Below are 144,179 nucleotides of genomic sequence, written 5' to 3'. Positions count from 1 at the left end.
TATATGGAGCACTTTCTCCTGCTGAGCTAGCTGTATTGTGTGAGAAAAAAAAAAAAAAAAGAAGAAGGTTGGAATTAGCCACTGATTTTTTTTTCAGCATAAATTAGATTATTGTGATTGATATATGTGACTGGGCTTACCTTGATATGAAGATCAAACAAGGGTACTATGGAGAACAAAAACAACAAACAAACAATACCAATTACAGGCCAGAGGAGAAAAATCTCTAAATAAAGTATTATCAAATTAGGTATAGCAATGTTAAAAAGTAAATCTTGACCAGTTATTGTTTTCTAATGATCCAAAGGTAAATTAAAATTATAAAATTTATTAATATAATTCACTTCATTAGCATATCCAATTATATAAAATATAACAGATGCAAAAAGCTTTGATAAATTTAAAAGGAAACTAAATACTCTCAGTATAAAATGAAATGTATCAGTGTTCAGGGTAAAAATGGTGTTCAACTGTATACAGAGTTTATGGCATTTATTTATCAGAAAAAGGTAAACATTAGCTTGGAACTGTACATTTTAATAGAAAATGTGGAACACTCAGAAAACTGTTTCTCTGTCAGAAAAATCTATAAGTGGTATAGTTACTTCCTTAGTGAGCCTTTTTTAATTCCATTCTTTCCCTAAGAAAAACTATTCCCTACTGCAAGTCTTATATTTAGATAATAACAATCAAGGTCATTTACTAAATCAAAAAAATCACATGGATTTTATTTTACAGCAAAACTGTTGCTGAGACAATTATTAAGAATGTTGACATTTAAAATCATATTCAAATGTTGACAGTGAGTATTTATGTAAGCTCACTCTCTTCCAATATAGGAAACCTATTCTTTATACATATGGAAGGTTTTAGGTAAGTGAAAAGCCATGGATACAGTAAAGATGAGTAAATCATGAAAAAAAGTAGTGGAAGCAGGGATATTTAACTCCTTTTTCATCATATATCAATAGAAAATAAGCTATTCTTTGTTATAGTTTATGTTCCTATATATTTTCTTTCTTTGTGTTTCAAGTGTGTAAATGTGTATACAGGGGAATAAAGACAAAACACAATGTTTGAGAAATATTTGTGAACAAATATTTAAAGAATTGATATAAACAAATGAGATATTGGTTAAGTTTAAAAAATAAAACTCAAGTTTATAAACTGCTTCGTTAGATGGAGACCACTACTCTGATTTTATTTCAAGAACATGAAATTTTCAATCAGAAAGTTTATATTACACAGTAGTCATACATACAAGGGATTTTTAAATATTATTATTATGTTTTTAACATCTTTATTGGAGTATAATTGCTTTACAGTGTTGTGTTAGTTTCTGCTGTATAACAAAATGAATCAGCTATACGTATACATATATCACTATATCCCTATATCCCCTCCCTCTTGCGTCTCCCTCCCACCCTCCCTATTCCACCCCTCTAGGTGGTCACAAAGCACCAAGCTGATCTCCCCGTGCTACATGGCTGCTTCCCACAAGGTATCTGTTTTAGATTTGGTAATGTATATATGTCAACACTTGCAAGGTAATGAGGAAGACTATATTATCAGATTCCTCTGAGTTACTTAAGAAGCTGAAACAAAGTGATTCTCAAGAGTTTGTGCTGATTAGTAGGAATATTCAGTTAGAAGTTTTCTGTATCTAAACATATCTTACTTATAATAAATTTATGAAACTAGTACCTGGAAAAGTATTTACTGCAGTCAAATACTTCCAAAGGTCCCATGTAAAATTACCGAGAATTTTCATAGAACAAAAACTGGCTTTATTTTTAACGCCCACTTGTTACATAGAATTGCCAATGAAAGTTTGAATGTCATCACATTAGCTTTCTTTATATAGTGTGATAATTGAAGGTAGAATGGTCAATATAGTGCAAATGAGTACTAAGGTTTGTGTGTGCATGTGCTTTCTTATGTCAGTGATGATTTTGATAAATCTCTACTTACAGGCAGAAAGATAAACTAAATAACTATTGGACAATTATCTATGACATATTCATGTATTCTTGTGTTTCTAAATTAAATGAGATTATATATAAGAACAGCCTCTATAAAACACAAAACGTTATACGTGTAAGGTATAATGTTATTACTGTTGACTCAATAATTTAACCATATAAATTATTTTAGTGAGTTCTGGTTATGTGCCAGGCCTATGATAAGACTCTATTCTAGAAATGTATCTTACCTATGTATTCCCATGCACCTCCATATACATCATTTTTTAAGGGACATATCTGGTATTATTTCTGACATTTTTTTGGCGTAGAGATTTTTGTCTTAGAACACAAATCTTTTTACATAGGTACAAGGGCTCTTTAACCTTTATCATTTTAGTCCACACCCTCTTCTTTAACAGCTAGCACCTATATCAGTTTCCCTAAACTTCCTCTGCCTAAAGGATTCTGCTCTGCCTGAGGGCATAGAATAGAAGCACCTGGGAATTAATGCCCTACTCTCCACCCCAATAAGAATTCTCTATCACCCACTGATAGAGTTGGTGGGATAACTCTAAGGCACATTTTGATACACTGTATCCCAGAGAGACCAGTAAGGTTAAGTTTTAGCTGACCACTTTGGTAACTTGCCTGATAATGCACTTTTTAAATTTATTTTATTTATTTGGATTGCTGTTCTACTTATGTCTGTATATTAGTTTTAATTATTAGTGTTTGATTGTGTTTATTCATATGTGTGTACATATTCAATTAAATCCATTACTTTATATATATAATAAATTAATATAATATATCCAATATATTGATGAGAATTGAATCCCTTAAGCCTTACCACATTGTCCTAAAAGCGTACTTGCCCCTCTCTTGGAGTTGCATAGCTATACTAATTTTGAGATATTCTGCCTTATCTAGTGCATTTGACCCTAAATCTAAAATAAATGTAAAAAGGACTTTCATTAAGAAAGCAAAAATCTATTACTAAAATTGCTGAAAATGGATGATCATAAAACAAAATAAACATACAAGAGTTTTTTTTAAATTTTTATCTATGATAAAATTAAATCAGATTTATTAAGTCCTGATACCAATATAACCTGAGTTAGTTTGGCTTAATCTCTAAGACATTACCAAAATTGTCATTTTGCTTTGTGCTGAGTGGAACTGTGATTAACAGTAAAATGGTGTCTTTTGTTATTTCTTTATTATTATTGACTATTTAAAAAATTACTCTGAGGACAGGTGAATACAGATCAAATGTGACTTCCATATTCTGATGCAACCAGGCAGATAACAGATAACATTCTAATTTCCAACAGTTTTTTTCTTGACTTTAATAAGGGGTAAAGAATAAAGCTACAAACAACCCCATTAAACGGGTCAATTGATCTTGTATTTTGTTTGCAGAATTCAATTTCAATAAATTTGAATCTTTTTTTTTTTTAAGGAAGGACTTTCCAGACTTTGATGTAATGTGCTTACAGTAAATCTCCAAAATTTCAATTATTGAGAAGGTAAGGGGACAGGCATCTCTAAATTTTAATAATCTAAGCTATCAGCAAACACCAAATTGGGTAGATAGGAAGAGAAAATATATCTGAGGAGTTTGTTACTCTTTAAAAAAGTCATCCAAAATGATAATTTTGCACTTAAGATACTGAAACAAGACTACTTTCCTTGGTAGCCTTTATATGAAAGTTTTGAGGTCAATTGAAAAGCCTCAAATCACTGTTTAGCATTCATACACAGTTCTTTTCTATATACATTGAAGACATTTCTCATAATGTTGATTTATAGATGCACTTAAAAACAGCAATTGAAAAGAGTGCTCTTTGAGGTGAATATCTGCTGTGGGAGGAACAAAGACAGAGGCTTCAACTAAACTTCCTAGTGTCAGAAAATGCAATTATATCAATTTGAGTATTTTGATACATAGATTTCAATCTAAGAACTGCTGTGTTTAATGCTTTTTTTCCCTCCCAGTTCTATTCCTTTCATATTTTAAACAGTGTTTCTGAGATGAATAGCTTTTAATACATAACCATTTTAGTGTAAGTAGTGAATAGAACAATGAAAATAACTTGGAGTTGTTCTTGTTATTGCTAAACTTTTAAATAGAAAGGTAATGAACTTAAGATCCAGTAAGAAAATAAATTTTTGTTAAATGCTAACATCAACAGATTAAATTTTTTGCAGTAAATTATAGTGTTTTTCTTCCTAAGATCACTTCAAAAATAATGGCTTTCCAAAGAATAACTACTAAATTTTGAGAAAAATAAAATCAGCAATTTCAGACCCAAAATATCATAATGCTCTTACATTAAGCTTTTTACATATTTATATATTGTATATGAAAGATTACATATGTGGATATTATTTCTGAAAGATTCAGTGAATAAAAAAGTAAAAATCTCAATATAAATACCTCTGTTTTCTTTGCAAATATATTACTCATACGATCTCCCTTTGTGCTGTGATAGCTAAGAAAGGTTTTCTGAGACTAGTCTCTCAAGTGTAGGGACTATGATATATACTTCATTTGTTAGTTATAGCTCTCAAATATTCGTCATTTTACACAATTGATAGCTAGTTGCTAAAGGAACTGATTAATCAAAAGCTGAGGATATATGTATTTTTTCTTTCCCACAGTGAGGGAGAGTAGAGAGTCTATTACATAGTCTTTAAAATTCTAATCTAAAGGCATACTTTTCCATTAAGATGTCTTTGATCTAAGAACTGGGGATCCAGACTAGTTCCATTGTCAATTCTCAAGTTCTAAGAGATGAAAATCTCACAATTATTTTTGATTTGATAATGTTTTTATTTATCTGGCCCATCATAAATCATTATTCAAATTATGTTTATATTTTCTTCAAGGTTCTCCTCAAACTATTTTGTTAATTTAGTATTTTGGTGGCCCTACGTGTATTCAAGTTCCTTTCACATTAATATAATTATTAGCATAGACACTTATTTTTGAAATATTAACATATATTGAATAAATATTTAAATAATTTAAGTAGTACTCTAAGAACTTCAAATAAACCTGTTGTTCTAAAATTTACAAATAATTTCTATTTTATGTAAAAGAGCTTTTAGTTCTTTTAGTGATTTTAATTTTCTTTTTTTGTAGTAATTTTAGTTTTGGGTGATGGTGGCCTCATAGAATGAGTTTGGGAGTGTTCCTTCCTCTGAAATATTTTGGAAGACTTTGAAAAGGATGGGTATTAGATTTTCTCTAAATGTTTGATAGAATTCACCTGTGAAGCCGACTTTTGTTTGTTGGAAGATTTTTTTTTTTTAACTTCTTTAGTGGAGTATAATTGTCTTACAATGGTGTGTTAATTTCTGCTTTATAACAAAGTGAATCAGTTATACATATACATATATCCCCATATCTCCTCTCTCGTTGGAAGATCTTTAAACATAGTTTCAAGTTGATTTCTTGTGATTGGTCTGTTCATATCTTCTATTTCTTTCTGGTTCAGTCTTGGAAGGTTATACCTTTCTAAAAGTTTGTGCATTTCTTCCAAGTTGTCCATTTTATTGTAGTCTCTTTCGATGCTTTGTATTTCTGCTTTGTCCATTGTAACTTCTACTTTTCCATTTCTAATGTTATTGATTTGAGTCCTCTCCCTCTTTTTCTTGATGAGTCTGGCTAAAGGTTTATCAATTTTGTTTATCTTCTCAAAGAACCAGCTTTTAGTTTTATTGATCCTTGCTGTTGTTTTCTTTGTTTCTGCTTCATTTATTTCTGCTCTGATCTTTATGATTTCTTTCCTTCCACTACCATTAAGTTTTGTTTATTCTTCTTCCTCTAGTTCCTTTAGGTGTAAGGTTAGATTGTTTATTTGAGATTTTTCTTGTTTCTTGAGGTAGAATTTTATTGCTATAAACTTCCCTCTTAGAACTGCTTTTGCTGCACCCCATAAGTTTTGGATCGTTGTATTTTCATTGTCATTTGTCTCTAGGTATTTTTTGATTCCCACTTTGATTTCTTCAGTGATCTGTTGGTTATTTAGTAGTGCACTCTTTAGCTTTCATTATGTGTGGTTTTTACAGTTTTTTTTTCCTGCAATTGATTTCCAATCTCATAGCATTGTGGTCAGAAAAGATGCTTGATATGATTTCAATTTTCTTAAATTTTCTGAGGCTTGATTTGTGACCCAAGATGTAATCTATCCTGGAGAATGTTCAGAGTGTATGTGAGAAGAAAGTGTATTCTGACACTTTCAGGTGGAATGTTCTGTATATCAATTAAATATCAAATATCAATTAAATATATCTGGTCTATTGTGTCATTTAAAGCTTGTGTTTCCTTATTAATTTTCTGCCTGGATGATCTGCCCATTGGTGTAAGTGAGCTGTTAAGTCCCCCACTATTATTGTATTACTGTCGATTTCCTCTTTTATAGCTGTTAGCATTTGCCTTACATATTGAGGTGCTCCTATGTTGGGTGCATATAGATTTATAACTGTTATATCTTCTTCCTGGAATGATCCATTGATCATTATGTAGTGTCCTTCCTTTTCTTCTGTAATAGTCTTAATTTTAAAGTCTATTTTATCTGATATGAGTATTGCTACAACAGCTTTCTTTTGATTTCCATTTGCATGGAATATCTTTTTCCATCCCCTCACTTTCAGTCTGTAAGTGTCCCTAGGTCTGAAGTGGGTCTCTTGTAGACAGCTTATGTAAGGGTCTTGTTTTTGTATCCATTCAGTAAGCCCATGTCTTTTGGTTGGAGCATTTAATCCATTCATTTTTAAAGTAATTGTCAATATGTATATTCCTATTACCATTTTCTTAATTGTTTGGGTTTGTTTTTGTAGGTCCATTTCTTCTCTTGTGTTTTCCACTTAGAAAAGTTCCTTTAGCACTTGTTTTAGGGCTGGTTTTGTAGTGCTGAATTCTCTTAGCTTTTGCTCGTCTGTAAAGCTTTTTATTTCTCCATAGAATCTGAATGAGATCCTTGCCTGTTAGAGTAACATTGGTTGTATGTTCTTCCCTTTCATCACTTTAAATATATCATGCCACTCCCCTCTGGCTTGTAGAGTTTCTGCTTAGAAATCAGCTGATAACCTTATGGGAGTTCCCTTGTATGTTATTTGTTGTTTTCCCCTTGTTGCCTTCACTACTTTTTCTTTGTCTTTAATTTTTCTCAATTTGATTACTATGTGTTTCAGAGTGTCTCTCCTTGGGTTTATCCTGCCTGAAACTCTGCACTTCCTGGACTTGGGTTGCTATTTCCTTTCCCATGTTAGGGAATTTTTGACTATTATCTCTTCAAATATTTTCTTGGGTCCTTTCTCTTTCTCTTCTCCTTCTGGGACCCCTATATGTGAATGTTGTTTGTTTAATGTTGTCCAGGTGTCTCTTAGTCTGTTTTCATTTCACTTCATTCTTTTTCTTTATTCTGTTCCATGGCAGTTAATTCCACCATTTTGTCTTGCAAGTCACTTACTTGTTCTTCTGCCTCAGGTTTTCTGCTATTGATTCCTTCTAGTGTATTTTTCATTTCAGTTATTGTATGGCTCATCTCTGTTTGTTTGTTCTTTAATTCTTCTAGGTCTTTGTTAAACATTTCTTTCATCTTCTTGATCTTTACTTCCATTCTTTTTCCAAGGTCCTGGATCATCTTCATTATCAGTATTCTGAATTCTTTTTCTGGAAGGTTGCCTATCTCCACTTCATTTAGTTATTTTTCTGGGATTTTATCTTGTTCCTGCATCTGGTACATAGCCCTCTGCCTTTTCATCTTGTCTATCTTTCTGTGAATGTGGTTTTTGTTCCACAGGCTGTAGGATCGTAGTTTTTCTTGCTTCTGCTGTCTGCCCTCTGGTGGATGAGGCTATCTAAGAGGCTTGTGCAGGTTTCCTGATGGGAGGGAATGGTGGTGGGTAGAGCTGACTGTTGCTCTGCTGGCCAGAGCACAGTAAAACTTTAATCCACTTGACTGCTGATGGGTGGGGCTGGGATCCCTCCCTGTTGGTTGTTTGGCCTGAGGCAACCCAACACTGGATCCTACTTGGGCTCTTTGATGGGGCTAATGACAAACTCTGGAAGGGCTCATGCCAAGGAGTACTTCCCAGAACTTCTGCTTCCAGTGTCCTTGTCCCCACAGTGAGACACAGCCACACCCTGCCTCTGCAGGAGACCCTCCAACACTAGCAGGTTGGCCTGGTTCAGTCTCCTATGGGGTCGCTGCTCCTTCCCCCTGGGTCCCGATGCCCACACTACTTTGTGTGTGCCCTCCAAGAGTGGAGTCTCTGTTTCCCCCATTCTTGTCAATGTCCTGCAATCAAATTCCAGTACCTTCAATGTCTGATTCTCTGGGAATTCCTCCTCCCATTCCTGGACCCCAGGTTGGGAAGACTGACATGGAACTCAGAACCTTCACTCCAGTGGGTGGACTTCTGTGGTATAATTGTTTTCCATTTTGTGAGTCACCTACCCAGCAGTTACGGGATTTCATTTTATTGAGATTGTGCCCTTCCTACCATCACATTGTGGCTTCACATTTGTCTTTGGAGGTGGGATATCATTTTTGGTGATTTCCAGTGTCTTCCTGTTGATGATTGTTCAGCAGTTAGTTGTGATGCCAGGGCTCTAGCAAGAGGGAGTGAGCACATATCCTTATACTCTGCCATCTTGAACCAATCTCTCAGTCTATTTTAGTGATATTATGTTACCTTTATAGTCTGCTTTTTTTCAGCCTGTTGAAGCAATATGATATGATTGACATTATTTCTGCTTCCTAAAGGAGATTAAGTGACTGCAGTTGAAATACCATCTACCTGTTTTTTCTAGAAACATCAAACAATAAAATGAATAGAAACAACAGAGTTCAAGGCACAGAAAAGTGGAATTGTTGACAAGTCTTGTACAAGGGCAAATGGGTACTAGAAGTCCTAGATTGAGATGGTTAATTAGAGTATTATGGTTTTTATATACCAAGGTAGTATCTTTCATAGTAAAGGCATATGTTTTCTTTCATTTTATATTACCCGTGGGAGTAGAGATCACATAGTCTATATTCTACAAGGGCTGTTGCAATAAACATGACTGTGGTAACAATCAATGCTAAGTTTAAAAAGGGTTTTGTGTCCCAATCTACATAAGATTATACAATTTTGCAGAGACAAATGATTGTGTAAGAATATAAATGGCCTGATACCAGACTCAAAGAGCTTATAATAAAACACAAAAAGAATTAAGATTAATATAATAAAACATATTTCCAAGGGGAAAATAATTCATCAGATGTATTGGTCTGTTAGTGCTGCCATTACAAATTTCCACAGATTGGGTGGATTAAACAAATGAAATTTATTTCCCCATAGTTCTGGAGGCTAGAAGTCCAACATCAAAGTTTAAACAACATTGGTTTCTTTCTCCTTGGCTTATAAATGGCCATTTTCTTCTGATGTTGTTGCATGATTGTCCCTCACCATGTGTCTCTCTCCTAATCTTTCCTCCTTATATGGACACAAGTTATTGGATTAAGACCTATCCTAATGACCTGATTTAACCTTAACTACATCTTTAAAAACCCCATCTCCCAAATACAGTCACATTCTGAGTTACTAGGATTTAGGACTTCAAAATATGAATTTAAGAGGGATGCAATTCAGCCCATAACAGCAGAGAATGAGCACACAAGTTCAGGAGATGAGAGACCATGTTTATTTGCCCAGTGTCACAGACAAAACTGAAAATACATTAAATTAATTTATACCTAGACATTGTGTACTTTGTGAGACTAAGTCAGGCCCTTAGGATATTTGAGTAATTTGTTGACTTTGATTAATCTCTTCTACTTTAATTTCTCTTCTAGTATGAAAGTGTTGTAAGTGTTCTTCTATGATACACAAATGATCTTATTTTGTGAGACAGCCTCCTTTGGCCTCATTTTTCTAATGCCCTTATACAGCTAGTGCTTTGTATATTTACCTGAAAGAAAAACATGGCAAATTTGATAATATGCTCTAGGTTCCAAGCTAACCAGGACCTTTCCTACGCGACTGCCTATCACTTATTATTCACCATTATTATCTGGTTCAAGGAAAGCATGTCATGTTGGTAATTAAAGAAGAAGGTTAAAGAGACACTTACTTGCTCCTTATTTAGTGTCTGATGAGTGTGAGATATTTTCATTTTATGTTCCTCAATCCATCCCAGAACTTTCTCTCAGTCATCACAAAAAGATAATCTCATGCTGGTGCTTAACAACCAATGTAGAAGCTATGCAATTAGGTCATATAATCAAGAAAAGTAAGCCTTTGATGGCACCTGTTCTGTATATACCTAAAGGCAAACTGAGTCTGACAATCGTTCATGTAAAATATAAATTCTCTGGAGGCTAAATCTTACTATATTTACGTGAAAGAAAAAAAAATAATGTGATTTTAAAGATGACCATGTTACTCTGAAATACTGTGTGTAACAAGCAAATTAATTGTGTAAAACATGTTTATTTCTAGGGAGGAAGATGACATATTAACACCTGGAAGAGATAGGATTATTTTGGAATGTTTCCAATTTTTGTTTACTCAGTCTTTAAAATTTTATATCAAAGAATATGCTATCTTCTTTTATATTTATATTATATTCACTTTGCAAGAATTTTAAATAATCATCTACATGAAAAATTTCTGTTTTGCATATTACAACAATAAAAATATATGTAATACTGTTTCCTAAATGATGACAGTGAATGATGACTGGAAATAAAGTATATGTACAGATAAATTTAGAATGTAGGGAAATTGGGAATTGGGATCAGAAAGGAATTGAGTGCAGTTTGGAAGAGAGCCACCCAAATTCATAATTGGTATGTTACTGTGCTCTCACGGATCATTTATAATTATCTTATGACATGGTTGATGGTGGAAATGGGCACCAGAGCAACGTGAAAGCAGGAGTAGCTTAATTTATTTTTTACCTTCAACAGCAGATCAATTTATTTAGGCATTTGGGGGAAATGGAATGCTATGTATACTTTTCACTTTATTGGGATCTGTGCTGTAGTTTACTATGTGAAAAATCTCACTATATATTGAAACTGTAAAAACCTATGCCAATAGGATTCAAGAATTGCATTGACTATATGATATCCACAGATAATCCCTGCATTTTATAGTAATGAAGTTGCAATCTTCTCTTTGGCCAATCTTATATTATTTAGAACTAAGAAAATTCCCTAGACTGACTGACTTTAATTTCATTTTTGATATTTCATCTAATCTACTGTGGAAGAAACTGAATAAGTTTATGAAAAAAGAGAAGGAAAAAATATTTAAATGACATGTCATTCCTTTTGTACAGCATCTAAAATTCTGAGCTGATCTTATATGCTCTCTCTTTGAAAAGAGCAGGTGGTACCACAACCTGTCATAAGAGAAGAAAACTTACAATGTAAAGGTAATATATATGAGTATTTCTAAAATAGAAACAACTGTGTGCAGATTTAAATTAATATGGATTAGAATTTTTAAATGTATGAAAATGCTTCTTTCAATTCATGAGACAAGGGAACTTACTGAAAATGTTTGATGATTTTAATCCAAATGAACAAAAAATGTTTGTTTTTTCAAAACAGTTGTGTATTTTCAATATGACATGATATGATAAAATAATTATTATAATTGCATATATATGATTATATGCATATAATTGTCTATGATATATTTACACTGTAGGAAAATAGAAATTTTCATTGTGCTTTGAAAGCTAAATATGCATAATTGATAGTACTGATGCCCATTATGATATTAAGAAGATATGTTAAGAAGCAGATGAGTAAATGAAAATGCTTTTAATTAATTATATGCAAATACATTTGCATGAATATCAAGTGGATACTGAAAGGAAATAATCTTCACTTTCCCTATTATTCTAAGAATATTTCTGAGTAGAGGTAAAATCACATGTATTGTTTAAATGATGAAATGAAAGAAATTGTATTGAGGGTTTGTATGGCTAGCTTTTAAGAAGGGTTACAGAGTTTTATTGTCAATAAAACCTATAGTTAGACATAATGAAAGGAAGGCAAAGGCTATGAAATATTATACATTGACATTTTAATAACATTAGGTCAAGAAGGAATTTTATTTCAATATGCCATATTGTCATACTCAATTAAATAGCTCTCTTAGAAACAAATAGGTTCAGAAAATTCTGTTTTAGTTTGCTTAGTTGTTTTTTTTTTTTTTATGGACAACTAACATGATGAATTCTGAAATTATGGTGCTATAGTGTTTCTATCAAACCTATAAAATAAATATAATTTTTTCAGAACAACTTTAAAATGTTGGAACCTGAATGATTTAGAATTTATAAAGATAAATATAAAAATGTTTAGTTTATTTAAGTTCAGATTTTTAAAAAACTTTTTAAAAAAATAAAAACAAAACAGTAAAATTAAACATCTGATGGATATCAATAAGAGCAGTAGTGAATGCATATATAAAAACACCTAAAATTGAAATTTATTTAGATTCATCATTGTGTTTCATAACCACACACACATATGCATAGATATATCATCTTTTGCAAATGTGACTTCATTGCATGTGAAATAGGTATTTCAACGAGCTCTAGAGCTGAGATTATTTCCATCATGCTTAAAGATTATTCATTTTTGTATTTTATGAGCCCTGTTTATCTTATGAAACATAAACAAAGAATCAGTATAATATTTCTCACAATTTAAGATTACACTTTGCATTCAGTGACATAATGAATGTGAAGTAAGAAACTGTAGATTATCTCCATGGCACTGAGTGCCTTGTGAGAGACAAAGTTAATAAATATGAGATTCTTTATGTAACTTCTATACAATAATAACATTGGTCTACAATCTTATAGTTGTCAGTGTTTCCTTTTTTCAATTTTTGTTTTAGTTTTAAGAGGCAAATAAGTAAAATGCTATGTACAGTGCCTTACAACCTATGTATACATGAATACACCCAAAGAGTCAATAAACATTTGTTGAATGTACTATTTTATAAACTAGTTTTGAATAAAGATTCTAATGAATTAAAGGACTCAATCTCCTAAAATATAGTGTAAAACATAGGGGAAATATTCCAGGACTTAAGGAAGGATATGCATGGATATTCTTACATTTATTTCCACAGAGAAGGTCTATAGACTATAACTCAGAATTTTATCTAATTCTGTTCTGCAAAGGTACAATTCAAGAAATAAGGCTTTCCTTTTTTTTTTTCCAAGTCAAAATCAAAAGAAAAGGAGAAAAATATAAAGATAGAAGTGTTCCTAGAGAAGACAGACAGTTGGAAAAAAGCACTAGCCTAATATTGAAAATATACCAAAGAATTAAAAAATGATCACAGCACTAATAAAACAAAGCAAACTTAGGTTATTCCAGCTAGTTTTCAATAACATGTGTTTATAATAATGAATCTAAGAAATCACAGAAAAGCAAAATAACAAGAAATACATTGAAGATTTCCATAAATTAAAGTATTAATGATTTATCAGGAGAATTTCAGCTATCCAAAAATCTTCTAATGTAGAATACCTCTTTTCCAGATGCCACTAAAAAAAGTATGATTGTATGTTGTGTGTGTGTATATATATATATATATATATATATACACACACACACAATGTACATTATGTATACATACATATTACCATTTAATGAAGTTAGATACTTCTATAGAGTTGAAAAAGACCTTAGAAACCCTCTGATCCAACACCCATATTATATATATATATATATATATATATATATATATATATTTTAACATCTTTACTGGAGTATAATTGCTTTACAGTGTTGTGTTAGTTTCTGCTGTATAACAAAGTGAATCAGCTATACATATACATATATCCTTATATCTCCTCCCTCTTGCGTCTCCCTCCCACCCTCCCTATCCCACCCCTCTAGGTGGTCACAAAGCACTGAGCTGATCTCCCTGTGCTATGCAGCTGCTTCTCACTAGCTATCTATTTTACATGTGGTAGTGTATATATGTCCATGCTACTCTCTCAAGTTCATCCCAGCTTACCCTTCCCGCTCCCGTGTCCTGAAGTCCATTCTCTACGTCTGCGTCTTTTTTCCTGTTCTGCCCCTAGGTTCATCAGAACCACTATTTTTTTTTTAGATTCCATATATACGTGTTAGCATACGGTACTGTTTTTCTCTTTCTAACTTACTTCACTCTGTATGACAGACTCTAAGTCCATCCACCTCACTACAAATAACTCAATTTTGCTTAGTTTTATTCCATTGTATATATGTCCCACATCTTCTTTATCCATTCATATGTCAGTAGATGCTTAGGTTACTTCCATGCCCTGTCTATTGTAAATAGTGATGCAATGAACATTGTAACACCCATATTATAAAAATAGGCAAAATTTTGTGACTTGGTGCAAGTCATGAAGGCCATAAAATCATTGGAAATTGAAGAGTGCTGTTCTTTTCTCCTTTCTCTTGTCATGGCCCTTGAAGTCCAGGAAACTGTCAACTTTCTGAAGCTTTCAGGATTATTATTTCATAAATTTGCATTAAGTACCAGTAAACTTTTAATTTAAATTCATAAATAGCCCTCAAATAAAGTAATGCCTGGGGTGTAATAAATTTAACTATCAAAAAAGCATTAGATAGGATGCCTTTAATGCCTGGATGTCAGTGATTCACGACCATCTTGCTCTGTGACCTTGAGTGAGGTTTGGAACTTGCCTTTGTTTCAGTTTCCTCATCCATGGCATGTGTATTGATGGAAAGAATTTTCACATATTAAGGTATGGGGATGTCATTCTGGCTTATACATGATTTGACTTCGGCTTTATGCTGACTATAACAGCCTGACTTATGGCCTTTCAAACATATATTGCACATCTGCTCTAACCATTAAAAAAAAGAATGCATTTACCAGATTGTTTAGAATGTCCACGTTGAAGATAAAGATAAATTCCTCCCCTTCTTATGACACCAGTGCTAGTACTCCTTCAAATATGATGTTCTCTTCCACCAAAGTCATGTTGACTAGTTGTGTACGGGCAAATCTGCCTCTTTGAAACCTTGAAGGAATGTACCCCTGTCATGTTGATGTTTCTTCTTTGTTATGAGAAGATGTAAAACTGTGGTTCAGGTACCCAAAATGGAGCCAGGTGGCCATTGCGGATGTGATTTCAGACACGTTCCTGCATCCTGAGAACTTGAATTTTGTGAACTGTATCAGACTCAAGGACACCAACAGTCATTCTCAAAACAAAGTCGAAAGAAGCTGCCAGCTGGAACCTTATGGTCTCAAGGTCTCCCCTTGTAAAAATGCAACCACTTAAAACTACAACCAATCCTTGCTTAACAAGCACCCTTACTTCTTGCCAGGTCCAAGCCTGATTCTTGACAAACAACTTATGTAACTTTGTGTGTTTTGCCTTTATAAGCCTCCCCCATTTTGTAGTCTGGAGGAACACCATTCAGGTGCTTCTTGAATCTGTGTCTCACAAGCTATAGTCCTCAGTCTGGCTCAAATAAACTATCGTCTAATCCTTAATATAGACTTTTTTTGTTGAGTATTTGTGTCAACAGTATCATAATGTCATCCTCACATGGTTGTTGGATTGTACAAAGAGAAATTATATTGGTTCATTAAAAAAATATATACATTTTTTACCTTCTAGAATATAATGGGGAAGAGAACGTGTCTTGTTCATTGCTTTAAACAATGTGCCTGGTGTTCCTAGGCACTCAAATATTTGCTGAATGAATAGATGAATAAAAGCTTGGCACCCATGGGATAGAGATACCAGAATGTCTGAGAAAGATATACTCCTTGCTTCCATGGAAATTTTAGCTCAGAATGCATTAATAAAATAAGAAAATAAATTTAAGAAAACTGAGACAAACTGGGAATAACATAATGTACCTGCCCTTACAGAGCTCATAGCACAGCATGTTATTTCTGATAAATTATTTTCTTCTAAGATAAAACATACCTCCATCAGTCTTTTCAGCAGCAGTTGAAAAAAGGACTTTCTAACTCCATGTAAAAGAATCCATGCTGGGGCTTCCCTGGTGGCACAGTGGTTGACAGTCCGCTTGCCGATGCAGGGGACACGGGTTCGTGCCCTGGTCCGGGAAGATCCCACATGCCCCAGAGCGGCTGGGCCCGTGAGGCACGGCCGCTGAGCCTGCGCTCCACAACGGGAGAGGCCAAAACAGTGAGAGGCCCGCATACCACAAAAAGCAAAAACAAAAACAAACAAACGAAAAAAGAAACTATGCTGCTAGTGTCCTGTGAAATTCAAAAGAGAAAATATTATCAATAAAGGTCTGGGAGTAGATGATGCAGAAACAGTGTAGTGATTTATTTGATTCAATCTGAAAAATCAGTGAATTAGGGGTTTTGTATATATATATGGCATATACATATGTACATATATATCGTATGTGAGATATATGTATGTACTATTTTGCTTTTAAAGGTATAAAAAGATTATGTGTATATAATCTGAGCTCCCTTTTTAACCGTGCTAACTCATTTCCTATGGGTATGAACAATAAAATTGAAATTAATTTGCCTTCTGTAAATTATGAGTGAGCACGCGTGTCTGTAAAAGCATTGATTATTTTACCAGCATTTTCTCTTTCTTCTTTATTTTCTAGTGTTATGATAGAAAATGTCTTTTAATTTCCTTGGTTGAATTATATTACCAAGGTCTAAATATTCTGGATTCATGAAATGGAAGGTAAAAAATAACACTTAGTGATCATAATAAAATGAAACATGGCCTTCATAAAAGAAAATATTTTCAAAGCAGTGAGAATTAAAACATAAAATTCCCATTAACATTAGTGGAAATGTCACATTTATTGCCTAGCAGTCTAGACTATAATTAACGTTGATTTTTTTTTATTGTAACAGATGATTATCTAAACAATTATAGCTTTTTTGGTTTAAATATCTTTATCAGAAAATAGTTTACACACTGTCATTTGCCAGTTTGACCTCCTAAAATGTACATGTTCCCACTGGAAAAATTTATTAAAGTGGAAATAAAAGCTCTGCAATAGATCACATTAATACTGCATGGAAACAACTGATGTTCTGCAAAGGTAAGAACACTGGACATAAATCAGTAATTTTGCTCATTCTTTCCCTGGTAAGAAAAGCCTGGATCAATTTGCATTTTATGTTGTTTTTCAGGTGCTTGTGTGGGACTGTTTTTCCAAAGCTTATGCGAGAAATAATGTAATTGTACATTTGAGACCCCAGTAAGTCCAATAGAGAGGGAAAAATAAAAGAGATCATGCATTCAAGGTTCAGATATTATCTTGTTTTGTTTAGATATTCAAATGTCTAATAATATATACCAATCCGAAATGTTCCCACTCTTTTCATCAGTTTGAATGAAGTGAAAATGGCAGCTTATAAATATGTTTAGGATCTGAAGAGTTACACTTTTATTTAAATCTTTATCTCAGAATTATAGAGTACTCACTGCACACTTTCATTTTTTTTTTTTTTTTTTTTTTTTTTTTTGGCGGTACGCTGGCCTCTCACTGCTGTGGCCCCTCCCGCTGTGGAGCACAAGCTCCGGACGCGCAGGCCCAGCAGCCACGGCCCACGGGCCCAGCCGCCCCACGGCATGCGGGACCCTCCCGGACCAGGGCAAGAACCCGCATCCCCTGCATCAGCAGGTGGACTCCCAACCACTGCGCCACCAGGGAAGCCCCACACACTTTCATTTTTTAATAGTTTTTTTTTTTTCTTTTTTGGACAGAACTTCCAATTGTAAAAATGTTTGAATAGTGGATTTTATAAATGGAATTAAAAATAAAGTGGAATATCATTTTCTCAGGTAAGGACAAAATGGACTGGGATCAAGTATTAGCTTGCAAGCTTTCAATAAGGTGAATAAGCAACTTATAGAAACAGCAAACTTAATTTACAATGGAGATAGAACTTTGCATTGGCATTTTGAGTTTTCTTTGCTACATAGTAACCTGATAGCTTTTCTTTTGGCAAATTGGTTTTGTAACAATTTATTTGTTGTTGTTTTATCTCAATAAGGTTATAGAGCTTCACACTGACTTCAGTGTAAAATGTCTAGATTCTAACTGCAAGCACTACTGGTCTATTGTTTCGGCATTCAGGGAGAGAGAACAAAAAAGAACATATTACACCACTGGAGATAAAAAGTGAAGGTGACTGCAAAGCTGTGACTCTCCCAATTTATCTTATAATATTTAATAACTCAATAAGTATATTAAGGACATATTATAAGTCAGAATATTATGGAGTTTTCCCCCTCACTGTGTAATTAAGGACAATTTAGTAAAACCCACTGATATTTATCCTACTCATTCAACTAAACTGGAAACTTTGAATCATGTATACCTTAGTAACTAATATAAGTCCATATGTAACCAAAAATATTGTATATTTTCTATCCAACCAAAGGAGTACTTTCATTTTGAACATTTACCTAGAGAATACTATATACTTGATTTGTGATTATCTTTGAAGTCACATGGTTCAATTCTCTTAAGTCTGGTAGTAATTTCCTCTATTCTACATCTATTTTTCTTCTTACAGCGATAAAGATTTTATTACAATACAAGGTCATCAGTTCAGTTACAATAATAATATTTAACAGTTCTTTCTACATGTCATAAATGCTTTATAAAAGTTTTACTACATTCTCTCATTTATCCAAATGCTAACTCTTGCATTTGGTACTTACTGCCATTGTCAATTTTATATACGGAAAGATGTGAAAATACTTGTCTGTTCCACAGTTAATAAATCAGGATTCATGGATTCAGTCCCAGGTAGTGTATTTCCAGAGACCACATTTTTAGTCACGAGCCAATCTGTAACATCAATTATTAAAGAATTGCTCTTTGTATTTACCTTTAATATGGAGCTTAACCTGACCTGCCATATCAGAGCTACTTGTAACAATTTATTCCTCTTTCCATAATACAGACCTTCAGTAATTAGAAGACATCAATTTTCCTCTTTCCATGTTTTCTGTCACCAAGCTATATATCTAGCATGCTTTAACTGATGTAGTTTTCAGATCCTTCTCTATATTGTTTATACCTCTTCCCCCATATACATATGTGTCATATTTTACTGCCTCATTTAAAATGTGATAACCTAAGGATCGAATCAATTCTCTGATTTGACAAAATAAGGGCATGGTAACAAGTGAAGCTATAGTTTTTCATAAACTTACTAGACCTATGATAGTTTTATGAGTTACAAATTAGAAGAATGATTAAGTTGATAAAAGTGTCATATATCATGCAGATCATGAGATTTTCTAACCTGAAATTACTTATTTCATATACTCTGTGTTGGACTAGAAAGTTATCTCAAAACCTGGATTGTGTGTTCTAAGGATTTACTATTCCTAACTTACTCTTTTCTGTCTTTATTACACCTCATATTAAGAATAGTTCCCCCCAAAATAAATATTAATATTAAAACAACTTGAATAACCAAAATTTTATTCTATGGAATTTATTATTTTAAATTACATCTTATTAAATTACACACTTAAAAATATACTATCCTTGATCTGTCCTTAAGAGAGTTTTACCACTATACTTCATTTGCTTTTTTGTATAAGAAAGGAAAATTGAGGCTAAAGTTTTAAATCTATAAGTAATTTTTTGGCTTGTGTTTAAACCAACTTTTATAAAGTACTTACTGCTGTTCTATGATCCCTTAGAATTCTGTATTTACTAACATTAGTTTTGTAGTCACATATCATATCACCAACTCCCAACACTCCAAGAAATAGCTTTTCCATTTGGTTGAATTGTTGTTTTGCTTTGTTTTGCTTTATTTTATCTATGGAAACACACAGGGAATGTCCTAATGTATTTGATAGCTAAATAAGATCTAAACTGTTGAAAAAATATTAATGTGTTGAGCATCAAATATATAAGATAGCTAATAGGACAAACATTAAATCTGCAGAATCTATTGCCAAAAGTGTTATAAAGTTCCTACCATAAGAGAGTTTGTTTATGACCATAAATTCATGGAAGCTGGGAACAAAGGGTGGGATAGCTGAATAAAGCAGGTCACTGTCTTCTCTGGAAGCCAGAGGTTCTGTGCAATCTACTCCTGTCACATTCCAGATGGGAACTTTGTTATTAATTCATCAACATGTTGTCTTTCTGCAATATTGAAAATTATCTTCTAGTGGAAATACCATACTGTCACAGTCCTTTTTCTATTAAACTTGATTTCAGAGACAAACATTCAAGAAGGAAGTCTTTTCTATTGTCAATATCTTGTGATGTTTTGCCCCATCCATGTTAATTTCCTCTCTCACCCTTTCAGTATTTCTAACATAGTGTGTAGTCAAACAACTGCTCAGGAGATCTACACTTTACTACTTCCTATCTACTTAGTATTCACCATTTCATATATATACAATATGCCTATAATACTCCAGAACTATACTGAATAATGGGGGGAAAATGATGGATAGAATGAAGATCCCTTCCACCATGAAAAGTGTCTAGTGGAGAAGATATACAGTAAATGGGTATATTTAACAATTGCTTCAATAGACATAAAATATATTTCCATGGGAAGATATCTGAAGGTTATAACCAAACTCTGGGGAAGGTCAGAGGAGAAAAAAAAAGCCTATGAACATGCCAGGAAATGAGGAAGTTGGACACTCACAGTGAATTGCAAATAGCACTTTATTGATGAAAATGCAGTGTTCAAGGTCGAGTTCAATAAAAGTAGAGACCGAAGAAGAAAACTAAAGATCATACAACATGTATATTTTACCAATTTTAAGAATTCAAGACTTTACCTTGAAAGTTATGGGGAATCATTGTAAGCTGAGGTTTTATTCATTTGTTTTTTAGTTAATTATGATTATATTCTTATACAGGCTGCTGGCATTAGCCTGACTCAGTATCTAATGTCAGGCTTTCCACTGAGATAGGTGACATGGGGAGCAGCTAGAACAGTGCAGATTCTAATCCCTTTCTGCTGTTCCTCACCATCAATGATCCATCTGTTTAGTTTATGAACAATTAGTGATTCCAGGTTTTAAATAGTTCAGTTTCTACCCAGTTTATCATCAACTCCTGATTTTTGAATTAAAGCATTTTAATTATATATGTATACAATTACATATATATATATATACACACACACTTTTTTTTTTTACTCTGCCACTGCTGCAATAGCCTCTGCCCTCTGCCCTCATGTCTGATAGGGGTGACTATAAGATGGGTCACAATGTGATTGGATGACCCCACCAGGGGACGTCCCTGTCTCCCTTGTTGACAGCTGTCACCATTGCCTGAGCAGAAGACATGGTATCGAGAAAGTGCCAAAGAAATGCATCCTGGATGAACGCCTGCTTACAAAGATAAATGAATGAATGGATCAATCAGACAGGAGACCTGGATTTAAATCTAGCCTGTGTGATTTTGGACCAGGAAAAGAGCCTTTCAGAAAACAGCCTCAACTTCTGAACCTCAGCTGCTGCTTCTACTAAAGAGAGACAATAATCCTAGTACCATCCTGTCTCACTGGATTGTAAAGATCAAAATGAAAAACTGAAAGGAGATAAAATCTGCCCCCATATACTCCAGTACCTCCTTCCCAGAGCTGGGCTAAGTAAATAGGAATCTGGTTTCATGTCTGAACTGCTCAGACACTTCAGAAGGTGCCTCACCTGTCTGGCCTGGGTTGCAGGGTCTGGCTCAACTCACAGTGCCCTTTCTCTTCCTTGTATCCAGGTGACCTCTCAGAGGAGCCACTGATTCTCTTCCGTGGCACTTGATTTCTCTCTTCTCTCCAACAAACTAAACTGTTTTTCTCTTTTTTCTTCTTTCTCTTTTGCTGTAGTAGTTAATTTTTCCAACTACCTATAGAACATAAGTGGTTTTGTTTAAAAAAAAAAAAGTAGTAGATGTCAACATCAGATGCTTTGGTAGGAAGAATCTTAGTGACCAGACGAAGAATGGGTGTCCTGGCAGGCAGTGAAGAGACAGCAGCTGTATGTCCTGAGACATCTTGAGTTTCAGAGCAACAGGACACAGAAGAATGCAAGGAGGAGAATCCTGGACACCACAAAAGGCATATAGTTGGAGAAAAACTGGGCTTCGCCTGAGGTACAGACCTGGACAAGCTAAACAGGCTCTGACCCCAGACGGCTAGAGCCCCAGGACCTCCAATCTCCGTGGGCCGGCCAATCTCCATCTCAGCTTCAGTTTCCAGCCCTAGAGGCTCCAAAACCCTCTCACCCTCCATACCCCCACAAGGTGGTGTTTTCCTTGGCAAGAAGTGCAATCATATCTAATTATTCCTGAAGAGATGATGTTTAAATGTGGCAAAAATCCAGTGACTTATTTCAAAAATGAACAGAGGAAGACACAACAGCTCTGATTGAAGAAAGGAGAAAATATCTGCCATGGTTGAGCCTTATAAGCTCACCACTAGCAAGGGGTACACAGGTCAAAAATGTCACCTTAGCTGGTGTTTTGTGTGAGTGGAATTATCCAGGAGCTTATAGGTACATAGTCTATTTCCAAGCTCTAATACTGATCGATAAGAGAGATATTATGACTCGGTCCCATGTATATTCATAACATGTATGATATATGGGATGATATACCTCTCCCAGCATGAGAGATATTATTTTTATTTCACAGAAATTAGTAGTGTCTAATAGCATTATTTTCTGATAGATCCACATATTTCTCCACTATAGCTGGTAGCAAACACTGATGGGTATATGTCCACATTCTTGATGTTAATCAAATCATATGAAAATCTAGCATGAACTTAAATTACAGAAATGATTTCACTACCTCTGCATAATCTATTTTATAAAATATGTCCATGAATATATATTATTCTCTGCCTCCCTTTAAGATTTTGGCTCTTTGTGCCTAGTTGTGCTTTTCATTTAATTATCATGCTTGGGTTTCCACACCCATTATGGACCCCACCATTCATAGTCTTTCATTAATTTTGGTAAATTCTTAGCTATTGTCTCTTCACATATTTTGGTGCCATGTTCTCTCTCTTTATTCTTTCTGGGACTCCACTCAGACATATGTTACACTTTTAATATTGCACTAGCTCTTGGATCAATTTTTCCTATCTTTCCACTATTTATCCCTTTTGTTTTCTTATTAACATTGCCAGGTTTATATTTCAGGTTTGAATTAGTTTCATGACAAAAAAGGAACTTACAATATTCTTTCTTCTTTTCTCTAAAATAATAAAATTATGTCATAACCAAGGCTTTCTTTCTAATAGAAGTTACCCAACAGATTATTTTCCAGTGCTTTATTTTCAATCACTTAGATTGATTGCTTTTTCACCTTTCAGATCTATCTTTTCTGTAAAGAGAGTTGGACCTACTTTTGAATGCACTTGCAATATGTTTTATGTGGATTTTTCCCACTTAGGTTCATAACTATAATACCTATATTTAAAACAATGTGGTTAGGTAATTTTAAAAAATAAAAATCAATGCTTAAAGGTAAAAAGCTGAATAAAATTCATAAACCTGGCTAACAAGTCGAGAAACAACAAACAGTCCAAAATAAACAAGTTGTGCATTATGGTAATAATAGTGTCTTCAAGATATAGTGCTTGAAAACAAGAAGTTGCTTTTTATGAGCTAAGTTTTTTCTTATTGGCCAGGACTAACACTGGATTCAGTATTGTGGATCTTCTACTGAAAATTGAAAGAAGGTAAGAAATTTAGCATGAAGAATTGAGAAATAAAACCAAAAGGCAAAACCTCATTGATGCCACAATATTCTTTTTTTTCTAATTTATGCTACTTAGGAGTTGGATTGTCTAATTTTATTGGCTTCTAATACACTCCACTCCTGGAAGGTAATCATGAATCATAGGGACAAACAATAAGGCAAGGAAAATACATGCATAAGGTAAACAGAGAGGATAACAAGAAGCAAAAGACAGAACAGATTATTTTAGCTCCTTAAAAAGAGTAAACACAAATATCATGAAAAAGATACACTTGTACTTAAAGTTTCTAAAAATATTTTCAAGAACCTGATACAGGAAATGTCATTGACTTAATAATTCTCGAAATGATTTTTATATGGTGTATTTGTTTTTATAGTGAGGTTGACTTTCCCAGTATGAGAAAGAAGCAGCAGATATAAACATTTAAAACAAACACACAAAACGTATTAGTCTGGGCCACCAACTTTTGTAATCTTGGGGATTAGATTAGAAAGGAGCAGAGTAAATGAATATTAGGATCACAGAAGTATGGAAAAACTATGGGCTCTGCCTCTTATTCAAAGTATTTCTATGGATTTTGCTTTTCAACATATTTGTTTCTTACTGAAAGCAATTTTTCTATTACTGACAAATACATCATTTTTTTCTATTTCTTCCTCTCCCCACCTCTCCATTTTTTGAGAAATCCATGAGATGAAACAATGCATGGGATGTAATGGAGCATAACCCAAGTGTGCTGTGAAAGGGAACAAATCAGAAGGAATATTGCTTGAGGTCAGCATTTGATGTGTTCATTATTCCTAGATCTGTGAGGTAAGCTGACAGGCAGAATTGTCTGCTTCATGGAGTACCGAGTGAACATTTCTAAGATAGACAAGTGAGAGTATTTGCAATACAAACCTTAATAATATAACATCTGCTGTGTTTCATTTATATTAACATAGGAAAGGTATGGTAGTAGTTATAGTATATAGCATTAGGGTAAATTTATACTATTTCATGGCATTTGTTAAAAATAAGAATTGAAAAGAAACAAGAAAACTCTTATGGTCAGTAATATAATACACAGAATTCTCACCTCAAGTCACCAGTTTGAATAAGACTATACTTTCAAAAATATAAATTTGTCAGTTGCAGTGTAATTACTTTACTTATTATATATTAGCAAGCTGGTTCAGTTTTTGTGGAAGTAAGATGCCATAGTTAAAAAAAATAGACTATGAAGTTAACAGATTTTTTCTTGGTGATAATGGCGATTTTGTTAAATGCTATATTTGTGTGGACTTAGAAACTGACTTCTTGTATTTTCTGTATATGATACAAGAGTATGTCTAAAACAACAAAACAGTTTGAACGTTATTCTATGTAGATTTGAATATTTCTTTTCTTTTATTGGAGTATAATTGCTTTACAATGTTGTATTAATTTCTGCTGTACAATGAAGTGAACCAGCTGTATGTATACCTATATCCCCTCCCTCTTGGACCTCCCTCCCACTGCCCCCCCATCCCACCCATCTAGATCATCACAGAGCACTGAGCTGAGCTTCCTGTGCTTTATAGCATATTCCTGCTAGCTATCTATTTTATGCATGGTAGTGTATATATGTCAATCATAATCTCTCAATTTGTCCCACCCTCCCCTTCCCCCACTGTGTCCACATGTCTGTTCTTTACATCTACGTTTCTATTCCTGTCCTGCAAATAGGTTCATCTGTCCATTTTTCTAGAATCCACATATATGCATTAATATACAATATTTGTTTTTCTCTTTCTGGCTTACTTCTATTATCTTCTGGAACCAATTTTGAAAAGTTAGCCTCACTTTGAAATTAGTGAATATGTATTTGGAAAACTCAAAAGCAGACGTGTATCTGTCAGATGCTTCAATGAAATAGAGACTTTTGTATGTGGGGTAACGGGCGAAGGAGATGAGGAACTATTCTTAAGGATGTGAAGATACACTGTCTCTTTGCTTGATCTCCTATAAAAAGCCTGCAATGAATTTCTAGAATTGAGTCTATACAATGTAGGTTAAAATGTAAATTGCTGCACTACCCTACACTAATTGTATCCCCATGTGCGCACATGCATGCTTGCACCATTGCTTGGAATTTGTTTTGTGCATTTACTCATCTTGAGCTGCCCTCCACATTCCAGTCTTTATTGTACTTCTGCCTGTTAGTCCTTCCCCTCATCTCCCCACTTATTTCATTCTTCAGATCCAGCTCTTGCACAATGATGATATACCAACCAGAAATGTTTTCACTCTTCTTCATTTTGTTTGCTCCCAGCGAGAAAACTGTTAGGATCTGGTAAAAACGAACAAACAAAAACCGAAACTCCCACATTGGCCCATGCTGATGGTCCTTGATCATGCCCAGTTTTAGTTTGGTTGAGTTTATCTGATTTTGGTTAACTTAACTATCCCTTGACTACTTGCTGCTTTTGTAGAAGTGGTTTATCAACTTCAATCTGCCATTTTGCTCTCTTGGCTTTCTTATTTCATGCACCTCACTTTCCTGATGAGGTTAATCTTCCCATTTCTAACCAAACCTGAAATTTGTGGGATAGTTGATCCATATTTTGTCTACATGGATGTTTTAATCAAATCTTATATTTATCAGTGAGCATTTAAAACTTTAAATAGATGATGTCCAATTAATAAACAGCATATCTAGAATTTATGCTAAACTACTTAGAATGTAGAATTATTTGTCTGATGAATTGAAAGAATATAGACACGTATATTTTTAAAACCAGCACATGGGCAAGGTCTCTTTTATTCCAAATAAAATTGCAAAATAATGATTTTTCTTGATCATTACCTGTTCTTGATCATGACCTATCCCTAATTTAACATCACATTACTATTTCCTTCAAATAGTTTCTTTGTTGCCTTTTGAATACACAGAGTTTTATTTTTATAATTGTTTCATCATGAAGATACTAACAGTGATAATGACCACTTTCAACTATGGTACTGCATACAATATATGATATTCACTTACAATACAGGGAGGTGTTTCTGTAAAATTAAAATACATTCATATTGGGATGTTTTTAGTAAATGATATAAATGATAATGTGTGGTTTGTCCCGTGATCAACAGAAAGATGAGTTTAAGTTTTACAGTTAGTAGATTATAATAGAGTTTACTTTCAACTGAAGTCAGTAAGTTTATTTTTTAAATATTGTTTTAATCAGAATGATTTTATTTAGAGAATGATTTTAAATGTAGGCATTCTTGGGTCTGCATATAAAACTTGGGTCTCCGTATACATGCTTTAAAAAAAGGAAAAGAAAAATTGTTGTCACATGGATTTCAAGTTCTAACTGTTCACACACTACCACATGCTAAGGTTCTTAGAAATAGTTTCCTTCCTTCCACCTCCAGTTTATATGTCATTCTAGTGTTTCCTCCTACTTTTGACAGACTTCAAATTAAGCATCACCAAGCTTCTTTTCTACATTCCCCTCAAATAGATTGCACACAGTAAACATCAATTTTCTTCAATCATCCTTGATAACACACATCTCAAATATTTTTTATAACATATATCTGTTTACTATTTTTACGTTAAGTAAAATAGTTATTATGTGCTTAAAAGTTTCAAAGGATGTAACTTAAAGTATAAGGAAAATATTAATTTAAAAACCTTTTAAGACATTCAATAGAATAGAAATGATAAAGAGATTTAATACCCACAGTTCAATTAATACTTTTGTGAACAAATTATTTTCTTAATATTTATTTATTTGGCTGCACTGGGTCTTAGTTGCAGCATGTGGGATCTTTAGTTGTGGCACATGGGGTATTTAACTGAAGCATGCAGGAGCTTTTTTAAGTTGTGGCATGCAGGCTCTTGTTGCAGCATGTGGAATCTAATTCTCTGACCAGGGATTGAACCTGGGCTCCCTGTATTGGGATTGCAGAGTCTTAACCACTGGACCACCAAGGAAGTCCTGTGAACAACGTCTTTAACAATCAAAAAAAAATCATTGTTCCTTTTGATTCTTGAATATATATATGCTAATTTTCTATGTAATTTTTTCTCATGTAACATTTTATGATAAAAAAATGCAACACAAAGTTGCATAATTCTTTAAAATTTCATTGAACGTATGCTCTAAGGATTGCATATTTACATTTTAATTATCACACTATCATTAGTTCTTACTTGATCAAAACAACATAAATGGATTTTAAAAATTGATAAATAATAAACAATCATAAAAAGAAAAAATGAGAAAAATGGCAATTTATTTTATCTGTTAATTTGCATGCCCATGATCAAAATTACTTATTTCTAGAATGAAGTTGGGGACTACACTCATTTTCTGTTATTGTTTTTATAAATGTAATTGTTCATACACTTTGTTTATATAAATAAACAAATGAGACTGTATTTTTGTAATCGAAATTTAACTAATTTTTAAACATCTTTTGAGTAACATGCCAATAATCACAATGCCCTATCTTCAAAAATTATCTTAGTGATCTATCAGCTGACGCATGTTTTATTTAATTTTGTTGAAAGCAATACTACAGAGCCTTTTTCTCAGTTCTTGGTTTCATCATTCCCTTTATTTTCACATTAGATGAAGTTAATTCTAATTGTTCTTTTGTATAGTGCCCATGAGGTTTTTATGCTTTGGGGCTATGCACCAAGTTAGGTTGTTATGAAGAAAAGGGTATCACTGTTAAAAGTTTGAGGAATTTTGAAAGGGAAAGTGAGCAGGAAGTTATATCACTACGTCTCTATTTCAAGTGTGTTATCAGGAAGATCAATTCTAGAAAAGATTAAGTATTGTGGAACTTAAGGATTTAAAATCAATTCCCTTAATATTTTCCACTTATACATGTTCCTTGTAAAACCTTAGACAAGTTTCATATCTTACATATAACCCAGTTTGAAAATTATTGACACATTTTACATTGGAATTTTTGTTTTCGTAACTGTTTTCACCCGGGACAGTGAATAATTTGAGAAGAATGATTTTGCTTTGTTTATTTGTCTGCTTGTATTTGAGAGGGCTTACACTATGCTTGCAATGTAGGAGTTAATTTTCTTTTAATGTAATGAATGGAATGTTGAATAATGTAATAGATATTTCAAAGTGTTACTGTTATTAAATACATTCTTACATTCTAATAGACGGTAAACATTTGAGGTCTTATCTATATCTATATCATCCTCATTTTTAAGGGTCATTGTGCAAAATGTCCAGTTTCCTGACCACATCTTGTGCAGAGAGTTGGGAGTCCTTAGCTAATCAATTCTTTCAAAGCTTCCAGGTGCTATCATAGGAACCAGCACAGTGACAAGGTCTTCATAGTCCTCACTCCCCAAACAGTGGAAATTGCTGCACCCATTTGGTGTCCACAAACCTTGCTTTCGATAAGCACTTCATTTCAGGCAAACAAAATTTATAATCCATTCAATTCTTTACCACTATGTGCCATGAGCTACCATTATCTCACTTTCTAATGGCAATGTGGTTATCAATACATTCAAACTATATCTGGTCAAAAACAGCAATCCCCATCATTGGCAGTCTAGTAAATGGAACTATTCCTGAGACCAAGGATTTTATTAGTCAGTGTGTCTAGACAGGAAAACAGAAACCATTCTAGATATTTTAGGTAGATAAAGGATTTAATGCAGAGTATTATTAATGAAATGTTGCAAAGTATATAAGAGAAAAATGAAGAAAGTGAGACTAGAGGAAGAAAGAAGTCAGGATGATATCTAAAGATTAGAAGGTTGTTATTACTCCCAGGAAGTATATAATCAGAATGCATTTTTGGTGTTGGGTTCAACGAGAAAATTAAGCAGTATAAGTGACTTAGAGAGTGATTGTAGTCTTTCTTTTCACATTTACTTTCTATTGAGCAGTCAGTGAAAATTTCTCTGCTAAAGTGACATTTAAGCAAAATCTTAAGGAAGTGAGCCATTTGAACTTACTCGCAGAGAAGATATTAATGGAAGAACTCTTGAGGCAGTACCTTTATTGGCACATTTGAAGAACAAGGAGGTCAGAATGGCTAGAGTGGTGTTACTAAGGGAAGGAGGTAAAAGATATCATCAGAGAGGTGGCAGGAGGCAAGGTCACGAAGCCTCCTGTGTGCCAGAGCTAGAATTTTGGATTTTATTTTCAGACAAAAGGGAAGAAAAAGGATAGTTCTGAGCAGACAAGTTTCCAAGTAATCCAGACCCCTTTGTATTCACTTCTTTTTTATAATTCCATTTGCTCCTGTGTAGATAGAACTTAGTGAATTGCTTCTAACAAATAAAATATAGTAAAAGTGACAGGACATCATTCCTGAATTTTGGAACTTATGAATTTTAAAAGCTTTTGGTTTTCAAAATTTTGAGAAATCTTGATTACATGAATCCTAAGACAAATCTTATGAACATGTTGTATATCCAATTTTCTAGCAAGGTCTCCTATAGATATCTTTGAAGCAGTCCCCACTCCCCAATTAGAAGCTCCACTATTGTTGGAAAAAAGCATTCACAGCTGCACTGTTATTTCTCCCCCATACCTTACTCTGATGGCTGACTTAAGGCTGCTAATTAGTGGGGATGCCTTTAACAAATATCTTACGTCCAGGGAAGGGTCAAGGTTGGGAAATGGAAATCACGTTGAAGGGGAGTTTCTGGACTTCTTCAGAATGAAAGTGTAATCTATCCATTCCAAATGGCTTGGCTTGGCATCTTTGAGTTTCCCAAGGAAGCCCTTGCCTTTGAAATGGAGACTTAAGCATTTGTATAAATTGCAAAGACTAAACCACTCAAAGTTGCTGAGCTCACAGTTCTATTAAGGGTGCTGCCAGAGTTCTGAAGAGAATCACCAAAAGCTTTTTTATTACTATCCTAGATGTGTCAGAAACTGTAACATTACTTAACTCCAAAAAAAAAAAAAAAAAGGCTTTAATAAATATTTTACTTGGAACCTTCTGACAAAAATCTGATGTATTGTGGATTTATTTATATTACAGATGTTTGTACTTTTTCCTGACTTTTCTGATTTTGTCCCCCCACATATCTTTGTCTTTAAAACCTAATTGTGAAGCTTCATTTCATTTCCAAATTCTTATTAAATATGAAGTTATACAAGTGACCCCTCACAGAAACCTATTGTACAAAATTATTTAAGCCAATTATAATGCCAATAATGTGCATTAGTAGGACCAGTTCTCATTTTAGTAGAAAATTACTGCTCTTGTGTAAATATTTTTATAATTTCTTTGATAATTAAAGTAAAAGACAAGTAGAAGAAGGAAGTGAGCAGAAATTTTTCTTCTTGAGATAATCGTGCTCTTTTGTGGGAATTTCAACAGTATTTTATATTAATTTTTAGAATATTCTTAGTATCCTCCTCAATGTTCTCTGTATTCTATATATACAGATGATCAAATTAAATTAAATTCTATCTTTTAGAAAAATGTCTAGAAGTATCACAATGTTAATTATATTTAACAGATAATCTGTCTAGTACCTCTATTTTGTGATCAGAACTTCCATCTCTATCTCTGTGGTTTCACTGAGAGCAGGCTTGTTCAAACATGGGAAACTTCACTCCCTACTCCACTGAGCCACAGATTATCATTTTAGTTTGGTTGTTTAACCCAAAAGTGGATCATTACATAGTTTCTCAGAGAGTATGGACTTTGACAGAGGCGGTGTCAGTTCAGGAGTTATCTAGGTGGCTCATCACATATTAACTCAGGTGCTACTGGAAGACAATTTTTGCCATGTGTGTAAACAATGAAGCCATTGTATAGTGAGGAAGTAGAATAAAATAGTCATTGATGGTGAAGTGGAGTTAAAAATTAAAAGAAAAAAAAAAGAAAAAAATGGGGCAGGAGGAGAATCCTTTGGTTCTTCCACAGTGCTCCAGTCCTTGAGCTCCTGTTCTTGAATTCCATGATTTAGTGGAATATACTTGCACCACTATATTGCATTCCTGTTTTACACAAGTCATGTTTTTATATTTACAATCAACAGTAAACTAATTCAATAGCTAAGAAAAATTTAGTATCAAGGAAAACAGTGATGACATGTTGGAATATTATATATATAGCTTTATATTTTTCAATAGTTCTTGATATTTTGGATAGAAATCCACTTTGAGGCTAGTCTAGTTTCCTTGCTATATCCTTTCTCTACTTTTCTAACAAGTCTTACTTTTTATTATCTGAGAATTTAAATATATAAATATATATTTATAAAGATAGATGATTTACACATATTTGCTATGTGACAAAACAGATGTTAAATATTTATAATATGCTTATCCAAATTTTTAACAGCTTTATTGAGAGATATTTCACCCCCTATAACTGTAGACTTCAATATTTTTCAGTAAACGTATAGGTCTGTATGACCTTCAGCACAATCTAGTTTTAGAAGATTTTTATCAGCCCTAAAGGTTGTCTCATGATCGTACCTCTTTGTCTATTTTCAAATATCTTGAACCACCTCAGCCCTAGGCAACAAATGATCTACTTTTTAATTCTATAAATTTGTTTTTGCTAGGCAATTTATATAAATGGAATCATACAATAAATTGATTTTCGCATCTGATACTTTTTACATAGCATAATAGTTTTGAAGTTCTTTCATTTTGGACGAAGTATCAGTGTTTTGCTAGTTTGTATTGCTAAATAATATTATATTGTTTACATATACCACAGTTTGTTTTTCCATTCAACAGTTAATGAACATTTGATTTCCTTCAACTATTTAGCTATCATGAATGATGCTGCTATGAACACTCTTGTACAAGGCATTGTGTGGACATATGTATAATTTTTCATGGGTAGGTCTTACCACTGGAATTTCTGGGTCAAATGATAAACATATGTTAATGTTTAAGAAATTTCCAAACTTTTCTCAAAACTGACTATCATTTTACATTAAAACTACAATGTATGATGGTTTTAATTTTCCCACACCTTCACAAACAGATGAAATGCTTATTTGTGTGTATATGTAAAAAAAATATATATATATACACACACATACATATATACATACATACACACACACATATCACTCCAATATAGTGAATGTGTACTAGTATCTCATTGTGATTTTAATTTGCATTTCCTTAAGAAATAAGGTTATCAAGCATCTTTTCATGTGCTATTAATGACTCAGATCATTTTTAGCAAAATGTTTATTTTATTCTTTTGTCTATTTTAATTGTTTTTTGTCTTCTACTTATTAATTTATAAGTGTTCTACATTCTGGATATAGTTCCTTTATCAGATAAATGATTGCAAATATTTTCTCCCAGTCATTGCCTTGTCTTTTTATTATCTTATTGATGTTTTTGAAGCACAACAAATTTTAATATTGATAAACTCACACAAATTATATTTTTAAATGTTTTGAACTAGAGATACAGATGTAGAGAACAAATGTATGGACACTAAGGGGAGAAAGTGGCGGGGGTGGGTGTGCTGTTGGGATGAATTGGGAGATTGGGATTGACATGTATACACTAATATGTATAAAATGTATGACTAATAAGAAACTGCTGTATAAAAAAAAAATAAAATAAATTTCAAAAACAAAAAAGAATAACTCTTTCAAATAAAGTGGAAAATGGTGGGTGATATTCATCTATTATCAATATTCTAATAAATATTCTCAAATTTTCAAAAAAAAAGTTTTGGATCATGTCTGGTGACACTGTTTTGCCAAATCACTGGTTCCAAGATATTGTCCTATGTTTATTGTAGAAGATTTATGGTTTTAGTTCTTATACTTAATATTACCATATTACCATCTATTTGGAATAAATTTGGGATATGATTTGAGATAAGGATCACATGTCCTTTTTTTTCATGTGGATATCCAAATGTTCCAACATATTTGTTGAGGAGAATAATTTCCAATTGAATTAGTTCTGTACCCTTGTTTCAAAGACTTGTTTTTAGATTCCTAATTTTAATATCTCTATTCTTGGCCAATAACATACCTCATTACTGTATCTTTATAATGAATTTTAAAATAAGATCTGTAAATCATACCATCTTTTCTTTTCTTTTTTTTTAATTAAAAAAAATAAAAGAGGCACTAGTGCTGTGTCAGTGTCCTGGGGCCACCCTAACAAATCACCTCAGCTCAACAACACAAATGTGTTGTCTCACAGTCCGGAGGCCAGAGTCCAAGTTCACAGTGTCGGCAGGGTTGGCTCCGTCTGAACGCTGTGGGGAACAGTGCTCCAGGCCTCTCTCCTAGCTTCTTGTGACCTCAGGTGTCCTAGGCTTGTAGATGTGTTTTTCCCGTGTCTTCACATTGTCTTCCTTTTGTGTACGTCTCTCTCTGGGTCCACATTTCCCTGTTTTATAAGCACACCAGATACCATTAGGGCCACCTAATGGCCTCAACTTGATCATCCACGAAGACCTTACTTCCAAATAAGGTCACATTCACAGGTACTGGGGACTGAGACTTAAACATCTTTCAGGAAAACACAATTCAACCATGACAAGTGCTAACACAAATAGGTTTTTTTCTGACATAAGCCATACTTGGCTGGGGTTTTCACTTTTTTAAAGTAGGCCATTGTTTTGTTTTGTTTTTCCTGAAACATTGTATATTGTTTACTTATGTTGGGGTGAAATTCACATAACATACAGCTAACCATTTAGAAGTGAACTATTCAGTGACATTTAGTCCATTCGCAATGCTGTGAAACCACCACCTCTATCTATTTCCAAAACATTTTCATCACCCTAAATGGAAACTCTGTACCCATGAAACAATGGCTCCCAAGCCTCTGGCAACCCCCAACCTGTACCGTTGCTTTTTTTTTTATAATTATTGAATTTTATTTTATTTATTTTTTATACAAGTTCTTATTAGTCATCAATTTTATAAACATCAGTGTATACCTGTCAATCCCAATCTCCCAATTCATCACACCACCACCACCACCACCACCACCCCCCGCAGTTTTCCCCCCTTGGTGTCCATACGTTTGTTCTCTACATCTGTGTCTCAATTTCTGCCCTGCAAACTGGTGCATCTGTACCGTTTTTCTAGGTTCCATATATATGCATTAATATATGATACTTGTTTTTCTCTTTCTGACATACTTCACACTGTATGACAGTCTCTAGATCCATCCATGTCTCAACAAATGACTGAATTTTGTTCCTGTTTATGGCTGAATAATATTCCATTGCATATATGTACCACAACTTTTTTATCCATTCATCTGTTGATGGGCATTTAGGTTGCTTCCATGACCTGGCTATTGTAAATAGTGCTACAATGAACATTGTGGTGCATGTGTCTTTTTGAATTGTAATTTTCTCTGGGTATATGCTCAGTAGTGGGATTGCTGGATCATATGGTAATTTATTTTTAGTTTTTTAAGGACCCTCCATACTGTTCTCCATAGAGGCTGTATCAGTTTACATTCCCATCAACAGTGCAAGAGGGTTTCCTTTTCTCCACACCCTCTCCAGCATTTGTTGTTTGTAGATTTTCTGATGAAGCCCATTCTAACTGGTGTAGGGTGATACCTCATTGTAGTTTTGATTTGCATTTCTCTAATAGTTAGTGATGTTGAGCAGCTTTTCATGTGCTTCTTGGCCATCTGTATGTCTTCTTTGGAGAAATGTCTTTTTAGGTCTTCTGCCCATTTTTGGATTGGGTTGTTTGTTTTTTTTAATATTGAGCTGCATGAGCTGTTTATATATTTTAGAGATTAATCTTTTGTCCATTGATTCATTTGAAAATATTTTCTCTCATTCTAAGGGTTGTCTTCTCATCTTGTTTATGGTCTCCTTTGCTGTGCAAAAGCTTTTACATTTCATTAGGTCCCATTTTTTTATTTTTGTTTTGATTTCCATTACTCTAGGAGGTGGATCAAAAAAGATCTTGCTGTGATTTATGTCCAAGAGTGTTCTTCCTATGTTTTGCTCTAAGAGTTTGATAGTGTCTGGTTTTACACTTAGGTGAACATTTAGTTCACCATTGTTCTAATTTCATTCTTTTACACGTAGCTGTCTAGTTTGCCCAGCACCGCTTGTTGAAGAGACTGTCTTTTCTCCATTGTATATCTTGCCTCCTTTGTCATAGATTACTTGACCATAGGTGCATGGGTTTACCTCTGGGCTTTCTATCTTGTTCCATTAATCTATGTTTCTGTTTTTGTGCCAGTACCGTATTGTCTTGATTACTGTAGCTATGTAGTATAGTCTGAAGTAAGGCAGTCTGATTCCTCCAGCTCCGTTTTTTTCTCTCAAGATTGCTTTGGCTATTCGGGGTCGTTTGTGTCTCCATACAAATTTTAAGATTTTTTGTTCTAGTTCCGTAAAAAATGCTATTGGTAATTTGATAGGGGTTGCATTAAATCTGTAGATTTCTTTGAGTAGTATAGTCATTTTCACAATATTGATTCTTCCAATCCAAGAACATGGTATATCTCTCCATCTGTTGGTATCATTTTTAATTTCTTTCATCAGTGTCTTATGGTATTCTGCACACAGGTCTTTTGTCTCCCTAGGTGAGTTTATTCCTAGGTATTTTATTCTTTTTGTTGCAATGGTAAATGGGACTGTTTCCTTAATTTCACTTTCAGATTTTTCATCATTAGTGTATAGGAATGCAAGAGATTTCTGTGCATTAATTTTGTATCCGGCACCTTTACCAAATTCACTGATTAGCTCTAGTAGTTTTCTGATGGCATCTTTAGGATTCTCTATGTATAATATCATGTAATCTGCAAACAGTGACAGTTTTACTTCTTTTTTTCCAATTTGTATTCCTTTTATTTCTTTTTCTTCTTGGATTGCTGCAGCTAGGACTTCCAAAACTATGTTGAATAATAGTGGTGAGAGTGGACATCCTTGTCTTGTTCCTGATCTTAGAGGAAATGCTTTCAGTTTTTCACCATTGAGAATGATGTTTTCTGTGAGTTTGTCATATATGGCCTTTATTATGTTGAGGTAGGTTCCCTCTATGCCCACTTTCTGGAGAGTTTTTTTATCATAAGTGGGTGTTGAATTTTGTCAAAAGCTTTTTGTGCATCTATTGACGTGATCATATGGCTTTTATTCTTCAGTTTGTTGATATTGTGTATCACATTGATTTGTGTATATTGAAGAATCCTGCATCCCTGGGATAAATCCCACTTGATCATGGTGTATGATCATTTTAATGTGTTGCTGGAATCTGTTTTCTAGTATTTTGTTGAGGATTTTTGGATCTATATTCTTCAGTGATATCAGTCTGTAATTTTCTTTTTTTGTAGTATCTTTGTCTGGTTTTGGTATCAGAGTGATGGTGGTCTCATAGAATGAGTTTGGGAGTGTGCCTTCCTTCCAATTATTTGGAAGAGTTTGAGAAGGACGGGTGTTAGCTCTTCTCTAAATGTTTGATAGAATTCTCCTGTGAAGCCATCTGGTCCTGGACTTTTGTTTTTTGGGAGATTTTTAATCACAGTTTTAATTTCATTACTTGTGATTCGTCTGTTCATATTTTCTATTTCTTCCTGGTTCAGTCTTAGAAGGTTATATCTTTCTAAGAATTTGTCCATTTCTTCCCGGTTGTCTATTTTATTGCCATATAGTTGCTGGTAGTAGTGTCTTAGGATGCTTTGTATTTCTGCCGTGTTTGTTGTAACTTCTCCTTTATCGTTTCTAATTTTATTGATTTGAATCCTCTCCCTCTTTTTCTTGATGAGTCTTGCTAATGGTTTATCAATTTTGTTTATCTCTTCAAAGAACTAACTTTTACTTTTATTGATCTTTGTTATTGTTTTCTTTGTTTCTATTTCATTTTTTTCTGCTCTGATCTTTATGATTTCTTTCCTTCTGCTAACTTTGGGTTTTGTTTGTTCTTCTTTCTCTAGTTCCTTTAGGTGTAAGGTTAGATTGCTTATTTGAGATTTTTCTTTTTTCTTGAGGTAGGCTTGTATAGCTATAAACTTCCCTCTTAGAATGGCTTTTGCTGCATCCCATAGGTTTTGGATTGTGTTTTCATTGTCATTTGTCTCTAGGTTTTTTTGGTTTCCTCTTTGTTTTATTCAGTGATCTCTTGGTTATTTAGTAACATAGTGTTTAGCCTCCATGTGTTTTTGTTTTTTATGTTTTCTCCCCTATAATTGATTTCCAATCTCATAATGTTTTGGTCAGAAAAGATGCTTGATATGATTTCAATTTTCTTAAATTTGCTGAGGCTTGATTGTGACCAAAGATGTGATCTATCCTGGAGAATGTTCCATGCACACTTGAGAAGAAAGGGTAATCTGCTGTTTTTGCATGGAATGTCCTATAAATATCAGTTAAATCTATCTTGTCTATTGTGTCATTTAAAGCTTCTGTTTCCTTGTTTATTTTCATTTTGGATGATCTGTCCATTGGTTTAAGTGAGGTGTTAAAGTCCCCCACTATTATTGTGTGACTGTCGATTTCCTCTTTTACAGCTGTTAGCAATTGCCTTATGTATTGAGGTGTTCCTATGTTGGCTGCATATATATTTATAATTGTTATATCTTCTTCTTGGGTTAATCCCCTGATCTTTATGTAGTGTCCTTCTTTGTCTCTTGTAACATTCTTTATTTTAAAGTCCATTTTATCTGATATGAGTATTGCTACTCCAGCTTTCTTTTTTTGTTTGTTTGTTTGTTTGTTTTTGTGGTACGCGGGCCTCTCACTGTTGTGGCCTCTCCCATTGCAGAGCACAGTCTCCGGATGTGCAGGCTCAGTCGCTATGGCTCATGGGCCTAGCTGCTCCATGGCATGTGGGATCTTCCCAGACCGGGGCACAAACCTGTGTCCCCTGCATTGGTAAGTTGACTCTCAACCACTGCACCACCAGGGAAGCCACCAGCTTTCTTCTGATTTCCATTTTCATGGAATATATTTCTCCATCCCCTCACTTTCAGTCTGTATGTGTCCCTAGGTCTGAAGTGGGTCTCTTGTAGACAGCATATATATGGGTCTTGTTTTTGTATCCATTCAGTAAGCCCATGTCTTTTGGTTGGAGCATTTAATCCATTTATATTTAAGGTAATTATCAATATGTATGTTCCTATGACCATTTTCTTAATTGCTTTGGGTTTGTTTTTGTAGGCCCTTTTCTTCTCTTGTGTTTCCCACTTAGAGAATTTCCTTTCACATTTGTTGCAGAGATGGTATGCTGGTGCGGAATTCTCTTAGCTTTTGCTTGTCTGTAAATCATTTGATTTCTCCATCTAATCTGAATGAGATCCTTGCCGGTAGAGTAATCTTGGTTGTAGGTTCTTCCCTTTCATCACTTTAAGTATATCATGCCACTTCCTTCTGGCTTGTAGAGTTTCTGCTTTGAAATCAGCTGTTAACCTTATGGGAGTTCCCTTGTATTTTATTTGTCTTTTTTCTCTTGTTGCTTTCAATAATTTTTCTTTGTCTTAATTTTTTTCAACTTGATTACTATGTGTTTCGGCATGTTTCTCCTTGGGTTTATCCTGCCTGGGACTCTCTGCACTTCCTGGACTTGGGTGGCTATTTCCTTTCCCATGTTAGGGAAGTTTTCTGCTATAATCTCTTCAAATATTTTATCTGGCCCTTTCTCTCTCTCTTCTCCTTCTGGGACCCCTGTAATGTGAATGTTGCTGCATTTAATGTTGTCTCAGAGGTCTCTTAGGCTGTCTTCATTTCTTTTCATCCTTTTTTCTTTATTCTGTTCCACAGCAGTGAATTCCACCATTCTGTCTTCCAGTCACTTATTCATTCTTCTGCCTCAGTTATTCTGCTATTGATTCCTTCTAGTGTAATTTTAATTTCAGTTATTGTATTGTTCATCTCTGTTTGTTTGTTCTTTAATTCTTCTAGGTCTTTGTTAAACATTTCTTGCATCTTCTCGATCTTTGCATCCATTCTTTTTCCGAGGTCCTGGATCATCTTCACTATCATTATTCTGAATTCTTTTATGGAAGGTTGCCTATCTCCACTTCATTTAGTTGTTTTTCTGGGGTTTTATCTTGTTCCTTCATCTGGTACATAGCCCTCTGCCTTTTCATACTTTCTATCTTTCTGCGAATGTGGTTTTTGTTCCACAGGCTGCAGGATTGTAGTTCTTTTTGCTTCTGCTGCCTGCCCTCTGGTGGATGAGCCTATCTAAGAGGCTTGTGTAAGTTTCCTGATGGGAAGGACTGGTGGTGGGTAGAGCTGACTGTTGCTCTGGTGGGCAGAGCTCTGTAAAGCTTTAATCCACTTGACTGCTGATGCTGGGGCTGGGATCCCTCCCTGTTGGTTGTTTGGCCTGAGGCAACCCAACACTGGAGCTTTCCTGGGCTCTTTGGTGGGGTTAATGACAGACTCTGGGAGGGCTCATGCCAAGGAGTACTTCCAGAACTTCTGCTGCTAGTGTCCTTGTCCCCACAGTGAGACACAGCCACACCCTGCCTCTGCAGGAGACCCTCCAACACTAGCAGGTTGGTCTGGTTCAGTCTCCCCTGGGGTCACTTCTCCTTCCCCTACGTCCTCATGCACACACTACTTTGAGTGTGCCCTCCAAGAGTGGAGTCTCTGTTTCCCACAGTCCTGTCAAAGTCCTGAAATCAAATCCCACTAGCCTTCAAAGTCTGATTCTCTAGGAATTCCTCCTTCCATTGCCAGACCCCCAGGTTGGGAAGCCTGATGTGGGACTCAGAACCTTCACTCCAGTGGGTGGACTTCTGTAGTATAAGTGTTCTCAGTCTGTGAGTCACCCACCCAGCTGTTATGGGATTAGATTTTGCTGTGATTGCGCCCCTCCTACCATCTCATTGTGCCTTCTCCTTTGTCTTTGGATGTGGGGTATCTTTTTTGGTGAGTTCCAGTGTCTTCCTATCGATGATTGTCCATCAGCTAGTTGTGATTCTGGTGTTCTCACAAGAGAGAGTGAGAGCATGTCCTTCTACTCCACCATCTTTGTTCAGGCTCCCATCTTTTCTTCTTCTTCAAGTTGTTTGGTAATTCTAAGTTCTCTGCATTTCAATATAAATTATAATACAGCTTAAAAAAAGAAGCCAACTTTAATTTTGATATCGATTGATTTAAACTATAGACCAGTTTAAAGAGAATCATCTTTTTGCTGATATTGAACTTCTAATCCATCATCATGGTATGTTGTTATATTTACTCATATCTTTTCAATTTCTCTCACCAACATTTTATAATTTTTGTTAAAGTCATACCTCAGTATGATTTGATTTTTCATGCTGTTGTTAAAATAATTGTCTTCTAAATTTTATTGTCAGATTTTTTTCTAGTATATAAAAGCATATGTTGATTTTGTATATGTATCTTACATACTGTGGTACTGCTAAAACATTTATTATGTGTGGGGGGGCGGTCCATGGATTTTCCATATGAGACTGAGTCATTTGCTAATAAATCAGTATTACTTTATTTCTAATCTGTATTATTTTAATTTCTAGAACCTCAAGTACAATTACGAGTAGAAGTGATGAAGGCAATGTCCTTGCATTCCTTCCCAATGTTAGGAGAAAAGTATTTGCTCTTTCACTATTAAGCATTATTTTAGTTATGAAGTTTTTCTAGGTGTTTTTATTAGTTTATAGAAGTTTCCTTTTAATCATAGTATGTTGAGAGTTTTTATCAAAACCAGTTTTGAATTTTGTTCTAATGCTTTTTCTTTAAATAATAAGATGAACAAGTGGTTTAGATGCTTTATTCTATTAATATGGTGCTTTAACATTAATTACTTTTTATATGTTAAACCAATCTTGAATTACTAGGATTATCTCTACTTGGTTACATTGTATAATAATTTCTATTAGTGTGATCTTTCTTAAATGTTTTAAAATATTGTTGTATATATGTTCCTGAGAGTTTTTCATCTATAATTTCCCTTTCTTGAAATGTCTTGGTCTAGCCTTAGTATCAGAGTAGCACTGGCCTCATAGAGTGAGAAGTGGTCTAGCTTCTATTTTACAAAGAGTTTGTGAACTGATATTATTTCTTATTTAATGATTTGATAGAATTTCCCCCACTTACTTGCATCTGGTCCTGGGTCTCTTTTTGTATATGTGGAGTGGGAGGAGAGAAAACAATCTCTAAATACTAATTCAATTTTCTGTTGTAGATATATTCAGATTTTTTCTTCTTGATTCACTTTTGGTAATTAAGTTTTCTCTAGGAATTTGTCCCTGTCATCTAAATTGTCAAATTTGTTGACATAAATTTATTTGACATCTAGGTGATTCACCTTGATAACACTTTAACTTTGTTGCCCAGACTTGGTGGTAGATCAGTAGACAAATGGAACATGCATGGTTTGAAAAATCATGGAGGATAAGAACTCACAACCCAAAGATGGCAATCTGGGATTCCCCAATAAGTAAGTAACTGAGGCCTGCAGAGGTTCTGGTTAGCTGAAAATGCTTAGCATCCAGAATGGATATTAGAGGAGGATATACTATCAACTAGGACTTGACTAGCAGCAACAGAGTGTGTTAAAGCTTGTCATTTTACCTTTCCTGTCACATAACCATTAACCTTGGGGAAAATGATCACCTTATTCTCTAAGAGCAGTTTCCAGAATTTTTTGAAGTAGAGCCTATGACTGCTTCATGCAGTGGTACAAGAACCAGCCCCAAAATTATTTTGGTTTTAAAGATAAGTCAAATCAACCCTCTGTAACTGAAGTCAACAAATTAAACATTGATTTTGCTCATATCAATTTGAGTCACTTTTCTAATAGGCTTCAAAACGTTTTAAAGAGCTGAATTAAATGCTGACATCAGGTATTACTGAGCAAGTTACTAAAGAACCTCATTTACAAAGACAATGTGATTATGGAGTTTAGAAAGCTGTTTTTCTTATTCACATTAGGGAATTCATTCTCTCTTGTGGAGGATGTCCAGAGAAAGAAGTGTGATTAAGTCAAAGCTTCTTAATTCATTGTCATAAACATGCTAATGACAGACCTCCTGGCAAACACACCAATGGTTTTTACTAGTGGGAGTGTCCTTAACTATGGAATACTCTAGCAGAATGATCCTGGTCTGTTTAATTTTGCATGAAACTCACAAATTCAAATCTATGTCTTTAGAAGCATGGCTTCCTGGACAATATTGTGTATGCTATGTAATTATTCTAGCATAAAATTTAGATAACTCATGGTAGAAAGAGTTCACTTTTGTGTATTGATGTCCTCACATATAAACTTAAAGATCTCATGTTATATCAGGAACAAAATGAATCTTAATGTTATCAAAATAGTATTTTAATCAGCATTGGTAGTCTAAAACCTTTTAATGTCTCTTGTTTCTCATGCCTTTCTATATCCTTACAATTATTAGTAAATTCCAATTATGGTCCCAGATTTGTGGATCTGATTTTACAGTCTGTATCTTTGTGTTTACTTGACAATTCAGGACTTAAAGTCATGGTTCCCAAAAGATAATATTTGGATATTGTTATTCATATTTTAAATGTGTATGTTGCTATAGAGTCAAATTATATTTAATTTGTATATTTAAAGGTTTAAATAATTAAAAGTTTTAAAATTGTATATATTTTTATCAAAATGATATTTTGATTGTATTATCCTAGAATTTTATGCTATATTCTAATAAACTGGAATAAATAAAATAAGTGAATTATATATTAAAATTACTCAAAAGCATTTAGTTAATTCTAGCTATATTTAACATTTTTATATTGCTCAACAGAAATTCTAACTGAATTCTCAAAGTTAACAGTATCCTTTTCGAGTGCTTTTTATTCATTATACTTCTTAGGGGGTAAAAAGATAAATCTAGTAGTTCATAGATTGAGTATATGAACCTCTATGAGCTAAAAACTTTAAAATGGCCTTCAAGCTATTTTCAAAATTTCTAAAAGCTAGAAGAATGATAGAAACTGTCTATTCTAAATGTCAAATAATTTTGCTCTTGACCAGAATGGTATCAATTTGCTTTTTATTTTGTATTATTTAGAAGCTCTGATTGCTATTAGAAAACAAAGAAAAACAGAAAAAAAAAATAGTTAATTAAAAACATAGCATGTTCTAGTCTGAGTGTGCATTGACCTGGAAATACAATAAAGTTTGAAGAGTAAGTTCTGTTGTATAATCCTAATTTTGAAAAACAAACCAATGAAACTAAAGAAAAGTAAAGCAAATACTATGAATATGCATACACATGTATGAATATTTCCTATATGTCTGTGTTTGAGAATGATTTCATAGTCATTTACAAAGGCATTGTGGTTTCATAATAAAATATTCATCTCCATTAATGCAATAAAGTAATATTGGGGGAGAAAATGGGAGAAAAATTAAACTATACTTTAAATATGTCTTTATGTACTGTTTGATTTTTATAATCAGCCAGTATTACCTTTGTGAGCAAAAAATATTTAACAAAACTATGAAATAATAAAAAACAACCTTTATTTATGAAAAACTTGGTCCATCACTAACATATTTATGTATCTAAGTCACTAAGTTCAAGGGTTGGGAAAAGATTTAAATGTGTAAAATAATGTTTCTTTGTAACTGTGGATCAAGGCATTTCCTATTAAGTGTTTCAAATGAATCAGGTCAACCAGCAAAAACATTGTTTGAATGACCTATCTTTAAAATAAAAAATGATTTTCCTAAGCTTGTTGTTAACCATAATTCCTTTTCCCTTCTTAAAACAATTACAGGAAATAGGAATACTCTCTGTCTCTTTATTGTTTTCAACATAGACCTCTTCATCTGTCTTACTTTCCATCAGTAGGTTTTCCTGTAGAGCTCTGAGTAATATCCCAATAGTAATTCAGACTTTTCTCCAACTTTACCCTCCTCTATTCAGTATTTTGGGTCATGGTTGCAATGGATCTTGCTCTCCAAGAACTCAAATCTGTCTCTCTGGAGAGTAGGAATTATTCCATTTTCATCTTTGCGTGAACAGCAGGTATCACAAAAAAATTGTAGATGTATGGAGTGCCTCTTGTGTGCCAGATACTATCTTAAGTGGTTTTCATGTACTTTCATTGATTCTTCACAAAAACCTGCTTAGTCAATGTTATTATCCCCATTTATCAGATAGGAAGCTTAAGCCCAGAGAAGTGGTTTAAGTGACATTTTTAGTTACACAGTGTAATATGGTGCCAAGAATTGAACGCAAACAATTTGATGTCGAAGCTACACTCTAATCTTACTCAAACCCTATTAAAAACAATGTGAAGACTAAAAGCAAACACAAGGAGACAAATTATTGGGAAAAATATGGTTACTGCCAGTAAGATTAAGAAAACAATCCCTGCGGTAATATAAGAATGTTGGTTTATTTCTAAACTCTGTAGGTATAAAAATCCCTTTATTCAGATGCTGCAGCAAATTTTTTTGAAGTTATACCTTTAAGAAAAACCAATATACAGGTTTTTCTTAACTGAATTTCTTATCTGGAATTTCTAATATTAGGGTTTTAATTTTATTTTTTGAGTACACATACTCAGTATGGAATAATAACTAAAAGTAATTAAATTGTACTTGCTTTACTATACTTCATAGGCAGATGCTTTGTTTACCTACTGTGATTTACAACAAGAAAGATATATTTAAACTTAGTCCTCATTTCTGACCCAGGGCTGCTAAAACCTTTGGAATTTCTTATGTGATGAGAGTGATAAAGGTATAATTTTTTATATTAATGAAGTGACTTCTGGAATATCTCTAGGTCACTTAAGGATAGGGGCAGGTCACAGATGAACTAACCATGTAATTAGAGGGTTGGAACTTTCAGTCCCGTTCCCCTGACCCCCAGGGAGGGGAGAAGGGATGAAGGTTGAATCAATCGTCAATGGCAAATGATTTAATCAATTATGTCTATGTAATGAAGCCTCCTTAAAACCCCAAAACAACTGGGTTCAGAGAGCTTCCAGATTAGTGAACAAATGGGCATGTGGGGAGAATTATATTCCAGGAGAGGGTATGGAAGCTCCATGCCCCTTCCCACATACCTTGCCCTATGCACCTCTTCTTATAGGCTATTCCTGAGTTGTATCCCTTTATAATAAATCAGTAATCCACTGACTAAATAAGTTTTCTAAGTTCTGTGAGTTCCTCTAGAAAATTAATAGACCCCAAGGAAGGGGGTCTTGGGAACATATGATTTATAGCTGGGCAGCCAGAAGTACAGATAACACCCTGGGCTTGTGACTGATTGAAGTGCAGGGGGTAGCGAGGGTGATGGGGTGGGGGCAATGTAGTCTTGAAGTACACAACTCCTAACCTGTGGAATCGGATGCTATCTCCGAGTAGATTTGAATTGTAAGACCTGCAGCTGATGTCCAGAGAAGCGGGGAAAGCCCCTCCTTAACACACGTTTTTATTGGTTCCAGAATATAGAAAACCTGCTTGTATTATTCCCTTACTTAGCTATGATCTTCATGTTTGAACATGTAATCTTACATGTCATGGATATTACCTACTTTCCTCATCCACATTCTGTATGTCTTTAGTCTAAAAAATTACGTATACATACATATATACACACATAAATATATATATATATTATATATCTATGTATACTAGAATATGCTATGAGCAAAGATGATTTCTTAAATAATTCATTGAGGTAGAGATATCTGAGGCATTGCCAAGATGAGGAAAAGGTAAGTAGTTAAACTATGATTCATTTTGGAAAGCTTCAAGATGACGCAATCACAAAAAAGTCTGCAGAAGCTATACCCTACACTGGGAGGAAGCAAAAACAAACTGCATGGGACAGACACATATAAAAACTTTTAATAAAATGAATCCATCATTGTTTATTTTTTTAAGTTAGAGAAGGGCAGAAAGAGGATCTAGATGGGTAAACAGAGACTACTCAGCATGGCCCAACCCATTGTTCTTCAATATTCATCTTGTTTTTGTCCAGTGAAAATGTGTATTTCCAACACAGGAAGCACACTAGGTCCTATCATCTCTTGTATCATCACGTGGTGACAATAATTCAATTATACTCCCAGCTGAAACCTAAAACACTGTGCCTGTATATAAATTATTGGAGATAAAGGAAGTGAGACAATGAATTAACATTAAACATAATTTCTATTGTCTCCACTCCTGTGATCAGGATGTTTTTTTAATCAAAAATGATGAAGGTCTTCCTGACTTTTTATATAAAAGAAAAGAAACTTAACCAAAATGTTGGGTATAATAGTAAAGATACACTGCTGTCCCTGAGACAGGAAAGCAAAGTGTTTCTGATTATCTTTGCTGATGGTAATTGAAAACAATGCATTTTATAGGGCAGTAGTAGCATAAAATGGGTTCTTTGATCAAAAAATCTAGAAACAATAAATGTTGGAGAGGATTTGGAGAAAAGGGAACACTCTTACACTTTTGGCGGGAATGTAAATTGATACAGCCACTATGGAGAACAGTATGGATGTTCCTAAAGAACTACAAATAGAACTACCATACGACCCAGCAATCCCACTACTGGGCATATACCCTGAGAAAACCATAATTCAAAAAGAGTCATATACCAAAATGTTCATTGCAGCTCTATTTACAATAGCCAGGACATGGAAGCAACCTAAGTGTCCATCAACAGATGAATGGATAAAGAAGATGTGACACATATATACAATGGAATATTAGCCATAAAAATATACGAAATTGAGTTATTTGTAGTGAGTTGGATGGACCTAGAGTCTGTCATACAGAGTGAAGTAAGTCAGAAAGAGAAAAACAAATAACATGCTAAGACATATATATGGAATCTAAGAAAAAAAAAGGTCATGAAGAACCTAGGGGCAAGATGGGAATAAAGACACAGACTTACTAGAGAACGGACTTGAGGATATGGGGAGGGGGAAGGATAAGCTGTGACAAAGTGAGAGAGTGGCATGGACATATATACACTACGAAACATAAAATAGATAGCTAGTGGGAAGCAGCCGCATAGCACAGGGAGATCAGCTCAGGGCTTTGTGACCACCGAGAGGGGTATGATAGGGAGGGTGGGAGGGAGGAAGACACAAGAGGGAAGAAATATGGGAACATATGTATATGTATAACTGATTCACTTTGTTATAAAGTAGAAACTAACACACCATTGTAAAGCAATTATACTGCAATAAAGATGTTAAAAAAAAAATGTGTTCTTTGATTTGCTCCAGTAAAGAAATAAAATCTGGAATGACAGTGGAAATGAGCATTTCTGGACTAAGGTATACGATAATTTATAGTCATTCTAAAGTCTCATCTCATGTTTGAACCTACTAATAATCAAATTAAATGAGAATGCACATCTTGTTGGTGGGTAAGTTTACAATTCTCTCAGGGGTTTTCATTGTCCTCTCCCACCATGGTGGTTGTCTCTCTCTCCATGGGTTATCAATGAGAGAATCATTCCAGACAATATATTCAGGATATATTACATAATATATAGTATGTAATTTATATATATATATATATATGTATATATATACGTAATTTCTGGAACTGGCAAAATACAGACTGAGATACATACTGGCTGATATTCTACATATAACCTAAAATCTAACACAGATCTCCAGGAGTTAGCCATAGCACAAGGCCATTATCTATGATCTCTTAGAAAGTCTGAGTATTTCCCCAGTTCTAGTACGAAGTCACTCTAGCAGATAGTCACTGATCCTTCTGAGGAGAGCTCAGCAAAAGAGTCACATAATATACATCTAGCAGAGTTTCAGGATTATCATTAGAGGGATATGACCCTCTAGTCAACTAAGGGGTTTCAGGTTGCACTTATTTTGGAAACTGAGTTAAAAGCCTGATTCTAGGTAGATGTCTGCTCCCAGACTTAGTTTCCTACTAATATATGTCAGCAGTACCTTTCTAGGCTGCCTGTCTGATTCATTTCTAAAGGTCCTATAATCAAATAGCCTTTACCATGTATCCTCAATAAGTAAAATTATTCTGTCCCTATGACGTGTTTCTGATGGTCAAGTGCAGACAACTGGTCTCTACTTCTCTGTGTCCCCATAGACATCTGGGAGTCCAATTTCACTGCAGCATCTTCAATCTTGTATCCAGCCTACAGAGGCCGCCATCCAAGAGTTTTTCAAGGATGCTGTTGTTTCATTCAAGCTTTTTTTTTTTTTTTTTCTAATGCTGTGGTAAAAGATGTCTCCTGAGAGCCCCTGGGAAGGAGAAACTGAGCAGATTGCATGTGAAAGTTCCAATTTAACATTTCCACTTTTTGAACTTTTAGACTATTTCCTCTACAGCATTGTGTTTTATAGATCAGCAACATTGATAACCCCCGGGATCTTGTTAGAAATGAATCTCGGGATCAAGACTAGTGAAGGATACCATCACTAGTACTAGTACTTCATAGGCACATTAACATACTAACATTGGGGAGTATCTGATGTTTTATCCTCTTTGACTTTAGGCCCCTGTTGAGTTCAGGCTATAGCTAAAAACTTATAAAACTTACAATCTCATAATCAGCCATACCCATCCTACAGCTACCATAGATAGCCACAGACTATCTAAGCAGCCATGAAATCATCATGACTTTCACTTGCCTTTAAGTACTCTTTAGGACCAACATACGTTGCACTGACTCACCACAGTCGTTGAAAACACTGTGTTGCTATAGCACCTAATATCCTCAGCTACTTGGTCTCCCATCACTTTGCCCTCCACCTGCACTTCATCTCATTCCATGATGTGGATGGTTTATAGTTCTCCATTTTCCCCAACTAAAAATAATCCATGCGACTCTTCATATACGTAAAATTTCAATCTCAAAATTCTATTGTCAAGGTCTGCTTCCTGGGCCACTGTTGATATCAATGAATATATTGGTCAAGGTTCAAAAAGCAAGAAGAGGAGACTGAAAAGGGTTTAAGGAAAGGATCATTTTCAGAGGTGTTGGCAGGGTTAAGGGAAAGCAGTAAGGTATGGTGAAGCAGCCCAATGGTAAGTAGTAACATCTAACTGCTACCACTCTACATATTAGGAGACAAGGTGAGCAAGCAGTTACTGGAACAAGATCTAATTCATAGAGGCAAGCAGACACTGCACAACTTGTTGCTGGCCATGAATGAGACATGGGAATAAATGAATGATCTCTTCTTTTTCTGATCTCGTGCTGTGCAACCCGTTGACCCATTCTGACAAAAACAAAGAGAGCAAGTTTGTTTTTTTTCTTTGCTTGAAACATAACTTTAAGTTCTTAATGTAATCCAATATCCAGTTCAGTGTTCAAACGTCACTACCTCAGTAAATTTTAACACCTAGGGATGGTTATACAATATTTCATGTATCCAACCATTCTTTTTATAATTTAACTTTCTTGTTGACATATAATTGATTTACAATGTTGTGTTAGTTTCAGATGTACAGCAAACTAAATCAGTTATATATATATATATATATATATATATTCTTTTTCAGATTATTTTCCCTTATAGCTATAAGTAGGTTCTGTTGATTATCTATTTTATGTATAGTAATGTGTGTATGTTAGTCCCAAACCCCTAATTTATCCTTCCCCTCCTTTTCCAAAGGGGAAAGGAGGGGAAGGATAACTGTTAGGTCTGAAAAAATAAGAGTTTAGGATTAAGTTACTTGAAAAACAATAAATGAATATATACCAGGTTAGGTATAATTTATCTTACATATTCTGTTTTTACTGCTTCTATGTCTGTGGGTCTATTGCTGTTTTGTATATAAGTTCATTTATATCAGTGTCGGTTGTTACTTCTTTTTCATTTCTAATTCTGTGGATTTGAGTCTTCTCCTTTTTCTGCTTGATAAGTCTGGCTAATGGTTTATCAATTATGTTTATCTTCTCAAAGAACCAGCTTTTAGTTTTATTGATCTTTGCTACTGTTTCCTTCATTTCTTTTTCATTTATTTCTGATCTGATCTTTATGATTTCTTTCCTTCTGCTTACTTTGGGTTTATTTTGTTGTTCTTCTTCTTCTTTCTCTAATTGCTTTATGTGTAAGATTAGGTTGTTTATGATTTTTCTTGTTTCTTAAGGTAAGATTTTATTGCTATAAACTTCACTCTTAGAACTGCATTTGCTGCATCATATAGGTTTGGCATTGTCATGTTTTCATTGTCATCTGTTTTTAGGTATTTTTTTATTTCATCTTTGATTTCTTCAGTGATCTCTTGATTATTTACTAGCATATTGTGTAGCCTCCATGTGTTTGTATTTTTTACAGTTTTTTTTTTCCTGTAATTGATATCTAGTCTCATAACATTGTGGTCAGAAAAGATACTTGATGAGATTTCAACTTTCTTAAATCTACCAAGGCTTGATTTGTGACCCAATATATGATCTATCCTGGAGGAGGTTCCATGAGCACTTGAGAAGAAAGTGTATTCTGTTGGTTTTGGATGGAATGTCCTTTAAATTTCAATTAAGTCCATCTTGTTTAATGTGTCATTTAAAGCTTGTGTTTCCTTATTTATTTTCATTTTGGATGATCTGTCAATTGGTGAAAGTGGGGTGTTAACGTCCCCTACTATGATTGTGTTACTGTCGATTTCCCCTTCTGTGACTGTTAGTATTTGCCATATGTATTGAGGTGTTCCTATGTTGGGTGCATAAATATTTATAATTTTTATTTCTTCCTCTTGGATTGATCCCTTGATCATTATGTAGTGTCCTTCTTTGTCTCTTGTAATAGTCTTGGTTTTAAAGTCTATTTTGTCTGATATGAGAATTGCTACTCCAGCTTTCTTGTGATTTCCATTTGCATGGAATATCTTTTTCCATCCCCTCACTTTCAGTCTGTATATGTCCCTAGTCTGAAGTGGGTCTTTTGTAGACAGCATATATACGTGTCTTCTTTTTCTATCCATTCAGCCAGTCTATGTCTTTTCGCTGGAGCATTTAATCCATTTACATTTAAGGTAATTACCAATATATATGGTCCTATTACAATTTTCTTAATTGTTTTGGGTTTGTTATTTTAGGTCTTTTCCTTTTCTTGTGTTTCCTGCTTAGAGAGGTTCCTTTAGCATTTGTTTTAAAGCTGGTTTGGTGGTGCTGAATTCTCTTAACTTTTGCTTGTCTGTAAAGCTTTTAATTTCTCCGTCAAATCTGAATGAGATCCTTGCTTGGTAGAGTAATCTTGTTTGTAGGGTTTTCCCTTTCATCACTTTAAATATGTCCTGCCACTCCCTTTTGGCTTGCAAAGTTTCTGCTGAAAGATCAGCTATTAACCTTATGAGGATTCCCTTGTATGTTATTTTTTCATTGCTGCTTTTAATATTTGTTCTTTTTATTTAATTTTTGATAGTTTGATTAATATGTGCCTTGGCATGTTTCTCCTTGGATTTATCCTGTATGGTGCTGTCTGCATTATCTGGACTTGATTGACTATTTCCTTTCCCATATTAGGGAAGTTTTCAACTATAATCTCTTCAAATATTTTCTCGGTCAGTTTCATTTTTTCTTCTTCTTCTGGGACCCTTATATTTCATTTGTTGGTGTGTTTAATATTGTCCCAGAGGTCTCGAGTCTGTCCTCAATTCTTTTCATTCTTTTTACTTTATTCTGCTCTGCAGTAGTTATTTCCACTGCTTTATATTCCAGGTCACTTATCTGTTCTCCTGCCTCAGTCATTTTGCCATTGATTCCTTCTAGAAAATTTTAAATTTAATTTATTGTGTTGCTCATCATTGTTTGTTTGCTCTTTGGTTCTTCTAAGTCCTTGTTAAATGTTTCTTGCATTTTGTATATTCTATTTCCAAGATTTTGCATCATCTTTACTATCATTACTCTGAATTCTTTTTCAGGTAGGCTGCCTATTTCCTCTTCATTTGTTTGGTCGGATGTGTTTTTACCTTGCTCCTTCATCTGCTGTGTGTTTCTCTGTCTTCTCATTTTGCTCCACTTACTGTGTTTGGGGTTTCCTTTTTGCAGGCTCTAGTTTCGTAGTTCCCATTGTTTTTGATGTCTACTCCCAGTGGCTAAGTTTGGTTCAGTGTGTTGTGTAGGCTTCCTGGTGGAGGGGTCTAGTGCCTGTGTTCTGGTGGATGAGGCTGGACATTGTCACTCTGGTGGGCAGTACCACATCCAGTGATGTGTTTTGGGGTGTCTGTGACCTTATTATGATTTTAGACATCCTCTCTGCTAATGGGTGGGTTTGTGTTCCTTTCTTGCTAGTTGTTTGGCATAGGGTGTCCAGTACTCTAGCTTGCTGTCTATTGAGTGGAGCTTTGTCTTTGCTTTGAGATGGAGATCTCTGGGAGATTTTCACCATTTGATATTACGTGGAGCTGGGATGTCTCTGTTGGACCAATGTCCTGAACTTGGCTCTCCCACCTCAGAGGCACAGGCCTGACACCCAGTCGGAGAACCAAGACCCTGTCAGCCACATGGCTGCCTCGGGCCTCACTACCCCAACCAGCCTTCAGGTGGCTGTCTATTCTGTAAGGGTTAAGCTTTAAGGTTCTTTCTTGTCTTGTTTTTATGCAGGTGAAGCATAAAATAACTGAAATTTAAAAATAATAATAATCCTACTTAATATAAACTTTACTTATCAGATTTATTTAAGGAGCTATAATCTAGAAAAATCTAGAAACTATCACTTCTGTTGTGTTTGCAATCAACTTTTCTAAAATTAAACTAAGTAGAATAGGGCTTCCCTGGTGGTGCAGTGGTTGAGAGTCTGCCTGCCGATGCAGGGGACACGGGTTCGTGCTCCGGTCCGGGAATATCCCACATGCCACGGAGCAGCTAGGCCCGTGAGCCATGGCTGCTGAGCCTGTGCATCCAGAGCCTGTGCTCCACAATGGGAGAGGCCACAACAGTGAGAGGCCCACGTATTGCAAAAAAAAAAAAAAAAAAAAAAAAAACTAAGTAGTATAGTACACAATGAGACAGAGAACTGGAACTTCCCAGTGGCACAGTGATTAAGAATCCACCTGCCAATACAGGGAACACGAGTTCAACCCTGGTCTAGGAAGATCCCGCATGCTGCGGAGCAACAAACCTGTGTGCCACAAGTACTGAGCATGTGCTTTAGAGCCCACGAACCAGAACTACTGAGCCCACGTGCCACAACTACTTAAGCCCATGTGCCTACAGCCCATGGTATGCAACAAGAGAAGCCACCACAATGAGAAGCCCGCACACCACAACCAATAGTAATCTCCACTCGCCACAACTAGAGAAAGCCCACATGCAGCAATGAAAACCCAATGCAGCCAAAAATAAATAAATTATATAAATAAAATTTTTTAAAAGAGACAGAGAACAAATTCCTTAATTATTAATTTCATTCCAAATCACAAAGAAAGTCACTCTTATAGGTCAGGACCATACACTGCTAATTTTATACAACAAAATAAAAGTATGCAGTGGGCTGACTTTGACTATTTTCCTTGTAACCCTTCCATGTCCACTGAATGTCATCCCATATAAAAATAGACATTACCAATTAAATCCTCCATAGCACAGTTGAAAAACTTTGCTCAATTTACCATGTCACCATTGTGAATATTTTCACAGACCACTGCAGCCAAAGCTGCACACACCACCAACATCTTAATAACATCATTCTGCATCTTAGAACATGCTGCCAGAATTTAAACTTTTGGGGGAGCTGGGAATCTCTTAGGAAGCTAGGAGCTAAAAATCAATAGTTTGGGAAAAGAAAACTTATAACCCCACTAGGGATTGAACATCTATTGAGAGCTTATGTGTCAGGCAATGTATAAATTGTTTACATTTATCAATGATACAACTACATACTATATTAATTTGTTTTGCAAATGAAGAAGACATATTTCAGTGTATTTAATCTACTTCTCCAAAAGTATAGATTATGAACGCCATGACCAGAACTTGAACTCCAGGTTTGTCTGATATGAATTCCATTCTCTCAAATGCTCACTCTACTTCCTCAAAAGGGTTCAAGTCTATGTGGAATGTGATTGGGTACTGGAACAGATGAAGAATATTAATGGAAATCTGAATAATGTCTGTAGTTCAGTTAATATACCAATGTTAATTTCTTAATTTTGGCAATGTACCATGATTATGTAAGATGTTAACATTAAAGGAAACTGAATGACAGATACGTGAAATTTCCCCATACTATCTTTGCAATTTTACAAAAAATCTAAAATTATTCCAAAAATTATTTTTAAATTAACATGAAAAATTACCCAAGTGTACCTAACATAATGGGGTGATGATTTGATAATTATTGAATTAAAAAGGCAAGTTGAATATTTTAGTCCTTTACCTTCTCAATAGATATATTTATACTGAGTAGTAATTCCCCCAAGTTGGCACTGTATTTCATAGATTTTTCTTTCACCATGTAATATGACGGTTGCATTCCTAATAAGTAGCACTGTATCAAAAATTGTGTTTAAAATGTTTAAATAAGTAAACCAAGAAAAGACCAAGAGCTAGAGACCTTCATACTCATAATAATCTTATTTCACATTTAGTAATTCCTTTAATATAAGCATAATTTTTATTTATAAAACTAAATACTTTTCAACACACCTTTGTTGGTTAATAATGGATTTTTTACACAAAAGTAACAGCTTTTCCTTTCACAGCATTTTAATTTCTTTAGGTACCATAACAGAGACATATGTATCTATTTCTATCAAGTTGGCATCTATTATTACAAAAATTAAAAAAAAAACCCACATATATATAGTTGTTCCTACAAAGTTCATTTTATTTCTTCTATTATTAACTCCAATTGCTGTCACCTTTTTATTATTTTTTGTGTCTTTGTTGTTCACTGTCAGTTCCCCAATATCTGGAAAAATACCTCAAAAATAATAAGTACTTAATTTTTTTCAATGTTATAAAAACCCATGTTATATGAAAAATGACTGCATCACAATTCTTAAGCATTTAAAATTTATCAATTTTGCATTATTTATAAAACTCTGCCTTCTTCTAGGAAAAATTAAGGCCATACACACACACACACACACACACACACACGCACACACACACACATACACACATGAAAATAAATAAGAACTAAAAACATGAGGAAAGGCAAAGCATGAAAAAGGCAAAAAAAAAAAGTAAGAAATAGAAAATGAAGTCAAGAATGAAGTTAAAAGACAAAAATAACTTTGTAAAACTCTGCTATCATGTTTAGGATTGAAACAAAAAAACATTGTAAAGTTTCTAACAATAAAAATGTAAGAAAGGAGGCATATCAGCATTCACAGGATTTCTAGAATCAGCTTAATTGCTCAGTATAAGCCAAGTGACTCCTGGCAACAAGATGAGAAAGACATTTCTCCTTGGGCTTTTACTGAAGCTAAATATTGTATAAATGTCTGAACAATGTCCTCATAAAATTTCTTCCAATAAATATAGCAAGGAGTCATCTAGAACTATTCTTGGAAATGCCTATTCCTTAGTGCCAAGTGCATCAGGTTTTAGGTAAATTCAGCAAAATTAATTCTTCTCTTTTCAAAATAAGAAAGCTCAGCTATGTAGTTCCAGTCTTTTCTTATTTAATACAAGCCTACAGTTTGAAGTATTTGGACATTATAATGATGTATACAAACATGTTTTTCGTCTATCCTATTTCCTATTAGTAAGTTAATATAGTGCAACACACTTTAACTTTGATCTATGTAGTGATTTTATATACTCTTCAAGTGACATCAACACAAAGTATATGTCTAGTTGATTGAATGTCCTAATTCACTATATAGCATTATTTAAAAAAAATAATTAGCTAAATTTATTTTGTTTGAAAAGATTTAATCTATAGACCTACTTTTTGGCAGTACTTACTTAATACATCTAGTTGTCAACTAAGATAAGTTCTAGCTCCTAATTGTACTAATTCTTCACATACTAAATAGTGTATTTTTTCCTCAAATAAAAATTAGACTAATGTTTGATGTTTTAATGTGTCACATTGCCACATAAAAGTAAAATAACTAACTCAACCCATTCAGTCTCATTTCTCATTGTGCCCCATTTTCTTATTCAGCGTTCAGCAAGACTAAACAAACTGTTTTCATAAAGCACAATGCCTTACTTTCTATTATGTATTTGTATTTGCAACCCTCTCTTCCTGCAACACAACCCCTAACACCTTCAACTTGTTAATTAAGTCAACAGTTAGCTTAGACAATACCTTTTTTAGGAAAACTACTCATGATCTCCTAAAGGCAGGTAAAGTGTTTCTTTTAGGTGTTATAATACAGATTACTCTTGCCCCATTATAGTGCTTATCATATTTATATTAAATTGTCTTTTTACTTGCCAAACAATCACTTCCATTGAATATAGGAAAATGACCGTGCCTTGTTCATCATTGTATTTCCAGTTCCTGGTACACTAAATACTTCAGTGATATTAATTGAATCAACTAAAGAATGAGTTAATCAATACTCCCAATTTTACTATGTATTGAGTTGCAAGATATTTGAAAGCCCTTACTGGTGAGTGTCTGTTTATATCAGGTGGCTTAGTTGATAAATTATTGCTATACAGAGAATCAAAGGCAAAGGAAATGTCAATATTTATTATTACTTACAGATTTCTCCATAGGGTTATAAAAATGTGCCAAAATAGTTAGTGCAAGTATAGTCTTGTCTATGGTCCAGTGTGTGAGATTGCAATTTGCAGATAATAAAATGGCATGTGAACATTCTGGACAGGATATCTAAGAATGTAATAAGTCTATGTTTGGAGAAGAGCATAAACATTATCATATTTTAAAGATTTGAAATTACTCTGTCCCTGCCAGATATCAGATGGATGCATGTCTGATTATTTGATGAAAGAAATGCATGGTGAGGATCTGTGTTAACAATTAGAATGTTATCTCAAATTGTCGAGAAAGGGGAAATCTTGACTAGTGCTTAATGCAGAGATTTTGCAAGCTGTTTCGAGTATTGGTTTATGAGAAATAAACATCTCAGTTAAAAAAATATTTTATTTAGGTAAAGATCAATTCTAAGGCAAATCCTTGGAAAAAAAATTTAGTGTGGGGCTTTAAAAGTAGGGATCAGACAGTCACTCCCTGACTCACTGAACAGTCTTAGTAGCCCTGACAGTGGGATAACCAGACTTTTAAGGCTCCTGAGATGCTGCAATAGGAAGCACCAGCTTTAAGGATTCCTGTTAAAAAAAAAAAAAAAAAGCTTGAACATGAATCTATTCTTGCTTTTAGAGCTGATTTTAAATTGTCTATAAATACAGAGATAGAGAAACAATTCAAGTGAAATGACATTTCAAGGACATCAGCAGACTAATCCCGAAGCTAGGCTTTTCTACCATAAGCCCAGTCTCTTTAACAAGATAATGGGATAGAAAAAAGATAAAAGGTCAGCTGGGAATGAAAAAAGATTTGAAAAATAATAACAACATGCAATATTGACATTGTTTTGGACCTGATTTCTACAAAAAAAATTGTAAGAAGACGTTTTCCCAACAATGTAGTTTTTTGAATATGGATTGGATATTAGATAATTCAAAATGTACTGTTAATTTTATTAATAATTATAGAGAAGAAGAAAACACCCATATGTTTCATTAATGGATATTTAAGTATCTAGGACTAAGATGACATGAGGGTTTAAAGTGTTTTAGCAAATATAAGAGGGGATGGGGTAAATAAAACAAGTGTAACAAAATGATGATTAATCTATTTTTTGTGATAGAGAATATTATTTTAAAATGTCATATTCTTTAAAATACTATGTGCATATATCATCTTTCTAAATGGTGACCACCCTTTCTTCATGCTGTGGCAGCTACAGTTTTTCTTTTAAGTTTTTCTTCCAGTTTTATTGAGATATAATTGTCATACAGCATTGTATAAGTTTAAGGTGTACAGCATAATGATTTGACTCACATACTTCATGAAATGATTATCACAACAAATTTAGTGAACATCCATCTCATATAGATACAAAATTAAATAGAAAAACATTTCTTTATCTCCCATATTTAATTGGTCATAGCAATAACATGAAGAGAGAAAAAAAATCATTGAACCTAAACAGTAACTTTCTGCATCTCTGCAGTAACATTTCAACTCCGAAGGCATAAGGCTGGAGCACCCCAGCTGCCTGAACTGGTGTCAGGGACTCTGGGAAACAAGGATGTGCAGGAAATGGGGGCCTTGCATTGTAAGTTCTTCAAATCATTCTCTTTCCACACATACGAAACGCATATTCATTTTTATAAGTCTAATGGGGGCATTCAATGCTATGTTGCTTCTAATCTCCCTATCATGGCAACTACAGTTTTGTGTAAATTCATGTATATCAAAGTTTATGTAATTGTCAGTCTCTCAGCCAGTGTCATTTACCAATGTGCACCGAGAACAGTGGAGGATGCTAAATAAATTAAAAACTCACCCTCTGATTCCCAAGATATTTTAAGGTTGATGAATGTTAACAAAGAAACAAATAAGCAAACAAAAAACTACTCCAGGGATAAGACACACCATATTGTGTTGACCAGTTTTCTGGACACTGTCGTGGCAAAGTTTTATTTCATCTTAAAGTATTTTCTTACCATACGATCTTGTCAGTTTATACACAGGTAATAGTATTGCAGCATTCTTTCTGTTAGAAGGCTTACAGAAGAGAAAATTAATAGAGGTGAATTTGAGTCACGTAATCTTTGCCGTTTATTTTACATTACAGCAATCCCTGAAATAAAGCTTTAATGTATTCATATTGTACATGATTTATATTTTCCCTCTCTTAGGTAATGTAGTTAATGCTGTCATTATGGTCATTGTAACATCCAGTTCAAAAGGTTCAGAAAGGGGGCAAAATCTAACCTGTTTTCATGGGTGATTTTTTTTTTTTTAAACAAAGGCTGCTATTGTGAGTCAAATAAAAGACATACCAATTGAACTGCATGAAAATTTTCTCTCAAGGAGCCAGTATGTTTCCCAATCTAGAAAGGACACCTTTTTAAAAGAGGTTTATGTGTAATATTTCTACGGAGTATATATATATATATATATATATATATATATATATATGATGGCATATCCTTTTGTTAGTCTTTTGTGATGACACTATGTTTGTAGCATATTAATTGTAAAATTACTTTGTATTATTGGAAATATTACTCTAATCCTAATTAATGGGACTGAAAAATCCTGTTATACATAATTTCAGCAGGTAGGTGGTTCAATTAAATTATAGATTTTAAAAAGATGGTGCAAATTTTAATGTTAATGACTGCCTGAAAATAACATTGGTGATTAAGTAAAATTTCAATGTACTCTGAAAAGAAATTCTCATTGTTATGTGTCTACTTATTCTTCAGAGAGCTACATACATGACCGTCTACATTTATAAACATTGTAAAATATGTGATAAAATTCTCAGAAAATCACTAAATTAAGAAATATTGAGAGATGTAAATATAGATATGAGAAGTTATAGATATATTCATCCAGAAATCATGTTATTTTTTTTCAGTTTATATCCAATTAAAAACCGGAGGGCTTCCCTGGTGGTGCAGTGGTTGAGAGTCCACCTGCCGATACAGGGGACACGGGTTCGTGCCCTGGTCCGGGAAGATCCCACATACGGCAGAGTGGCTGGGCCCGTGAGCCATGGCCGCTGAGCCTGCCCATCCAGAGCCTGTGCTCCGCAACGGGAGAGGCCACAACAGTGAGAGGCCCGCATACCACACACACAAAAAAAACGGAATATATTAGACTTTCATTTAAAATGATTAAATCTACTTTTCTGCATGTGAACAGGCTGACTGAAGTTAGATAATCATATTAGAATTGTATTAGGTAGGTTTTCCCAGTGAAAACAGCTATGTTCTCTAACTAGCAAGCCAAAACGAGAATTCTTTATATCTCCATGAATGTCATTAAACTGTCCAATAAATTATTAAGATTTGGTAAAGCAAAATAGGAACACCTGCCATTATTTCAATGAAACAGATGGTCAATAGTAAATTTTCAAATATTCATTTCCTAAATTGACAAGAAGAGTCAATTTGACATTTAGCATATGTCCCTTGTATAAAGAGATCTATACAAGTCATGAGATTGAAACCTATTTTCACTTCTTTTTAACAAAGTTAAAATTCCCAAACAGGTTTTTAAATATTAATGTACATTTTAAACATTTTGGGTGCATAAAGCTTTCAATTGATATGAATTTTCATAAATAATAATACACTCTATTTTAAACTGACTAATGAGCTCATTGATGTTTATCATATTATACTTTATATCAATAAAGTTGATAAACCTACCTTGACACATCATAACCACTAAACATCCATAATTTACGTTACTGTTCTATGGGTTTGGACAAATATGTAATTACATGTATCCTTCATTATAGTAGCATACAGCATATTTTCTCTGGCCTAAAAATCCTCTGTGCTCTGCCTTCTTATTCCCCCATCCCCCCAGCCCTTGGCCACTGATCTTTTTGCTATCCCCATAGCTTTGCCTTTTCCGGAATGTCATATAATTGGAATCATACAGTATGTATTCTTTTCATATTAGCTTCTTTCACTAAGTAATATGCATTTACTATTCCCACATGTCTCTTCATGACTTGAGCTCATCTCTTTTTAACACTGAATAATATTCCACTGTCTGGATGTACATTTTATTTATTCATGCACTTTTTTTAACATATAAGCACATAAGTTTATCATTAATTTTACTGATATTAAAGACATAATTTATATATAATAATAGAGTATTCAGTACTGTAGCATAAGTTCTTTTTAGCCAATTGAATATTACAGGGACTTTTGTTAATTGTTGCTGAACTCTCATATCTGTATGCAAACTATGATTGCAGTTCAACCATGATTTGACAAATGGAGTTCCATTAAAATTCACTCTTTCCCCAATAAATTTATTGTCATTAAATCTGATCCATATTAAACTGTTTTTTATCCTCATATAAACTATATTTATTAAACTGAAATTTCTTTCAGTTTTAGCACTACATGTGTCAAAACCTCACTCATCTTTCAATGAGGTGAGTGACTTTTGTACTGAATTGGATAATAGTTTTCAAGCATCGGAAGAATGTTTCCTTAATGTTCTGTGCTATTCATAATGTAATGGACACAGGCATGCCATTACACTTCTGAGTTTAACTTTAAACTTATAAGTTTAACCTGCATTTTTTGCATTTTTCTCTATCACTTTCTTAAGTTTAGACAAATAACAAAAGAATAAATCAAACTCTGACCTGTAGCACTTGCTGATTTCCATGATGTAACTATTCTCATCATGGCTAAGTTCAAACCACCAGCATGAGGTCACTGAAAACAGAGTTGGGAAGAAATATGCAGGGTTTCCACCACATAAATGTGATAGATATAATTTCATGTGTTATGGTTATTTGGTATTCTTTGAATTGTCTTTTTATATTTTCTTACCATTGGGTTCTCTCTCTCTCTCTCTCTCTTTTTCTATTTTTCTCTCTCTCTTATTTGCAAGAACTCTTTGTATGTTATCTGTCATATCTATCATCTATCACAAGAAGGTAAACTCCATGAATACAGGAATATCATTCAGACAAATAAAAAAATAATAAATCAAACCCTGGCTTGTACCATTTGCTAAATGTTTTTTATTCAGCATGGCATCCAGTAGCACCTATAGCATAAAAGGTGTTCAAACAAATATTTGTTAAATGAACTAATGTCTTGCAAATATTTCCCCAAACTATAATTTGTCTTTTTATTTTATTTATGCTTATTTTTGCTATACAAAATAGTAAATTGTATTTTGTCAAATTTGTCTGCCTTTACATTTATTGGGTCTGAGTTTTCTGTCTTATTTAAGAATGTCTCTCTCTTCCCAAGGTTGATTATTCTCCTAAGTTTTTCTAAAAGTTTTATTATTTTGGTATCATTTAAAACTGGAATCCTTCTGGAATGTATATTTGTATATGACATGCATTTCTTCCAGATGGCCAGCCTATTGTGTCACTTCTGTAAATAAATTACTTTTCTTTACTAAATTGAAATTCTACCTTTTTGGTACATTAAGTTTCCTTGTATGCTGGGCTCTATTTCTGATACTCTAATTTGTTTCATTATGCCTATTTCTGGAAAGAATAAAATACCTAGCAATAAACCTACTTAAGGAGGTAAAAGACCTGGACTTTGAAAACTATAAGACACTGACAAAAGAAATTGAAGATGACACAAACAAATGGAAAGATAAAATGTGTTCTTGGACTGGAAGAATCAATATTGTTAAAACCACCATACTACACAAGGTAAGCAACAAATTCAATGAAACCCCTATTTAAATACCAATGGCATTTTTAACAGAGCTAGAACAAATGTTTTTTTTTAATTTGTATGCAAACACAAAAGACCCCAAATAGCCGAAACAATCTGGAGAAAGAAAAACAGATTTGGAGGAAACACACTCTTTGACTTCAGACTGTACTACAAAGCTACAATAATCCAGAGAGTATGGTACTGGCACAAAAACAAACAGGTAGATCAATAGAATAAGATAGAAAGCTCAGAAATAAATGCACACACTTATGGTCAATTAATCTATGACAAATGAGGCAAGAATATACAATGAAGAAAAGACAGTCTCTTCAATAAGTGGTGCAGGGAAAACTGGACAGCTACTTGTAAACGAATGAAATTAGAACACTCTATAACATCACATTAATAAAAAAGAAAAGAGAAAACTCAAAATGAATTAAAGACCTAACTGTAACACTGGATAGAATAAAACTCCTAGAGGAAAATATAGGCAGAACTCCCTGACATAAATCACTTCAATATTTCTTTTTGGATCTGTCTCCTAGAGTAATTGAAATAAAAGTAAGAATTAACAAATGGGACCTAATCAAACTTAAAAGCTTTTGCACAACAAAAGAAACCATAAACAAAATGAAATGAAAACCTACAGAGTGGGAGAAAATATTTGCAAATGATGGGACCAACAAGGGATTAATTTCCAAAGCATATGAACAGCTCATACAGCTCCATATCAAAAAGCAAACAACACAGTCAAAAAAGTGGGCAGAAGACTTAGATGGATATCCATTCACTTTTTGAAGGACATTTTGGTTGCTTTCCAGTTTTGCTAACTATGAATAGAGCTGCTATAAATTTTCTTGTACAGGTTTTTACCAAAAGGTGTGAATCTTGGATCATATAGTAAGAATATATTTAGCTTTTAAGAAACCACCAAACAGACTTCCAAAGTGTCTGTACCATTTTGCATTCTCACTGGTAATTAATGAGAAAACTTGTTTCTCCATATCTGTGACAGCATTTGGTGTTGTCAGTATTCCAGATATTGGTCATTCTAATTCTTGTGTAGTGGTTTCTCATTATTGTTTTCATTTGCATTTCCCTGACAACATATGATGTAGAGCACTGTTTTTCTTTATGTAGGTGAATTTAAGTCATTTACTTTACTGACATGACTGACATTTGGCCTTACTTCTGAGTTCTGAGAAGATGAGGATACAGATTTCAGTCACGTCTATTATTAAATCAGATTATACTTTATTACTTATTAGACTGGTAAATTTTAACACATGTTGAAAATCCAAGTTTCAATTATCCCATATGTAAAATAGTGAAAATCATATTACTTCCCTCACAGGGCTAGTATGGGATGAAAATGAAACTATATGTATAAAAAATTAATAGAGCACATGCTAAAAATACTAAAAGGTGCAATATTTGTTATTATTGATCTTTGGAGACATAATTGGTGACAACGTGTTAAGCATGATCAGAATCCATACCTTTACATGCTCAACAGTTGATAATGGGTGTGTATGTATTTAATCTAGTTTAGTATGTGTATATACAAATAATAATAATCAGTGTAAAACAATTTATGTATCCTAAAACGTTATGGTCTAAAGTATAATAATCTAGCATTTAAAATATATATACCAACAATATACCGGTTTTCAGGATATAGAGAGCATATTACATATGTTTGCCAAATTTTGACTCATCTATAAACAGACTATTTTACCCTTTACCCTCTCATATAGTTAAATTTTACTCATTTCCCTTAACTCAACATTTTATAATCTTAGCAGACTTGCTATCTATTATATCTTTATTAGTAAGAGAAAGTCACTGCAATCCATTAAAAACACATTAGTGCATTCATTGCTGGTCTTTGAATGCAGTTGTACCTGAATTGAGCTTAACTAAATAAACAATATTTAATAAGTGTGGTAGGATGTGGGAAGGGGATGAATTCTTTTTTTAAAACATACTTTTTATATTAGTTGTCAATGAAGAACAATTTCTGAAAAGCAGTTAATTTCTTATTCCTCAGCCCTCCTATGAAATTCTCTCATGAGTAGCAGGACAGTTCATTCAGACATCAAAGGGGAGATAAAAGGAAAGATCAAATGAGAAGATTTTGATGGAGTTGGGAAAATGTCTTCACCCTGTGAACACTAATGATACCATAAGAAAAATATAATGGGCTCTGTGCTTCATTTGAAATACAAAAGGTGTTAAATCTTTGCTCCAGATTCAGCCATCTCTATCTGGGAGTAACATGGAATCACCTGTAAGCAGCCCTGTGTCTATTAGTAGAAAAATCAGTTATTGTTCATGAACACAGTGTTTCATTCCACAGTAACATACATGAATGAGGTATTACTCATGAAGAAAAATGGGAATTTTTCTCCTTCTAAAAATAAATCTAGGATATTTCCATTTTCAGCTCCAAAATGTAAAAATCTTGGAAGCTGTCCTTAAAATAAAACTAACAACAACAACAAAAAAAAAAACTGGACAAACTGAAAAGCAATGATTTCTTGCACCCATCGGAAGACTGAATTCACAGGACAGATGACACCCTGAATTCTGGAGATGTAGGCACATCCAGATAGATACAACATCAGAGATCTACATATGTGGGGGAGTAACTGCTGAGCATAGAGCAGTATGAGATTGATAACTCCTAAGGACTAAAGTCTTAGGCAGGTATTTTCACTTTCATGGGCTTTTCCTCCAATAGCACCAGCAGGTTCCCCGTTTAAGGATCTGAGAAAGATCCCTGCATTGCTCTGGGGAAGAGAGGGGAAATCTAACCTTTGTGAAATAAGACTAGAACCTTCAGTATTTAAAACCAAAAGGTCTATTATCTAGAGGAAAGGACTTTGACAGAATGCAATTCTAAAATCATATCCCAACTGGAAGAAGGGAATATCTCCCATTCTAGTTTCCTCCAGTCTTCTTGTGAAACCTAAGAGGAAAAGCAAAACAACACAAAACAAAAAACATAGTCAAGAGGAATCAGGACCACAAAAAAAAAAAAAAAAAAAGACTGCAGATGCTGTAGCCAGGTAAGGAAGTAGTGGGGGTTAGGGGGAAGTATAACCAAAGGGAAACATTTGAGAAGGTCACAGCCCTGAGACTGGTCCACAAAAATGGGGAGATTTAATTGGAATATTAGAGAATGCTCTCTCTCTCACACATCTTACTACAACATCAAAAGATTTACAGGATAACAGATATGGATTACAACTAAAGGGGCTTCAAGGCACAGATTCTAGAAGGATACCAAAAAAAAAAAAAAAAGAGAGAGAGGAACTGAAAGACTCTGGTACTTGTAGCTACAACATAATCACAGCACAATTTTTACCCAGATTAACATAAATCTCCACATTAAAGCCCTATTTACCTGAGTTTCTATTACTCAATTCAACATGTCAAGCTTTCAAAAAAAAAAAATTACAAGGCATGCAAAGAGAGAAAACAATCATCAGATTCAGTCTGAGATTTGACAGAAGTGTTGTAATTATAGGTAGGGATTTTAAATGAACTATGATATACATTAAAGGCTATAATGGGAAAATTAGACAATATGCAAATAACAGATGGATAAAGTAAACTGAGAGATGGAAACTCTAAGAAAGAGTCAAAAGAAAATGCTAGAAATCAAAAGAATAATATCATAAATGAAGAATGGCTTCAACAGGCTCATGAAAAATAGTTCAATAAAAACAAAATAGTTCAATAGAAATGCCTCAAACTCTAATGCAAAGTTTTTTTGTATTTCTAAATTTAAGAGAAAAATATCCAAGGGGACAGCATCAAAAGGTGTAGCAAACACCTAATTTGAATGTCAGATACAAAAGAAAGAGAAAACCACAAGGAAGAAATATTTTAATAATAATGTCTGAGAACTACCCACATTTATTAACAGACATCAAACCACAGATTCAAGAAGCCCAGAGAACACCAAGAACCATAAATTCCCCAAAACAAAACATCAAAACATATCATATTCAAACTGTAGAAAATAATGCACAAACATGAAATCTTAAAGAAAGTCACCTTAGAGGGAAAAAAAATAAGCATACCTATCCAGGAACAAAAACAAAAATTATAGTAGACTTATTCTTTTCAAAAGCTCTACAAAGAAAAAGAGAGTGAAGTTAAACCTTAAAGTACTGTGAGGAAAAAAAAAAAGAGAAAGAAAATACCAACATAAAATTCTAAATTCACTAAAATCATCCTTCGTAAATTAAGAAGTAAAAAAGATTTTCACAGACAAAAACTGAAGTAAAATGTTTCTCTTACACAATGAAGAAATGTTAAAAAATTTTCTTCAGGCAAAAGAACAATGAAGTAGATAAAAAATGTGGGACTACATAAGGAAAGAATGTTAGTGAAGGAATAAACTAAAGTAAAATAAAATATTTTATTAATCTTATTCCTAATCTGAAAGAAAATTGTCTAATTTCAGATTAATAGCTATGTATAGTGTGATAATATAAAAGTAAGTGAAACAAATGATAGGAATGTCACAGGCACAAGAAAGAGGACTGGGAATATTTTGCTATAAGGAACCTATACTGCATGTGAAGCTATGTCATACTATTTAAAGGTAAAATTACATAATTTACCATATATACTTTGAACATAAGAATAAATAGCCACTAATTTTCAACACTGTAGATGGGGAAAAAATGGAAACATAAAATGTGCAGTTAAAAGCAGAGATGCCCCCCCGAAAAAAATTAAAAGAGTGGGAAAAAGAAATTAACAACAAATGCAATGAATAGAAAACAGTTACAAAGGGCATAAATATTAATTCAGCTATGACAATAATCATTTTCAATGTGAATAGTCAAAATACACCAAATAACAATAGAGATTGTCAGAATGGATTAAAATAAAAAGAGACAATTTTACATTGTGTATAACAAAAGCACTTTATAAGGGCTCAAATAGATTAAAAGAAAGATGGAGAGTGATGTACCATGCTAACACTATTCAGAAGAAAGCAGGGGTTTCAGCTTTTTAATTTCTAAAGAAACAGACTTCAGAACAGGAAAGATAATCAGAGATAAGGACAGGTAATATAATTCTTCAAGAAGACATAACAATCCTAAATGTGTAAGCGCCTAACAATATAATGTGAAAATGTATGAGAACAGCATTGCTCTAATACTTAAATAATATAAAGATGAAAAGGACATCACAAGAAAGGAAGCTACACTTCATAATTTTTCATTAACATAGAAACCAAAATCCATACCAAATTGAATCCAGCAGTATATATAAAGAATAGTACGTTACAGCCAAGTGGATTTCATTTCAAGAAACAATGTTGGAGGAGCTTCAAGATGGCGGAAGAGTAAGACACAAGGATCATCTTCCTTCCCAGAAATACATCATAAATACATCTACATGTCGAACAACTCCTACAGAACACGTACTGAATGATGGCAGAAGACCTCAGACCTCCTAAAAGGCAAGAAACTCCCCACGCACCTGGGTAAGGTAAAAGAAAAAAGAATAAACAGAGACAAAAAAATAGGGACGGGACCTGCACCAGTGGGAGGGAGCTGTGAAGGAGGAAAGGTTTCCAAACACTAGGAAGCCCCTTCGTGGGCGGAGACTGTGAGTGGTGGAGGGGGGAAGCTTCGGAGCCGCGGAGGAGAGCACAGCCACAGGGGTGTGGAAGGCAAAGTGGAGAGATCCCCGCATGGAGGATGGGTGCCAACCAGCACTAACCAGCCCGAGAAGTTTGTCTGCTCACCCGCCAGGGCGGAAGGGGGCTGGGAGCTGAGGCTCAGGCTTCTGAGGTCATATCTCAGGGAGAGGACTGGGGTTGGCTGCATGAACACAGCCTGAAGGGTGCTAGTGTTCCACAGCTAGCCAGAAGGAATATGGGAAAAAATATGGAGCTGCTGAAGAGACAAGAGAATTTTTCTTGCCTCTTTGTTTCCTGGTGTGCCAGGAGAGGGGATAAAGAGCACTGCTTAAAGGAGCTCCAGAGACAGGCATGAGCCGTGGCTATCAGCACAGACCCCAGAGACGGGCATGAGATGCTAAGGCTGCTGCTGCAGCCACTGAGAAGCCTGTGAGCAAACACAGGTCACTATCCACACCACCCCTCCAGGGAGCCTGTGGTCCGCCATTGCCAGGGTCCCATGATCCAGGGACAACTTCCCTGGGAGAACACATGGTGTGCCTCAGGCTGGTGCAACATCACGCTGGTCTCTGCCACCACAGGCTCACCCTGCATCCGTACCCCTCCCTCTGGCCTGACTGAGCCGGAGCCCCTGATTCAGCTGATCTTTTAACCCCGTCCTGTCTGAGTGAAGAACAGAAGCCCTCAGGCGACCTACACTCAGAGGGAGGTCCCAATGTAAAGCTGAATTCCAGGAACTGTGAGAACAAAGAAGAGAAAGGGAAATTTCTCCCAGCAGCCTCAGGAACTGCAGATTAAATCTCCATAATCAACTTGATGTACCCTGCATCTGTGGAATACCTGAATAGACAATGAATCATCCTAAATTGAGAAGATAGACTTTTGGAGCAATGATATATATATATATATATATATATATATATATATTTTTTTTTTTTCTCTCTCTCTCTTTTTGTGAATCTGTATGTGTATGCTTCTGTGTGTGATTTTGTCTGTATAGGTTTGTTTTTACCATTTGTCCTAGGGTTCTGTCTGTTCCTTTTTCTTTCTTATTACATACAAAAATTTTTTTCTTAACAAATATTTCTTAATTTTTATTTTAATAACTTTTATTTTATTTTACTTTATTTTTTCTTTCTTTCTTTCTTTCTTTCTTTGTTTGTTTCTTTCTTTCTTTCTTTCTTTTGCTCTCTCTTTTATTCTGAGCTGTGTGGAGGAGAGGCTCTTGGTTCTCCAGCCAAGCGTCAGGACAGTGCCACTGAGGTGGGAGAGCCAAATTCAGGACACTGGTTGTTCACAAGACACCTCCCAGCTCCACATAATATCAAACGGCGAAAATCTCCAAGAGATCGCCATCTCAACACAAAGACCCAGCTCCACTCAATGGACAGCAAGCTACAGTGCAGGACACCCTGTGCCAAACAACTAGCAAAACAGGAACACAACCCCATCCATTAGCACAGAGGCTGCCTAAAATTATAATAAGGCCACAGACAGCCCACCAGACCTGCCCACCAGAAAGACAAGATCAAGCCTCATCCACCAGAACACAGGCACTAGTCCCCTCCACCAGGAAGACTACACAACACACTGGACAAACATTAGCCACTGGGAACACATACCAAAAACAATGGAAACTACGAACCTCCAGCCTGTGAAAAGGAGACCTCAAATACAGTAAGTTAAGCAAAATGAGAAGACAGAGAAATACACAGCAGATGAAGGAGCAAGACAAAAACCCACCAGACCTAACAAATGAAGAGAAAATAGGCAGTCTACCTGAAAAACAATTCAGAATAATGATAGTAAAGATGATCCAAAATCTTGGAACTAGAATGTAGAAAATACAAGAAAAGTTTAAAAAGGACCTAGAAGAACAAAAGAGCAAACAAACAGTGATGAAGAACAGAATAAATGAAATTAAAAATTCTAGAAAGGATCAATAGCAAAATAACTGAGGCAGAAAACGTATAAGTGACGTGGAAAATAAAATAGTGGAAATAACTACTGCAGAGCAGAATAAAGAAAAAAGAATGAAAAAAATTCAGGACAGTCTCAGAGACTTCTGGGACAACATTAAATGCAACAACATTCGAATTATAGGGGTCCCAGAAGAAGAGAAAAAGAAAGGGACTGAGAAAATATTTGAAGAGATTATAATTGAAAACTTCCCTAATATGGGAAAGGAAATAGTTAATCAAGTCCAGGAAGCACAGATAGTCCAATACAGGAAAATCTAAGGAGAAACATGCCAAGTCACATATTAATCAAACTATCAAAAATTAAATGGAAAGAACAAATATTAAAAGAGACAAGGGAAAAACAACAAATAATACATAAGGGATTCCCCATAAGGTTAACAGCTGATCTTTCAGCAGAAACTCTGCAAGCCATAAGGGAGTGGCAGGACATATTTAAGGTGATGAAGGAGAAAAACCTACAACCAACATTACTCTAACCAGCATGGATCTCATTCAGATTTGATGGAGAAATTAAAAGCTTTACAGACAAGCAAAAGCTAAGAGAATTCAGCACCACCAATCCAGCTTTACAACAAATGCTAAAGGAACTTCTCTAGGCAGGAAACGCAAGAGAAGGAAAAGACCTACAAAAACAAATGAAAAACAATTAAAAAATGGTAATAGGAACATACGTAACAATAACTACCTTAAATGTAAATGGATTAAATGCTCCAATGAAAAGACACAGACTGGCTGAATGGATAAAAAAACAAGACCCGTATATATGCTGTCTACAAGAGACCCACTTCAGACCTAGGGACACATACAGACTGAAAGTGAGGATATGGAAAAAGATATTCCATGCACATGGAAATCAAAAGAAGGCTCAAGTAGTAATTCTCATATCAGACAAAATAGACTTTAACACAAAGCCTATTACAAGAAACAAAGAAGGATACTACATAATGATCAAGGGATCAATCCAAGAAGAAGATATAACAATTGTAAATATTTATGCACCAACATAGGAGCACCTCAACACATAAGACAAATACTAACAGCCACAAAAGGAGAAATCGACACTAACACAATCATAGTAGGGGACTTTAACACACCACATTTACCAATGGACAGATCATCCAAAATGAAAATAAATAAGGAAACACAAGCTTTAAATGATACATTAAACAAGATGGACTTAATTGATATTTATAGGACATTCCATCCCAAAACAATAGAATACACATTCTTCTCAAGTGATCATGGAACATTCTCCAGGATAGATCATATCTTGGGTCACAAATCAAGGCTTGGTAAGTTGAAGAAAATTGAAATCATATCAAGTATCTTTTCCGACCACAACACTATGAGACTAGGTATCAATTACAGGAAAAAATCTGTAAAAGATACAAACACATGGAGGCTAAACTATACACTACTTAATAACCAAGAGATCACCAAAGAAATCAAAGAGGAAATCAAAAAATATGTAGAAACAATTGAAAATGAAAACACGACAACCTAAAACCTATGGGACGCAGCAAAAGAAGTTCTAATTAGGGAAGTTTATAGCAATGCAATCCTACCTCAAGAAACAAGAAACATCTCAAATAAACAACCTTACCTTACACCTAAAGCAATTAGAGAAAGAAGAACAAAAATCCCACAAAGTTAGCATAAGGAAAGAAATCATAAAGATCAGATAAGGAATAAAGGAAAAAGAAATGAAGGAAACAATAGCAAAGATCACTAAAACTAAAAGCTGATTATTTGAGAAGCTAAATAAAATTGATAAACCATTATCCAGACTCATCAAGAAAAAGAGAGAGAGGACTCAAATGAATAGAATTAGAAATGAAAAAGGAGAAGTAATAACTGATGCTGCATAAATACAAAGGATCATGAGAGATTACTACAAGCAACTCTATGCCAATAAAATAGACAACCTGGAAGAAATGGACAAATTCTTAGAAATGCACAACCTCCAAGACTGAACTAGGAAAAATTGAAAATATGAACAGACCAATCCCAAGCTCTGAAATTGAGATGGTGATTAAAAATTTTCCAACAAACAAAAGCCCAGGGCCAGATGGCTTCACAGGCAAATTCTATCAAACATTTAGGGAAGACCAAAAACTTATCCTTCTCAAACTCTTCCAAAATATAAGAGAGGGAGAAATACTACCAAACTCATTCTACAAGGCCTCCATCACTCTGATACCAAAACCAGACAAAGATGTCACAAAGAAAGAAAACTACAGCCAATATCACTGATGAACATAGATGTAAAAATCCTCAACAAAATACTAGCAAACAGAATCCAACAGCACATTAAACGGTCATACACTATGATCAAGTGGGGTTTATCCCAGGAATGCAAGGATTCTTCAATATACGCAAATCAATCAACATGATATACCATATTAACAAATTGAAGAAGAAAAAACACATGATCATCTCAATAGATACAGAGAAAGCTTTTGAAAAAACTCAATACCCTTTTATGATAAAACCCTCCAGAAAGTAGGCATAGAGGGAACTTTCCTCAACATAATAAGGCCATATATGACAAACCACATCCCACATCTTCCTCAATCGTAAAAGACTGAAAAGATTTCCACTAAGATCAGGAACAAGACAAGGTTGCCCAGTCTCACCACTATTATTCCACATAGTTTTGGAAGTTTTAGCCTCAGCAATCAGAGAAGAAAAAGAAATAAAGGAATCCATATTGGAAAAGAAGAAGTAAAGCTGTCACTGTTTGTAAATAACATGATACTCTACATAGAGAATCCTAAAGATGCTACCAGAAAACTACTAGAGCTAATCAATGAATTTGGTAAAGTAGCAGGATACAAAATTAATGCACAGAAATCTCTTGTGTTCCTATTCACTAATGATGAAAAACCAGAAAGTTAAATTAAGAAAACACTCACATTTATTGTTGCAACAAAAAGAATAAAATATCTAGGAATAAACCTACATAAAGAGACAAAAGATCTGTATGCAGAAAGTTATAAGACACTGATGAAAGAAATTAAAAATGATACAAATAGATGGAGAGATATACCATGTTCTTGGATTGGAAGAATGAACATTGTGAAAATAACTGTACTACCCATAGCAATCTACATTTTCAATACAATACCTAACAAACTACCAATGGCAGTTTTCACAGAACTAGAACAAAAAATTTCACAATTTGTATGGAAACACAAATGACTACAAATAGCCAAAGCAATCTTTAGAAAGAAAAACAGAGCTGGAGGAATCAGGCTCCCTTACTGCAGACTATACTACAAAGCTACAGTAATCCAGACAGTATGGTATTGGCCCAGAAAGAGAAATATAAATCAATGGAACAGGATAGAAAGCCAAGAGATAAACTGATGACTATATGGTCACCTTATCTTTGCTAAAGGAGGCAAGAATATACAGTGGAGAAAAAACAGCCTCTTCAATAATGGTGCTAAGAAAACTGGACAGCTACATGTAAAAGAATAAAATTAGAATACTCACTAACACCATACACAAAATAAACTCAAAATTGATTAGAGACCTAAATGTAAGACTGGACACTATAAAACTCTTAGTGGAAAGCATAGGCAGAACGCTCTATGAAATAAATCACAGCAAGACCCTTTTTGACCCTCGTCCTAGAGAAATGGAAATAAAAACAAAAATAAACAAATGGGTCCTAATGAAACTTAAAAGCTTTTGCACAGCAAAGGAAACCATGAACAAGACCAAAAGACAACCCTCAGAATGGGAAAAAATATTTCCAAAGAAGGAACTAACAAAAGCATAATCTCCAAAGCATACAAGCAACACATGCAGCTCAATATCAAAATAATAAACAACCCAATCCAAAAATCGGCTGAAGACCTAAATAGACATTTCTCCAAAGAAGATATACAGATTGCCAAAAGACACATGAAAGAATGCTCAACATCTTTAACCATTAAAGAAATGCAAATCAAAACTGCAGTGAGATATCATCTCACACCAGTCAGAATGGCCATCATCAAAATATCAACAAACAATAAAGGCTGGACAGGGTGCGGAGAAAAGGGAACCCTCCTGCACTGTTGGTGGGAATGTAAATTGATACAGCCACTATGGAGAACAGTATGGAGGTTCCTTAATAAACTAAAAATAGAACTCCCCTATGATGCAGCAATCCCACTACTGGGCATATAGCCTGAGAAAACCATAATTCAAACAGACTCATGTACCAAAATAATCATTGCATCTCTATTTACAATAGCCAGGACATGGAAGCCACCTAAATGTCCATTAACAGAGGAATGAATAAAGAAGATGTGGTCCATAAATACGATGGATTATTACTCAGACATAAAAAAGAACAAAATAATGCCATTGCAGCAACATGGATGGACCTAGAGATTGTCATACTGAGTAAAGTAAGTCAGAAAGAGAAAAACAAATACCGTATGCTAACACATATATATAGAATCTTAAAAAGAAAGAAAAAAAAAGAAAAAAAAAAGAAAATGGTCAGAAGAACCAGGGACAAGAGTGGAATAAAGATGCAGACCTACTAGAGAATGAGCTTGAGGAAACTCAGAGGGGGAAGAGTAAGCTGGGACAAAGTTTGAGAGTAGCATAGACATATATACACTACCAAATATAAAATAGATAGCTAGTGGGAAGCAGCTGCATAGCACAGGGAGATCAGCTTGGTGCTTTGTGACCACCTAGAGGGGTGGAATAGGGAGGGTGGGAGGGAGACGCAAGAGGGAGGAGATATGGGGACATATGTATATGTATAACTGATTCACTTTTTTATAAAGCAGAAACTAACACAACACTGTAAAGCAGTTATACTCCAATAAAAATTTTTTAAAAAATGAAACAATGTTGGCTCAACAACGGTTAATGTAATTCATCATTTCAGGAGCATAAATACAGAAAAATATGATCATATCAATAGCTGCAGAAAAGCAGTTGACAAAACTCAATACCACTGCATGATAAAACCTTGCAAAATTAGAATTAGAAGAGAATTCCCTTAATCTAATAAAGTGAGCTTATGAAAACCTGTGCCTAACATTATACTTACTGGTGAGAGATTGAATTCATTTTCTGGAACATCAGGAACAATGCAAGTATGTCCTCTCTCATCTATCCTATTCAACATCACACTGGAAATCCAAGCTAGTGCATAAAGACAAGGAAAATATATAAAAGTTATACAAATTGGAAATTAAAGAAATAAAATTGGCTTTATTCATTATCACAGAACTAACTATATTGATATACCCTGAAAATCTAAAGCAAAAAGAATCTCCTTAAGTGTGGGCTGTGCATAGTGAATTCCTTCCAAATAGTACAGTATTGAAATGGGAAGGGTAACTTTAGAGTGGAGAAACATGACAAACTCTACCTTAGCCAGGAGCTCAAGGTCAACATCAACAGTGATAAGTCATGCTGATAACATGCACCTTTAATAATATATGAGGAAAATGACATTTTATCTCTATGATCTTCCTCCCCTAAACATATAACCTTAGTTTAATCTGAGAAAAACATCAGACAAACCACAAACCATGGGCATTATATTGTCAAAAGCACCTGACCAATTCTCTTTAAAACTGTCAAAGTCATCAGAAACAAGAAAAGTCTCAGAAATTGTCACAGTCTATAGGAGCCTAAGAAGGCATGATGACTATAATGTGGTATCTTGAATGAAATATTGAAATAGATAAATGACAACATAAAATCTAAGGGAGTCTGAATAAAGTGTGTAGTTTAGTTAATAATGTATCAATATTGGTTCAATATTTGTGACAAATGTACCATACTAATGTAAGATTCTAACATTTGGCACAATTAAGATTGAAGTATAATGGATTTTTCCATAATATCTTACCAACTTTTCTGTACATCTAAAACAATTCTAAAATTAAAAGTTTATTAAGCAATTTCCGATGAAAAAAAAATCTAAAGAAGACTATTTTTCTACAAAATCCACAGGAAAACAAATGACCTACAAGAATACTTGGATTTTCTGAGACTCTATTTAATCGTTTATTCTAATGGCATTTATGAATAAATAGTATGATCCAGGAAATGTATACAATTTCTGGGGATGTAACATTAAAAAGCACATAATCCCTTTCCTTAGGGAAATAAAATATAGTTGGGGCACAAAAAATAAGAATATAAGATCGTCTATCTTATCTTTGAAGGGTGAGGAAATATTTCCAGAGGAAGAAACTTATGTGCTGATATTTACCTAGTATGCAAGAGTTAACCAAGGTAAAAGGGTGAAATAGTTGTGATCCAGGGACCTCAGTGGGAGGACTGTCCAAACTAAGGACATAACACACTTATGAACATTCTACTTACTGTCCCCTTCCATTTCATTGAAGTTTTCTGTTTCTGGATCTAAAAGTAACTCAGGCTACATAGCAACCTTCATCTCTTCCCTCCTCCTCTTTCTGAATTTGTCTTCCTTGTCTTTCTCACCTTTTCTTTGTTTCCTTCTCTGTTCTATTCAGATTCTTCCTCATCTTCTCTTTATTCTCCCCAGCCTCCTCCTTTTTTCTTCATTCTTCTGTTTCTTAATATTCTTTGTTCTTAGGACCCACCTGAGGAAAACCCAGAATTTCACCAATTGTTATTTTTGTCAGCACCTTCAACTGGGTTAGAGAGAAGCATTTTGACCTGCACTGGTCTCCTACTAAACCAGCCTCAGTCTTTCCTCTCACTGAGTATGAGGATGAATACAAAGCACTACAAACTACAAGAACACAAATATGAATAGAAGGGTAAAGTGACATGTAAAATAAGACTCATCCTAAAGCGAGCAAACATGGTTATTAAAAGATTTTGTTCTTAATTGAGCTATTTATTCTACCCCTGCCACTCCATTAAGGAGTTGCATAATGAAATTTCACTACTGCCTTTTTACAATTGCAGTTATCCTTCCTGTGCCTAAACTACTACCTTGCTGTAAATTAGACATTTTTGGAAGATGTTTTTACTCATTTTATTCTCCAGATTCCTATTTAGCACACTGGCGGTCATCACACTATCTTCAAAAACAATTCTTTAATCAGAGCATAATACAATTTATCACTTCCTTATATTAAATAAGCTGATACCCTGATGATCATTATGATTCAAAAACAACTTCCAAAAGCTTCTTAATTTACAGCAGTGTCTAGTTAAAGCTCTGTGAGAATCTGGTTCTTCAGCTAACATTTTTGTGATACATGTTCAATGAAAGATGGATCTCCCTATGTGTTGTTTACACTAGGAAAGGATTTGTCCATTAATCACAGAGATGTGCAGAAATATCATTATTTGTTCTGAGAACGGTTTGGGTCTCTGAGAGAACATACTTTTCATGTTTACTGCACAGTTTCACCTTCTGGATGATTTAATATTCAAGCAGTGTAAGCCTAAATAGCTCAGCGCAGCTGGTGTGGTGTCTTGTTATTTCTCTTTTCCTCTTATCTGTGGAATTTTAATAATTGGGAGCCTAAAAATGGTATGGTAAATAAATGAAATTATTCAAGGAATTCACATATCTGGCATATAGTCCATGAGAAGCTTAAATCAATTTTCTTAAACTGTCAGCCATGTTGTATATCTAAATGGAGTACTGGAATTTAGTCAGATTCATTGCTTATTGTTTGCCTCTGCAATTATGAAATATGAAAGTTGGTAGGTTTCTTTAGTGTCTTTCTTTTCAGTTGAATGTCTCTGGCAAGTTCTGAATGTTTTTCTATTTAATCATAAAAGTAATATTCTCTCTTTCTTTTAAAGAAATACACCTTTTGAAAAAAGTTTTACTCTTTTGGGTGGAGAAAAGAGCAAGTCACCTCAAATTGCACCATTCTATCTTAAAATCTGAGCCTGAGGAATATGCTGTTTCATATTTGATTCAATTAAATGCAATGTCTATGCAGCTTCAGATTCCAAAGATGAATGTCAGAACATAAGCTTTCCTTGTACTTACGCTGTACAGTGACTTGTTTAGATTGCTATTCTCTTTTTAATCCAGCTGCTTTTTTGTGTGATAAAGAATTAAACCTTTCAGTTTTATCCATACCGATTTGTCTACAAAAAATATTGAATACATTGTGGAAAATGGAAAGATCTTTTATTGAATAAATCTCATTCAAGGTTAATACTGGATATTTCTAGTCACTGCTTTCTAATTCTAAAATAAAGATGTCTATTAGAATATAGTTTCCAAAGACTACATGTTTATATTAAATTGCTTAAATTTGACCCTTGAGAATTTTCTCCTTGAGCTGTATATGAAAACTAGGACATAGTTCATTTTTGTTGTCTACAGCAATAGTATTTCTTTGGATAATTGTTATTTGGGGTCATTTTAATTTAAATTTTAGATAAGCAAATTAACATAATTTTGAAGATGTGGCACATCTTCTCATCGTATTCTTATCCTCACACTGAAAATGACTCCATCCAGTCAGTCCATTGGGGTATTAATTCAAGTAGTTGAAACACAGCATCTTAGAATGACATTATTTCATGGACATGCATCCAAATGGAATCTTAGACAAAGATAATCTGTGATTTAACTTTCTCCTTCAGTTCTGGACCATACAAGCAAAGCCTGCATCACTCAAAGGACAAGGCTCCAGGTTAGTCTAACTAACTACCCTTGTAGGGATTTTCTTTCCAACTTCTAAATTAGTTATATACATGAGTCAGTTTTTGAAGTTTTAAAATTGTCTTATTGCTATTCATTTTTGGGGAGAAGATATTCTTAGAAGTGAAAAACTGACTTTTCTGAGTAGAAATTCTATTTGCAGAGTCAAGTCATATTTCCTGCCCACCCAACTGCTATGGACATCTTACCAGATTTGTTCGCCATTCTCTGGAAACACATTTTTAAGGTATATGTTAACCACAACCTCTCCGCCTCCTCTCTTAATTTATTAATTTTCTGTGTACTTCCCTAGGATTAATTAAATGTGACTTATTTCTCTCCTCTCTAGAACTACACATTCTGAAGTCAGTTAAGACTATTTTTCCATTTCATATGCATCTTTTGACTGAGAGTTGGTCAGCATTCTCCTCAGTTTCTGTTGCCTATTCAAGAATATTATGCTTCCACCTTAAATAAGGGGAAAAACTTTTTAAAGATTCAGTGATGCTCAAACAAGTAAGCTTCTGACTGCCATTTTTTCATCTCCACACTCTGAAAGATGTTGGCTTCTTACTGATGTTGTTGCAGACTAGAGTTCTGCCACCATTCTGAGTGATTTCAGACATCTATTCGGGTAATCTACCCAACACCATAGCATTATAGTTATATATACATCCTCACTTTGATTATCTGTCTTTACAACTCATAATTTATTTCCAAGAAAATATGCTGGATCTTGTCATCATTTGGAATAACTGACCCACCTAATTTTAAACGAAAATACCAACTCCCAGGGGTGGATAAACATAACTGAGATACCCAGTCCTTTGTTTTTTCTCCTTTTTCATACTGTATCTCCTCTTATTGTCTCCATTTATTTTTCTCTACTTTGGCTCAACCCAAAATGAATTGTCTCTACCAAACTTTCCAAAGCATTTCCAATACACTATGCTTTTGCAACATACAAGCAATAGCCTCACATTTCTTCAGGACCACTATAATTTGCCTTCTCTGTTTCTTCATACAGAAAACAACACACTTAAGTAAACTGGTATCACTTTAAAGTCATGGTCTGTAGCCCTAGCTGGGTTGTAAGTCACTTTCCTTCCTTCCAGCTTGAACTAATGATCCAAACTTTTACCATAGTTTAGAAGATTTGCTAGGTAAAAAGAGTTAAATATTTTAAAATGCAGAAATTTTTTTCTTATAAAGAAAACATCAAAAATTTCTCTATTCTTCTCTTTCATGTGACGCTCTTCTCAAGTTTCAATTTTCTAAAGACAGAAAATGAGACTAGTGATGGAATTTTCTTTTACTATAAGTTACTACTAAAACATAACTTTTTTCTTTAATAATCTGTATTAAACTTTTACATATACGAAATTACTTTTCCACTCTCACCTCCCATTTTCTTTAGCCCCTTCAATTTCTTTTCCTCTCTCAGTATGAATAAAGTCTAAAATTTGTCTGAACATTTACTCTGTATATTAACAAACATGGAATGATCTTAATCAGCTCCCCACAGGAAACTTGGAATATGCTTCATATTATATTATTAAGAAACAAGAAGAGAATTTTAATTAATTCCAATTAATTGTATCTATTTAAAAAGATAACCATGAGTAGGCAAAGTTTCCCAAACTGTGTTTTCATTTCTTCTCTCTTCCTTTCTTTTTAATTTTAATGAACTCCTATTTGGTTTAATAATTAAAAAGAAAATCAGTTTGCTTATTAAACTGTTTCTTCTTTTATTTTCTTTATAACATGTTCTGAACCCTGCTGTTGTCCCATATTTACATAAGTTGGACAAGTTTAATGACAGTGATGTTGTAAAATTTATTTTAGTGGTTTTTCAGCATTTAAGAACCACTTTCTTTTCTAAAACCTCATTCATAAAGGCACATATATCTATCTCTCAGTTAGCAGTCTTTATCTCCTTCAAATTTCTGTAATACTGTGTGGCCTGTCAACTGTATCCTAAGAGTTCTAAGTGAAACTGATAACCTATCTACCTGATATGTCACTCAGGCAAGACCACATTTAACAACAAAATACAGATATTTGGAGTTTTGTATTTTTAAGGTACTAGAGTAATAGGGTTTCCAACTTCCCTTGCAGTTTAATCTGTAGTGTACACTCACTCATTACATGAGCTGGTGAATTATTTCTAATAATAACCCTTTACATATACATATATTAATTCTTCAGGTTAAATAATTTCATACTTTTTAATTTTCCCTACAAGTTTTATTTCACAATAAATTTTATCAACTTTTTTTTCCAAATCATCATCAGATTTTGCCAATTTTTTCCTCTTGGCATTCAGAATTTAACAAAAAATAAATTGCATCCCAACTAATTTGTCACAAGTCCAGGTTTGAGAAATCTTTTCAGATTTTACATTCTGAAGAACAGAATAAAAATAAACAAGATAACCTGGATATAATTTTAAGTGTATTAGATTGCTTATGTATATTATTTCTTTTAGCATCTTTTCAAGAAAATTGTTTATTCTTTGTGAAAACACTGGGCATACTATAAAATTCTAGACATTACTCAACTGACAATCAGAACACATAAAATAATTAACTCATATAAAAATGTTGGAGGTGTCACTACATAAAACAGTAAACCTGGTATCCAAGTGATTGCAAATTTCATGTTACATCATTATCTATCCTCTTTCTTCCACAACTATTATCATTCCAGTTTATGAGAATAGATTTAGCTGTTTAACACACCAGACTAGTTGAAGGCCTGTTACCTTCCCCCAAATCCAAGCTTATTTCCTGAAGTGCTGTATTGAGTTGGAATTTTGAAAACCTAACCAGGACTCCTAAACTTTCTCTAATATAAAGGGCTTTAACCTAAAACTAGTTAGCGATGAAGTAAGATCTAAGACTTAAAATGTCTCCAAACTATGTTTATCCATAATTTCTTATATCCTTTTTTGGCAATACAAGCTATATACTGTGAGATTGAGTAAGAAAAGGAAACAGGATATCCAACAACATTCTTTAACTTTGTTGCCTTTGGAAGTGTTGCCAGATGCAGGAGCCTCAAGATGTAGCAGGACAACTCTAAGTAGCTCTAATCTATGGGAAAATGAGTGGACAATAGGAAACTCTACATCAAATATAGTCTGGGAAGCTGTTCACCTTAACCTGTCAAATCTCTGCAACCAAACCTGTGCTCCTGCTTGGTTTTTCTACCTATTTAGCCCCATTAACTCTCATGAGCAATGATCTCATAGTTATCAACCCAAAGGACATGTTCCAGACCTTAATTTACTTATGCCAATTGCTACAGCTGATATATTTTGAGTACTGTCATTGTTCTAACTATCTCTCACTATTTTGCCACACATGAATCACTCTTCTGTGTTTTTTCTTATTTCCCAGACAATCATTTTGAAATCTCCATCACCAAATTTGCTTTCTTGGATTGTTTTTTTAATGTCTGTGTTCCCTAGACTTTTACCTTTTTCCACATTTTTAATCCTCCAAATCCTCCATAGCTAGGATGAATCAATCCAGAAATTTACCTAGAAGAGATTATGAAGTAGGAATCTTCAAGAACATCAACTTTTCAGTAAATATAAGGTGATATTTGGACTTGATATTCATTAACACTAGGATGAAAGGTGCTAGATCTAGCAGTGGAAAGTAAGGTATTGATAACATTGACAAAGAAAGGTGCTATAATTTTTGTTTCCTCCCCTGCCAGTCAGTGATGCAGCCATCCAGCCTTGGCCATACTTTAGTTCAAATATATATAATTGTAGATATTTTCATACATGCTCTAAAAATACCTAAAATGCAACATTTAGAAAAATAATTTTCAAATTTTTCATTAAATCCTTCTTTCCATATTAACTCCAGCAATTGTTGACACGATCTACTTAGTTTCTGAAGTGAGAAATTTAATCTTTAATCATCCCACTCTTTTGCTGTCCACAGCTGATTGAGAATAGAGTTGTTTAATTACATAAATTTCTCCCCAAGCCATCTTCTTTTTCCATCTTCTCTTTAAAATGTCTACTTTAAATATTTTCTAATTCTTTCCACACGCTTCATAGCAAAACACCCATTTTTAAATGTACATATGATCATTTTAGTCTGATGCTTAAATATTTCAGTTTTCCTTCTATTATAGATTTCTAGTTACTCCATTGTAGTTGGAGAAGACGCTTTGTATAATTTTGATCTTTTTAAATTTTTTTGAGAATTTATTTTATGCTTAACATATAGTCTATCTTGGAGAACTGTACCTGATTACTTGAGAGAAAATCATATTCTGCTATTGTTGGATAGAAAGTTCTATATATGTCAGCTAGGTCTAGTTGATTTATAGTGTTGTTCAAGATCTCTATTTCTTTTTGATCTTCTGTCTATATGTTCTATTCATTGCTCAAAATGGTGTATTTAAGTCTCCAACTACTATTATAGAACTATCTATTTCTCATTCAACTCTATCATTGCTTTTTCTGGGCTCTGCATATGTATTTATAATTGCTGTATCTTATTGATAGATTTAACATTTTATCAATATATAATGCCCTTCTTTGCCTCCTGTAATAATTTTTTACTTAAAATCTATTTTGTATGATGTCAGTTTGGCCACCATGGCTCTATTTTGGTTATTAATTGGGTGGAATATCTTTTTCATCCTTTTACTTCTAATCTGTTTTTATCTTAGGACCTAAAATGGGTTGGATGGAGTTTTTTTCATTATACTTCTGCCAATCTTTTAATTGGTGAGTTTAATAAATTTACAGTAATGTAATTACTGATAAGGAAAGAATTATTTCTTCCAGTTTGCTATTTATTTTTTGTATGTCTAGTAAATTTTTGACTCCTCAGTTTCTCTAATATTACCTTCTTTTGTGTTTGATTGACTTTTTCTAGTGTACCATTTGATTCCTTCTTTGTTCCTTTTCTGTATATGTTTTAGTCATTTTCTTAGTTACCATAGATCTTAAAGGCATCCTAAATTTATAACAATCTAGTTAGAATTGATACCAACTTAACTTCAATAGCACACCTTAAATCTGCTCCTAAATCCAGCTCCATCCCTTCACCTCCACTGTGTAATTGCTACAAATTATATCTTTATTTATTGTGTGTCTATTAATCAGATGTATACATAATTATTGATGTATGCATTATATTCTGAATCATATGGGAAACAAAAGAAGAGTTATAAATGAAAAATACAATAATACAACTTTAATATTTACCTAAGAGGTTTATATATACCTATAAAATTTACTGGTAAAGGTGAATATACAGTCAAATTTAGAAAACTTTAACTCTATAATAAGACACTGGTTAACCACTAAATTATAGTATAAAGGTTAAAGGAAAAGAATATTAAAAATACCTATAGATAATATATTTTTTAATAAATATACAATATAAAAAAGTCACATCAAAAATATGAAAAACAGGGAAGTTAAACAGGTGGAGTTTTTGTGTATAATTGAAGTTAAGTTGCTATCAATTTAAAATGGACTGCTTTATCTGTAAGATATTTTTGTCAGCCTCATGGTAACTACAATGCAAAAGCCAAACAAGGATTCAAAAAAGATAAAGAAAGGTGAATCAGAGTAAACAGCCATAGAAAATTGTCAATTTACAAAGGTAGAGAGAAATAAGAAAAAAGGAAACAATGAAACCACAAAAGAGGCAGAAAGTAATTGACAAAATGCCACTGGTAAGTTCTTAAATATTAATAATTACTATAAATGTAAATAAATTGAATTCACCTATCAAATAGCACAGTATGGCTGGGTGGATTAAAACAAAAGAAAAAGACCTAACTATAGCTGCCTATTAGAGATTCCCTTCAATTTTAAGACAAATAGAGGCTTAAAGTGAGGAAGTGGACAAATATATCCTATGCAAGTAGAAACCAAAAGAAAAAGGTGGTAGCTATGCTTATATAAGACAAAATAAACTTAAGGCAAAAATGGTAACAAAAGACAAATATGATGATAAAAAGATAGATTTATCAAGAATATATAACAATCATTATTTATATGCACCCAACATTGGAGCACATAAATCTATCAAGCATATACTAGTATATCTAAAGAGATAAATAGAAACACAACAATAGTAAGGAATTTCAATAGCCCACTCTCTGCAATGGATAGATCATGCAGACAGAAAATCAACAAGAAAATGTTGGACTTGAACCGTACTTTAGACCAAATGGACTTAAGTGACATTTATAGAACATTCCATTTAGTAGCAGCAGGATAGACATTCCTCTCAAGTGCACATGAAACACTCTTCAGGATAGATCTTATTATAGAGAACAAAACAAGTTTTAACACATTTAAGAAAAATGAAATCATACCAAATATCTTTCCCAAACACAATGGTATGAAACTAGAAATTAACAAGAGATAAGCTGGGAATTTTACAAGCATAGGGAAACTTAACTACACACTTCAAACAACCAATGGGTCAAAGAAGAAATCAAAAGGGAAATCAAAAACTGTCTTGGAAAAAATGAAAATGATAACAAGAGCTGACATTTTGAAAATGTAAAAAAAAAATGATAAAGCTTTAGCTAGACTCAAATAAAATCAGAAATGAAAGAAGAGACATTAAAACTGCTACTACAGAAATACATAGGATCATAAGAGTACTGTGAACAATTGTATGCCAACATTTAGATAGTCCAGAAGAAATAAATAAATTCCTAAGAACATACAAAGACTGAATTAGTAAGAAATAGAAAATCTGAATAGTTCAAACACTAGTAAGGAGATTGAATCAGTAATCAAAAACCCCTCAACAGATAAAATCCCAGGACCAGATGGCTTCATTGGCAAATTCTGCCAAATATTTAAAGACTAATTAGTACTGGTCCTTCTCAAGCTCTCCCAAAAAACTTCAGAGGAAAGATCACTTCCAAACTCATTTTACAAAGCCAGCATTACCCTGATACCAAAGTCAGATAAGGACACTACAAGAAAAAAATAACTATAGAACAATATCCATGATGAATATAGATACAAAAATACAACAACATACTATCAAATCAAATTCAACAGCATATTAAAAGGATCATAACCATCACCAAGTGGGATTTATTCCTGGAATGCAAAGATAGTTCAACATACACAATTCAGTAAGTGTGATAACCACATTCATAAAATGAAAGATTAAAATCTTAAGATCATCACAGTAGATGTCAAAAGCATCTTACAAAATATCACTTTTTTTCATGATAAAAACCCTTGACAAACTGGGTATAGGAGGAAAATACCTTAACATAATAAAAGTCATATGAGGCGAAACCACAGCAAACATCATACTTAATGATGAAATACTGATAGTTTTTCCTCTATGATCAAGAAAAAGGCAAGTGTGCCCACTCTCACCACTCTCATTCATAGTATAGTATTGGAAGTCCTAGCTAGAGCAATTAGGCAAGACAAAGAAATAAGTTACCCAAATTGGAAAGGAAAAAGTAAATTTTTAATTATTTGCAGATGATATGATATTATATATATATAAATATACTAAAGGCTTAACCAAAAATCTGTTGGAACTAATCAATGAATTCAGTACAGTTTCAAAATATAAAATTAATATTCAAAAATCAGTAATATTTCTATACACTAACAGTTAAATCTCTGAAAAATAAAGGAAATTATTCCATTGACAACAGCATCAAAAACAATGAAGTACTTAGAAATAAATTTAACCAAATAAATGAAGGATCTATACAATAAAAACTACAAGTCTAATGAGAGAAATTGAAGAAGACACAAACAAATGGAAAGCTATCCCCTGTTTATAGATTAGAAGGGTCAATATTATTAAGATGTCCATATTACCCAAAGCTATTGATAAATTCAGTGAAATGTCTATCAAGATTCTAATAGGATATTTTTCACAGAAATAGAAAAAAAATACCCAAATTTGTAGGAAATTACAAAAGATCCTGAATAGCCAAAGTCATGAGAAACAACACAGGTGACATCAGAATTTTTTATTCCAAACAATACTAGAAAGGTATAGTAATTAAAGCATTATGGCACTATCATTAAAATAGGCACATAGAACAATAGAACAGAATAGAGAGTCCAGAAATAAACCCCAGCATATATAGTCAACTAATACTGGGCAAGAGCCAAGAACACTTATTAGGGATAAAATAATCTCTTCAATAAATGGTGTTGGAAAAACGTGGATACCACATGCAGAAAAAAGATATTGGTCCCTATCTTACATCACTCACAAAAATTAACTTGGAATGGATTAAAGATATATACACTGGACATGACACTCTAAAAATCTTATAAGAAAATATAGAGAAAAGCTTCTTGACATTTTTCTTGGCAATGATTTTTTTGGATATAGACAAAATGACATAAGCAAAAATCCCACAAATTTACAAGTGGGAAAGCATCAAACTAGAAAGCTTCTGCACAGGAAAAGAAACCATAAACAAAATAAAAAGGCAACCTACAGGATGAGAGAAGATATTTGCAAACCATCCATCAGATAAGAGATCAATATCCAAATATATTAAGAAAACTCATAAACTCAATAACAAAGAAACAAACAATCTGGTTAGAAAATGGAAATAGGAGCTGAATAGACATTTTTATAAAGAAGACATACAACTGGCCAATAAGTACATGAAAAGATGTGCAACATCACTAATAATCAGAGAAATGCAAATCAAAACCACAATGGGATATCACCTCACACCTGTTAGATTGGCTATCATCAAGAAGACAAGACACAGCAAGTGCTGGTGAAGATGTGAAGAGAAGGGAACGATTGTGCATTTTGGTGGAAAGTAAATTTGTTCAGTCATGATGGGAAACAATATGTTGGTTTCTCATTAAGTTAAAATTAAAACTATGATCTATATGATCCAGCAGTCCTCCTGCTGGGTATACATATACAAAGGAAGTGAAAACAGAATATTGAAAAGATGTCTGACTCCCATGTTTATTGCAGCATTATTTACAATAACCAAGATATGGAAACAACCATAAGTGTCCATCAGGGGATGAATGGGTAAAGTATATGTAAATATATAAGGGAATATTATTCAGCTGTGAGAAGAAAGGAAGTCCTGCCATTTGTAACAACATGGAAGAACCTTAAGGGCATTATGCTAAGTGAGATAAATCAGAAAGAGAAAAAAACTACTGTATGACCTAACTTATATGTGAAATCTAAAAAAGCCAAATATATAAACAAAAAGGGTGTAGAATGGTGGTTACCAGGGTCTGAGGGCTCTCACAATGGTAAAATTTAAACAAGACATTTTTGATTTTCTGAGTCTCATTTAACTTATTTATATATTGGTGATGTTCGAACTGAAACTTCATGGAATTTGCTCAGAAATTTAGTAAGATAGTGATTTTCAATGTTTGGCACATAATTTAACTCATTATATGTTTCTTTTCTTTTCTATATTATAGAGGATCATGTCTAATTTATGTCTCACCCATAGTAAAGACCCAAATAATGGTTTGTGAACATAATAAGAGGGAGAAGTTTGAAACATAGACTTCAACTTCAAGACTTGAAACTTCAGTTTCAAGCACTAAATTAAACCATCTCTTAGAGGAAACCTAATTCATTTATTAGTTTCATATTATTGGTTTAAGTATTTATGTTACTCTATTTAGGGTTCTCATAAACTATGTTGGACTTGACTGCTTTAGTTGCAAGAGACAGGAAATCCAGTTCCAAATTTCATGAAGTATAGGGTAATCATTGATTAATAAAATTTTAAAAATTAATGTTAAATACCGGAAGATGCAATTTTCAGGAGAAGTTTGATCCAGTGGATCAATGTCATCAAAATGCCATCCCACCACTCTGCCTTCTACTCTTTCAGTCTTATCGTCAGATGCTACATATGTTCCTCTCCATTTCTACCGATATCTCCAGGGTGTTCTCTTGTTATAAAACTGTTTTGGCAGCTGCAAACATCTCCATATTGATCATACTAGAGAAGAAATCAGTGATAGTTGCTTATGATATCTTTATGCTAACGCCCATGCTCACTTTTTCCTAATATCCAAAATCCTTGGCCATTCCTGCACCATTTACTGTGAACAGGAAAATGTGCTACTTCTATTTGCTTGAATGAAGACCTACCCTGGGACTTGATAGTAAGGTTATCCCCACCCAAATCACAGGCAGAGAATGCAAAGGGATATTATCCAAATAAAAGTAACAGTAGATATCTTTGGTTGAGTTTCCCCAGAAGTGGACTTTAAGACAACAATGTGAATACAAGTTGGTATCTGGTTGTTAACCTCAGCTACAGGGATGAAGAAATAAGTCTATAAAAGGTGAAGTTTGAAGATGTTTTCCACATAGACAACTGGTGCTTAATCTCAGTGTGATATTTTGGAAGACCAGGTGACCCAAATTATAGACAAGACCTATTAATTGCTGGCTGATGGATACTTCAAAAGAGGGGTAACACCTTAGTACTTCCCACTTAGTTGATGGGAGGGCAGAGTGGAGTCAGGCAATTAAGGAAAGGCCTCAGTCAAAGACATAGGTGCTTGCAGTTGGAAGCAATTAGATGTAGGTACATAGGAATGTTAAGTATCAATAGGTATGTTCAACTATGACAACTGTGCATGTTCAGACTCTAGCATAATAATATAGGTATGAATTTTGAAAACAAAACACTAAATACTTGCCTGGGTGTCCATTAATAAATGCCTACCACCTTGGTGCTAAAGAAATAATCTTCTCCAATTTGTATATATAAATGGTATTGATGTAGCTGCTTTCCAAAACTTCTCTTGTGTTTTTGTACTTATTTAAAGTGTGTCAGTTTTAACTACTTCCTAAACTTTGATAAAAGCAATTTTTTGCTTATATTGCATTCTTCCTACTTCTTACTTTTTCTAAAAATACCTTTATTGGAGCATAATTGCTTTACAATGTTGTGTTAGTTTCTGCTGTACAACAAAGTGAAACAGCTATATGTATACATATATCCCCATATCCCCTCCCTTTTGTTGATTTTTTATTGTTTTTTATTGGAGTGTAATTGCTTTACAACGTTGTTCTGGTTTCTGCTGTACAATGAAGTGAAACAATCTATTAAATATGTCAATTATCTATGTGTCAATATAAATGCATCCTGTTTGTAGAGAGCTAAACAACACTTTAGATTTAGCATAGCTTCAGCATATCAACCATTATTTCTTTTTTTTTTTTGTGGTACACGGGCCTCTCACTGTTGTGGCCTCTCCCGTTGTGGAGCACAGGCTCCGGATGCGCAGGCTCAGCGGCCGTGGCTCATGGGCCCAGCCGCTCCGTGGCATGTGGGATCTTCCCAGACCAGGGCACGAACCCGTATCCCCTGCATCAGCAGGTGGACTCTCAACCACTGTGCCACCAGGGAAGCCCAACCATTACTTCTTAATGCCAGAACCTGTAATGTTTTGGATACAAAGTTTTTATAAATCTAGCTTTTTAGGAAAACTAATAACATTATAATAGCTTTCATTCCAAATTTATTTAAAATGCACTATCCTCAAAATGGCTTATTTTCTAATATTTTAATAAAATATCCCTCTGCTTGCTGTGTCTTCTCATAAATGTGACAATATAATTCTTTTGTCTACATTCAGCTGTAATAAGTAATCTGCATATGAAGCTGTTAATAAGAGTTTTAAAAAATATTTTTGTTTATATAAAAATATATAATATTGCATTTGAACATAAAATGTATCTACTATTTAAAATATAAAATAGTTTATATTTTAATGGTTCATATTTATGCATTATTTTAATGTATATAATATGGAGCAATTTTCCTTATAATTGTCGTTAAACAATCTATCAGTAAATATATTTTACACTTCAGCATTCTATGACCAGCAGGTATTTTAATTTTCTAAACTACCTGCTTAAAATAGTTGTAGTCAATATATAAATAATTGGAACCATTTCCAATGCTGAACTAAAAAAACATAGTATATAATATTGTCTGAGCCACATCAAACATTAATAAACCTTACTGATTGCTCACCTAACATTCATTCTCCTCCTTCCTAATAGACCCTCTTTCCTGGTGTCATCCCTAGATCTCAGGGGAATTTGTTCCACCTTCCGTTTTAGGAATGGTCCCAACTTGTCTGTTTTCAGAGATTAACTAAAAAAGAGCAATGTGACTCAATTTAAGTCAATGAATTATAAGCTTTTAATAAAGCAATGAAAGGGCTGTAGGGAAGTACATTTTCCCCAGATTCCAATAATAGGGATAATATTTCTTGTAGAATCTATGCAATTGATATCAGATTCTAATGTGAATCGAATTAATAGGCAAGCAATGTTGTCTCCATCTAGGAGTCCACTTGAGACTTAGTAATTACTTTTCTTGAAATTCAACAAAGACTTCGACAATCAGTTAATTATTGATAACTTATTGCCTTTGTTTTATGAGCCGTAGTTGAGAAAAATTCAAAAAAAATCCTTGGAATACAATGATGAAGGACTAATAAGCATAAGCCTTACTGTGACAGTGTTTTCTTAAATATTCATCTACATTTGTGTAACACAAACATTAAAATGCCAACAAAAGGCAGTCAAGTTTTGCAAAGTATAGCTAATTGGCCAAACTTTTACTTCATATCACTAGTGAGGTCCCTAAGCCTTTATCCAGTTATGACCTATAGATTGTGAAATCAGTAATATATATTCAGATACAGGCCTAGTTCTTCTAAGAGTCTGAGAATTAGGGAAAACAAATTAAAGCAGATAATAAATTCCAAGTGAGGCTGAACATTACCATATTGGCAATATAGAGAAATTGAAAGGGTGACCACCATCAACATTTCTATAAGGCTAAGTATATATGTATATGTGTGTGTGTATTATACATTTATATTTTAAATATTTATATTTTAAAATACTTATATATGTATATTTATATAAGTTTTCATAAAGAAATTAAATCTCACACTCTGTCCCATAACATAATTTGAGCTCACACCTACACCATCCTCAGTGTTCTGGTCAATCTCACATCAAAGCAATGATGCAATGAAAAACTGATCCATTCCCTATACCGTCCTCTGCCTACTAAAATCAGTTCTGGAATTAGAAACTATAATGAAGCACTGGCAATTCAGCTCTATTCTCAAGAGAGAGTTTTATCAGGTAGAAAGTGCCTTAGAGATTTGCTTTTTATTGGATGGACAAGTGACTTTGATGGTGATAAATGATATTGTTAGGTCCCTTTTGAGCTAGTATAACTGCCCTTATGCTACCAATAAATATTGTTTAATATTTTTATCTCTGTAGCAGCATGCTCATAATAACATATTTAAAATACAAATATAATAAGTTTAGTATGTATGTTAACTAATATTTTCACCATTGCATTCTATAGGCAGGCTGTCTAGATAACATTAAAACAGGAAAAAGGAATAAAGACATGCCATAATGCTACATTAAGACAACAAAGGATGACTCAGGGATGAAATAGATAAGCTTAGGTACAGAATTCCAGCTGTGAAAGAGCAAATGGAAAGCCCAGTGACTGACATGAGATAGTACCCAGAGAAAGATAGACAGCCAATGTGATACTACCTTGTTCCTTGTACTGTTAACAGAAGCTGACAATCATTTTAGTCTCAAAGTGACAGTTGAATAGGCTGAGTTGAAAAATAAGTCTGCAAAATAAGAATAGAGGAAAACTTTCCCAATAACTCGGCTTTGTGTTATGTATTTTTTTCCAATGGCTCTAAAGACAATATTGCCTATAGACCTAGCAGTATGTGGAGAAGGGGGAATAAAAAAATCTGATTATTATATTTACTCTTCTGGAGGTACTAAAAGGGAAGTTGGTCATATTTAGATGAATAGAAAGTTTAAATATAAGATATTTCTTGTTTCTCAACAGTATATCTACTTTAAATGATATCTGACTTCAAATTGTATTCAGCAAATTACTGAGTATTAAATAAATGCCTGGTAGATGGCAATACAGAAAAAAATATCTCTGCCCATGGAACTTAGATCCTAGTGGAGAGCTGAGTGTCTGGTGGAAAGGTATTTTCATTTGGAATGTATCATACTCTCCTATGTTGCTGGTCTTTGAACCAGAGTTTCTTTTGTTTTCATACAAATTACTTTGCTAACTCCTATTCATTTCCCAAAATCCCCAATATTACTTCTAGAAAAGTTTTTCTAATCATATAAAACTGAGTTTCGTGTGCACAATTATATATCCTGAGAATATCTGATGCTTACTGTATTGGAGTGCTAATTACATTTTATTGAAGTTGAATTGACTATCTTAATAACATTTATATTTATTTTGGTCTCTATCTCAGGGCCTAAAAAAGTGCTTGTCACTTTTTAAGTTTGAGGCTGGACAAACATTGTTATTATTAAGTAAATATATTCTTTTGTTTATTCTACACTAGAATAAGAGTAAGGGTTAACTATTTCTGAATGAGGCAAAAACAGAGTATTTAGTTTAAAAATCCTATCAGACCTATTTCTAACATTAATTTAAAGAATTATCTATTCTTTCTATTTCTGACTTTATTTTGATATTATTGGGTCATGTTAAATAAATAAGTCAAACATTCATTGAGAATATGGAGGCTTACATTGATAAAAATATTGTATTATTCTATTAGAACATAATTAGTAAAATTGTTTCTGTTGTGATTACATGTAATACATATAAATTTGCTTTAAAATAAGAAATTGAATGGACTGAGGTAAAAACATATCTTAAAGTTCCTAATTTTATAACTTATGCCTATATGATCATGGCAAGTTTCTTTAGTTTCTCTTTAGCTGCTACTGAATTTTTAAAGATCCAATTTTCTTGTTGTTATGCTATCAAATGATACTATTAAAAAATTATCCAACTTTATTCAGGGATAACTGTCAAATAAAATTGTATTGATTTAGGTTGTTCAATGTGATGATGTGATATATATATATATATACTTGCAAAATGATTATGCCAGTCAAGTTAATTAACACATATATCACTTCACACAGTTACCTTGTGTGTGTGTGTGTGTGTGTGTGTGTGTGTGTGTGGTGAGAACATTTAAGATCTCTTAGCAGATATCAAGTATACAATACAGTGTTATTAAGTATGCTGTACATTGGATTCTGGAACTTACTCATTTTACTAGTGAAAATTTGTGCCCTTTGACCAACATTTCTCCATTTACCCCACCTTCCAGCTACTGGCAAGTATCATTCTACCCTGTTTCTTTGACTTCGACTTTTTGAAATTCCACATATAAGTTAGATCATACACTATTTGTCTTTCTCTGTCTGGAGACTTAATTAAACTTAGCATAACGTCATCTGTGTTCATCCACGTTTCCATGTTGTCACAGTGGCAGGGTTTCCTTCTTTTTATGACTGAATAATATTCCATTATATATATTTATACAACATATATATAATATTATACTATATATATAATATTTATACACCACATTTTCTTTATCCATTCATCCATTTAATGGACTCTTAGCTGCTTTCCATATCTTGGCTGTTGTAAAATGAATGCTAAAATGAACATAGAAGGGCAGTTATCTATTTGAGATACTTATTTTGTTTCCTTTGCTCTATACCCAGATGTGGGACTGCTGGATCATACAGTAGTTCAATTTTTAAATTTTTGAGGAACCTCAATACTGTTTTCCATAGCTTCTACACCAATTTACATTGCCACCAACAGTGCACAAAGTTCCCTTTTCTCCTCATCTTCACCAACACTTGTCATCTCTTGTCTTTTGATAATGGTCATCCTCACACTTATGAGGTGATAGTTCATTGTAGTTTTGATTTGCATTTCCCTGGTTGTTAGTGATGTTGAGCACCTTTTCACATACCTGTTGGCCAGTTGTATGTCTTCTTTGAAAAAATGCTTATTTAGGTCCTTTGCCAATTTTTTAATTGATTTACTTGTATTTTTGTTATTGAGTTCCTTATATAATTTAGATATTAACTCCTTATCAGATATATGTTTTGCGATATATCTATATCTATATCTATCTATTGACTAGGGCATTTGAATGCTTTCATTTTTTTTTTACTTCAGGATAATTCTTTATTTGCGATTATTCACCGACACCTTAACAAATTATTAAGATGGAGAAGCAAAGGAAGACACGTTGACTTTTCCACTTTTATATACACTATCTTTGATTGAATAACTATATTATGAATTGACCTTAAACAGTAATCTTAAAATAATCTAGTAGTTGTTGCCTTTCTGTTTTGTTAAAACATTTATAAATGTAGCACTACATATGGCAAATTTAAATTTTCTTTGGTAAATAAAAATCTTATATATGCAACATATTATCAAAAAAGTCACTAATGAGTCTATATGTGGTTTCTTCTTCTTGCACTATGTAATGAATAGATAAATTATCTTGAAAAGTGGTTATTCATAAAACTACATTGTACATGAATTCCACACAGTTCATTGTCCTTATTTACTACAATAAAAGGTTTCTGAGATAAAATGGTTAGTTTCTTTGCTTAATTTAAAACTCCATCTTCTTTTTCTGCAATAGTTTAGGGCAGATTACATATAAATAATATGAAAATATTCACTTAAAAATTATAATGTGTTCAACATATTAATATAATAACATATGGTACAAGCATTTGTTAATATTCCTCAATCTTTAGAATAATTTTCATCATTGTATATTATTCTAAACATCACATCTTACTAAATTAATAACCACATTGCAATAAAATGAAAATTTGCTTGAAAAATGCCTTTTGACAAAAGCATGTTTATGTACTAACTGAATGGAAGATGGCCAAAATAAAATCCTGATTGTTCAGACTATGCACAATAAATGGTAATCCTCAGCATTAGGGAAGAAACACATTACATCAGCGTCTTATTGTTCCCCAATATTTTACATAGTTTAGATTAATATGAATAATATGGCTAGTTTAAATTATATTGGTTTTAAAATAGATAACCAGCTGTGGGTTCACAAAAGGGTTTAAAGTATGTCTGGTATTAATTATGGATAAGGTTACTTTTCCACTGAACCTTTAAACGAAGTTACATCCAAACCAAATTTCTTTCTTCCTTAGTCTTCCTACCCAAGAGTCTCCTTAATTTTTCACTGGCTCTGGATTAAAGAAGTGATTTGATTCTTTTTCACTTTCTAACAAAGCTGGTGCCTGATAAATGTTTGCAGAGAGTCTTATGCTCTCGGGAACTTAGATCTGTATATATTTATCACAATGTGGATAGTTTATTTCCTTTTTTTGTTCTACTTCCCATTGTCGTAACCTGAGCTGATATATGGATATCAGAAGAAGGAACAACATGAGTTCCATGCAATTCATATAATACGAGCTTGAATTTTTGTACTCAGGTTGTCCTCCTTGTCTTTGTATTTTGAAGAGGCTTTAAATCTTTCTCTTTTTCTTTTTTGTCATTGTCACCAGCTTTTGTAGTTTCTTTGGCAGCTTCCTTCCCATTCTGTTCAGGTTGTAAAAAAAATCTTCCTATTATAAACGGCTTTTAACACATCCCCTCTCCAATTTGCTTTTCACAGCATTCTAACCTTGCTTTGATCCCTTTTCTTCCCCTTTCTTCTCATTTCTCTCCCTTTTATTTTTTCACTTTAGGTTTTCATTCCAAATGTCTCCTTACACTGACACCAGATTACTCAGTAAGCAGTTCACATTGCATTGATCTGGCTACTGTTTGGAAAGCAGATTTCATTTTAAGTAGAGAAATAGGAATGTCTGAAGAAGGACACCTTTTATAGAACAAAAGGCTGCTGCTTCCAGATCCTTCTTCCTTTTTGGACTACTGCTTCCAGATCCTTCTTCCTTTTTGGACTTGATGAGAAAGAGCTATCTCTTCATAACCTGACAGTTATAATTTTGCCCATAAGATTTTTTTAGACCCATAAAAATTCATTCAATAACTCAAATGTTTCTGGATTTATTTTTCAAATAATTTTCTTTGGGAAATCTATTTCTTAGTATGCTAGAAATTCTATAAATAGAAAACACAGAGAAATGGAGGGATCAATACAGGGAAATGTATTCCTTTGGAAGCATGTCCTTATTCTCTTTAATTGAGCCCCTACTTGTTTCTCAATGGTTCTCTGTTGTACTCTGATAGCTTTCATCCTGTTTTGTTTCTCCCCTATTCTCATTTATAGTGTCAACTTACATTTAGGGTAGTGAGAGTTAACTTGTTCACTGTGACATTGCAATCAACTAACCACCTTTAGTGCTCTTTTCTGCCTTCCTGTTGGCTGGTTTGTAATTGAGCCATGGGACAAAAGCCATTTCCAGCCAAAATCTGTCAGCTTGTTCAGCAGTTCACTTATTAGTTTGATAAGATAACCTTTTCACAGCAACATCTAATCAAAAGCACCAAGATTAACTTATAGTGGAATTATTCAGAAATTCATGTCTAGGTTCTATATGGGTTAGATCATAATGGTCAGAGAATTGTTCTCTGGGTATTGGGAATACAAACGTAATATGTAACCCTCTGACCTTTAAGCTCTGGGTCAAGATGTTGATAAAGACCATAGTCTATAAGACAGCTGACAGCTAAGTGCCTAGAATACATAAATATGATTTTCCCTAACTTTAAATTTTATTACATAAACCTAAACTTACTAAGCCATAGACATTTAAACTTTTTTTAATTAAAGAACTGTATTTTGGAAGAAATTTTATCTTTTTCTGTATTTAGTTTAATATCTAGTAAAATATTACCTGATTTCCCTCTCTTCATGTAATCAAAATGTCACTTCTGAGAAATAGCTCATTTTCTTGAAATAGAAAGAGATAGTGTAAATCTTTACTATAGTGTTTGACTTATTGGGAAAAATTCCATTTATGGTAGTGAATGGAGCAGGACCCCATGGTCCTTCTTCACCCATGTCCTCAGCCTGCTTTTTGTCTGTAGAAAAACTTTAGCCAAAGAATAAGTTTAATCAGAGAACTGAGAGGTCATGCCTTTCAGGGAGCTCATATCAAACAACTGATGGAGGAAGGTGTGTAAATGTCAGATCATTTTGGCACAGGGAGGACAATCGTAACAGGTTGTTTTAGCTTGAACTTTCGCATGAAGTTGGTTGAGGTTGTCTTCAGGTCAATATCAGGATATAACTACTCCTATTGTCAGATGCTACTTCCTGCCTCTCCCTTCCACAAGTGTTGATAAATCACAGAGTGTATCTCAGTATTTTTTCCAGCAAACCCAACTTGTGATACTTGGTAAGATTTTTTTGTTCCTTTTGCATTCTCAAACACTGAATTCTATTTTATTATTCAAGACCACTTATGAATCAAATACTATTAATATAATTAAGATCATAATCATATAAAATGAGCATTTCTTTATTTAGCCTATTAAATGCTCACAAGATGCTTAGAATGAGATTAAAATGTTATGTTACATTTGTTTAGTCCTATGGTCTAGGCTTTGTTCTAAGTATTCTGTTGGTACTAATTATTCCATGTAGTCCTCAAAGAGTTGAGCAAAGAGACATATGGCATTTAAAGTAACTTGAACAGGTTATATGATTATCAGAAAGTACCAGAACTAGATTCTGAATCCAGGTAATCTGGTCTCAGAGTTTCTATTCCTAAATTACCATTGACAGTGTTTAATCCAGTGGTTATCACATATGAGCATAAACATGTATTGGATTTGTATGGAAAGCTTATTAAAACACAGATTGTTGGGCCCACTCCCAGAGATTTTCAATCAGTCAATTTGGCCAGAGAATTAGTATGTCTATCAAATTTTCAGGTGGTGTTGAGTAGCTTATTTCTTTAGCTACTTATGACATTACAGCTGATTTTGCTTGCATGTACAATGGGGTTAAACCTGAACTAACAATTAATATACTTTGATTTTTATAATTTAATCCAGTTTTGTGATAACAGTCCAAAGGCCTGACTAAGGGGTGAAAATGTTGTGGTGAATTTCTTTCTTTTAAATTTTTCTTTATTCTTTAACTTTACACAATTTTCTATTATTTAAAAAAAATTTTAACAAGCAAATTAATTTTATAATTGAGGAAGAAGATAAATGAAGAGAAAAAGTAGAAAGAAAAAAACAAAAGAGCAGATGGGCCATCTTACCCTTGATTGAATATACAGACAGTTCTGCCATAATGTGATATATGCATGTTTTAAATTGCCTCACTATGCAAAATTTCACAATAAAAACCACGGGGGTTATGAAAATATGGGGAAACAACCCTCAAAAATTTCCATACTGACACACTTCTAAAACAGATAGAAACCTAATAAAAATGGTAGCAAACTTTTACATATAGCAAATGGTTAAGAAATACATAAATATTATAATAAATGTCAGCTTGTCCTGAAAAAGACTTGACATTAACTTCTAGGATGAGTGTCAGCATCAGGCAGCTTGTCAAGTGTTAGAAGGAGCAATATCTGAAGTTGGATGTAAAGCTATAATGCCAGATGTGAATGGGTGTGGCTCAGTGTCTTCCTCACCACGTCGGCACCAAACATAAGAGTTACAAATCAATCTCATACTTAATCCTGAGATATTTTTTCATCCTTTGAAGTGTAAATGCTTTGAAGGATGTGTTTCCAATAGATACCTCTTTAATCAAAATTGAAAAATCCATCTAATGTATAATATTCTATTTCAAATAGTTTCTATGTCCTGGCTGGGAAAAAATTTCCCCTCAAATTTCTAATATGCACTAGTGGCTTCGCCCAATAGCTGAAGACTAGAAATTGCAACATTTGAAATCACTAAACCAGCCACTGAAGCATTAAAATGAGCCACTTCTACAAGATATGGAAATAACATCTTCACATACAAATAATGCTTTCTTTTTGATTATACAACAGGTTGTTTTTTGAACTTTTGCCATTTATTCTTCAATCTAAATGTGCAATAATTCTTCTCATTTTTTCTTAAGACCATGTTTTATGACTTTGAAGAACTTGAAGTTTTTCTTTTAGTTTTTGTCATTGTTTATGATGTTCTACAATATAGATGTCTTTATAGCTGAAGAGATATCAAATATTCTATAGTTTCTTCCAAAACATTTTATTATTTCTATCTTCTCAATACCTAAAGATTTCCTTTTTGGTGTTTTGGGGTGAGAAGGATTATTCATGTTTGGAATGTTTAATGGTGTGATATATATATATATATATATATATATATATTATCAAAAATGTGAGAAAATAGCAAAATACAACCTAGTTGAATAACACACAGTGAAGCAGACCAAGGCTGCTGGTAGATGTTTGAGGTCTATGCATGTGTGTGTTTTGTGTATTCCTACAAAGCACAATTCAGCTGGATGTGGTTATCTGTGTTCACCTCATGTTTCTCAGGAACAAAATTATGTATAAGCAGACATAAAACTTCCATTATATTCAAATTGCTCACTAATATATCAATTGCATGAAATGGAAAGTTTTATTTTTTTCAAAACAAGCTTTATAGCAGTAGTGACTGTATATGCTGATGACTGTATATGCTTATAAAATATAAAATCATAGAAATGACACCTCTTGGCGTGATAAATATTGAAAACTTACCTTGGACAGTGACACTTATTTTAATGTGTTTTTCATGCTGAAGTTTTCTGACTGGATGACAGAGAATTTATTTTCCAGAAAAACACTCCCAAATTAAAGACTAGGATTTTTGTCTTCTTTTTTGTTATATTTTCTGAACACTTGACATCTTTGCTCCTCAGCAAGTATGAGTGTCAACTGAAGGAATTTTGCTGACTTGATTTAATAAATATATTCATTAGCTTGTTTCTTATGTCTAATTTCATATTCAATATTTTCTTCTAAAAATAGTATGCTTAGTTTCATCTGCTACCATGATTTTATAGATTATAGAGCTGATAGTTTTCTTAGAGACCAGCATTTCATTATCCCATGTTATGGATGAGAAAATGGAGGTTCAGAGAGGTTAAGTTCTCCTTTCATTCACAGGATTACTCAGAGATACAGAAGGACTGTAATACAGACCTTGAATTCACATTGCTATGTTTGTTTATATTAAATATAATTTTGTTCCTTTATTGCAAGTTTTACTCTTTAATCACCATATACACTCTCCAAGATAAAATAACTAGCTTTCTGGAACTCTGCAGCAAAGAAAATCCTTTCTCAAACTCACTGTCAATTTATCTGAGATGGCTTAACATAAAATCAATCCATTCTCAAGAACTTTTCCCTGACCCAGCCATGCTTGGCAGACAAGGAAAGGTATTTCTGTACACTGAAGTGTAATGTACAAAAAAATCCATTTCTGGATTAAAAAAAAATAAAGAGAATTGGAACAGCTGGGCATAACTAAAAGCACTTTCTTGTTGATTTTCTCATATCTGTATTCTTACCTTCTTTAGACCACATGTCCCAAAGAGATCTCCTTTACTGGTCAAGCACATACATATCCAGGGGTTTTCCATTCATTACAAAAGGCATAAATAGGCTACTCTCTTTGAAGTGGAAAATAATGAGACTTAAATGGGAGTTCTGTCTGTTTGTAATGATGTGACTAGTTAAGCCCTCTGAAGATTTTATTTGTAGATGATATATCAACTCTAAGATAATTGTAAAGATTAAGTAAAATAATATAACTGATTTGCACACCGTAGACTCTGAAATGCATATTATCATTACTTCTACTGGAAATGTAGCACCACACTTGTTGGTTAAGTGTGTGAGCTCCAGACCTGACTACCTGAGTTTGTATCTAGATAGCTACTTATTGAATAAACATATTTTGTCAAGTTCCTTAAACATCACTTTTCTTATCTATAAAATAGGGGTAATAATACTAGTATTTATCCTAACAGGTTGTTGTAAGAATCAAGTGAAATAACATAAAGCACTTAACTGTGTTTGTTATTATTATACTCTCCACCCATCCACCCATCACAAAAATTTCTTAAGTGACTTTTTATGTTTTTCTCAATGGCACAAAGAACATACATAATCAGGCTTAAGGTTAGGTACTGCTATCAGAGATAAATAAGAGAACAGAATACAAAGATCCATGGTTTTCAACTAGTTTCAATGCTATTTCTTCTATTTTGTAATTTCATCCGGATCTTATTTTATGACAAACAGTGTGGTTTTTTGAAGTACTGTGAATAAAGCCTAGACTTTTTCTATGCAAAATCTTGACTATGTAATTTATAAAAGCATTACATGCCTCACTGACCAAATATACCTCATACAATCACATTCAAGCACCTCTAGAAAAAAGGAAAATTGAAACATAAAGAGGTACTGAAGGCTGCAGGGTGAAACTGTGGACGCATAAAGCTACACTTTCAGATAGGGAGGCAGCTTTATGTCTACAGTTAAAACTTAAATCTATTATAACTCAAAGCCTAGTTCTAATAGGAGAGAGGAGGGTCTGTGGAGTGAGTGTGAGACTTTATTCATACACAAATAGGAGGCAGGAAATACAAGGCAATTATATAGAGAATTCCAGGCACAATAAGTAGATGCACTCTCTTTTTAAATTTGCCTCAATATGAAAGTAATATTTTCACATTCTGTTCTCCGCTTTTCAAATTCAGTTCTTTTACTTGCGTTACATTTTTTTAAACAAACAACTGCATTTAAAAATAACAAGTCATTTCAATTGCTGAGCAGTTAGTACTAATAGCTACCCTATATGAAACAATCAAAACAAGGTTAAAGCAGGTGTATTGACATCTTAATGGCTCCTGATATGGTAATTGCCCCTTAAGAAAAGTAAAGGAGAAAGGAATGGATAGTATAGGGAAATCTAATATAATAGGATAAAATTATTGTGAACAAATGCTTTTCTGTGTTTTGAATTCAGGCATGATAGCATAAAAATTATTTTAAAAACAAAGGTTTTTAAAAAGTGAATGAGAAGTTAGATATAATAATTTTATTTAAAATATCTTCAATAATAATATTAATACTACAGTGTACTAAAGATAGAATGTATCAGGCAATGTGAGATAAAGTTGTATATAATTTTTCTTTTAATACTCACAAGTCTTTGGTCATAGTTTTTTTTTTTAATCCCAATGTTTAATATTTAAGGAAATAATGCTACAAGAGGTTAATAACCAACATCACGGCAAGTTACAGGAAATGCAGGGACAAAAGAGCCCAGCCTGTATGAATTACTCTTAATTGCTGAGAGGGTCTAACTGTGTCCCTACAAAATTCCTATGTTGAAATTCTAACTCCCAAAGATGGTAGGAGGTAGAGCCTTTGGAATGTACTTAAGCCATGAGGGTTGGGTTCTCATGAATGAGATTAGTGCCGTATAAAATAGGTTCCAGATAGATCCCTAGCCACTTCTACCATGTGGAGCACAGCAAGGTATCAGCAATGAACCAGGAAGAGGGTCCTCATCTAACCATGTTGGTACCATGATCCTGGACTTCCAGCCTCCAAAACCGTGAGAAGTAATTCCTCCAGTTTAATAGCTACCCAGTCTGTGGTATTTTTTAATAGCAATTCACAGCTAAGACAAACTCCAATCTAATGCATCCAAATCTTTCTTTAGTAGTGACTTTCAGTGCAGTTGTGCCAGAGAATATTTCCAAAATCCATACTTATAAGGAAGCCAACTGATAAACCCATTTTAATATTATTTTCCTTTCCTTTTTTATACAATCTTTAAAACCATTGGATATAAACTTCTATGCCCAACCACTTGTTACTACAGTTAGCCTCACTTGGTTGATATATTTCTCAAGTGTATGCAGTATTTGAACTGGTTAAAGCAAGGTTTATGAATTTGCACTGACTCCTCCTCAATAATCAACCCAACATAGTTATTGCTTAAACTTTTCAAAAGATTCTGTGACTTGAGTTGTGAAATTTATTTTCTGATCAAAATCATGTATACTTTCATTTTTCTCACTTCTAACTCCCATCTAGCAGATTATTTGCACTTTATCAACCTATCTTCTCTGTTGATAAGCAGTCTTCTGATTTATCTTCCCTTCTTTGTAAGTCCAAATGACAAAATTTCAGTGGTGTTCTGCCTATATTGGATCAGGTGTGAGACTGAAGACTTTGTAGACAGAATGTCTGGGTTTTGAGTCTAGCTCTAAAATATGTAATGTTTGTAATCTTGGGCAGTTATATGATTTTCGAAACAATTTCTTGAACTTTGAAAATGGATTAATTACAGTAGTTACTATATAAAGCTGGTGAAAGCAATGTAATGAGATAATCCAAGTAAAATATATTGGCTGGCAAATAATTGTGTTAGTTAGCATAAGTATATAGAATATTTTTACCATGTTTAAACTTTTCTCTGTCTTCTTCCTCAGAAATCACTCCAGAATTTGACAATTGACATTTTAACCCTTAATTTTTTCCTCCAAGATCTGCCCATCCTCCAACTTTCTTCCACTTCATCAATATGTTCAGATCTTTATCACTCTTCCCTCATATTCAGTGGAACTCTAGTGACCTAAATATGTTATAGTTTTGCCAAAAGTGTTGGATTGTCATGGCAGAATCACGCAAATCATAGATAATACTGAATATCAAACTATATCAATAATGTAAAACTCCAAATGCAGATTTTCCTTCTGTAGAGGTTCATATCTATTAGGCACAGCTTCCAGATTGGTTTCAGAACAATGGAAGAGTTCTGAACAATGTGTACAAAACTACAGTAGATGCCCCCTTTATCCAAGGTTTTACTTTTCATGATTTCAGTTATCAGTGGTCAACCATGGTTTGAAAGAAAAAATTCATTAGTTTTAAATTGCTAGCCATTCTAAGTAGTGTGATGAAATCTTGCACCATAAAGTTCCTTCCTCTCTAGGACATGAATCATCCCTTTGTCCAGTGTATCCATGCTGTATATGTGTTACCCATTCTTAGTCACTTAGTAGCTGTCTTCGTTATCAGGTCAATTTTTGCAGCACTGCAGTGTTTGCCTTCAAGCATTGCATTCAAGAGATCATTGTTAACCCCTTACTGTGTCTAATTTATAAATTATATTTCATCATAGGTATGTATGTATAGGAAAAAACATAGTATGTATAAGGTTTGCTATTTTCTGTGGTTTCAGGCATCCACTGAGGCTCTTAGAATTTATTGATATACACTCTCCATCCAGAAGATAAGGGGAGACTACTGCATTTTTCACAAAGAAAATTGTTTTGGTTTTGAGCTCCCCAATTTAATACTCATAGAGAAAATTCCTTTTCCTCAGCCAGCCAAGCCCCATAAATTCGTAATTTTAATAACAACAGGTATTCCAGGTGGATTAAATATATACTAATAAAAAGTATTTTTTAGAAAGGCATTTAGTTAATTTTCCATTAGTAATAAAATTAGGACATTTACAAGGAGGTCTGATCAAGGCTATTCATTCCCTTCTCTAATGTCCTGGTCAGTAGGGAAGGAGTGAGTCTGTTACATAAATTTATTCTATGGGCTTTTTTTTCCTTTTCATTCCAATTCTTGAATCTGGGATTTCCCCCAAAGTCCATTTCCATATCTCTAAAAAATTGTTAGTTCAAATATTCTTGCAAATGCCCTGCACACATATCACACTCAAATATCTTAAAGATCAAAATCATCTTTTTTAAATTTAAAATGTATTTTCCCATGTTCTGAATTAGTTTTGAACACATCAGATGTACTCTCAGTCATTCAACCTTGCCAAGCATTCAATCTTCAAATGAACTGGCCCTCCCTTACATTTTCTTTCTTCCTTCCTCCCTCCCCTTCCTTCCTCCCTTCCTTCCTCCCTTCCTTCCTTCCTCTCTTTCTTTCTTTCTTTCTTTCTTTCTTTCTTCTTTCTTTCTTTCTTCCTTCCTTCCTTCCTTCCTTCCTTCCTTCCTTCCTTCCTTCCTTTCTTTCTTTCTTTCTTTCTTTCTTTCTTTCTTTCTTTCTTTCTTTCTTTCTTTCTTCTTTCTTCTTCTTTCTTTCCTTCCTTCCTTCTTCCTTTCTTTCTTTCTTTCTTTCTTTCTTTCTTTCTTTCTTTCTTTCTTTCTTTCTTTCTTTCTTTCTTTTCTTTCTTTCTTTCTTTCTTTCTTTCTTTCTTTCCTATTTGCTGAGGTATTATTTGTCAAATAAAATTGTAAGATATTTAAAGTGTACAATGTGATTATTTGATATATGTATTCATTGTGACAGGATTCCCTCCATAAAGTTAATTAGCAAAGCCATCTCCTCACATATTTACCTTTTTTCTTTTTGGTGAGACTGTTTAAGTTCTACTCTTAGCAAATTTCTATTACATAAAACAGTGTTATCATGTAGAGTCACTCTGTTATACATTAGATTCTCAGATTTTATTCATCTTATGATTGAAAGTTTATACACTTTACCAACCTCTCCCGATTTCTGTCAACCACCAGCCCCAAGCAACCACTTTCCTATTCTCTGTTTCTATGAGTTCAACATTTCTTTTGTTTTGTTTTGTCTTAGGGTCCACATATAAGTGATACAGTATTTGCCTTTCTCTTCTGGCTGATTTCACTTAGTATAATGCCTTCCAGATTCATCCATGTATTAGCAAATGGCAGAGTTTGCTTTTTTACTTTTTTGTAAGGCTGAATAATATGCCATTGTATTTATATATCACAAGTTCTTGATCCATTCATCTGCTGACAGAAATATAGGTTGTTTCCATATCTGTGCATTTGTGATTAATATGTCAATGAACATGGGAGCATGGCTATCTCTTTGAAATAATGGTTTAATTTTTTTTGGATATATAACCAAAATTGGGATTGCTGGATCATATAGTATTTCTATTTTTTTTAATTTCTTGAGGAACTTCCATACTGTTTTCCATAGTTTTATACCAATTTACATTCTCACAAAACAGTGCACAAGGGCTCCCTTTTCCACATCCCCACCAGGATTTGTTATCTCTTGTCTTTTTGAGAATAGCCATACTAACAGGTGATATCTCATTGTGGTTTTGATTTGCATTTCCCTGATAATTACTGATGTTGAGCAACTTTTCATATACCTATTGGTCATGTGTGTGTGTCTTCTCGTGGAAAATGTCAATTCAGGTCATTTGTTTTTTAATTGTCTTATTTGTTTGTTTTATTTTTGCTCTTATGGTGTATGAGTACCTTATATATTGTGGACACTAACCCTGTAATAGATATGTGGTTTACCAATACCGTCTCACATTACAGAGCTTGTCCTTGCATTTTGTTGATGGTTTTATTTGATGAGCAGTATATTTTTAGTTTGATGTATCTCCGCTTGTTTATTTTTGCTTTTGTTGCCTTTGCTTTTAGTGTTGAGTTGAAAAAAAATCATTGCCAAGACTAATGTCAAGGAGTTTCCCTTTTATATTTTCTTCTAGGACTTTTATGGTTTCAGATCTTATGTTCATTCTAATACATTTTGAGTTGATGTTTGTTATGGTGAAAGAGAGGGGTCCAGTTTTATTTTTTAAATATGACTATTCACTTTTCCTAACACCATGTACTGAAGAGACTATCCTTTCCCTGTTGTGTATTCTTGGCTGCTTTGTTGAAAATTAATTGACCCTATATATCTGGGCTTATTTCTAGGCTCCCTATTTTCTTTAATTGAATAACATGTCTATTTTTATGCCAATACCATATTGCTTTGATTGCTTTAGCTTTGTGATACAGTTTGAAAACAGGAAGTGTGATGCCTCCAGCTTTATTCTTCTTCCTCAAGATTGCTTTGGCAATTCAGATTCTTTTGTGGATACATATAAATTTTAGAATTATTTTTCCATTTCTGTGAAAAATGTCACTGGGATTTTGATAGGGATTACACTTAACCCGTAGATCACTTTGGGTAGTATGGACATTTCAGCAGTATTATTTTTTCCAATCTGTGAACATAGAATATCTTTCCATTTTTTACATGTTTTCAATTTTGCATCAGTGTTTTATAGTGTTCAATGTATAAATCTCTGACCACCTCAGTTAAATTTATTCCTAAGTATTTTATTCTTATTGTTGCTATTGTAAATGGGAATGTTTTCTAAATTTCTCTTTTTTAAAATTTTATTTATTTTTAAATTGAAATATAGTTGATTTACAATGTTTTAGGTGTACAGCAAAGTGATTCAGTTATATATAGATATGGATATTTATATCGATATATATATATATTCTTTTCAGATTCTTTTCCATTATAGGTTATTACTAGATATTAAATATAGTTCCCTGTGCTATGCAGTAGGCTCTTGTTGCTTGTCCATTTTATATATAATAGTATATATCTGTTACTCCCAAATTCTCAATTTATCATTCTCCACTTCAATTTCTTTTTCTGATAGTTATTAGTGCATAAAAACATGACTGATTTTTGCTATATTGATTTGTATCCTGAAACTTTACTGATCTTGTTTTTTAGTTCTAACCAGTATTTTTGTGGAATAATTAGATTTTATTTTTTATTTATGCTTTTGTGTTATCTGCAAATAGAACTAATTTTACTTCTTCCTTTCTAGTTTGGATGAATTTTATTTATTTTTCTTGCCTAATTGTTCTGGCTAGGACTTTCAGCACTATTGAATAAAAGTGATGAGAATGGGCACCCTTGTTTTTTTTCTGATCTTAGAGGAAAAGCTTTCAGCTTTTTACCATTGAGTATGATGTTAGCTATGGGCTTGTCATACGTGGCTTTTATTTTGTTGAGGTACATCTCTCTACACTTACTTAGTTGAGAATTTTTATCATGACTGGATATGCAAATTATTTTCCTGTATCTATTGAGGTGATCATATGATTTTTTTCCTTCATTTTGTTAATGTGATATGTCCCATTTTGATTACTGGATCTTCAGTCATTCTTGCATAACTGGAATGAATACCACTTAATCATGGTGTATGATCCTTTTAATGTGCTATTGATTATTGTGTTGTAATGTGTGTAGTTTGCTAGTATTTTTGAGGGTATTTATATCACTTTTTTTCATGATACCAGTCCATAATTTTCTTTTCTTGTACTTAACTTTGTCTGACTTTTTGATATCAGTGTACTGCTAGGCTTGTAAAATGAGTTTGGAAGTGTTTCCTCCTATTCTGTCTTTTGGAGGAGTTTGAGAAGGATATATATTAACTCTTCTTTAAATGTCTGGTAGAATTCACCAGTGCATCCATCGAGTTCTAGAGTTTTCTTTATTGGAACACTGATTTAGTATCTTTATTAGACTAAAGTCTGTTTCTTTACCTCAGTCACTACCACAGCAGATCTCCTCTGGACAGGCCCACATGTTCCCTCAACACTAAATGATACAAAAACATATTTTATCTCTTACATTCTCCTTCCACTTCCCAACTCCATGGAGAATCCATATCATAGGGTCTTATATCTGCCTTCCTAAGGATCTTCCAAAAGTTTGGAGTTAAGGAACATTGTCCTATAGGAGACAGAAAATGGAAAAGAGCCGAAAAGGAAGTTACATTTTTTCCTTGAAGTGTTCCAAGGAAGAGATTCTCTATGGCATTTGTCCAGAGACTTGTAAAATTGCACCTGCTGAGTCATCCCCTCTCTGGCTCATTGTGAAGAAGTGACCAGCTCTCTAACTTGGTATCTTGCATTTTCCTCAAACTCTCTGACTTTGCTCGCCCTCTTCATCCTCACTGTCCAGGGTTTCACCTCCAGAATTAAGCTCTAGCACTTACTTCATGTCTCTATTTCTAGGGAGCTGGCAGAATACAGTGGTTAATAATGGAGTCAGATCAACTAGGCTCTGCCACTTCCTAATGGCACAGTTTTTGAAAATCACTTAATCTATGGAAACATCAATTTATTATTCTGTAAAATAAAGACAATATTAATGAACACTTTCTTGATTGTATCATGCAATTAAGGAGACCTAGATAGGAAATAACTAATGCAAGCTGATTGGTCATCCTCCAAATACTCCCTGCCTCTACTTTACATCCTTTCCCCCAACCCTAAGTATTCACAATCATAACAGATGATGACAAGTCCAAGGGGAAAGCCAATGCTTCAGGGTAGTTTAGGGAGAGGAGAATTCAGCCCAGATTGCAACACTAGTGCTCTGAAACAACCAACTGTAAGGAGGGGAAAAGACATGCTACAGAGAAAGAAAATGAAGCAGACATGCAGAAAAATAATGTAGCTACAAGAGATCATGTGATGAAAATTATATCTGACATGATTATTAATGGTTTCTACCTTGTACTTTATGGTCCCAGTAAGAATCAACTGTTATTGTTCTGGTGTTCTATCTATTAACCCAGATTTTCTTTTTTCCAGAAGCAAACTTGCAACAGCTTTCTATTATTTGCAACCAGAGTTTTAATTGACATAATTTCTTAATATTTTTCTAATCTTTTCTTATTGTATGCCTGTTTAAAATCATCTTGCATTTGCACTCTCAGGACAATGCTTTTGTGAAGGATTTTAAGCATAAAAACACAAGTATACAGATCTGTAGTAATGGATTACTATTAAGGTCTGTTAAGTCAAGGACTATGTGCATTTAGGTAGGATTTTCTTATCATCTCTAAGCATAATGCCTGGTAAATATTTGTGCTCAATAAATTATTGGTTTGATTCAATTGAATGACATTTACAATATGAATATTTGAAGAACTCAGTGTTCATTTACTATAGAATTTGCTAAAAATGAGTACGTCTTGTAAACACATGAGTAACAGAGACATAGAGGAAATACATTTATGGGAACCTAACATATCCACATTTTTGATGATTTTGCCTGATGCTTGTATACTGACTTTAAACTGTGAACAAATGTCAGAAAAATGTTATGATAATCTTACATTAACACTAAATAAAAACATGTTTCTCTCTTGCTTTCTTCAAATGATCAATAATCTGAAATGTTAACATGTACTTCTTTGCATAGTAACAAAAGCCAAAAGCACTGGCAAAGCTTCAGAATCAATACACATATTGGAGGACTGCTGAAACTCATAGCTATAACAAATAAAATTGAAAAAATGACATAAGAAAACAATTGTTGCTATCAGGTTCAACAAGGTAATGTGAAAGAAAACAAAATTTATTATGATTTACTGCTTCAAAACAGATCATACTTTTCTTTTGACAACACATATTGCTACAAATTTTGGTTCTCATTTTATCTTTGTCATTTCATAATTACCATAATATAAAGTTCATCAACCATATGGTTGTATTATTGATGTCAATATCTAATTCCCATACTACTATAAAGCAAAATGTTAACATTAACATGTCTATGTGTTTTATTTTATATTTGGTATTTTTATAAAAATGTTCAAAATATCACTTGTAATTACTTCATATTCTATAAATAACCTTAATGAACTATTAAGTATTTTTCTTCATGTGCTTTTACTAATGAATGCTGCTCATTGCATATTTCCCAAGAACCCACTTCCTTTTTTTTATCTTTTTGACATGTATTTCTATATAACTCTGCTTATGGGGAATGTGTGTGTGTGTATATATATATATATATATATATATATATATATATATATATATACACACACACACATATATATATATAAAGAGAATCTTTAAGTTGTGAACTTTTACCATTATTCATACAATTCTTAGCCAGAAAATTCAATCTCATGATCCCATATTCTGCTAAACTATTCCCAGACTCTTGTTCTCTAAACATCATCAACTCTTTTAAAATTATAGTATTGGAAAAAATAACTGACGATTTATGAATGGAGAGTCAAAATCAATTACAGAAAATTAGTTTTTTTTAAATTAAAAAATATTTGTAATTAAAAAATTATACCACAAATAATGTATAAATATGCTAATTAATATGTGAATGAAATATTCTTCAAAAAAAAGTTAGAAAGAACATGATGAAATTTTTCACATAGCAAGACATTGATACTTAACATGTTGAAAAATATTGAGTTACTAAACTAGTGCATTAGTGAATTTGAAATGCATTCATTCATACATGCAGGAATGAATACATGGATGAACAAAACAAACAGTTAAAACCACAGAAGTTGAAGTTAAATTAGAGTTTTATTTTTTTCAATTTGCGAGATTTTACTTTGGAAAAGATAGGCATATATGTGTAACTGATTATACTGATATGATCAATAGCATATTTTATATTTATGTATTAAATGCTACGTGTGGATGGAATTCATCATACAAAAAGAAGAAAGGACAATTTTTGTCGAAGGTTTGCTGACCTGATCAAAGAGAACTGAAACTGAAATTGGAAGAACCCATGTAAAACTGATTCCAAAGGAAAAAAGATCCATGTAAAAATGTACAAATTAATATTATAGAAGCCATTTCCTCTACTATAGAAATTAGATTAATACATAAGTTTTGTATTAATTCAAAAAAGAGAAAGATGATAAAAGTTATTTAATGATTCAGCAGCAAACATGAAAATGGAAAATAAAGTTACCTTGCTATTTTAACAGGATAAGAATCCATAGATGTGGCAATATCGTTCTCATGCCTCTGTTTACTATGTGGAAAAAGAAATCCTGTTCAAAATCACTAACAAGCTTTTAGGTAAAGTGGAGTTTCATTTTACATTAAGAAGATATAATAAACCTGTCTGGAATTCTATTATCCTAGGGATGAAATCTCTGTAAGAGACATACTGGTGAAGAAAGATGAGAGGGAAAGAAGCAATATAGTTGTATGATAACATTACACATTGGCTGAAAAAAGGAGAATGCATATAATTCAGCCCAGAAACAGATAAAAAACCTAATACAGGAACACAAAATACTGAAATATTGAAAAAGCAAATATACATACATATACATATTCTTCTGGAATTCTTATCCTGCAATAGCATTATATCTAATAAATTGCTCATCTGAGAGACAAACCAATCCATTTATATCAATTTAGAGTAATTGGAAGTGAGAAGAATTCTGGAAAAAAATCCTTAGATTTTTAAAAGTTAAAGAGTTCAATAGGCAGAGCTTCAAGATGGCAGAGAGTAAGACGCGGAGATCAACTCCCTCCCCACAAATACATCAGAAGTACATCTACACGTGGAACAACTCCTGCAGAACACCTACTGAATGCTGGCAGAACACCTCAGACCTCCCAAAAGGCAATAAACTCCCCCACGTACCTGGGTAGGGCAAAAGAAAAAAGAATAAACAGAGACAAAAGGATAGGGACGGGACCTGCCCCAGTGGGAGGGAGCTGTGAAGGAGGAACGGTTCCCACACACTAGGGAGCCCCTTCGCGGGCGGAGACTGCCGGTAACGGAGGCGGGGAAAGCTTCAGAACCATGGAGGAGAACCCAGCAACAAGGGTGCGGAGGGCAGAGCGGAGAGATTCCCGCACTTAGGAGTGGTGCCGACCAGCACTCACCAGCCCAAGAGGCTTGTCTGCTCACCCACTGGGGCGGGCGGGGCTGGGAGCTGAGGCTCGGGCTTCAAAGGTCGTATCTCAGAGAGAGGACTGGAGTTGGCTGCGTGAACACAGCCTGAAGGGGGCTAGTGCACCACAGCTTCCCGGGAGGGAGTCTGGAAAAATGTCTGGAGCTGCCAAAGAGACAAGAGACGTTTTCTTGCCTCTTTGTTTCCTGGTGTGCAAGGAGAGGAGATTAAGAGTGCCACTCAAAGGAGCTCCAGAGACGGGCGTGAGCCGCAGCTATCAGTGCGGACCCCAGAGATGGGCCTGTCCACACCTCCCCTCCCAGGAGCCTGTGCAACCTGCCACTGCAAGGGTCCCATGATACAGGGACAACTTCCCCAGGAGAACGCACAGCACGCCTCAGGCTGCTGCAACGTCACGCTGGCCTCTGCTGCTGCTCGACCCACATCCGTACCTTTCCATCCCCCCGGCCTCAGTGAGGCGGAGCCCCCAAATCAGCTGCTCCTTTAATCCTGTCCTGTCTGAGTGAAGAACAGACACCCTCAGGCGACCTACACGCAGAGGAGGGTCCAAATCCAAATCTGAACCCTGGGAGCTGTGCGAACAAAGAAGAGAAATGGAAACTTCTCCAGGCAGTCTCAGGAGCAGCAGATTAAATCTTCACAATCAACTTGAACCTTACCTCTGTGGAATATCTGAATAGACCATGAATCATCCCAAATTGAGGAGGTGGGCTTTGGGAGCAATGATATATATATGTTATTTTACCTTTTTCTCTTTTTGTGAGTGTGTATTTGTATGCTTCTGTGGGTGATTTTGTCTATATAGCTTTGCTTTTACCATTTGTCCTAGAGTTCTGTCTGTTCTTTATTTTTTATTACATAATTTTTTTCTTAATACTTATTTTTTATTTTAATAAACTTATTTTATTTTATCTTCTTCTTTTTTTCTCCCATTTATTCTGAGCCATGTAGAGGACAGGCTCTTGGTGGTCCAGACAGGCATCACGGCTGTGCCACTGAGGTGGGAGAGCCAAGTTCAGGATACTGGTCCACAAGAGACCTCCCAGCTCTATGTAATATCAAACAGTGAAAGTCTCCCAGAGATCTGCATCTCAACTTCAAGACCCAGTTCCACTCAACGACCAGCAAGTTACAGTGCAGGATACCCTACGCCAAACAACTAGCAAGACAGGAACACAAACCCATCCATTTGCACAGAGGCTGCCCAAAATCACAATAAGGCCACAAGCATGAAAATCCCACCAACAGACATGGAACTGCCCACCAGAAAGACAAGATCCAGCCTCATCCACCAGAACACAGGCACTAGACCCCTCCACCAGCAAGCCTACACAACCCACTGAACCAAACTTAGCCACTGGGGACAGACATCAAAAACAACAGAAACTACAAATGTGCAGCCTACGAAAAGGAGACCCCAAACACAGTAAGTTAAGCAAAATGAGAAGACAGAGAAACACACAGCAGATGAAGGAGCAAGGTAAAAACCCACCAGACATAACAAATGAGGAGGAAATAGGCAGTCTACTTGAAAAAGATTTCAGAATAATGATAGTAAAGATAATCCAAAATCTTGGAAATAGAATGGAGAAAATACAAGAACGTTAAACAAGGACCTAGAAGAACTAAAGAGCAAACCAACAGAGATGAACACAATAACTGAAATCAAAAATTCCCTATTAGGGATCAATAGCAGAAAAACTGAGGCAGAACAGATAAGTGACCTCGAAGATAAAATAGTGGAAATAATTGCTGCAGAGCAGAATAAAGAAACAAGAGTGAAAAGAATTGAGGACAGTCTTAGAGACTTCAGGGACAAAATTAAGCCCAACAACATTTGAATTATAGGGGTCCCAGAAGAAGAAAAGAAAAAGAAAGGGACTGAGAAAATATTTGAAGAGATTATAGTTGAAAACTTCCCTACTATAGGAAAGGAAATAGTTAATCAAGTCCAGGAAGCACAGAGAGTCCCATACAGGATAAATCTAAGGAGAAACATACCAAGTCACATATTAATCAAACTATCAAAAATTAAATGGAAAGAACAAATATTAAAAGTGGCAAGGGAAAAACAACAAGTAACACATAAGGGAATCCCCATAAGGTTAACAGCTGATTTTTCAGCAGAAACTCTGAAAGCCAGAAGAGAGTGGCAGGACATATTTAAAGTGATGAAAAAGAAAACCCTACAGCCAAGATTACTCTAAACAGCAAGGATCTCATTCAGATTTGATGGAGAAATTAAAAGCTTTACAGACAAGCAAAAGCTAAGAGAATTCAGCACCACCAAACCAGCTTTAAATCAAATGCTCAAGGAACTTCTCTAGGCAGGAAACACAAGAGAAGGAAAAGACCAACAAAAACAAACCAAAAGCAATTAAGAAAATGCTAATAGGAACATACATATTGATAATTACCTTAAATGTAAATGGATTAAATTCTCCAACCAAAAGACATAAACTGGTTGAATGGATACAAAAACAAGACCCATATATATGCTGTCTACAAGAGACCCACTTCAGACCTAGGGACACATACAGACTGAAAGTGAGGGGATGGAAAAAGATATTCCATGAAAATGGAAATCAAAAGAAAGCTGGAGTAGCAGCTCTCATATCAGACAAAATAGACTTTAAAACAGAAACTATTACAAGAAGCAAAGATGGACACTATATAATGGTCAAGGGATCAATCCAAGAAGCTGATATAAGAATTGTAAATATTTATGGACCCAACATAGGAGCACATCAACACATAAGACAAATACTAACAGCCACAAAAGGGGAAATCGACACTAACACAATCATATAGGGGACTTTAACACCCCACCTTCACCAATGGACAGGTCATCCAAAATGAAAATAATTAAGCAAACACAAGCTTTAAATGATACTTTAAACAAGATGGACTTAATTGATATTTATAGAACATTCCATCAAAAAACAACAGAATACACTTTCTTCTCCAGTGCTCATGGAACATTCTCCAGGATAGGTCATATCTTGGGTCAAGAATCAAGCCTTGGTATATTTAAGAAAATTGAAATTGTATCAAGTATCTTTTCCAACCACAACGCTATGAGACTAGATATCAATTACAGGAAAAAATCAGAAAGAAATACAAACACATGGAGGCTAAAGTACACACTACTTAATAACCAAGAGATCGCTGAAGAAATCAAAGAGGAAATCAAAAAATACCTAGAAACAAATGGCAATTAAAACACAATGACTCAAAACCTATGGGATACAGCAAAGACAGTTCTAAGAGGGAAGTTTATAGCTATACAAGCCTACCTTAAGAAACAAGAAAATTCTCAAATAAACAACCTTACCTTACACCTAAAGCAATTAGAGAAAGAAGAACAAAAAAACCCAAATTAGCAGAAGGAAAGAAATCATAAAGATCATGTGCAAATTAAAGGAAAAAGAAATGAAGGAAATTATAGCAAAGTTCAATAAAACTAAAATCTGTTTTTTTGAGAAGATAAACAAAATTGATAAACCATTAGCCAGACTCATCAAGAACAAAAGGGGGAAGACTCAAATCAATAGAATTAGAAATGAAAGAGGAGAAGTAACAACTGATGCTGCAAAAATACAAAGGATCATGAGAGATTACTACAAGCAACTCTATGCCAATAAAATGGACAACCTGGAAGAAATGGACAAATTCTTCAAAATGTACAACCTGCCAAGACTGAACCAGGAAGAAATAGAAAATATGAACAGACCAATCACAAGTACTGAAATTGAAACTGTGATTAAAAATTTTCCAGCAGATCTTCCCTGGTGGTGCAGTGGTTGAGAGTTCACCTGCTGATGCAGGGGATGTGGGTTCATGCCCCAGTCTGGGAAGATCCCACTTGCCACAGGGCAGCTGGGCCCGTGAGCCATGTCTGCTGAGCCTGCACATCTGGAGCCTTTGCTCCGCAATGGGATTGGCCACAACAGTGAGAGGCCCACGTACAGGAAAAAAAAAAAAAAAAAATCTTCCAACAAACAAAAGCCCAGGGCCAGATGGCTTCACAGGCGAATTCCATCAAATATTTAGAGAAGAGCTAACACCTATCTTTCTCAAACTCTTCCAAAATATAATAGAGGGAGGAACACTCCCAAACTCATTCTACGAGGTCTCCATCACTCTGATACCAAAACGAGACAAAGGTGTCACAAAGAAAAAAAACTACAGGTCAACATCACTGATGAACATAGATGCAAAAATCCTCAACAAAATACTAGCAAACAGAATCCAACAGCACAATTAAAGGATCATACACTATGATCAAGTGGGGTTTATCCCAGGAATGCAAGGATTCTTCAATATACGCAAATCAATCAACATGATACACCATATTAACAAATTGAACTAGAAAAAACATATGATCATCTCAATAGATGCAGAGAAAGCTTTTGACAAAATTCAACACCATTTTATGATAAAAACCCTGCAGAAAGTGGCATAGAGGGAACTTTCCTCAACATAAGGCCATTTATGAGAAACCCACAGCCAACATCATCCTCAATGGTGAAAATTGAAACCATTTCCACTACGATCAGGAACAAGACAAGGGTGCCTACTCTCACCACTATTATTCAACATAGTTTTGGAAGTTTTAGACACAGCAATCAGAGAATAAAAAGAAATAAAGGAATCCAAATCAGAAAAGAAGTAAAGCTGTCATTGTTTGCAGATGACATGTTACTATACATAGAGAATCCTAAAGATGCTACCAGAAAACTACTAGAGCTAATCAACGAATTTGGTAAAGTAGCAGGATACAAAATTAATGTACAGAAATCTCTTGCATTCCCATACACTAATGATGAAAAATCTGAAAGTGAAATTAAGAAAACACTCCCATTTACCATTGCAAGAAAAAGTTCAAAATACCTAGGAATAAACCTACCTAAGGAGACAAAAGACGTGTATGCAGAAGATTATAAGACACTGATGAAAGACCTTAAAGATGATACAAATAGATGGAGAGATATACCATGTTCTTGGATTGGAAGAAGCACCACTGTGAAAATGACACTACTACCTAAAGCAGTCTATAGATTCAATGCAATCCCTATCAAACTATCACTGGCCTTTTTCACAGAACTATAACAAAAAATTTCACAATTTGCATGGAAACACAAAGACTCCGAATAGCCAAAGCAATCTTGAGAAAGAAAAACGGAGCTGGAGGAATCAGGCTCCCTGACTTCAGACTATAGTACACAGCTACAGTAATCAAGACAGTATGGTACTGGCACAAAAACAGAACTAAAGATCAATGGAACAGGATAGAAAGCCCAGAGATAAACCCACACACATATGGTCACCTCTTCTTTGATAAAGGAGGCAAGAATATACAATGGAGAAAAGACAGTGTTTTCAATATGTGGTTCTGGGAAAACTGGACAGCTATATGTAAAAGAATGAAATTAGAACACTCCCTAACACCATACACAAAAATAAACTCAAAATGGATTAAAGACCTAAATGTAAGACCAGACACCATCAAACTCTTAGAGGAAAACAGAGGCAGAACCCTCTATGACATAAAACACCGCAAGATCCTTTTTGACCCACCTCCTAGGGAAATGGAACTAAAAACAAAAATAAACAAATGAGATCTAATGAAACTTAAAATCTTTTGCAGAGCAAAGGAAACCCTAAACAAGACGAAAACACAAGCCTCAGAATGGGAGAAAATATTTGCAAATGAAGCAACTGACAAAGGATTAATCTCCAAAACATTCAATCGGCTCATGCAGCTCAATATCAAAAAAACAAAAAACCTAATCCAAAAATGGGCAGAAGGCCTAAATAGACATTTCTCCATAGAAGATACACAGATTGCCAACAAACACATGAAAGAATGCTCAACATCATTAGTAATTTGAGAAATGCAAATCAAAACTACAATGAGATATCATCTCACACCAGTCAGAATAGCCATCATCAAAAAATCTACAAACAATAAATGCTGGAGAGTGTGTGGAGAAAAGGGAACCCTCTTGCACTGTTAGTGATAATGTAGATTGATACAGCCACTATGGAGATACAGCCATTATGGAGGTTCCTTAAAAAACTAAACATAGAACTACCATAAGACCCAGCAATCCCACTACTGGGCATATATCCTGAGAAAAACCATAATTCAAAAAGAGTCATGTACCAAAATGTTCATTGCATCTCTATTTACAATAGCCAGGACATGGAAGCAAACTAAGTGTCCATCAACAGATGAATAGATAAAGAAGATGTGGCCCATATATACAATGGAATATTACTCAGCCATAAAATGGAACGAAATTGAGTTATTTGTAGTGAGGTGGATGGATCTAGAGTATGTCGTACAGAGTGAAGTAAGTCAGAAAGAGAAAAACAAATACCGTATGCTAACACATATATATAGAATCTAAAAAAAAAGAAAAAAAAAAGAAAATGGTCAGAAGAACCTAGGGGCGAGATGGGAATAAAGACGCAGACCTACTGAAGAATGGACTTGGGGATACGGGGAGGGGGAGCAGTAAGCTGGGACAAAGTGAGAGACTGGCATGGACATGTATACACTACCAAATATAAAATGGATAGCTAGTGGGAAGCAGCCACATAGCACAGGGAGATCAGCTCAGTGCTTTGTGACCACCTTGAGGGGTGGGTTAGGGAGGGTGGGAGGGAGGGAGACGCAAGAGGGAAGAGATATGGGGACATAGATATATGTATAACTGATTCACTTTGTTATAAAGCAGAAACTGACACATCATTGTAAAACAATTATACTGTAATAAAAATGTAAAAAAAATAAATCAATAAAGTATTAAATGATCTGTGGTGAACCTAGGAAATAAATTAATATTAAAAGATTATTCAAATGCATATATTTCCATGAACTAAAGTTAAATATTCTGAAGTTAAAAAAAAAAGAGTTCAATAATATTAAATACACAATAGACCTAAAGAAATAGGAAATAAAAGTGTTGAACCAACAAGCTATAGTATATTGGTTACTTTCTTCAATATATGGTAAATTCCCAGGACATTTGTGATTACTAAAAATTTCACATAGTCCTAGGTCATTATGGGAAGCCTAACTTATCAGCTACTTAACATGGTCAGGCCATATTTTATTCAGAAATTTTAAAGTAAATTTTATAATAAAAGTTTTGGATCCATGGGAGGCCAGAAATTTTATAGTAACTTCTCATAAATATTTAAATAATATTATCTAAGCCTTAAAATTTTATAGAAATCTGATCCAGAAATGTCATATCTGAGAATAAATATTAAATACATTATTTAGAAATGTCTGCTCCAAGAAAGAAACAAGAATCACTTGAGTTTTAGAATAAAGGGACTTGGATGCTCCACAGAGATTTTATCTCTTTTATGAGTAAGAATTATAATTCCTACTGCACAGGGTGGTTTTTTTCAAAATTTTTTTTCAAGATTTTTTCAAGATTTTTTTCAAGATTTTGTTCAAGATTAATTGAAATAATGTATAGGGAATATTTATCATATAGGTTTGTCATACAGGAAGTAATCAATATGCAATAACAACTCTAAATTCAGGTTGAGGGTTTCCTTGGTGGTGCAGTGCTTAAGAATCTGCCTGCCAAGGCAGGCGACATGGGTTCGAGCCCTGGTCCAGGAGAACCCACATGCCGCAGAGCAACTAAGTCCATGCGCCACCACTACTGAGCCTACGCTCTAGAGCCCACGAGCCACAATTACTGAAGCCCTCGTGCCTAGAGCCCGTGTTCCGCAACAAAGAGAAGCCACCGCCATGAGAAGCCGGCACACCGCAGGGAAGAGGAGCCCCCCCTCACTGCAACTAGAGAAAGCTCGCATGCAACAATGAAAACCCAATGCAGCCAAAAATAAAATTAAATAATTAGTTAATTTAAAAAAATAAAAGGAATTGATATACACATGAAAAATAAATTCAGATTAATATGGTAAAAATATATACAATAATAAAATGTAAAACATTATGTTAGGTCAAAATTAAGGCAATGATGAAAGGAATTAACAGCATTCTTTTTTAAATAAGTATTTTAGTGATGTAATAAAAATACTATTAGCCAGACTTAACTGGAAAAAACAACAACAGGGCACAAAACTTTACTCATTGTATGATCAAACTATGTGAGATAAATACACATATCTAGAGAAATTACTATAAGGGAGCATGTCAAAACGTTAACCACAATTTTCTCTGCATGATGTGGGTATGAGCTTATTTTAGGGGTTTTATTTTCCGAAATTACTTTTATATGGAAAACAGAGCAATAAAATATAAGTAAACTGTGAAGGGTGAAGGCAGGATGCTGGGAAAACAGGTAACACAGCCAGAATTTGAAGCTGGGTCTGCCCATGGCCTATTGTGAAAATTTGCCCCCCAAATTAACATTTTTCAGTGAGTTTAAACCGGACGCGCAGGCTCAGCGGCCATGGCTCACGGGCCCAGCCGCTCCATGTCATGTGGGATCTTCCCAGACCGGGGCACAAACCCATGTCCCCTGCATCAGCGGGCGTACCCTCAACCACTGCGCCACCAGGGAAGTCTGAGTTTAAACTTCTGAATCACACTTTTCCAGTCATAAAAAGAAGATAATTGTGTCTAAATTATAGCATATTTGTAAGGATTAGGATAAAAACTTCATGAATAACACAACTGACTACTTTAGTGCCTATCCTAAGACAGTAGACTGAAAACTGTTCATCCAAAATTAATTTATTTTCCTTCTTGGATCACACAGCTGGATTGTACTTCCCAACCTCTACTGAAATTAAGTTCAGGCATGAGAACAGTTTTTGCTGCATAATAAACAACCTTAAAACTTTGTGGCTTAAAATAACAACCACCTTTAAATTTCACTACAGTTTGCATTTGGGTTGGGTTTAGCTGGGCAATTCTGGTCGCAGCTTAGCTCTATTACAGTCATCCTTCAGTATCCAATGAGGGGATTGATTCTAGGGCTCCCCACCACACCAAAATCTGCTCATGCTCAAAAATCCATGCAAGCCCTTTATACAAAATGGCATAGTACAGTTGTCCCTCTGTATCTGAGCTCAGCACCTGCGGATTCAACATGGCTGGGTGAATATGCAGATGCCAATGACCCACTGTATATGCCTGACTTTTGACTAATTACCATCAATAATTGAAATCCTCTTCTCCTTTTATATTTGGAATGGACTTGTGACCATCCTTTGCCAAATGTGGCAGCAGTACTTTCCAGTGCCATATCTAGCCTCCCTCTCTTGGAATCTGCCCATCTATCAAGTGAACAAAAAATTACTGGTTTGTGCAGTGATGAGAGAAAATCAGGGACAGAGTTAGCATGGTAGTACAATACCAGTCCCAGATATGTGAGAGAGCCCAGGCAAAACTGTCATAGGAGTCTGCTAATCAAAGAAGGTTGAATTCTTACAGCTTAACATATGTAAGTACTCAGTACAACATCAACTGGATTCCGTCTATGAATTATCACTGCTACTACTCTTAATACTACCAGTACCATTATTTCTATTGCTACTACTACTCCTCTCATGATTACTCTTAATAGTCCCACTACGACCACACTACTACTACCAATATCACTAATAAATATAATTATATAAAATATGAGCATCAAATAATATATATTTATATTTTTATATATTTGAGTAAAATAGTAATATTTTTCTCCATTTTTCTAAGTTTCAGCCTAAATTTTTTTTTTGCATTTAGTATTTAGACATTTATATTGGAAATATTTTATCCAAGAGAAAGGATGTACAGGTGATGGTATCTAAGAATGCAGGCTTAGGAATCTGTAGGATCCTGGGGAATGTGTATACTATCTCCATGCCTGAGTTTCCTCATATAGTGAAGAAGATAATAGTAGCACTTTCTTCATAAGATTATTTTTACAATTAATTTTCATTCCTCAACATATGTAAAGTTCTTGAGAAAGTGACTAGTGCAGGTAATTAACCAAATTATTATCATTATAAGCTTTAGGAAATTTACATGTGGTCTCCACTAATGTATCTTTTATTTTATGGTGTCTTCAATAAATTTGATAAAATTACTCAGCATCCAAAATTTATTAAAAGATCATTTTGAAAACTCTATCAAGAAAGATTTTATTACTTATCTTTCATCTACTTTAACCCACTATAAAATTTAGTATTAGTATTAGCTGCCAATATGATAAAAATCAAACATAGTAGTAATAAAAATATGACCTTTATAATTATGTGAAGTACTTTTTTAAAAAAGTCAATTGTTATGTGTAGGGAAATTAACACAGAAAATGTAAGAATTTTCTTGTGAAATGATTACTGCTCAAAAAAAGAGGCATTTTCCTCTGGCATTAATATTTATTTTCCTGAAAACCTGTTATTTTTGTCCTCTCTTCAAAAACTGTCCCTTACTCATCCTTATAATTATGGTAAAATTACCACCCCTGGAAAAGCATAGTCTCTTTCCACCATAAGCAGGGTGATGGTGAGCATGTAATCTCTACTGGAATTATTTTCATGAGTTAAATCACTTTAGCATGGAGGTGGTTGGAGTTTGCATCAGCTCTATCAGGGGATTTTTTGATGCCAGTGTCCTTGAGAAAATGTCTTCAAGTTGCCATTTCTTAGATCTCTGGAGATTTCCTTATTCCTGTTGTTCTGGAGGCCCTATTTTTCATTTCCCACTGTGACTGGTGAGCTCTTCAGGACCATTCCTGTAAATTAATTTACCTGCTTCAATTAATCAGTGTCAGTTACAAAAGATATCCAAAAGATTCATTTATAGAAACTTTGCCCAACCTTTTATGATTTCTTGGCCAAAGACACAATTTTTAAGAATATAATCTAATGTAGATAAGAGTATATATAAGGGTAAAACAATTTTCCCCTCCTAAAAGAAAATATTTTGCCTCAGAAACTCAAGCTACATTGCTGAAACATAGAGCTGATATATTCATAGTTAGCACTGCTAGATTTTTCTTATTAATTATTTCTAAAACTAGGAAGGTTATAAATCATCAAATAAGGAGAGAGAATGAGGGAGAAGAGTGTGGCAGGATTAGAAAATAAGAGAGAAATATTTCTCTCTTTTCTTTACAAAATCCTCTATTATCCTACCTATGAACTTCATTATGTTTATTTAATCATTTGGAAATATTCATAAATTTAAGTTCACTTCAGACTATCAATTCTGAAGTGTGTTTATTATTACTAGTCACACATTATTGTTATTAATGCCTTCCATTCTTATTCCCTGTTGAGTAATTTGACAGGATGATAATTTGAGTTTTCATGTAGATCTTTATACACAGAGACAGTGTGCACTGTATGTGAATCAACAAATTTGGTATTATAATTCTTAGTGCAATTAAAGAGTTATAGTTTATTTTTGTACACTTTTGGTGGGAATGTAAATTGGTGCAACCACTGTGGAAAACAGTATGGAGATTCCTCAAAAAACTAAATATAAAACTACCATATGATCCAGCAATTCCACTCCTAGGTATATATCCAAAGAAAACAAAAATACTAATTTGAAAAGATACATGCATCCCAATGTTCATAGCAGCATTATTTACAATAGCCAAGATATAGAAGTAACTTAAGCATCCATCAACATGTGAATGGATGAAGATATGGTGTATATGAACAATGGAATGCTATTCAGCCATAAAAAATGAAATTTTGCCATTTGCAACAGCATGGATGGACTTGAAGCATATTATACTTTGTGAAATAAGTCAGACAAAGAAAGACACATACTGTATTATATCACTTACATGTGGAATCTAAAAAATACAACAAGCTAGTAAATATAACAAAAAAAGAAACAGACTCACAGTTATAGAGAAGAAACTAGTGGTTACCAGTGAGGAGAGAGAAGGAGGGAGAGGCAAGATAGGGGAAGGGGATTAAAAAGAACAAAAGCTACAAGGATATATTGTACAATGCAGAGAATATAGCCAATATTTTATAATAGCTATAAATGAAGTGTAACCTTTAAAATTTGTGAATCACTATGTTGTACACTTGAAACTTATGTAATATTGTACAACTATACCTCAATAAAAAGTAAAAGTTTGCTAATTTCTCAATAATGGTAAGACAATGATGAAAATAATAATGCCATATAAAGTGCATTGGATTCAATTACCTGAGCCTTTATAGTAATGAACCTCAACTGTTCTTCTTTCTCAATATACATTAATGATGATACATTTCCCTTGGAAACAACAGTGTTACATCAGTCAGGGTCTTGATAATAAAGTATAAAGCACATTCAAACTGGTGATTTGAGGGACTATTTACAAAGTTGTAAGCAGAGTTCAGGGCAACCAGCAAATGAAAGTGTAGGACCTCAGAGCTAGCAGTAGCTAGAAACTGTTTTCACTGTAGATCTCAAAAAGCAAGAAGAGAGAGAAGTCAGCATAGCCCAACAGGGTAACGTATTGAGTCAACAACCTGGTAAGAGCTGTGGCCTTTGTTAAAAGGATGTAGCCACCCAACATGAATGCCCAAGGAGGGAGCTCAGAAATCAATACCAAGGACCTACTGTATAGCACAGGGAAGTCTTCTCAATACTCTGTAATGACCTATATGGGAAAATAATTTTTAAAAAATGGATATATGCATATGTATAACTGATTCACTTTGCTGTACAGCAGAAACTAACACAATATTGTAAATCAACTATACTCCAATAAAAATTAAAAAAGAAATAGAAAATGCAATTAACACCAGTACAGGAAAATATGGGCATATTAGATAGGGTAAGCTAATGGCTAAACAAATAAACCCCAATATTTACAGCTGTTCAAACAAAAAAAGTAGTGTATTTCTTATTTATGTAATATCCAAAGCAAATATTTTTGATTGATGGCAGGCTTTCCTCAAAGTGATGATTCAAAGACCCATACTCCTTCCTTTTTGTGCTATCTTTAACAGGCTGCACGTCCATTTGCATCAAGCTGGTGAAAGGGGACAGAGAGTGAAGAAGCCACACCTGCTTCTTAACCACTTTGGTTTAGAAGTGACATACATAACTTCTAATCCCAAACTGTTGGCAATACCTAGTCACCTGGCCCTTCCTAGATGCCAAGTAGCCAGGAAATAAAGTCCCTGAGAACACAGCTGCTTTCCAGTGATTGCTCTATCGTCGTGATCCAATATAGTAGCCAACAACCACAAGTGGCTGTTGGGCACTGGGAATGTGGTGCATCCAAACTGAGGTGTGCTGTAAGCATAAAGTGCACACCAGACTTTGATGATTTAGCATGAAAATAAGGATGTAAATATCTCATTGATAACTTTTAGAGTGATTACATATTGAAATGGCAAGATTGTAGATAACTGGGTTAAATAAAATCTATTATTTAATTAAAAAAAAAAAGAAAGAAATACCACAACCTCATTCTCTTCTTGCTCAGTTCATCTGTTGCTGGCGTTTTCCCCTTGGCCAAACCAATCAGAAGAAAAAGGGCAAAGGACTCTGTTTATGTAATCCTTAAAAGTCAGCCTCTCCAGATGAAGAGCAGGGTGAAGAAGGTAGGCAGGTGACTAGAAAGGAAAATATAACATTTCTAAAACAAGCAGCTAACTGTTAAGTGAACACAGAGGAAGATGAGAATGACTACAGCGTATACACTGATAGAAATCTTGACAAGGTAGTTTCATGTTTCCAAGGTAAATTTTTATGTTGAATTAGGAAACATATTTCTTTCCCTTAATCCATTTAAACTACTTCCTCTTCCCCATATTTTACCAAATATATACTTATTTCAAATGAATTTTTTAACTAACATTCTGTTTTCTATTTGAATAAAACTATAATTTTAAAATAATTTTAATTTATCAAAACTGCTTCAATTTTTTTGTTGATTCTATATTTTTTTAACACTTTAGCTTCATATAAATGTCTAATATTAGGTCTTTAAAAGGTTACTACCTTTTAAAATGAAAACAAGGATATTGATTTAACAGCTAAATAAAACAAAATATTTTTAAAGTATGCTTACTTTATTAATTGCTTTAAATTTTTTCTTCCAGTTTTATTGAGATATATTTGAGATAAAGGACTGTATAAGTTTAAGGTGTACAGCATAATGATTTGACTTACATACATCATGAAATGATTATCACAATAAGTTTAGTGAAATCCATCATCTCATATAGACACAAAATTAAGGAAATAGAGAAAAATATTCTTTCCTTGTTATGAGAACTCCTAAGACTTACTCTCTTAACAACTTTCATAGATAACATACAGCAGTGCTAATTATATTTATCATGTTGTACATTACTTTAAAAGCTACATTCTACTTCTTTGAATCAACACTATTTGGTTTGGTAATTGTCTTTTCCATTTCAACTTGCCAGTGGCAGGATACAATATCTCTTCAGTTAAAAAAAATAATAAAATTACTACAAAAGAAAATGAATTATTACAAAGTGAATTGTATGAAGTGTTTTGAGGAGAAACTATAATATAAAAATGTATAATTGATTTCTTTTTAGTTCATTATTTACTTGAATTTAGATTATAGACAGTTCAAAAGTTAAAAGAGATACACACGATACATATGTATACATTTTTATGTGTATGTACATTTTTACAATGTAATATGAAAGAAAGCATTTGATGCAACTTTGCCATAAAGAAAGAACTTTAGGAAAAAAACAAAAGTATGTGAAAATAGTTGAAGTACACTCTGTCTCAACTGTAAACCAACATAAAGTAGAATCTCCATATTCATATGAAATCAAAGACTTTGTCCATTGAAAAAATGTAGTCCTGTTGACTATAGACTCTGGTTCTTAGTCTGCAACTAAAAGAAGGAAATTCTGGCTAATGAAATGGAAAAGGAATTTAGGTGTGTCCGAATTAAAGAACTAAGGTCAGGTGCAGGACTGCTAGAGTCTCAACCAAAATGGCACCCCAAAATTTGTCTCTTGGAATCATTTCTGCTGTCTTTGCAGAACTCTATTTACCATTATGGCTGCCAACACAACAAATAGAAGGTGCTGTAAACTGCTTCTACTTTTTCTGGTGTCTGCACTACAGATGTTGTTGTGTAACTGTTACTGTCTTTTCTCAGAGTGGATATTCCTATATTCTTCTTTGTATTACCAACTGCTAATATTGTGGATGTGTTCTGTAGGCTGGAACCAGGTTAATTGTCTTCACTCTGGATGCAAGAGGAGATGGGAAATCAAATAAATGGCAATTTCATCAGCTATATTTAGTAGGTGAACTCCCCTCCCCAACAAGGATAGGAAATGTCCCCAGTATAGGAAGGGTGTTAAGTACTGCAAAACCAAAACAATGAAAAAGACAAACCCATTAAGGCTGTGAGTATATAGGATTTTTTATTTGAATAACCAAACAGATACTTAAATTTTACTTTTCTTCTCTTCTAAATAGATGTATAATAATTACTAGCTAAATGTGTTATGACCTTATACAGTTCATATAAAAATTAATATAAAATACTATATATGTATATATTTAAAATACACATTTATATATTTCATATAAAATAATATTAATAATTTTATAAGTTAAATAACATAATTTTCTTATTTATTAATTATATATCCACTAATTACCATAAGAAATCTATTAGATTTTGGCTCATATTAGTAATACTTAAAATAATGAATATTTAATGGGTTGAAAGAGATAATAAAGTTACATATAAGTAATTTCATTTTCTTTTATTAAAAAAATGGAAAATAACCAACAGTTAATTGAACTGCTAAACCACTGAAGTTATTTAGTTAAATATTTTCCTCATAGAATGGACTTTTCTTGGTATAATTTGATTCAGATAAACTAAAAGAAAAAACATTTTAAATCTGCATTTTATATTTATGTCAAATCTTCAGTATAGGAAGAAGAGTGAGAAGGTTGTAACACGGTTAGAGTGTAGATTGCTTTGCACATATCTGCTTGGGTAAAACTTCAGGGTTGCAATTACCTAATATACAATGGAATAAAGATTATGTAGTGTATAGTGGAGAGGGTGGCAGTTACCTTAGTAAGGAAAATATGTTTTTTTATATTGATGAATACAGTGTTGAGGAGCAAATTCATGTACTAATATAGACAAGGTAAATTTCTTTGTTTTGTTGTTGTTTATTTTTATGGGTATTATTTTTTAAATTGTTTTAAATTGAAGCATAGTTGATTTACAATTTTATGTTAGTTTCTGGTGTACAAAAAAATGATTCAGTTATATATCATTATATAACTGAATATATACATATATGAATATATTATTTTTCATATTCTTTTCCTTTATGGATTATTACAAGATATTGAATATAGTTCCCTGTGCTATACAATAGGACATTATTGTCTGTCTATTTTATATATAATATCTTACATCTGCTAGTTCCAAACTCCCAATCCATCCCTCCCCTACCCCCCACCCCCCCAGCAACCACAAGTCTGTTTTCCATGTCTGTGAGTCTGTTTCTTAGACAACATCTTTTTAATGAGAGTGTATGAAGGCAGGTTTCCTGCAGGAGTTTGGAAACCTATCATATATTATTATACATACATAAAGTATAACACCACTTTTCGAATACAGGGAGAATAATTAAATGAGATACTTAATTCCAGTAAGAAAAACGCTCTGGTGTGTTAAAGTAATCTGACAGCAGTTGGGTTAGTTGAACAAACATAACCTGTATGAAATGATAGATACAGAAGTTGACAAAGTTGAAAACAAAAGTACTGACCTTATTACCAAAACTATAAACTTATCCAAGCATTAGTTTAGTGGAGAAAACAACCAGGATTTCTAATGAATAAGTATTAGTGTAAGAGATTGTTTTGACATATTCTATCATTTCTGCCCAAGAAACACTCTCTTTTTTCATATTTGAAGGCAGTTATACAGCTGTTCTCATACTATACCAGCCAATATTGAAAACCCTCTGGCAATCAAAAGCATGGCTGAATTTACAGTGATTAAAAACAATAGCAACATCAACAACAAGAAGCTGTGAAAGTTCATCTTAAATAATATAATCTACAGAAAGATATAAAGTGGCAATTGCACTGAGTTAGCCTTTGGTCTGAGTTTCTTCATTAATGTATCCATATTCATTCAGTTATTCAATGAACACTATTATGAGCCTCTGTTATGGTAGGAATTGTGAATACAAACAATGAACAAGGTTCTGTATGTACTTTAAGGAATCTACAGCTTATTGGAGAATAATTACATTAGAGTAATACTCATTTGGTAGTGTATCACCAGATACATACACCAGATACACAGTGTATCACCTGATCACATACACCAGACCCAGAGTGTGATTCCTGATATCAATTATTAATAAGTCCATACTTTATATTTTTGCCATATTTGAGTATATCTGTATACTTACTAAAATAATTTTTTAAATCTGACTTCAAATCAAATGAAAGAATCCATGCCTAGAAAGATAATAACCCTGTTGCCAGATTAGATGTGTTTAAACTTTTTTTTCTAATACAGGTAGATATAAACACACAACTTTCACTTGTTTTATTCATGTAACATTCATAATTGTATGATATTCTAGATTTTGGATTTGAAGGCAAATAAAGTCATCCAGGTGAAAAGGATATTCAGAATTATATTGCAAATGGGAAAACAGGGATGATTCACTGACAAGTTTGGAGAAAGGGATTTTAAGCAAAGAAGCAAGAGCAAGATTAAGAGAAGAGTGAATGTGTCAAAGGATGTTTTGGTGGGAAAACTGCGAGGAGATGGACATGGTGATAACACGTGATTAAGAAGAGGCACAGGTAAGTCTGAGGGGATAGAAAAGAACCTAAAAGATTCTTATATCTTTGTACTTTATTCCAAAACAACAAGAAATATTTACTCTTATTTATGTTTTACAAAAAGTATTTTAAGAGCAGTATATTAAAGGTGAGCTATATTAGGAAAAGGGAAATAACTTAGATGCCTATTATATTAATACAGGTATGAACTGATATATGATATGGATGTGAAGTAGATGGTTTTAATAATCATCATGACTTTGGAAGCTGCTGGATATAGAAACTTATTAAGTGTTGTGACAACATTCCAAGATGAGAGGATAGAGTAGAGGTTTATAATGAGTTTTGTTTTAAAAGGTCTGGGTTTGAGGTGCCTATAGAATGTAACAAGTGGAAAATTTCAGTGGACCTATGTATCTAGAGATCTGAAAAGAGGTATGTGGTGGTGGTACACAATTGTGGGTAAAATATTAGTGTTCATTTAAAACTAAAAAGATGGATTAAATGACTTCAACAGAGTGAGAAGAGTAGAGAAAGAAGATTAAGTTCCTCAATCTGCCTCTATAAAGGTAGAAATAGCCCTCAAAATTATTACTTCCCTTTGCCAATTTTATGCTTATCAGTGATGAAACTTATCTGTGAAATTCACCTGCTCATTGCCTCTCTGCTATGTTCTTTCAGCAACAGAAAGCTGCTCTCTCAAGGGAAAATCATTCCATGGAATTCAGGCAGGACCAAATCTATCTATGTCTTTAGTGAAGGTGGGCCAATGACACAGGCCTCAGGAATCATATTTCTGAATCTCTCTGGTCATGACATTTGGTTCAGAGATGAAAAGGTGAACCAAACTACATCAAGCTACATTACATGAATGTAAAATAACATCTAATGTTTTTCTGGCCCTCTTCTTCCCTCTCTAGAATTATAACTATTGCCATCTTTAACACAGTCATCATTATATAACATTTTAGATGTTGGTAAACATATGTTACACTGAGAAAGGAGTGACACTATATCTCAACTAGTATTAAGGTAAATATACAATTTATATATTCTTCGGTGCAAGGGTCCCGAGGGGTGGTTGATATGTGGACATGCAAATTTATTAATTTGAGCTGTCATAGAGACTAAATAAAGTTTCACTATTATAAGATTCTTATATTTTTTGTGTCTGAAGTAGTATAGTATTATCAAATTATAATGTGATATGTTAAAGGATTCATATTTTAAACTTTTGAGAAACCTCTAAAAATTGTACAAAGGGATATATCTAAAATTTCGATGAAATAGTTAAAATCAAATATTTAAAAAATTGATGCACCAAAAGAAAGTGAAAAGGGGAGGATATAAGACAGCAACAACAAAACAACTAAAAAAAGCAGATAATATACAAATAGAAAACAAATGCCAATGAGGACACAGGGATGGGGAAGGGTAAGCTGCGACAAATTGAGAGAGTGGCATGGACATATATATAATACCAAATGTAAAATAGACAGGTAGTGGGAAGCAGCCGCATAGCACAGGGAGATCAACTTGGTGCTTTGTGTACACCTAGAGAGGTGGGATAGGGAGGCTGGGAGGAAGACAAAACAGGGAGGAGATATGGGGATATATGTATATGTATAGCTGATTCACTTTGTTATACAGAAAAGAACTAACACACCATTGTAAAGCAATTATACGCTAATACAGATGTTAAAAAAAAAAAAAGAAATGGAAAAAAAAAGAAAACAAATGCCAAGATGGTAGACTTCCAACCATACCATTCATTACATTAAATGTAAATAAATTATACAATTTGATTGAAAGAAAAACTTTTCAGACTGTATAAAAAACAAGATTCAACTGTACATTCTCATAGTCATAAATAAAACTAAACCAAGATCAGTTGAAATTTAGAAGCACTAGATCATATGCTTATATTAAGGAAAAGATAATAAATGAAGGAAATTACAGAAAAAACAGCAAAATTCATATACGAAGCTGTTCTTCAGGGAATTATTTATAATATGAAAAAAATTAAAGACTAACAAATATCCCACATCAGAGAAATGATAAAATATATTACAATATTTTATGTTATAAACATTTATGTAATCATTAAAATCATGTGTTCCAATACTATAATAATATGAGACATTATGGCAACAATATGACACTCAAACAACAAAGCAAGATATTCTGCATACCATAATAATTTTGTTAAAATAAGGAAAACAACTATACTTATTTAAACTGAATATACAAAACATATGTGGGCTTTAATTTTCAGCATTATGTTTTTCTATTTTCCCTATGATTTTACAAAAAAGTATTGGCATACCTTGCTTCATTGGGCTTCACTTTATTGCTCTTCACTGATACTGAGCTTTTTACAAATTGAAGGTTTGGTGGTAACCTTGCATGGACCAAATCTATGGGTGCCATTTTTCGAACAGCATTTGCTCACTTTCTGTTTCTATACCACATTTTGGTAATTCTTGCAATATTTCAACTTTTTCATTAACCATATTTTTTACAGTAGTGTGTGATACTAAAACTTGCTTAAGACTCAGATGAAAGTTAATGTTTTTTAGCAATGAAGTATTTTTTTAATTAAGGTATGTACATTGTGTTTTAGGCATAATGTTATTGCACACGTAGTAGGCTACAGTATACTGCAAACATAACTTTCATATGCATTGGGAAATGCAAAATATTGTTTGATATGTCCTTTATTGAAGTGTTCTGGAACTAAACCCACAATATCTCAGTTATGCCTGTATTCATTCCATGCATATAGTAGAAAGAGTTATAAATTAAATACTTCTAGTATCTCTTCTTACCAAGTAGGGCTAAGAAAGTGGTTTCAAAGTAGTGTACACATGAATTAATAAAATAAACATATGCCAAAAAAAGATTTTATGATTAAATTGTTAATATGGCTTGCATGTAGTTAAGCTATGGCTAGCCATTAGATTGGGTTTGGGTTCATTTCTGTTGGAGATGAGAAAATCATTTTTAGGTCAATCCATCTTTTAAAAAAGTTTTAAGGTAGACAATTGAAAGACACCCTTACACTTGTTGATATAATATTGATCCTAGAAATATGTGAAACTGGTTTGTGTGAAACAAATAAATTTACAAAAATTATTTTATTCTTTCCAAGTTTCACTCTTGATTCCATTTCCCATCTTGAATTATGCCCACCTATACTGTCCATCATAGTACCCAAACAGAAACATACAGTCATGTAAAAAGACTCAAGGCTTCAAAGACATCAGCTATATCCGGTTATTCAGTTACCACCGACATTCAGAGACCTAGGGAAAGTCTCAGTTTCCTTTTCACAAGCTACTGCCGGGTGCAAGGGCAGATCCAAATGTTAAGGATAGCGTTTTTCTAGCACTTTTATGGGGTTTGCCTGAGGAATCTACATATGCCTGAATCCTGCCACATCAACCGCCTCCTTTCCACTATGACATTTCTTCAGATAGTAAACACAAGATATATTCACTTACTCAGAAGCAAATATCAATACCATTTCATAGAATCTTTGTTAAAATCTAATATTCTTGCAACTGTCAAATTAGATCTCTGAAAAAATGTGTTATATTTTATGGCTTAGCCCCATCCATGCCCCTAATCTAAATCTTGAGTTCATACTACCCTTAATCTGACTTAATGACATAACAGAGATTTAGGTACTTGCAGAGAAATAACTAAGTAGGCATTTTTTTCCGTCAGTATATGCAGTTATATTCTTTTCTTTGGAGGATAAGGTTTTTTTCTTCAATGGAAAAAAAAAATACTAAAGATCCAACTATCATTGTTGGTTTATATTTCCAATAATTCCAGAAAAATAACTGATAAAGTATTTGTACACCTATTTATTTTTATTTTCTGATAACTGGAAAATATAGAGATCAGAAATAGTAACAGCTCTGGAACTCAACCTTTGCTTTAAGCAAAGTCTGTATACCAAAAGGCAAACAATGAAACAGAAGACATAATTTATGGAAAGTGCTCTAGGCAAGATGAAAACACAACTCCAAACATCTACTTCTGTTCTGAGGTAGATTGGTCTACACTTTGGGAACAGATGGTTTTCCTGGAATAAAAATGCATACTTATTGACTTTGTCATTTAGACATATTTGGTTTACACAAAATAATGATTACCGATGCATAAAATTTGCAATAAACTATAATTAATGATATATAAAGCCATCTATTTAAACAATATAATGAACTTTGCTAAAATAATGCTTTAACCACTCCTCATTACAAGTGAAATCTAAAGACTTTTAAGTAACATTTTACTTAAAGTGATTATTAGAGGTAAGCATTTTAATGACAAAATTATCATTGTGGTGTGGTTTAAAGTTCTTTGTAATTCTGCATTTTTAAAAAGCTTAAAATATAAGACTTACCCTGTGTACTCAGTATTTCTCATGTAGAGAAGAAACTATTTGTGAATGTAATAGCCTAAAACATTTTTCTTTTCCATCCTCCCAAACAGCATTAATTTATTTTTTAAATTAACTTTAGGTTTAATAGTAAGATCATTTCATCTCCTACAATTTTGCATTACATATTCTCCCTCCAGTGTTGCCATTTAAATTTATCCAATTAAAACAAATTTAAACAGCAAATAAACAAACTTTGAAACCAAGTTCCAGTTCAGCTTTCATTGTTCTCAACTATATCATGCTTGGAAAGAATAAACATGTATATATATATATATATATATATATATACATTTCTGCCAGCTGAGAATTTATTCTTGAAACCTTAGACCAAAGAGGAATGAGGTCAGCAACTATTTATTTCATGTGATATTACTGTGACTTTCATGAAGACTTAACTCCATTTTACACTTTCTCTAGACTATATTCATATTACTTTTGGCTCCACATAGATAAGCACCATCTTATAAGCCCCAGAATTGAGAATTTTCACAGAATTGAGTACAAAGCAGCACACAAAATGATGATAATCCTCAAGGGAAGTATTGATAGAATAGTCCAAAGTATATATGTATGCAGAGGAAATGAAGAATTAAGAGTTTAACTGTATAATTTCAGCAAAAATAAATATTTTTAAATAGGTTCTTCTGGGGAGATTTTCCCTATGAATATAAATCATTTTTTCATGTTATTATTCTTGTTGCTGATGAGTCCTACGAGAAACAAAGCATTAACCTTTTTCTTAATCTTTTAAGAGGGTTTCTTGCTATTTGCTTCCATTTAATTTCTTGGTAAGTATTTTAGCTATTTTTCACCTGTAACAGAACAGTATACATTGACTGAAGAACATTATATGTTAATCAAAATGTAAATTTACACTTAGATGAAAACGTTCTTCTTATTTAATTAATTTATTTTTAATTAATTATTTACTTATTTGTTTTATTTTGTTTTTGGCTGCGTTGGGTCTTCGTTGTTGCACGTGGGCTTTCTCTAGTTGTGGTGAGTGGGGTCTACTCTTCTTTGTGGTGCACGTGTTTCTCATTGTGGTGGCTTCTCTTGTTGCAGAGCACGGGCTCTAGGTGCATGGGCTTCAGTAGTTGCGGCACCTGGGTTCAGTAGTTGTGGCTTGCAGGCTCAGTTGCACTGCAGCATATGGGATCTTCCCAGATTAGAGCTTAAACCCGTGTTCCCTGCATTGGCAGGTGGATTCTTAACCACTGCACCACCAGGGAAGTCTCTCTTTTTATTTTAAAAAAGTGTCCTAGTATGTCTGAATTTATACAAATTTTCTTTCCATTTTTAGTTTTTTGTGACATTTGTGAGGAACAATATGAGATTTACTGTAACTAATATATAAAATGTTTCAGAGTTTTGAATTTAGCTCTTTAAAATATTATTCCAAATGCTCTGAGTATTTTTTTTTTAATTTAGCTAAAATTCAAGCTTTCTTTCACACTTGAATTCTCCTCCTTCTCCTCTATGCCCAGGATACATTCTTGAATGAGATAATGGCCATGTGTATTTATACCAAACTGAACGTATTTGCAGGTCTGATTATTGCTGTCTCAATGACCTTTACTACCACTTTTAAAATCACTTTCTCTAGTTACATTTGATAACAGTAAGAAATAATGTAGATTGAGCTGGTTGGGTTTCTTTTGCCAGGTTTTAGCTACCCAGACCTTAAAAATATAATCATATGAAACTTTCCAATTTGATGAAGATGTAACAGCCTTGAACCTTGACTCTAAGAATAAAATGACTTCACCTTTATTTATTTACCCATGGACTGAATCATCTATATAAAATTGCATTTGAGTATAGATTTATAAATAAAGTGTGCCTAATTTACACATCTAGCTTTTATTTCCTCTGGTTTGAGTAAGTCAGTGAGCAAGCTGAACTTCATTTGATTCACCTAATACTGGAACTAATAATTCCTAATCAAATAAGTTTCTAATAACATATATATTTAAAACCTCAAACATGTAGTTGAAATTCAATATGTTTTAGTTCCTTCATTTGTAATTGCATGTTCTTAATAATGTATAAAGTATGAACTTGAAATGTCACCAACATATGTTATATGGGGCCACAGAAACTTAAAAAGCCTTCTGTGATGAGGTTTTACCTAGACAAGAGCACTCTAGTTAGAGTGATCTCTTTATTATATATATATATATATATATATATGTATATATATATATATATATATATATACAGTAGAAGGTTGAACACAGATGAGAAAATGATTAAATCAGACTCACAGAAATCTAACCGTGTATTGAGCTTTACTAATAAATCCCAGGATATAAGCATAAAGAAAGCCAGGCAGAGGAAGAGAAATCTAAAACATCCTATGTGAATCTTCTCACCTCACAATGTTAGAATCATGTAGCTTATGAAATATCTTCATTTTATACTACAGATAATCACCTAGATTACCAGACTTTTTCCTGGGAGACATGTCCTATAAATCTATGGAACTTATCTTCATGATCCATAAGGAATTTTAATCCAGGGACTTCTTGCTAAGAATATCCCATAAATAAGAACTTGCCTTCTAGCAAATATCATTAGTCTAAAACTTATCAAGAAGTCAGTTAAAAATATAGTTACAAGAAGACTAGATGTGGTCTTTCCTTCTCATGAACATCTCCCACTCCTATGATCTATGATCTAGAGAGAAATGATTACAGGCCCACCTCTTGAATGCCTTCCTCTATACTCTGACCTTGATCAATATATATTTGTCACATATTTCTCAAGTATATTTTCATTTGCCTTAAAACATTTTCTGCAATATCTTACACAAAATAATAAGAGTATATTCTGATGACTACTGAGCTTTGAATATCTAAAGACACTCACTCTGCAGAGATATTAATTGTGGCCACACATTATTTCCAACCACTTTCAAGGCCTTTGGATATTGTTCTAACCAGTTCGATTACTGTGCTTTGTCTCTATCATCCATAGTTATGTGACTCTTTTCATACATGCTAATAAAGACATTTAACTGAGTAAGCCACTTTTTTAAGTCCAAGTTCACTTGTGGTTCTGGCCAATCAGTTTCCATAAGTCCCACACCAACAGGACTCCCCCTCATCTTTACAAAATATTTCTCATCCTGGTACATTCACTCTCTAGACTTTATATTCCAGTGATGGGAAGAAGAAAATAAATAAGTAAAAAAATATATATATTTGTATTGTGAAAAGTACTGTCAAGAAATTTAAACAGTGACATGATATATAGTAACTGAGTAGCAAGAAGGTACTTCTGAGTTGATTTATATGCTAGAACACGTTTGGTAAAAAATAAATAGACCAAGATAGGAGAGAAGAAATTTCTAAGAAGAGGGAAAGCAAGCAGAAAGTCATAATTCTGTGATATGCATGTATGAATAACAAAAGGAATGGTAATTAAGTGAAGTGAGCCGAGCAGAAAATCATTAGGCTAGAGATCAGAGAGGTAAGCTAAGGTAATGTCTGGGAGTTTTGGCATGGCGTATGGTTGAGGACAAGTTTGGAGTTTTATTCTGCAGGTAAAGGGAAATCTTTGAGGTTTCTTTAAGCTGAAGAGCCATATGATCTGACTTTGTTTTCAAAGATCACTCTGGGTGTCTTTTGATAATAAACTACAACAGATCAGAGAGAAACAGAGAGACCAGTTAGGAAATGAGAACAAAACATCAAAAAAAAAAATTTTGATTTCCAGAAAAAAATGTTTTATTTTTTTATTTTAACAAAATTTTTGACCTGAATATTTCAGAGAAGCAAGTGACTGCATGGTTACCAAGAGTGCAAAATCAACACAAAATGACAGCCATCCACATTTCTTGTACATTAAAAATGTGTTTCTCTTAGACATTTTTGGGAGTTATAGCTGCACATTGAATTATTTATTATTATTTAAAATGATATTACTTCAAGAACATATATTGTCTTAGATATTTTTCCTTTACTCATACCATGCCTCTCAGGTTTATTTTAAGCACTAAGTGGTTCTGATGGAAAGGAATAAAATATATTATTGGTTTTTTCCAGAGTGAACCACCATGATACTTGGCTTGCAAAATTCAGTGATAGAAAAGCTTCTGGTTAATTCTTTCTTTAGTTCTTGTTGTTAGGCTCCATAAGTCACTCTCGAAGTTGAGTTTAATGAAAATGAATTGCTGTATTATGTTTCCTTCACAGAGTAACCCAACTGAAATCCCTTTGATTCAAGAGAAATAAATAAGAAAAGCTCATAAGAGCAAGAATATAAACTTACTTTGGAAAGGAATAAGTCCCTAGTTACTGTAAATGTTTTCACACTGTAACATAGCAATTACTTGGAAATTGCATCTTTTGGCATAATGTTCTCATACTTCCCCTGAAGATTCAATTACTCATTTCTACACCTACAGTTCACTGAAGACAAAAACCCTTATAAACCCAAGACCAAACAGGCTGGCATATTTGTTCTTATTTGGCTTTAATGATCTCAGAGATGAGGAGAAAAACTAAACTTAAAAGTAAAGATAAAATAGTAGGTGATGGACATCTCAACTACTGCCCTAATGAAGCATTATGTGGAAACACATATGTATGATGTTAGAAATTAATGCTAATTTACAATTAACTTACATTTCAAATTTTAGCTTGAGAGGTATTCTTTAATTTTCCAGATAATTTTCTAATTTACAAATGGGTAATTAAATTGAGTGCTACCAACATGGAAAGTCCATTGTGAATATACGTGAGTGTGAGGGAATTCAACTTGCAAAAACCCAACACTCAATTACAATATAGCAAAAAGGCAACTGGTTAGATTTCAAAAAGACTGTGTATTACACTTATGGAGGAGACTAAAAATAAGTTAGTATTCGATTCAACTCATAGAAATAACGAAACGATTTTTTTTTCACTCTCCACAGGAGTTAATTATTAGTAGTTTAAAAGCAATCAGGAGTGGCATGGACATATATACACTACCAAATGTAAGGTGGATAGCTAGTGGGAAGCAGCTGCATAGCACAGGTAGATCAGCTTGGTGCTTTGTGACCACCTAGAGGGGTGGGATACGGAGGGTGGGAGGAAGATGCAAGAGGGAAGGTATATGGGGATATGTGTATACATATAGCTGATTCAGTTTGTTATACAGAAGAAACTAACTAACACAACAATGTAAAGCAATTATACTCCAATAAAGGTGTTAAAAAATAAATAAAAGAAAATAAAATAAAAACAAACAAAAAATATGAAACATTGAAAACAAGAAAAGTAATCAGGAGAGAAAATTCTCCAACTGAAGAATTATCTAAATATGTTTAACCTGAATGAGTAATGAAGACAAATTTCACATAAGGGTCTGCCTCCATGTGACCTCCGAACCCAAATTCTAAAATTGATATATATGTTATTATCAATGAAAAACCAACATATTGAAACGATGTTAAAGCAGTATAGTCAAACCACAGCTTCTTCCTATAAATTTAGCATGCCTGTAAGCAGTTTGTGCTACTAAGAGAGTGATATTTTTTTAATGTAACAGGAATGATTATACATATGGAATAAGTGGTGCTTACCTGAGGGTAGGTGTCAGAAAATTAACTCTACAAAATGGATGGATACAGGGCTTGGAGTTTATAAGAAATCTAAAAAGAAAACAATGAAAAATTCATTATAGGTGAGAAGTCAAAGAGAAAGAGCAAATTGTTAGGAGATGAATATGGTACTCTGGGGGTTTAAAAAATATTTATTTATTTATTTGGCTGTGCTGGGTCTTCATTGTGGTATGCGGGGATCTTCTTTGCAGTGTGCAGGAATTTTAGTTACAGCATGCGGGATCCTGGTCCCTGACCAGGGATGGAACCCGGGACGCCTGCGTTGGAGCATGGAGTCTTAACCACTGGACCACCAGGAAAATCCTGAATATGTACTTTGAAATAACTTGGTCTGTGAGAAATTCTGAAGATAGAATGGTCAGAAAGATTTTCAAGGGGGCAAATATTTAATGAGCAAATAAAGCCACCCTAATCAGCACAGATATGAAACTTCTCTTCCACTGCACACAAATATGTAGTAAAATTCTATTACATGTAAGCCATTTCTCCTATGAAGATTAGCTAGGGCATGAATAAATAGGCAATTAAGTAGTAGTTAAGAGAGACTGAGTCTGAGATTTGGAATAGTACTAGAGAGAAATAAAGGACAGACATAAGAAAATGTTTAGAAAATTTAAGACCGAAGCTAGAGATGACTTTAAGAGAACCGCCTCTCTAGGATCTTTCAGAATAAATAATTTTAAAGTAATTAACATTAACTGATATATGAGTTACACTTTCAAATATTGAAGAGTGATAACATTGTTGTATTAGCAATATTAATCTATATGCCAGGCACCAACGTAATAACTTTACATAGATTACCTTATTTGACTTTCACAAAAACCATGAAGTGAGTAATAATGCTGGTTGGGTTTAACCCCATCTTGATGGTTTAACACCATCAAGAAATTAAGGCAGAGAGGGGAGAGGCAAGATAGGGGTATGGGTTTAAGAGATAGAAATTACTGTGTATAAAATAGGTAAGCAACAAGGTACATTGTACAACACATGGAATTAAATCATTTTTTGTAATAACTTTAAATGGAGTATAATCTATAAAAATGCTGAATCATTATGCTATACACTTAAACTAATATAATATTGTAGATCATATACACTTCAATTTTCAAAATGGGAAGGAAATTAAGGCAGAGGATGTTAAGGATATAGATCACTTAGTAAAATAATAGAAAAAGGAATATATATACACATACCATGTAAAGGCTAGTAAAAATAATCTGGATCATTTATATTAATATTAATTAAAGTAGACTTCAGAACAAGAAATATCAGGAATGAGGAAAGACATTATATAACAATAAAGCAGTCAATTCTCAAGAAAGATATAATTCTAAAGATCCATTACCTAAAAACAGGGAATCAAAATATAGGAAGTAAAAATTAATAGAAGTAAAAAGATAAATAAGCAAATCCACATAAAATTGGAGTCTTCCACACTATTCTCTCAATTATTTATAAAACAAGTAGACAGAAAATCAGTAAGGAAATAGATGATCTTAACAACACTATCAACCTAATTGACATCATAGAACCTGCAGTCAAGAAAAAAAAAAAAGTATTTTCTAAAACTGAACAAGATACAGTCACGAAGATATATAACATTCTGAGACATAAAGCAAATTTAAACTTAACAAATTTAAAAGAATTCATGCAAAGTATGTTCTTGAGTGATGTCTAGAATTAAAACCAGATATCAATATCAGAAAGATAACTTGAAAATCTCAAATATTTTTAAAGTAAAATACATAATCTCAATAACTCAGGAAGTCACATGGAAAATTATTATTTGAAATGTAAGAAAACAAAAATATATCAAAATATGAAAGATGTAAGTAAAACAATGCTTAAACAGAAATTTATAGCAGGAAAAAAATTTAGTAAACAGAAAGGTCTCAAATCAGTATTCAAAGATTCAATTTTAAAAACTAGAAAAATGAGAGAAAATGACTAAACTTAAAATAAGCAAGAGGAAAGAAATGATAAAGAGTAGTAGAAATCAATACAACTGAAAAAATAGGGTAAATTAACAAACCAAAAGCTGGTTTTTGCAAAAGATAAATAAAACTGATAAATCTCTAGACAGACTAATTAGTAGAAAGAGGAAAAGCACACATTACTTATATCATAATGAAAAACTGGATATCACTATAGATACCATAAATATTAAATGGATAATAAGGGAATGATACAAGGAACTCTATTCTAATAGTTTTAAAAATTTAATAAAATGAAATATTTTCTTAAACTATCAGGACCAACACACACACACAAAATAATCTTACCAGTGCAAAATTTATTAAAGTAATATAATTCATAGTTTAAAACCATCCCACAAAAAAAAAAAAAAAAAAAACTCTAGGTCCAGAAAGTTTCACTGGTGAATTCTTACAAATATTTAAGAAAGAAAAAAAATACCAATTCTACACAATCTCTTTCTAAAAACTGTAAGTGGAGAGAATGCTTCCCAACTTATGGTGTGGGGCCAACATTAACTTAACACCAGAAAATATGAGAAAATAAAACTACAGACCAACAACGCTTAACACATATGCAAACATTCTCAGCAAAGCTTTAGCAACTCAAATCCAGTACAGTATAAAGAGGGTAACACACCCCGACAAAGAGAAGTTCATTCCAAGAATGCACAGCTAGTTCAATATTCAAAAGTGAATCTGTGTA

This window comes from Globicephala melas, chromosome 17 (assembly GCF_963455315.2).
Source record: "Globicephala melas chromosome 17, mGloMel1.2, whole genome shotgun sequence".
NCBI classification, from domain to species: Eukaryota; Metazoa; Chordata; class Mammalia; order Artiodactyla; family Delphinidae; genus Globicephala; species Globicephala melas.
The sequence above is the reverse complement of the archived record's forward strand: the minus strand, read 5'-3'. Positions refer to the sequence as shown.